The sequence below is a fragment of the Symsagittifera roscoffensis genome, chromosome 5 (assembly GCF_963678635.1).
Source record: "Symsagittifera roscoffensis chromosome 5, txSymRosc1.1, whole genome shotgun sequence".
Lineage (NCBI taxonomy): Eukaryota > Metazoa > Xenacoelomorpha > Acoela > Convolutidae > Symsagittifera > Symsagittifera roscoffensis.
Window position 1 is genome coordinate 26,891,203 of NC_087066.1, and position 125,479 is coordinate 27,016,681.

A 125,479-nucleotide genomic window follows, 5' to 3' on the forward strand; every position below is an offset into this window, starting at 1 on the left:
AACTAGTATTTATAAACCAATTAAATTATTGATGAATTATCATTATAACATATTTGTAACTAACCAATCATATTCCATCTCTAACATTAGTACTTATTTGTAAGTCTTGAAACTACTTGTAGTTTCAGCACCAGAACAATTTGAATAAAACTTTGAATACAGTTGTTCTCCTTCTGGATAAACTCTAAGAACTAACTCGCATAATTCAGTATACACTAGATCTATTGAGACTAGGAGATATAAGAGTAAGATTAGTATCGGTATTAGACTAAGAAGTTGCACGAATCTATCCGGCCGAAAATAAGATAGCGTGACGAGCAGACGGTATACCTTATCTGAAATTACTCAGCGAGTATAGCCAATAGGTCATAACTCACAATAAAAATAATCAAACAGTGTTCTATCAAGTATTTTAGTAACATACTCTTTTCCTTATTTTATGGCTTTTCCTTTAACTTATGCTCAACAAAATTTTACAAAAGTAGAAAACTTAAGTTCAATTGTTACTTTATTTGAAAGCATTGATGACAAATAGAACAAATCGAGTTCCTCTTCCTTTTATTTTTTCTGCTAGGTTTTTGTATTGACAATTTTTTGGGCTATGTCTATTGGTAATTTTTCATCTCTCCATATCGACTTCTCTTTATTCAAACTGGCAGATGTGAAACCATGTTTTTTGTCTGCTCCATTTTTTCCGTGATATCAAAACCGAGTTATACAGTGCGTGCATTTTTTTAACCTGGTTCAACAAGCGTCTTTTATTCGATTATTTTTTGGAATATTTTTTGAATTTTATATTACTGTGTTTCACCTTAGGTAAAAACGGAATCTTCAGAGTTTTCAAAAAAACCAAATATTTCTTATCGAGTCGCTGTTTGTCTGAGGTGAAGCTTGCTTATAAAATTTTTATACTTTTTTGTAACGGATTGTCTACTTACCAAATTTTTCAAAATCTTAACTTTCAAAAAGAAATGCAAGATAATAATGGACTGGTCAAAACAAAGCATTTCTACTTGATTTAGCCTCTAACTAGCACTTTCCTCTAATTTTTTGCCGTTTTCTGCACTTAAATTTCATAAAAAAAGATGCCAAAAAGATTTTTTTTATTGTTTATCCCGCAATTTTTGCAATTTCTATCTTGTTTTAAAACTCGAACAATTGTTTTCTGCGTTTTTAAGTAAAATCAATCGAATAAAAAATAAAAAATTCCATTAACATTCATTATTTAAGGTGGGTATAACCGAAAAACCCCACACTTGACCTCATAGGCTCGCAGATGAGACTTGACAATCATAAGCAATGACTGAAGTGAAAGAAATTTTTCAAGTCCAGTAGCTTGATTCTTTCCTAAAAGATATATTGACTGATTACAAACTGATTTTTATCACCCAAAAATCAAAATGGATTCGTTTGAGCCGTTCACTAGCTCTTCCTTATATTTCATGATGAAAAACTATTGAACAGCAATAGGCGATCAGCTTCCTTTCGATCCGTCTAGAAAAACATGTAGTTCCCGATATATTTTCTGGGGGAGGGGTCGATTATCTCTAAACCCTCTCCTAGTCCTACTAGAACATTTTATATTAAAACTTATAAAATTTAACACAAAATAACCCTTTTTAGCTGTTTTCCGCCAAAATATGTTCAAAATTATTGGTTTTTTCATCTTGCAAGTTTCATTGCACTTCGAATGGAGGAGAGCTCAAAGAGGGCCGATGTTCACTTTTAATTTCGGATATTTCTAACATTTTTTAGATCATGGCTATTATGAGTCATTGCCTCTGCATAGTAGCAGCTGTTCTGTCCTCTCTCAGAGTCACCGAGGGAAATTTTGGTTGTTCGGACAACTCTTGGCACGAAGTAACGAAGGGATCCGATAAATCAGAAAATTTGGGGTGCTTTAAGCTCACAAAAGGCAAATTCCATTGCATTAAGGAAGCACAAACGGCATGCTCTGAGTAAGTATCTAAACTTTATTACGAATTATTGTTTCTTCGGGGTTTTCTCCGCTATTGTTTTCAGTTTAAGTATATTCAGTTTAACTGACCAGCTTAACTCCCCCTGAAACAATTCAGGAAGCAAATGTTTCACTTGGTTCAGTAGCGGATTTAGGGGGAGGGGACGCGGTGTTTTTTTTGGGGACACGATTTGGGGAAGGGGGGTTTAGTTATTGGACTTTTTGCCGACCCAGAAGGTCCTCCTTTGTACTATTTTGAGATATCCAATTTTGGCTGATGGACACTAAACTTTTCTCATCGGAAACATGGATTTTGCATGTTGATCTATCGTTGAATATTCCGCCTGAAATTTAAAGGGGGTCGCTCACTTGGTTTTGCTTTGAAATTAATGTTTCCGCAACTTCGCAGAGCTTTGTGTAGCTAGGTCAAATTTCACTGATAATTGCAACGAAGAACCTATCTGTTTGGGGAAATAAAACTATGTCTGTTTCTTATCTCAAGGAAAAGTTTAGATGAGAGGAAACGATTTTGAATAACCCGCTTTGAGTTCCACGAACCATGCTCATTTTCCAGAATCTAGCCGTGTGTCATATGTGGGGTCGTAAAATGCAAAAACTTGAATTTCAAAAAATGGATATAATTTAGCGAAGTCTTAACGTAAAGAAGCGCATCATTCATGGGGTGAGACAGTGATTTAGCGTTTTGAGGGAAATTCTTTTTTGTTGAAGCTTATTTTGCTTGGTCAGCAAAAACAGCTTTAAGCTTCAAAAATGAAGTGGTTTATACATGCGAATCATTTCATCAAACACTATTTTCTATCAAATACTATTCGGGGAGTTCTTACCGCTGTCGCAAAAATTACGCCCGTTCCAGAAATTTTGTGTTCAGTCAAGAAAACTGTGCTGTTTTTCGGTGGTGGCATAAGAGTAAAGTTGCAGTATTCGAGCAATTCGTTTGCTATCTCTGAACATTGGGTCGAGGTGACACCGTCGCTTTCTAACTCTCACTGGTCACGCCATCTCTTCGTCAGAAGCGAGAAACGCACAAATGTATATTGGAAAATCTATACAGTTTAAAGAAACTTATTTTAAAGAGACGAAAAAAAACAAGACAAGACTGCTCGTATCAGAGCGAAGCCCTGAGTGTTCCGACTGCCTTTTAAGGTCTATGGAGCAGCAGTAACAAAAAATAAATTTAATAAAACAAAAAGAAAAAATTATAATTTGAGATTTTTTCTAAAAAATCATCCCCCCACACGCCATATAAACTACAACCGGATAAATTTCTTTCCTTGTAGCAAATCAATTATGGCAAATGCAAATAAGCTTCTTTCAACTAATTTGGAACGATTTCTAAGATGGATTAATACTCCGCCTACGCGTTAATACCACAAAATACCGCGCGATAATTGTCCCAAATTGATCAAAATATCAATCTTTAAACCATAAGTTTACGAAAAATGATCACAGGTAAAATATCTTTTCAAATTTAAGCTCAGGACAACAATACCTTTTGAATGACAAAGAAAAATTTTGTTAAAAATGGCTAGTTAAAAAGTCGAAAATTGTCTGAAAAAAAACACCCGAGCACAAATATTCGGTTACTTTCGCAAGGAAAGTCGGAACAATAAAACGAGACTTACAATCAAAGATATTGTGAGCTTTGAAGTGAAGTGAATCAAAGTGACTCATTTGAGAATCAATAACGACAAGACTGCTCGTATCAGGGCGAAGCCCTGAATGTTCCAACTACCTTTTAAGGTTTATGGAGCAGCAGTAAAAACATAAAAAAATTAAATGAAATAAAATAAAATGAAAATTTTTTTTTATAAAATTTGAAATTTTTAAATGAAAATCATCCCCCACACGCCATTTAAAGTACAAAAAGAGAGATTTCGTTCCTTGTAACAAATCAATTATAGCAAATAAGCTTCGTTCAACTAATTTGGAACGATTTATAATACGGATTATATCTCCGCTTACGCGTTAATAGCGCGAATTATATCGCGCGTTAATTGTCCCAAATTGGTCAAAATGGCCAAAATGGCAATCTTTACACCCTCATAACTTTACGAAAAATGATCACAGGTGAAATATCTTTTGAAATTTAGGCTCAGAACAACAATACCTTTTGAATGATATAAAAAAATTCCGTCAAAAATGGCTAGTTAAAAAGTTGAAATTTGTCTGAAGAAACAAAAAAACCCACCCCGAGCACAAATATTCCGTTACTTTCGTATCGAAAGTCGGAACAATAAAATCAATTCATTAGCTGTCAAGTCAGCGTATATTGCTGTAAGTCATAAGAACAATGAATTCAGATGCTACTGTGAAGATCATTACGAAGCCAAACTGTGCACTGGATATTTTGACGAAATTTTGTGTCTGTATCTTCCTGGATTCCTTAGGCACGTCTTTATACTTTTTAAAATTTTGTCGAAACGGTCAAAGAAAATGAAAGAACAGAAGAAGAACAAAGGGAGCGTCCTTGTTGCGGAATCCGCTAACAAGGCAGAAAATGCACAGTTTGGCCTTGTAGTGATTTAAAAAACGCTTGCTTGCTCAAGTTTAAAAACATTGATTAGAATTTTACAACAAAAAGAGCAATGTTAATCCAATAAATTTTGAAGCTTATTTTTTTTCAGCAAAATGAGCAGGCATGTGCAGTCTCTGACAAGAGGGTCTTTGGGCTCGAGCATGCGTGAAATATTTTAAGTCTAGAGAGCCCTCTAAAGTTTTTCGATGCTCGATTGCGTTTGGGTTGGTTTTTCTCCAGTTAATTTTTGACCTTTACCTAGCATGTTTTTGATGATTTATTCTTAATAAACCTGAGTTCAAAATATTGTTGTCCTGAGCTCAAATTGCATAAAATATTCATTTGTAATTTTTTCGTATATTTCATGGGTTTATAGCACTCCAATTCGGCCAGTTTGGGATAATTACCGCTCAATAAACTTCTTGATTTTAACGAGTAAGCTGAGTTTATTCCGTCTCTGAAATCTTTTCAAACGCTATGTAGTCTACTTAGAATTTTTATATGTGTAGTCTTTTTGTACAATACATAGTGTGTCGGGACATGATTTTCAAAGTTTCAAACACAGAAAGATTTTTTAAAAAGTATTCGTCACTTCTCAGTGCGACTACTGCTCCAATGACACTCCATGGATTTTAAAAGGCGGTCAAAACCTCCAGGGCTCCATTTTGATTTAGTAGTCCTGTTGGCTTTCATTACGTGGCCAAACCGTGTACTCGGTTCGCCCCCTCCCTTTTAAACTCTAAACAATTTAACACCATACAATTTCACTCCCTACTTTTGTCGCCTTAGCAATTTAACATGACTACAATTTAGAAACATTTCTAAAACTTAAAACCGTTTTAATCCAAAATGAAAAAACAATTTACTTCAAAAGGGACTTCGGAAAACATCAAAGAATTAAACGAGAGAAATGTTTGCCATTGAAAGCCTGACAATTTCGCAATACTTAATTCGCGTAAGTTTTGAACAAAATTGATCATGCCAAAATTTTCAATGAAACTTTCCAAACCGAAATGAAAAGGCTTTGCCAGTATTTTCTATGAGTCATTCCAAAATGATCCAAAAACAAGGAATAAATCAAGGACATTCAAAGGATCGCAAATAATTAGACGGCCGTTGACTAATTTCCAGACGGTCTTGGACTAATTTCCAGACCTAATTTTCAGTCGGTATAAAAGTTCAAAAAAGGTTTGATCGTTGCCAAAAGCCTAAATGATCATTATTTTTAGAATTATTCTCGATTTAGAAACTGATCGCTTTGTTGGCATAAAAACGCAAAACTAAAGGGTTCACCAGCCCCTAGTGTCAACCAAGCATCCTGAAAACAAAGGAAACTATACCGGGATTAAGGCACGAGTCAAATTCTTGCGTTTAATTACATGTCTGGAAGTTTGCAAAGAATAGTCTCTCATGAAAAAAGCTGAAAAAGTTAAAATAGGAAAACAATTTGAATCTTAACAAAACGAAAGAAAAAATAAAAATGATACAACTTTCACACAAGTTTAACACAATTTTGATAGCGCTCTGAGAAAGTACAAATCAGTTTTGTCTTCGTAAAAAGAAATTTTGGTTAAGCACTCTATTTTTTAATACTCTGTACTTTTTGTGAACTTATGGTCTTTAGATGCATCAAAAAAAAAAGTTTTTGTGCAGAGGCGTCTTTTTGCAGGCTGCCTACTACTTTCCACATATTTGGGTGGGCTCCACTGAAACAGGATTGGATCACAAAATGCATCCTTTGACAGCATTCGTTGTCTTAACAATCCTACTTACGGCCGCATCTCGCTGGTTTCAAAAACGAAAGTTGGAGTAAAACTTCACGGTTTGGCACTAAATTTTTTGTATAAGTAGAGCTGAAGTACAGACACAACTTGGGTTCTTAACAATTTTGTTGCATACATTCTGAATTTCTTGATTGATCATGTCATAGGAATTGCCGATCCTATCATTATTTTTACATTATTTTCACAAGGGAAGGCAGCACTTTCAAAAACAGCGCTAAACCGTGATTCGTTTCTTAGGTCACTTTCAGACCCAAATCAAAAGTTTTTTTTATGTAATTCTGGGAGAGATGGAAAAAACCCGAAAAATTTGCAACGGACAATACTTTTTGGAAGGACTGAAGAGCAGTTTGCACCAAATCTAAGAATTTTTCTTATCAGGGCTCCCTTATTCGGTGTCACCGCACAAAAAGATTCAATTGTGATCATATGATCCACTGTCATACCGGATAAAACTTTCAGGGATATCGAAATGTCGCGCAACGGAGATGGGAATCATGCTTATATCTAGCTGCTTATGTGTGCACTCAGCGGTTCGGATTAGGTTGTCTTTAGTTTCGAGGGAAAACTGAGTAGCTAAATCATTTGTAACTGGCAAAACCGCACTGAAAATTGCAACAGCCGTGATAAATCTTCGCTCGACATTTATGTGTTTGATATTTTGAGCAGGTCCAGTTTTCAATGAATTTTTTCTTGCTCGAAATAAAAATTGAGACACGACGCTGTAAGAATTGGCTTGTTCTTAGATGAAACTAGGATTTCGAAAGAAGACTCAATCCTTACTTGTTTATTGTGTTTGCGTGTGTTTATCACTTGAGTAAAGTATAAAATGACTGTCAAAACTTTAATTTCGTCCAAAATTTTAAATAAAATTGTTTTGATTTAGCACAAGCAGATTTCTTGGTGATCATAATGGTTTAGCAAAAAGTCTAATTGAAAACAAAACAAAAACTTTTCGTTAAGAGTCTTAAGTAATTTAGGAAGCCTCATTTTAGCATGTATAATTAAGACGAACCAAGTTTTTTTTTAGGGTGCGTGCGTTAATTGCAGGATTAACTTTGGTGTGATAAGAGTTAAGACCAGGACTTCATACAGCAATAATTTTAACATTGAAATTACTACGTCTAAAATGTACTGCGTTTTTTTGGAAAGTAGGATTTAAATTGTTGTGGATTTAAATTGTTTAGGAGTGAAATGACTAAGTGTTAAATTGTACGGTGTTAAGTTGTATGATATTGAATTGTAGGGCACTGTGAACTCGATAGGAGCTCAATTTGTTGTCTATCGTCTACTCAAGACAAGTTGATCATCTTATGTTCTAAAAGTCTCTTTGTTGAAGTCAAATTGATTAATCATTAGTTCGCAATAAATCATGTCATTATCAAAAGAATTTACCGCATTTTTCTAGAAATAATGTGAGACATATTCATGTTTTGAATATCCTCGGGGGAGGGAGATCTTATTTGGAACCGAAGAAGAAGGGTTGATCTCAGTTTTTTTGTTGTTGTAGTACAATTGAAGTGGTCTTAACTCTCCTTTTTTGGGGATACCAGGGCAAATTTCACTGCTGGTCTCGTAACAGTACCTAGGGCTGTTTTCAGTTTACACGACCGCACGATGCCATCCGAGCCGGTAAAAACTTCTAGCACTCGACCCAGAGGTCAGATGCCTCGTGGTGTAAAGTCCTCAAGTGTCCACACGAGGTCATCTTTTTCGAGTGGTTCCTCGAGTTGCGTCCATTTTGTCCTTCTGATGAGATTCGGAGCGTATGCTTTAAGTAGACACCTCCAGAAGCAGTTTTTTGCTCGCTTCCAGGACTTTTTGGACAATTTATTGGTAGATCCTTCGTAGAAGGCTGCTGGTGGAGCGCAGACGAATGAACGGCCAAATAAGAAGTGATTGGGTGTCAGTGGAAGTTCGTCGTCAAGGTCACTACTGACATGCGTTAGCGGACGTGAGCTGAGGATTGCCCGGTCTCGGCTACGATAGTGGCAAATAAATCTCTTGATAGTCGATCAGAACCGAGACTTAGTAAGCATGCTCGTTCTATCATTGAGACGAGTCGCTGCCACACGCTGAAAAAATGGGGGGGGGGGGCAGCCGGAGGATTTAGACGCCATTGAACATTGTGGATTTGTAGCGTTTCAGTTAACGGCGTTTCGTTGAAGTTAATTGGTTCTGAGCGTAGTTGTTTACGGGCGCCGACGAAGTAAGTTGCATTGTCAGAGAATAAAAGCTTAGATGTGCCTCTCCTAGCAATGAAACGTCTAATTGCCGTTATACAGTTGTTTAAAGTAAGGTTCTCTGTCAATTCTAGGTGAACCGCGCGAGTAGAGAGGCGTGTGAAGAGGAAAATATAGCTTTTTTCAGTTGTATCCATTGTTGCGATGTAGAGTGGCCCGATATAGTCAATTTCAGTGTTTTTGAACGGAAATGGGTCGTCAGACGGTTCGTCGAAACGAGTTGGCGGCAAGTCAACCATGAGTGGATGTAGTTCTTTGCCTTGGAATCTTCTGCAGAGAAAGCAGTTCTGTCTTATCTGTCTGAGTGTTTTCGGAACCCAATGATGACAAAACTTTCTTGCAGTCAGTTGCCGTGATGTATGCAGAGGCGATGAGCGCCCTCGATCATCATGCGCACAAAGGGACTCTTTGCGTTAAACATTATTGGTTGCTTTGTTGTGTGCGGTAAAGATGAGTTTCGTACTCTTTCTCGCGCGCAAATAATACCGTTGTCGAGAAAAGGTGACAACTGTTGCAATTTGTCTTTGTTTTCAACTTGCTGCTTGGTTGATTGTAGGTGTCACCAAACGTTTTTTGCTGGGGTTGTTGATAAAGGAGGAGCTTAGCTTTTTCTAGGTCTTCCACAGAGCGTTTACCGTTTCCCTTCGGTGTATCGACAACTATAACCCGAGCGGTAACCCGAATTAATCGAAACCAGTCTGAAAACTGGGAAGAATCGGTTAATGGTGTAATTGGGGGCTAACCGTTGTAGCATTGAGTAGAAAATGTGGTGCATCCAACCAGAGTTTTCTTACGTCTTTAAGTTCAATTCCCGTGTAGCACTGTCTGCTGGGTTGAGTCTACCAGAGATGTGTTTCCATTGTTCGGCTTTGCATAAAGTAAGCATTTCACCAACTCTGTTTCTCCGTTTGCGCAGTAAGTTTTCAGTTCACCAGGTGATGCGATCCAGGACAAAACAGTAGTGCTATCTGTCCAAAAGTGAGTGGAGTGGGGCTTTATTCGCATTTCATCAGTAGCGAACTTGCACAGCCGAGCACCCATAAGGGCTGCTTTTAATTCCAGTTTCGTGATGCTCTCTTAGATCAGTGGTGCTACATTTGTTCTGCCAATTAAAAAATAGCGTGTATGCCAGAGCTACATGCAGTTCGGAAGTAGATACACCTAGCCATTGCATCTTGCGACGCGTCGCAGAAAACATGAAGATGTATATCATTAGGTGACAGCTGTGGTCCAAGTAAGCGCGGCAGCCTAATAGGGGGTACTTGTTTTTATTGGTCGACCCATTAGTCAATTATGGGAACAAAGTCACTGGGCAGGGTTTCGTCCCAAATGATACCAGACTTCAGCAGGTTTTAGTTTTAGTTACCTTGGTTGTTGGTTGTAAGACTTCCGCATGTAGTATACCAGATTTCCACATGTAGTATTAGTTACATTGGTTGTTGGTTGTACGAATATCGTATCGTCAGTTGTGTCCCATTTGACCCCCAGGACACGATGCACTGTAGCATTAGTTGAAACTTTGATTCCATCAATGGAGTAGATCGCGTCATTAGTGTTAGATACGTACTTAGTTAGGTTGAATCCCCGCTGATTCAGGGAAAATAATTTTAGTTGCGTAGTAGAGTCTCTAGCCTCGTGTGTCGTGTTGATCGAGTGAACAAAGTCGTCACTGTAAAAGCTTTTGTGAAGCGGTTGACCAATATTGGGTATGGTTACGCAGTAATCGACAGCTAATTGATGAAGCGCAAATATGGCAATGGATGATGAGCATTTTGCATCAAAGATAAGTCGCTTGTTTTGGTAATGCTTGATACAAATTGCGGTAGGCCAAAGGAAGCGAAGCTGATTTTGATTTTCATCTTTAATACCTATTTGCATAAAGATGCATTCATTATCCGCCAATACAGCCACAGGTTTCTCCCGGAATCGTAGCAGAAGCCCAAACATGTTGTTCAGGAGGTCAGGTCCAGTTTCAAGGCAAGAGTTCAACGAGACGCCTTTGTACTTTGAGGCACCGTTGTCCACTCTGCGTACCTTCTCGGGCTTGCTTGGATTACTTACGGGTCGATGTGAGAGGTAACAAAGTAAATTCGGCTGTGGGTACTGGAAAGTAACGGACTTGAATATTTTCCAGGTCAGTAGTAAGCAATATTTCATAAACTTGCATGGTTTCAGGGTCCTTTCTGAGCCGTTTTTATAGCGATTGCAGTTGAGCTTTAGCTTTCGGATAATTGTTTGGAATTTTTTTTTCGTTTTTCCAGAATAGATTTAATTTGTAGCAACCTTCAATGCTTTTTTCCATGAATCTTAGTTGTCGTTTGCTTTTATCAGAGTAGGTAGCTTTGTTATCTTCGTGGATGCCTGATCCTTCCACCTTCCAGAATTTTCCTACTAATTCAGTGAGATAAGTGTCTTCTTGATGTTTTAGGTCAATGAAGTTAGTTGAAAGTGAATTTGATCCAGAATTATCAGATTTCGGATTGAGTCAGCCAGTGATCGTCCAACCTGGTAGATTTTATGGGGTGCCTGTTGGACCTTTCCTGATATCGCGCTCCGAAGTATTCCAGAAAGCATCTACGCCAAGCAAAGTTTGAACTGTGATGTCGCCTATATCAGGCATGTCGAAGGTGATTGTAGAGTGAGCACTTTTTGTTAAAGTTGTTTGCGTCGATGGCGTCAAAACTCAGAGATTCATATTGTAGAGTGAACGTAGGCTTAGTAGCGTTATGTGGTTTGATACTAAGCCGGACCAGAGAGGAAGACACTTTGTCCTTATTGAAAGCTCCTCGTACGCTAAGCTGTAGTTGTTAACTAGGTTTGCAATGAAGCGTTTCAGCTGTTTTGCTGAGGATGTATGAGAAGCTGCTGCAGTTGTCGAGTATGGCGTAGCAATCTAGTTTGATGCCATTGTTAAACAGAAATACTGGCTTAAATTTTAACTGGTTTCTGATGTTAATCATATTTTCGATTGGATTCTTAGCTTGTTCCGACTACTTGGTTACTGTAGTGCGAAGCTGCATGTTATTTGATTTTTGATTGTGCGTTTGGAACCGCTTTTTGTCGATGTATAAAGTTGAATGGTGTTTACCTCTGTAGTTGTTGATGAAACATCACTTAGACGATGCGCATTCACTAAGTTTGTGTTGGCCTAAGCAGTTGAAGCACAATTTATGTTGCTTCACCAGCTCTGCTCGTTGATCTACAAAAAGTTTCAAAAAATCCGGACATTTTTGAATATAGTGAATTTGGTTATCGATTGCACTTGTTAAATATGTTGGTCTTGTCGGTATACCTGAAGATTTGTCGTAGTTTTGCCTGGACATAGACGTAATTTGGTTGGGTCGGATTGTTGCTGCTTCGTAGGTTGGCGATTTCGTCCCGCTTGGTTAGGAGTCGATGGCTCTATGTTCAGGTTCTCGCATGCTCGCGAGTAGTTATTGAGGTACTGCGTCAAATCTTTGAGAGTAGCGTAATCGAGGTCATGCAGCACGCAGTGCTCTTTCCACTTCATTAGATGACTTTCTGGAAGTTTTGAGCGAGCAAGTTGGGCCAAGTTACTAGAATTTAAATCAGCGGTGTAGCCTTTGAGTTCGATGTTGTGGATTAGTTTCCGTAGGAAAACAGCCTATTTTATAAAGCCTTGTGGTTCGCTTAGTATCAATTTGTCGAACTTTTCAAGTTCCCTGATGATCGCTGACACCACATATTTTGGGTTACCGTACCTACGCACTAATTCAATTATTGCCTGTTCATACTGAGAAGAATTGGTTCCGTAGCTCTCTGTTAAAGATTTGCTATTATCAGTACATAATGACTGCAAGTAAGTAATTTTCCACCGGGCTTAGGCGTGGGTTGTTGCCAATCGCAGTCTGAAAGAGTTCGAACCAGTTGTTCCAATCCAGTGGGTTGCCGTCAAAACTTTGTAGTTTTATATCTGACACTTTGAATCCTTTCGAACTGTACTTGATGGCAGTGGTCGGATGACTGGTAGCGTGGTTGATGACTTGTCTTTGTTCATTGTCGAAAAGGCTGTTGAGTTCTTGTTCGTGCAAGAGCGAGTTAGTCCTATGATGGTTGTTGAAGTGGTTGGTTACGAACTGTTCAGATATAGTGGCAGGACTATTCGCAATTGACGTTGTTAGCAGACCATATCGGTTATTGCCAGTTGACATCTGGGCTTCGTACGTTGAGTTGTCGTTCCAAATAGGATTTTCACTGGAAACTAGTAGAGACGAGAAGTTGTATCGTAGAGGAGCTCAAAGCTTGAAAGTACATGGGTTTGCAGTCGGTGAGCCTTGCAATCTGAGTGGGCTACTTGACCTTGAACTATCGTTTTGTAAGACCTTTTCGTACTTCCTAACAGTGATTAGTAGGTCGCACTTTTGTTTTTGTAGCGCTGAAGGATTGTCGAAGAAGTATTGTGCTTCCTGAGTAGAAAACGTTACTAAGTCGTCTTCGAGCGTATCAAGCAGATCAAAACAAGTTATTACCTCCTGAACACTGAGTTTAACGTATTCGATTTTGCTTGATTTGGCTGTTTGCCTAGTAACCTCTTCCTGAAACTCCTCGAAAGTACTGTAGCGGCGTCTCCATTGATTAGGTAGCTGTTGTAAGGTTGGCTTTATTGGAGCCAATCAAGAAAGTAGTAAAAAGAGTAGACAAGGTGTATTAAAAGTTAACGCGCTCGGATGGCAGCAATCGCGAAGCGTTTCCGTTAATGAAGCTTTTTTTAGCTTTCTCAAGATTTCTTACTATAAGAGACATTTAATTTCTTTTGTCAAGGTCTACCAGTTAGAGGGTTAACCGGTGTTTATTTAATTAAACTGAGCTACAGCTCACGCAGTTATGAGCGCTTTAAATTATGGTTTAAGACGAAGCGATGAAATTTTCACGTTTTTTTTAAGAGTTTAACTTGAGTTCACTCTAAGAGTTCAAGTGAGTGAAAAATTTTGAGACTTTCAAAATTTAAAAAATTTTTTTTTGTAGATATGGCTAGTTAAACCCTTTTTAGTTATGGGTTAAAGAAAGTGTTTCGGAAAACATGGGCTTATGAAAGCTCGCATCAGCTAGTTTTGGGCTAGAAGATTTTTGCTATCGGGTTTTGGCTATCAGTTTTTTTGACCAATTCAGCACTAACATTTCATATTGGAGGTTGTAGATTTCTTAACAATTTGCTTATGATTCAGACCCTTACTAGTCCTCGGGTAGACGACAAAGGAACTTGTCCTGTTGGAGGTAGGGTGCTTGAAGTTGAGAGGGGCTGAGTTGTCCCTGTTGACTTGCTGTAGACTTCGATATCTTTTTAGACTTTGGCCGACAAATGTTCAAGACAAGTTGATGATAATATGTCTTAAAGGTCTCTTTGTTGAAGTCAAATTTATTACTCATTAGTTCGCAATATATCATGCCATTATCAAAGTAATTTACGGATTTTTTTTAGAATGAATATGAGATAAATTCATGTCATGAATATCGTCACTGAAAACCCAGAGACAAATCTCTTAACTACTTCAAAAATGTAATTTACAAAGTATTTCGTTGGATTCCGTGCTCAAATTTGTATAGCATTCTTTTTGTCAGCACAATATTTTTGTGGGCGATATCTAGTTTTTCCTGATTCCGTAAGCGAATTCCGCAAATTTCAAGCTGGTTCCGCAAAATGGAAGCCGGTTCCGCAAATTGTAAGCGGAGAAAATTATAACAATTGAATTTGCCCAAATTATCAGTGTTTGAAGCTTTTAAACGCTCTTGATTATGTTTCAGAGGCAAAAACGCTCATTGCAAAGGGTTTAACTTCAAAAATGCAGTTAAACCCTTTATAGTTATGGGTTAAAGAAATTGTTTCGGAAAACATGGGCTTTTGAAAGCTCGCAGCAGATAGTTTTGGGCTAGAAGATTTTGGCTATCGGGTTTTGGCTATCAGTTTTTTTGACCAATTCAGCACTAACATTTCATATTGGAGGTTGTAGATTTCTTAAAAAAACTGTACAAAAGTTAAGCACAATTGTTTTAAGCTTTAGCACAATGTGGGTTTTGTTATAGCACGAACATGAATAAAACTATCAAATCGACTATGAGTATGGAAATTTTGTAGCAAGACCATGAAGTTTTTAGTTTGAGCACAAAATGGTTTTTGAAATGAAAAAACGTTTTCAAAATGGATCTCGCCTGATTCACGTCCTTGCTGATTCATGCCCTTGCTGATTTTTGAAGACTCTTGATAGTCCTTGGGCTTACGATGAAGGCACTTGTCCTTTATGTAGGCCGTTGCTTGTGGTTCAGGCATTTCTAGTCCTTGGGTGGACAATGGAGGAACTTGTTCAGTATATAGGCCGTTGCTTATGATTCAGGTCCTTACTAGTCCTCGGGTAGACGACGAAAGAACTTGTCCTGTTGGAGGTAGGGTGCTTGAAGTTGAGAGGGGCTGAGTTGTCCCTGTTGACTTGCTGTAGACTTCGATATCTTCTTAAATTTTGGCCGACGAATGTTCAAGACAAATTGATGATAACATGTCTGAAATGTCTCTTTGTTGAAGTCAAACTTATTACTCATCAGTTCGCAACATATCATGCCATTATCAAAGTAATTTACCGCATTTTTCTAGAATTAATGTGAGACAAATTCATTCCATGAATATCGTCACTGGAAACCCGGAGACAAATCTCTTAACTACTTCAAAAATGTAAATTACAAAGTATTTCGTTGGATTCCGTGCTCAAATTTGTATAGCATTCTTTTTGTCAGCACAACAATTTTGTGGGCGATATCTAGTTTTCCGGATTCCGTAAGCGGATTCCGCCAATTTCAAGCTGGTTCCGCAAAATGGAAGCGGGTTCCGCAAATTGTAAGCGGAGAAAATTATAACAATTGAATTTGCCCAAACTATCAGTGTTTGAAGCTTTGAAACGCTCCTGATTATGTTTCAGAGGCAAAAACGCTCACATATACGACCGTGGAAGTAACGAGATGAAGTTTCTAATGAAACAGCTTATGGAAAAATGGTACGAAGACGAACAAAATGATGAAGTATGGATTGGTCATGCTCGACTGGCTGCCACTGTTGACATGGGTGACGGGACTGAGAAGACAGTGACCGAATCGGCTTATCGATCAATTTTAGATTTTACTATGACAGACAGTGAATTGCTGGGAAATAAGTGGAAGGGGACAGACGACAAGGAGGAAGCGGACGCTTGTCTTGTTGCCCACGGGGACGCAGACGATTATGACCTAGGAGGAGCCAGCAATTCCAAAGAATTCTTTATCGCAGACTCACCGTGTTACAGCAAAACCGAACGCAGAGCACTTTGTTACGCTCCTTTGGGTACAAAGTAGTGTTGAATAATACAAACTCGATTGGTTGATGGATTCGCTTACAAAAACGAAGCCAATTGTGTCTTATTATAATTTAAATCACATCGACTATTTTTTCAGAAGCAAAGGGCGAAGTAAAATTTTTTACCCTGGAGATTTAAGATTGTTGGATTTTGGATTGTAAAAAATTAGATCTATCAAAATGAATGAAAATAATTTAAAAAAAACATGTCTTGGCAATAGAGTGCGCAATCAGCATCAGGAAGAAATTTACCAAGCGAAAACCTTAAGCTAAAAAAAATTTCACGGCGTAAGAACTAATAAAACATCTTCAAACACCCCTCCTCCAGAAACATATAGGCGCACAAAAATTTTTCGCTCATCAAACGACCTAACATGAGGCCACTGAGCCGATACAGTGTAGGTCGAAAACTTTCGAGCCAAAAAAAATTAACTAATCGAGTTAAAACAACAACCAACGTAAATACAAGATTGGAGCAGGACGAATATATAAAGTTATAACATGCTCAAAATATGTCGGTTGCTATAAAACTCACACAGAGATGAGTCGTTCGATGCTTCATTACAGGAGATGATTTCTGTGAACAACGTTTTTTTACGGGAACAAAACTAGTATTCTATGGTAATACCTTTGCTAATAGCGAGGGTTTATATTAAAAAAAGCTTCATAAACTGTTTTCAATTATTTTTAAGTAAAAGGCAAATGAATTAGGTTAAAAGTTGCTTAATTAAAAGGTAAATTTTTGCGTACAAACACGAAACAACCGCAAATTGAAGTACTTCAAAAAAGTAGAATGTAAGTAAGGGATCATCCATATCAATTTTTTTTCTAATTTATCTCACAGCGGCAAATGTTTAGACCAGTTTTTCTCGACGTTAAGACAATTATTTCACGTTTTTAAAATAGAAAACCACGACTAAAAAGTCTTTCAATTGATGCCATACTAGAATCCCTCTGTGTTTTTCTCGAGATTACTAAATCTAGGCGGAAAAAACACCCCAAGAAGACATCATCAGAAACTACACATCAGTACCAAAATAGATGGACTAATTGACGATCTGCTTAACACCAAAAATGTATTCTTAAAAATGTTCTTTAAACATTTTCTCTGAAAATTACCTTGTTTGGTGGTGCTATTGGTGTTCCTGTTTCGGAGAAGCTTGATAATGTGTTTGATCATTAAATTGCTATGAAACGTTTTAGAAAAAATTTTTCTTTTTTGGATATCTTTAAAGATCTTGAAGATTCTTCGAAAAATCGAGAAGAATCTTGGAGATCTTATCAAGGTTGCACCAAACTCAAATTCCTCTGTTGATCTACTGGAGCAATCGAACATGTTTCTCAGGTTGTATCCATCTCATGTGGACGATTAGGTACCTTGGAAAAAGCCGGAATTATTTTGAAGTTTCTTTGCTATTTTTAATAAATCTTCAAGAATCTTCAAGATCCTGGCAAAAATTTCAAGCTGACTGGACCTGGGACACCCTAATTCTCAGTTAGTTCCCGCCCTTGAGAGTGGTCGGAACAAAGCATTAACTCGTCGACCGTGTAATTTTAATTCTTGTCCACGAAAGTCTTTGCAGAGGTTCATCTTTTCGTTAACTTGAAGACATCTCGGTGAGACATACGGACCAGAGGAACTTCTAATTCTAATTCAACATTATCGCTCTATTGGCAGCTCCTCTATAATTGAATCAATAAAGAACAAGGAACCACAGAAATTTCACATCTCCATCGCAATAATTTGAACAGCAAATAACAGAAACGGTTTCTTTTTTTTTCAAATTGAGTTATTTTTTTCGTCAGTGGTGTGATGAGAGGAATTGAATGGAAGCATATAACTTAGGCATGTTCAATAATTTTGGTAAGCTACGCACATTTGGCAATAGTTTTTTTTCGAAAAGTGAATATAACAGAAGCGAAGCTGCACTTCACAAACATGAAAGAAAAAAGGCAAAAAGTAGCTCTAAAAAGGCGAAAACTAAGTTAAAGGGAAAAATAAAAGGTAAGAAACTTTTACCTTAAAAAAATTTCTGCGTGCCGGGGTTGATGTTCCGACCTAGAAATCAGGTAAAAGTGGACACTTTTAATGAATACTTTTATTTGCATGCAACTTCGATTAGGAAAAAAAGTTTTTATTTCGTACGATAACACTACGCTTTCAAGCCAACCACCAACTTATGTAATCAACCAGCAACTCATTTCTTGCACGTTTCAAGTTTTTGTTTGGCGAATTAAAAATTAAGTCAAGGTGATGTAGAAATAAAGCAAACAAATAAGGGGGATAGTTGATTTTGCTTTTCGTAATGATTCATTTTTTGGTGTAAAATTTTTTGCCAAAATACGGGTTTTTTTTAAAAGTTCTTGAAAGGAAGGGTGGACGCTTTTCTTTCAGGTGTTCGGCAAGTTAATTTGTTCGACCTAAAAAAATGTCAAGAAATTCCTAGATCCTCCCCTGCTTAGCCATGTTTAAAAGCAACAATAACGTTTAATGCAACATGATTCGAGTCAGTAAAAAATATCAATGAACGCAAAAGAACTGAAAAAACAGAATAAAATCAACATAAGGTTGGTTGACACTTGATAAAAACAACCTTCATTTTTTGCCGAAAAACTCTCTGCCTGAGTAGTTGACTTTTAAGCTTTGCCGTCACTATAATCCTTCTCAAAGCGCTCACTTCTGCAGAAAAAATCAAATCGCACAAACAGTAATAGCACAGTTACATTTAAAGAAGAACGCACTGAGCTTCGAACAAACAAAAAATCGAAAAATCTTTTTTGCGTAGTTTTTCAAGCTGTACAATAAAAAAATATCTGAGTAACTGTTTCTTCACGCACATGGGGAATTAATTCACTATCAAAAAACGGTCGCGAAAAGGCTCAAGTAAACGCTCGTAACAAAAGTAACGGAATATTTGTGCTCGGGTGGTTTTTAACTAGCAATTTTGGACAAAATTTTTTGTGTCATTCAAAAGCTATTGATGTCTTGAGCTTAAATTTGAAAATATATTTTACCTGTGATAATTTTTCGTAAAGTTATGGGGTTTAAAGATTGCCAATTTGGCCGTTTTGGGATAAATAACGCGCGATATGTTTCGCGCTATTAACGCGTAAGCGAGAATTAATCTGCCATAGAAATTGTTCCAAATTGGTGCAAGAAAGCTTAAATGCCATAATTGGCTTGTTAATAGGAGAAAAATTTTAAAAAAAAAGTTTTTTTATTTTATTTTATTACATTTATACTTTTCATGTTATTACTGCTCCATAGACCCTAAAAGGCAGACGGAACATTCAGGGCTTCGCCCTGATACGATCAGTCTTGTCTCACTTTAAGGGGCGCTTGTTTCACGAGCGTCCATGTAAAATAATTTGATTTTTTTTAAATCATTGTCAGATTGGAGACGACAAAATGCACGCGAAAACCCAGAAAAATCATTAGGATGTTCCCACAGCGAGCAATTTGCGCAAAATTTGCAAGACGACACAAAATACACGTTACAGTCTTTTTCGTGTCTTTTTTAAAATAAAGATCTCAATGTTTGTAAAGTTTCTACTGTGGGGCGTCTTGCACATTTTGGGGCTGAAATTACTGTGGGGCTAAACATCAGTTCAAGTTTTTAGGGGTTTGAATTTTGCCAGTTTGGCGGTAATCTGGATTAATTAATGGCGCTTTGAAGATTAACCTGTGATGATGAAAGCGTAATGCAAATTATCTAAGCGGGGTTGCGAAAAATGCCAAACATAAAATAATTTTTATACAACTCAAATTAAATGATCTTTTATTCCGAAGACCACTTTTATCATTACCATTTTCAGAAGAAAAAGATAAAAAATATATAAACTGTACCTGGAATTTACTTGATTTCAAGGGGTTATTTTTTCAACTACTCTAAATGCGCGTTAAGCTTACATATAGTGGAGAAAAAAGTAATGCAACCAAATAGATTTCAGTGTACGCCCTATTTACCAGTGGAACGATGTTATCCTAAGAAGTCTCCGGAACTGAACAGTTTGCAGCAGCAAAATCACAACTATTTAGAAAGTTACCAACCTAAAACCACTTTATTTTTTCACTTTTTTCAGGCCCCACCCTTTTACAGGCAACCACTTTTTTCAGGCACCCCAACCCTAAGAAAGTTGGATTATAAAAATTATACGAAAATTGGGGTGAAAACCCATTTGAAAGAGTGGGAGAAAACGATGAAAGAAATGTATGGCGTTTTTAAAGGCTGAGGTAATGGGTAAAGTTTATTCCAAATTCAAGTTAGAATACCAATTGAAACATATTATGGCTCGAGGCATGCCCTATTTACCAGTAGAACGATGTTATCCTAAGAAGTGCCCGAAACTGAAAAATTTGCAGCAGCAAATTCACATTTATCTAGACAGTTACGAACCTAAAGACATTTTATTCTTTTCAGACACCCTAACCCTAAGAAAGTTGGATTATAAAATTTATACGAAGATTGCGGTGAAAACCCATTTGAAAGAGTGGGAGAAAACGATGAAAGAAATGTATGGCGTTTTTAAAGGCTGAGATAATGGGTAAAGTTCATTCCAAATTCAAGTTAAAATACCAATTGAAACATATTATGGCTCGAGGCATGCCCTATTTACCAGTAGAACGGTGTTATTCTAAGAAGTGCCCGAAACTGAAAAGTTTGCAGCAACAAAATCACAAATATTTAGAAAGTTTCCAACCTAAAACCACTTTATTCTATTCAGGCACCCCAACCCTAAGAAAGTTGGATTATAAAAATTATACGAAAATTGGGGTGAAAACCCATTTGAAAGAAGGGGAGAAAATGATGAAAGAAATGTATGGCGTTTTTATAGGCTGAGGTAATGGGTAAAATTCGTTCACAATGCAATTTAAAATACCAATTGAAGCATATTATGGCTCGAGGCACGCCCTATTTACCAGTGGAACGATATTACCCTAAGAAGTGTCCGGAACTGAACAGTTTGCAGCAACAAAATCACAATTATTTAAAAGTTACCAACTAAAACCACTTTATTCATTTCAGGCACCCTAGCCCTAAGAGAGTTGGATTGTAAAAATTATACGAAGATTGGGGTGAAAACCCATTTGAAAGAGTGGGAGAAAACGATGAAAGAAATGTATGGCGTTTTGATAGGCTGAGGTAATGGGTAAAGTTCATTCCAAATTCAAGTTAAAATACCAATTGAAACATATTATGGCTCGAGGCATGCCCTATTTACCAGTAGAACGATGTTATCTTAAGAAGTGCCCGAAACTGAAAAGTTTGCAGCAACAAAATCACAACTATTTAGAAAGTTTCCAACCTAAAACCACTTTATTCTTTTCAGACACCCCAACCCTAAGAAAGTTGGATTATAAAAATTATACGAAAATTGGGGTGAAAACCCATTTGAAAGAAGGGGAGAAAATGATGAAAGAAATGTATGGCGTTTTTATAGGCTGAGGTAATGGGTAAAATTCGTTCACAATGCAATTTAAAATACCAATTGAAGCATATTATGGCTCGAGGCACGCCCTATTTACCAGTGAAACGATATTACCCTAAGAAGTGTCCGGAACTGAAGAGTTTGCAGCAACAAAATCTCAATTGTTTAAAAGTTACCAACTAAAACCACTTTATTCATTTCAGGCACCCTAGCCCTAAGAGAGTTGGATTGTAAAAATTATACGAAGATTGGGGTGAAAACCCATTTGAAAGAGTGGGAGAAAACGATGAAAGAAATGTATGGCGTTTTTAAAGGCTGAGGCAATGGGTAAAGTTCATTCCAAATTCAAGTTAAAATACCAATTGAAACATATTATGGCTCGAGGCATGCCCTATTTACCAGTAGAACGATGTTATCTTCATAAGTGCCCGAAACTGAAAAGTTTGCAGCAACAAAATCACAACTATTTAGAAATTTTCCAACCTAAAACCACTTTATTCTTTTCAGGCACCCCAAGCCTAAAAAAGTTGGATTATAAAAATTATACGAAAATTGGGGTGAAAAACCATTTGAAAGAAGGGGAGAAAATGGTGAAAGAAATGTATGGCGTTTTTATAGGCTGAGGTAATGGGTAAAATTCGTTCACAATGCAATTTAAAATACCAATTGAAGCATATTATGGCTCGAGGCACGCCCTATTTACCAGTGGAACGATATTACCCTAAGAAGTGTCCGGAACTGAACAGTTTGCAGCAACAAAATCACAATTATTTAAAAGTTACCAACTAAAACCACTTTATTCATTTCAGGCACCCTAGCCCTAAGAGAGTTGGATTGTAAAATTTATACGAAGATTGGGGTGAAAACCCATTTGAAAGAGTGGGAGAAAACGATGAAAGAAATGTATGGCGTTTTGATAGGCTGAGGTAATGGGTAAAGTTCATTCCAAATTCAAGTTAAAATACCAATTGAAACATATTATGGCTCGAGGCATGCCCTATTTACCAGTAGAACGATGTTATCTTAAGAAGTGCCCAAAACTGAAACAGTTTGCAGCAACAAAATCACAACTATTTAGAAAGTTTCCAACCTAAAACCACTTTTTTCTTTTCAGGCACCCCAACCCTAAAAAAGTTGGATTATAAAAATTATACGAAAATTGGGGTGAAAACCCATTTGAAAGAAGGGGAGAAAATGGTGAAATAAATGTATGGCGTTTTTATAGGCTGAGGTAATGGGTAAAATTCGTTCACAATGCAATTTAAAATACCAATTGAAGCATATTATGGCTCGAGGCACGCCCTATTTACCAGTGGAACGATATTACCCTAAGAAGTGTCCGGAACTGAAAAGTTTGCATCAACAAAATCCCAATTGTTTAAAAGTTACCAACTAAAACCACTTTATTCATTTCAGGCACCCTAGCCCTAAGAGAGTTGGATTGTAAAAATTATACGAAGATTGGGGTGAAAACCCATTTGAAAGAGTGGGAGAAAACGATGAAAGAAATGTATGGCGTTTTTAAAGGCTGAGGTAATGGGTAATGTTCATTCCAAATTCAAGTTAAAATAACAATTGAAACATATTATGGCTCGAGGCATGCCCTATTTACCGGTAGAACGATGTTATCCTAAGAAGTGCCCAAAACTGAAAAGTTTGCAGCAGCAAATTCACATTTATCTAGACAGTTACGAACCTAAAGACACTTTATTCTTTTCAGACACCCTAACCCTAAGAAAGTTGGATTATAAAATTTATACGAAGATTGCGTTGAAAACCCATTTGAAAGAGTGGGAGAAAACGATGAAAGAAATGTATGGCGTTTTTAAAGGCTGAGGTAATTAGTAAAGTTCATTCCAAATTCAAGTTGAAATACCAATTGAAACATATTATGGCTCGAGGCATGCCCTATTTACCAGTAGAACGATCTTTTTCTAAGAAGTGCCCAAAACTGAAAAGTTTGCAGCAACAAAATCACAACTATTTAGAAAGTTTCCAACCTAAAACCACTTTATTCTTTTCAGGCACCCCAACCCTAAGAAAGTTGGATTAAAAAATTATACGAAAATTGGGGTGAAAACCCATTTGAGAGAAGAGGAGAAAATGATGAAAGAAATGTATGGCGTTTTTATAGGCTGAGGTATTGGGTAAAGTTCGTTCACAATTTAATTTAAATTACTAATTGAAACATATTATGGCTCGAGGCACGCCCTATTTACCAGCGGAACGATGTTATCCTAAGAAGTGTCTGGAACTGAACAGTTTGCAGCAACAAAATCACAACTATTTAGAAAGTTTCCAACCTAAAACCACTTTATTCTTTTCAGGCACCCTAACTCTAAGAAAGTTAGATTATAAAAATTTTACGAAAATTGGGGTGAAAACCCATTTGAAAGAGTGGGAGAAAACGATGAAAGAAATGCATGGCGTTTTTATAGGCTGAGGTAATGGGTGAAATTCAATCAAAATGCGAAGTAAAATACCAATTGAAACATATTATGGCTCGAGGCACTCCCTATTTACCAGTGGAACGATGTTATCCTAAGAAGTGTCTGGAACTGAACAATTTGCAGCAACAAAATCACAACTATTTAGAAAGTTTCCAACCTAAAACCACTTTATTCTTTTCAGGCACCCCAACCCTAAGAAAGTTGGATTATAAAAATTATACGAAAATTGGGGTGAAAACCCATTTGAAAGAAGGGGAGAAAATGATGAAAGAAATGTATGGCGTTTTTATAGGCTGAGGTAATGGGTAAAGTTCGTTCACAATGCAACTTAAAATACCAATTGAAACATAATATGGCTCGAGACACGCCCTATTTACCAGTGGAATGATGTTATCCTAAAATGTGTCCGGAACTGAACAGTTTGCAGCAGCATATTCACAATTATTTAAAAAGTTACCAACCTAAAACCACTTTATTCATTTCAGGCATCCTAGCCCTAAGAAAGTTAGTTTATAAAAATTATACGAAGGTTGGGGTGAAATCCCATTTGGATGAGGGGGAGAAAAAGATGAAAGAAATGTTTGGCGTTTTTATAGGCTGAGGTAATGGGTAAAGTTCATTCACAATTTAATTTAAAATACCAATTGAAACATATTACGGCTCGAGGCACGCCCTATTTACCAGTGGAACGATGTTATCCTAAGATGTGTCTGGAATTGAACAGTTTGCAGCAACAAAATCACAACTATTTAGAAAGTTTTCAACCTAAAACCACTTTATTCTTTTCAGGCACCCTAACCCTAGGAAAGTTCGATTTAAAAAATTATACGAAAACTGGGGTGAAAACCCATTTGAAAGAAGGGGAGAAAATGATGAAAGAAATGTATGGCGTTTTTTAGGCTGAGGTAATGGGTAAAGTTCGTTCACAATGCAATTGAAAATACCAATTGAAATTTTTTTGGCTCGAGACACGCCCTATTTACCAGTGGAATGATGTTATCCTAAGAAGTGTCCGGAACTGAACAGTTTGCAGCAGCAAATTCACAATTATTTAAAAAGTTACCAACCTAAAACCACTTTATTCATTTCAGGCATCCTAGCCCTAAGAAAGTTGGTTTATAAAAATTATACAAAGATTGGGGTGAAATCCCATTTGGAAGAGGGGTAGAAAAAGATGAAAGAAATGTATGGCGTTTTTATAGGCCGAGGTAATGGGTAAAGTTCATTCCAAATTCAAGTTAAAATACCAATTGAAACATATTATGGCTCGAGGCACGCCCTATTTACCAGTAGAACGATGTTATCCTAAGAAGTGTCCGGAACTGAGAAATTTGCAGCAGCAAATTCACAATTATCTAGACAGTTACCAACCTAAAACCACTTTATTCTTTTCAGACACCCTAACCCTAAGAAAGTTGGATTATAAAAATTTTACGAAGATTGCGGTGAAAACCCATTTGAAAGAGTAAGAGAAAATGATGAAAGAAATGTATGGCGTTTTTATAGTCTGAAGTAATGGGTAAAGTTCATTCACAAGGCAAATTAAAATACCAATTGAAACATATTATGGCTCGAGGCACGCCCTAAGAAAGTTGGATTATAAAAATTATACGAAGATTGCGGTGAAAACCCATTTGAAAGAGTGGGAGAAAATGATGAAAAAAATGTATGGCGTTTTTATAGGCTGAGGTAATGGGTAAAGTTCATTCTCAATGCAAATTAAAATACCAATTGAAACTTATTACTGCTCGAGGCACGCCCTATTTACCAGTAGAACGATGTTATCCTAAGAAGTGTCCGGAACTGAAAAGTTTGCAGCAGCAAATTCACAACTATTTAGAAAAATACCAATCTAAAACCACTTTATTTTTTCAGGCATCCTAACCCTAAGAAAGTTGGATTATAAAAATTATACAAAGATTAGGGTTAAAACCCATTTGAAAGAGTGGGAAAAAATGATGAAAGAATTGTATGGCGTTTTTATACCAAAACTGTGAACTATACTCAGCCTATATTCGCTGTCACCAAAAGACGTGCCAATAACACAGTTGCTGAGTGTACAAAAGCCGTTCATTTGGAATTCCGAAATTCTCTGCAAAGCAAAATGGATAGATTTCCCTTACGTTTCACACCCTATTTGGGAATTCCGGCTCTGAGTCGAATACTTCAAAAACAGCAGAAAACTTACCATTAAAATCGTCATATCGAAATGCATTCACTCATGTTCGGTCAAAACACAAATTACCCAAGTTATTACAAAGGTGTTTCTATACTCATAACGGCTGATACAGCACATTTCACTAGCCAGTTCTGCTCTTAAAAACTTCCAAATATTCCTCAATCTTATTCACAGCATCCTGTAAACATGAGGTTTCATTGTAATTGCAAGTGTTCTTAATTTACGCCTATTATTTAACTTTGCTAGCCCTGACTTTGTATATTTTCTTTTTTTTTCATTTACAAGCTTCAATCGACACAACTGGTTTGGGCTTATGTTGTATCAGCTTAGTCAACTGATTTTGTGTCGTTTGAAAGACAAAAATTTATTATTTTTTAAATTTTTAATTCAGGTAATTTGTGGTGTAAAAACTCAAAGGCGTTTTTATAGGCTGAGGTAATGGGTAAAGTTCATTCACAATTTAATTTAAAACACCAATTGAAACATATTATGGCTCGAGGCACGCCCTATTTACCAGTGGAACGATGTTATCCTAAGAAGTGTCTGGAACTGAACAGTTTGCAGCAACAAAATCACAACTATTTAGAAAGTTTCCAACTTAAAACCATTTTATTCTTTTCAGGCACCCTAACCCTAAGAAAGTTGGATTATAAAAATTATACAAAAATTGGGGTGAAAACCCATTTGAAAGAAGGGGAGAAAATGATGAAAGAAATGTATGGCGTTTTTATAGGCTGAGGTAATGGGTAAAGTTCATTCCAAATTCAAGTTAAAATACTAATTGAAACATATTATGGCTCGAGGCACGCCCTATTTACGAGTAGAACGATGTTATCCTAAGAAGTGTCCGGAACTGAGAAATTTGCAGCAGCGAATTCACAATTATCTAGACAGTTACCAACCTAAAACCACTTTATTCTTTTCAGACACCCTAACCCTAAGAAAGTTGGATTATAAAATTTATACGAAGATTGCGGTGAAAACCCATTTGAAAGAGTGGGAGAAAACGATGAAAGAAATGTATGGCGTTTTTAAAGGCTGAGGTAATGGGTAAAGTTCATTCACAATGCAAATTTAAATACCAAGTGAAACATATTATGGCTCGAGGCACGCCCTATTTACCAGTAGAACGATGTTATCCTAAAAAGTGTCCGGAACTGAAAGGTGTGCAGCAGCAAATTCACAATTATCTAGACAGTTACCAGCCTAAAACCACTTTATTCTTTTCAGACAACCTAACCCTAAGAAAGTTGGATTAAAAAAATTTTACGAAGATTGCGGTGAAAACCCATTTGAAAGAGTAAGAGAAAATGATGAAAGAATTGTATGGCGTTTTTATAGTCTGAGGTAATGGGTAAAGTTCATTCACAATGCAAATTAAAATACCAATTGAAACATATTATGGCTCGAGGCACGCCCTAAGAAAGTTGGATTATAAAAATTATACGAAGATTGCGGCGAAAACCAATTTGAAAGAGTGGGAGAAAATGATGAAAGAAATTTATGGCGTTTTTATAGGCTGAGGTAATGGGTAAAGTTCATTCACAATGCAAATTAAAATACCAATTGAAACTTATTACTGCTCGAGGCACGCCCTATTTACCAGTAGGACGATGTTATCCTAAGAAGTGTCCGGAACTGAAAAGTTTGCAGCAGCAAATTCACAACTATTTAGAAAAATACCAATCTAAAACCACTTTATTTTTTCAGGCATCCTAACCCTAAGAAAGTTCGATTATAAAAAATATACGAAGATTGAGGTGAAAACCCATTTGAAAGAGTGGGAGAAAATGATGAAAGAATTGTATGGCGTTTTTATACCAAAAGTTGTGAACTATACTCAGCCTATATTCGCTGTCACCAAAAGACGTGCCAATAACACATTTGCTGAGTGTAGAAAAGCCGTTCATTTGGAATTCCGAAATTCTTTGCAAAGCAAAATGGATAGATTTCCCTTACGTTTCACACCCGATTTGGGAATTCCGGCTCTGAGTCGAATACTTCAAAAACAGCAGAAAACTTACCATTAAAATCGTCATATCGAAATGCATTCACTCATGTTCGGTCAAAACACAAGTTACCCAAGTTATTACAAAGGTGTTTCTATACTCATAACGGCTGATACAGCACATTTCACTAGCCAGTTCTGCTCTTAAAAACTTCCAAATATTCCTCAATCTTATTCACAGCATCCTGTAAACATGAGCTTCCTAGGTCCAGACGGAATACACAACGCTTGACCAAAGCCCAATCTACTCAAAAAAACTGCGAAGCATTTTTTGAACTCATACAAGACTTATATATATATACAAGTGGCAAAATGCCCTACAGAACTATGTCACTGACATTTACACAGCCGAAATACTAGCAACTGATGTAGATTACTAGAACATATAAACACTGGAAAATGAGCTCTTAAACTGCCAATACTATGCAGTAAAACCAGCAAATTGAGCTCTTTTGTTGTTCCGACTTTTGAAGAAAACGGAATATTTATGCTGAGTGTGGTTTTTTTATTTATTCAATTTTCGCCGATCGAAATAAAAGTTTTCAACAAAATTGCTTTAAGCTACACTGAATTCTTGAGTTCAAATTTAAAAAGATATTTTACATCCCATTATTTTTAAAGTGTTCTTGGGGTTTGAAAATTGCCAAAATTGGCCTGGAATAATTTATTCGCGCTTTGAAGAGTTTATTCATAGTGCTGAGAGCATAACCCGAATTTTTTATGCGTGGCGAATTATTCCGCACAACAAAATCGTTCCAAATTGAATCGAGACTGAATTATTCCGTCGTTTTAATTTTGTATGACTCAATATTTCACACTTTGATATTGTCCAAAAATTATAGGCTTTCAATATTTTCTTTTCCCAAACATTATTCGATAAGAATTAAGGGAAAGTCGGAACATTCAGATTTGCCCTGATATACGAGCAGTCTTGTTTGCCAGTTAAAATGGAACAAATGTTGATTCGTATTATAACACAATGATTGCAACCTCGTAGATCATAAAAATTAATAGACTCATTCTTGTATACGGCACATTCGGTCATAGAAAAAAACAATCAACAGAAGCTATGTTAGAGCAGTTGGTTACCTGGACGCGTTAAAAATATTTTGAGCAATTTCTTTCTTCCACGAGCGGTTTAAGAACTTATTGTTCAGAACACTTAAAGTGGGGAGAAGCTTAGTCTTCAGGTGGGTTTTAGTTTCTTTTTGTTTTGCTTAATGCAAAAAAAAGAAAACCACATCAGGCTTAGGGTGGGGTTGATTAAGGTATCATATAAAAGCCCTTCCAATAGCCATTCGATTCCTATTGATCCCATTTTCCAAAACTCTCATCGATGTCAAGAAAAACCGATTTGAACCTCTTGATTTTTAGTCCAACTTACACTGAGTAAGTTGAGCAAGAGTAGCAAGTCAATAGGGAAAAGTATATTAAAACTTCTGTTGGTGCTATCTCAAATATTTTAAATTTTGATCTGAAAAGTTTCCGTTTTTGTTATGACTTAGCAAAGCTAACGCCAGTCAACTGAAGCCAATACTATAGTTTCTACGCGAATAATTCTTGATCCTTTTCTTTACACGCACAAAAACTTTTATACATTTAAACACAAAGGCAAAGCGGACTTCGTAAAACTTGCAATACATCAAAAGCACAGCAGTGCAAGCTATCAAATAAAAAATGAGATGGAAACAACTAAATCAAAAAAATAAATCGTTTTTTTTTGTGGAATAAATGAATAAATGAATAAATAAATTTCAGAAAAACAGAGCAGGCGAGAAACACACAAACACAACATTAAATAGGCTTTTAGTATTGATTGAACGGCCCTCCAAAGGACACAAAATCAGTTGCATTAACTGTTGACACAGAAGCCAGAAGTTGAAAGAATCTAAGCCGAATAAATCTTCCATGCAAAAAAAAACAAAAAGGAAAAATTAAAAAGTCAGGGCTAGTAGATTTCAGAATTAAAGGAGTAAGCTTTCAACACTTACAAGAGCACAGGAAAATTCATGATATGGCAGCTAATTCCAGAGAACAAGAACAAAAAATCATTATGCTGAAAATTCAATTTTTCCTTAAAAAAACTGGGGTAAGGGCTTGAACCCCAGATCATAGGGTGCGAAAGCACACGCGTTACCTCTGGATCATATGATCACGAGACTGGAAGATGTTAAGCTTCAACAAAAAAGCAAAATTGTAAGAGAACTTGTTAACCGAATTAAGTTTTGTTCCCGATTACAAAACACTTTCTCTCGCAAGTGTAAAAATTGATTATTTCGGCTTGTCTCAAAAACGATTGATTCGGCCGAGACGGATGATATATACAAATTTATACAAATTTAAGCGGCATTGAATAATTCTGAAAACGTTTCCTAAGTATGGATAAAAGCTGGTTGGATGAAACTTTTGATGGTACTTGCACAGAAAACGGCCACAGTTGTTTTTTGAAACTGTAGCACAATTTGATTTCAAATGAAACTGTATAGCACAAAATTAGCACAATCACTTATGATTAGAAAACAATTGATATGAATTGCTGAAAAAATCGGGATGGGCGGAGTGGACGCATTTTTTCCACGGATTTGTCCCCCTTCCTCACTGCCAAAAGAGTGTTAGTTGGTCGGAACCCTTTGGTACTAATGCGCTCTTAATTAATCTGAAACCAAAAGTGAATGAGGTGCGCGCTCGTTTTGGTTTGCGGCCGTTTTGGTTTACCGTAGCCATTTGCCGTCAACTGACTCTGAAACTTTTCTTAAATCGTCATTATATGCTAATTTTCAATGGGAAAAACACAACTTTGTCCGCCTAAAAAATTTCGACATTTTGGAAGTTTTTTTTTCAAAAAATCCGTCTTCTCGAAAAAATCCGCCACACTCTTTGTTTCTTATCTTTTAAATAATCTAAACAATAGAGAGTAAAAAGATGGAACACCAATAGCGGATATTTTTTTTTACTACAAAACTTCAAATTTTTCTATGACAAATCAAGTTAAAAAAAATTTTGATTTTCAAAAAAATTTATTATCTTTGCGAATCACTGCTTATTAAACATGATCATGATATATCACTCTAACCCAGTTGCATTTCAGAGACGGATCTAAAATTTTTCCAAAGGCGGGAAAAATCTGCTCCTACTGTTTTTTATTCGACCTAATTATTTTGTCTGCTGCTTAGTTGAGCTCTCTATATAAACTCCTTCCCACACATGACGGTGATTATAAATGAAAACAAGACTATTTACGAGGCATAACTCTGCGTGGGATAGGCCCAAAATCTTGTGTGTAAATCTCTGGCGTGTATCCAGAGACAAGTCTTTAAGCGTGTTAAATTTTGTTCGGAACAAATAAAAAAAAAGACGAAACAAAGGAAAAACAAAGAGCGCGTCCTTGTTGCGAAATCTGCTTACCATTCACAAAAAACAGACTCTTGCGCTGTAATTTTGCTTGTATTAGGGCGAAGCCCTAAAAATTGTGACTGCCTTTTTTAAGTTATTTGCAGTAGTTTTCACTTCAAACAATTATTAAATTTTCAAAAAATCTCAAAACTTAAATTTAACTTTTTTCAGCTTTTTTTGTAAAAATCACCCCCTCACGCAATGTAAGGAAAAAAGTGACTGTTTTAGCATATAGCAGATTTTCGAATAGATCAAAATTATGCTTCATTTCGATTTTGAACGGTTTACAAGACGAAGGAAACTTCAGCGTACGCGTTAATAGGACAAAGTATATTCCACTTTAGTCATCCTAAATTTGACAAATTGACAATCCTTAAGCCCCAATAACTTTACAAATAATGAATTCAGGTTAATTTTTTTATTTTGAGCCATTTTGAGGACGGCAATATCTTTCGACTGATGCTTAAAAATTTTTCATAAAGACTCGTTAAAATTTGCAGTTTGTCTGGAGAAAAACACCAAAAAGAACCTTCTGAGCTACAGTTATACAAACTTATACTACTCATGGCGGGAGAAAATTAAAAAGAGTAGTTTATAATTTTTCTCTTTGAAGTTATCCTGTGTTCTACAAAATATTTTCTAAGAAAAACTGATCTGCTTTTTGTTGCCATTCAGGCTCAATTCATTATTTGCTAAAGATAGATGAGTTTTTCATCTGCTTTCAGCAATTTCTATCTTTGTATTTAAATTCGATTTTAACCAACCCAAAACACATACACAAATAAACACATGCATTCGAAAAAACGTTAATGAGCGTTAGTGACTATTAAAACAGTACATTAATGACTTTTTCTTGTAGCAGTTTTCAAAACAAGAAAATTGCCATAAACTCGTTCAGTCTTAAGTATCGTTTAAAATTAAATTTTTGAAAAAATATCCAACCAACAGTTTAAAAAGTGTCATTTGACACAAGGTAATCTAAAAACATGCTGAATTGATTTTTTTAATTCTGATTTGTTTAAATAAAGCCGAAAAATAGAAAATAAAAATAGCTTTGTTTTTTCTTCTAATTTCCAAAACAGTTTATGATTAAAAATTGTGTAATAAAACTACCCCAACTCAAAAAAATGGATGAAAATAATTAAAATCCACCTTCAAAATTTAAATTATTTCGCTTTTGCGCCATTTGGAGAGCGTAATTTGTTTTCTTTTCAGCAGATGATTTTTCAGTTTTTTTTAGAAAAAAGTAACAAAAGAAGCATCACGATTTCTATAAATGTTTCCTTAATATGCGTTGACAGTTTCAAATTAATTTCTTATGTCTTCATTAAAAAATTAGTTGTGTTGTTTTGCCGCAAAAAAACCCTGAAAATTCCTTTGTCACCTTTTCAAAATTTGAATAAAGTCTAACTTAGAAAATCATATTAGAAAGAGTAATTGCCTTCTATTCGTAATTGGTTTTCATTTTCACTTTTCAAATTTGTCATTAAAATGCTTTATTGCTTTCCAATGGTCTTTCTTGTACGATAATCTATGCTGCTAGGGCAGCAATCTTGTAATATTGTTGTTCCGACTTTCGTAACGAAAGTAACGGAATATTTGTGCTCGGGTGATTTTTTTCTTCTGAAAACTTTCGACTTTTTATCTGGCCATTTTTGACGGAACATTTTTATTACTTCCCAAAAGTATTCTTATCTTGAGCTTAAAATTGAAAAAGCACCTGTGATTGTTTTTCATAAGGTCATGTTGGTTTAAATATTGCCGTTTTGGATCAATTAACGCGCGATATATTTCGCGCTATTAATGCGTTAGCGGAGATTTTTTCCGTTTTAGAAATTGTTCCAAATTGGTCGAAGCAAGCTTTTTTGCCATAATAGTTTTTTTACCAGGGGCGAAATCTATCACTTTGTACTTTAAATGGCGCGTGTTTGGAGATCATTTTTACAAAAACCTCAATTTTTTTTTGTAAAACTTTTCACTTTAGTTCATTACGTTTAATTTTTTAAAGTTATTACTGCATCATAGACCTTAAAAAGCAGTCGGAACATTCCGGGCTTCGCCCTGATACGAGCAGTCTTGTTTTTATTTAAACATGATTGAAACATAGCCTTCTAAAATTACAGCTCTTTATGGAAATGAAAATAAACCCCTGGAAATGAATGCTTGCAAGCACAAAAAAAACTTTTCATTTTTTTGAAAATTGGTTTGCTGCAAAAAAACGATGCGCATATATGTTAAAAATCTTAGAAGCAATTCTGGAAAAGCATTGAAGTCGATAGTTTAAATTTAAATTGCAAATCAAAGCAAATTCTCAAAGGATACAAAAATGAATCGATAATTTACTCTGTTAGTTAAAAATTCCCAACTCACGTGAGAGCAAGATTTGCTGTGCATTAATTGCTAATATAAACTAGTTTCTAAACATTCAAATACAGCATTCATTCATTCAATTTTACACGAATTATAAAAAAGTTGATTTTCAAAATATTGTAGCATTTCTAAATTGATAAATTTCTAGCCAGCACAGAAAAGGTGATAGAATCAAAGAATAGGAATTAATGGTCATGTCCTTTCATGAACCAAAGCTAAAGTAATAGAAAAGAAAACGAAGAACATTGATAGCATCTAGAACCTTAACAAAATTGTGCATTGGTTTTTGATGCAAATGGAAAGCTCGTTGAAATTGATGCTTATGAATATTGCGATAATTCGAAGACAGTTATCCGCGCAAACATTCAAAAGTATTTTTCTACAGTTTTTTAGTTTGTGGTAGTGGTATTCTGGAAGATGCCGTATTTTTTGCACCATTTTCTGCCTTTTTACTACTCGGCGGTGTCGTAGGAGTAGGTGATGTAACCATGGATGACGTAACACCTCGTGACGTTGCTGATGGTTGTGCATGGCATTGATGCTGGTGAGGGGTGTGAACAGTTCTGAGTTGTGACGTAATAGTTCGCACGTTAGTGACTCCACTAGTCCTGCCCGAGTGTGGCGAGCTCATATCTGTGGATACAAATGTCTGTTTTTGGGTATCCACAATTCGGGTCGATGGAGCTGGGATTCCGGTGTTGCCTGAAAAATGGACCATTTCATTTGGATCCAAGAAAAGTAACAAAAAATTACATGCACAACTCAATCAAGGTCAAAAACCACATGCTTCAATGACTAGCTCTTCAGGAGGCTTTTCTGCTGAGGAGGCTTTTCTGTCATTTGTACTAGAAAAAGGAATTGAATCACCAAATCTCACTTTTGTAACCATCCGCGGTAAGGGAGACATGCTTGATTGATTCTTTCTGTTGCTGTGAAAACTAGCATGACATAGTGTCTATACATGCAGCTCAAAATGAAGTAGTATCTGTAAAATTCAGAATAAAGCTGATTCGTAACCGAAAAATATGGTCTCGATATGATTAATAATAAGATTTGATAAAGGTTAACACTATACTTAAAGTTTAAAAAAAATCAGTAGCATTCCCTTGCGATGTGACATTATACCTTTTCGGGTTAGTCATGCCATGAAATCCTTGGTTAAGAAATACATCAAATGAAAACGAACTTCCCAATTCAAGCGTCATACCTCAGAAATATGAAGATAGTGGCGCTGAACAAAGAATCGAATCCTCAACGGTTTCTGCCTTTTTATACTTTAGAAAAAACTATTGATACATAGCTTAACACAATATTAACCAGTCGAATCAACATACAGTTGACTAGGCGTAAATTAATTCAAAGAAGCCGAAAGAAAGATGAATTTTTTGAAATTCAAAAAGCTTTTGATTTTCATTGTGATGTTCCATGAGAGAAAACTTCAGTTTCGAACAGCTGAAACAGTTTTTCTTTACTATATTAGAATTTATAACCTAATATTATTCGTAAATCTTTACTTGCCATTTTCACTTTTTGTTATTGGAGTGTAATAAGCAAATGATGCAAATCTAATTAAAAGACATCAAAAGTCAAAGCGCCAAAATTTTACAAGAGAGTAAACATCTTTTTTCCTGAAACACCTGTCGACCAAGTGAATGAAGCAGGCACTTCGTTCTTTGAAAACCAATTTTTGTTCAAATAAAAACCTATTTGATTGCAAACGACTACTTGAGTGGAAATTTCGTGGCCAATATGAACTCTCAGCTTTCAGAAACTCCAATGTTTCTGTGTCAGTAAAACCCGTTCGAACAGTAAAATCTCTCACCAGTAGAAATCCTAGGTGTGCGTGGACTTCTTGGAGCACTTTGTGACGACGATTTGTGCTGATCTTCTGTAATGTACGGTTCATTGGGCAACTCTTTCACCCTTTTGAGCTCCCCTTGATGTTGTTGTTGAACAGTTGTCAAAATGTCTTTTTGTCTATCTCTTGCTGATGTTTGGTTGCGTGATTTGAACGTCCATAGAGAGTCATTAGATGGTTTTTTGAATAAAATTGGGTTCGAAGCTTTGTTATTGGATTGTAGTTTGGTGGGCATTTGCTTCGAGTTCAAATTAGTTGCAGTCCCGTCGCCAAAAAAATGCTGCTGGTCTTTGACCTCTAAGCTAATGCGCCCAGGCGCTGAAAAAAGAGAAAGATGACCAGTTAAAAGTTAACGTCACACAAGCACCAGAAAAAGCAAGGCAAGCTGAGCTGTGATCAATTTATAGAAAACTAAATAGGAAAGCAACCGAAAACCAAATGTACAACCAAACCACTCACGCTGAAATTTGAAGCTCACAAACTTTATATATAGTATGAACGCAACATTTTTGAAGTTATGCTGTTGGATTGTTATCTTATAGGCAGAAAGGATTTAAACGACATTCAACACCACAACCAAATGCTCAATTTGTTCTGTAATTTTTTGACCTTGACTTTGGGAATTTTCTCCTTTTTATTGGAATGCCAGTCGGCGCGTGGGAAGGCATTCGGCCGGGATAACCGTGATCGCTGTAAAACACAGTAACACATTTCAGTTAATCGCATGCAACTAAAAAAATTCAGGTTTTTGTCTATAAATTAAAGGCTTCGCGCTCCACTTGTAAAGATATGGTCAATGAAATAATATTTTGCACTAATAGTGGCGTCTAATTTAAAAAAATTTCGAGATAATACAACAAGGGTCTAACTGGTTTTTACAGTAATCTTTTAAAAAAATATTTGTTTGGTTCAACTTTTACTGACTATGAAAATCTATTGCTAAACCCTTTGCTTAATAACACACATTGAAAGTAAATTTTTATGTCCAAAGAAGAGAAGGATGTGAAAAGGATCCGAGTCACCGCAAAACAAGGTAGTCTTACCTGAGTCCTGAATTACTATGACTAAAACGGGTGCAGTTGTTTACTACAAAACAAATATCGATTTCATTTCAAAAACAAAAGAAAGTGAATAAGGTACAGCCTATAAATTTTCACTAATTCTGCAAGCTTTTGAAGTTGAACACCATTTGTAATTTGACATGGGTTCGTTTTGAGGAAAATTTTACTTGCGGAACATTTTTAGATTTACTTGAGGAACACCAACAAACATGCTCATTCGTCAAAACAGTGCAACTCGAATGCTTATTACGTTCTTTTCAATCGTGCATGTGTTATGAACTAACTTGCAAATAATGCGGATATACAGGGGTGGTTCTGGTTATTAGTTACCTGCACTTAGGTCCTTTAGTAGGCACAGTGTATAGCACTGCAGCGAAATACAAGACACCGTTAGATTGGGACAGAAAAGTTCCTGTAACCAGTTCAACAGGCGAAGGAAAAGAAATGTGTGTATCACACACTTAGCTTGAAAATTCGCAGGACGGTAACTCAATTTCTTTATTTGGATAAACTCAACTTTTTGGGTCACAGCTAATTTTATACTAATATAAAACTTGTCAATTTAATCCGTCAAAAATATTTGATAATAAATTTAAACAACCTGAAATGATGAAGAAAGAGTTCTAGGATGACTAGAGATACTTAATCATTAAAACTGCGAACTGTCGTTTTTTATTAACATTTTCATTCTGACATAGAAACCCTTCTGATTCAATAGATAACCTTCTACCACTATCATTCATTATTTGGGAAAAACGAAACAAAACTTCACCACGCCATTAATTCTACTCTATGTTTTCTGTAGTTAAAAATTCTCACTCGAAACTTCGGATTCAGCAGGGATACATTATCAAATCCAAAATTTTTTCCTTGTGAAACACCCACTACCATGTTTTTCTATCTCTCGTGATCTGATATGAGATTTTTACCATATTTGGGAGATGGGATGTTCGCAGCCGTGGCTTTAGTAGCTGGAATACTATTCGGATTTCCAGCGTCGACATTATCAAGTGGTTTACAACTCGGACAGAGAGCCGAAGAAGGATACGAGGCCGAACTAAGTAATGTCTGGCAACATGCCCTTGCTTTGTCGCTAGGACATGAGTCGCAAATAGCAGTGGCTGAGGGGGTGCTACATAGTGAGTTGAAAGAGTAGCCCCCATTTGGCAAGCCCCCTACGGAGGTTTTAGTCCTCCGGCGCTGAGATCTGCAGTCTTTCAAATGACAAAAAAAATTTAAATCCAACAAACTCGATTAGAAGTTTAAAAGCTCACAATGAATGAACGATGATTCCATATACAGCTGGAAGGAATTTTCGAAAATTTGGAACATCTTGAACTTTTTTGTAGAAACTTTTTTTGTGAATCAACTGATCAATATCAAGAAGTGAAAACATTACAAAATATTGCTGTGGACTTAAATATCATACTCTCTCGCTAATTTTGCCATAACTATATAGAAATGTTTGTTTACCTCTGCAAGGGTCGTTTTTGACAAGGAACTCCTCGAGTGCTTGCCACCCCCCGCCTACTCGCACCATTACTGTTGCCCTCAACACTCGCACCAGCCGCATGCGCTGCGACTCTCCAAACTGAAACCCATTTGAGTTTGCTATTACTTGAACAATTTTTCTCGAAACTACCACAAAATTCCTATCAGTAAGCAAGATCTTCCATTTATAGAATGAAAACGAAATAAATAGGCCCATTAGCCAATAATTAAATTCAGATTACCCAGAGCGTTCACCACATTTTGAATTTCCGTATCAATTCAAGAGTAAACCATGGCGGTTCATTACAAAACATACCCTGTACTTTCCGTCTCCAACTTGTATGACCATAAACTGTTTGCAACAAGTGCAATGTGATATCTGTCTCTTCAACTCCGTCATGATCTTCTCCTCGTCACTACTTCCCCCTCGGGACACCTTCCTCCCTGGACCTCCGAGGGCACTTGACCCTTGACCCGCCCTGACCCTGTCTGGTCTCAAAGCGGACATGAACTCCTGATAGTCTATGTAGCCGTCCTGGTCACTATCAAATATGTCTGCGACAGCATTCATTTCAGTCCGGTTCGTTGTGAATCCTAAAAAAAGGGTCAAGACATGATAAATGAATTTGAGCTACAAAACGTTAACAACGTTAACAAAGTTTGAACGAAAACGCTATTAGTGCTGTGTTTTTAAACGACAGTTTTTCTGACAATCGAAACTTTGATTGAAATGCACAAGTTTTTAAGAAAGGAACAAAATTTGACGCCAATAATATACGCATGGTTTGAATTTTGTGACGTGTAACAGAACAAAAACTGTTTTCGTTTTTTTTTGGTTGAGTTGTATTTTTGAAATATATCTGGCCGATAATATAGATATTTTATCGGATTATAAGGAAGCAGTAAGCACACAGGAAGCTTGTAACTGAACTTTCGGTTAACATCATCCGCAATTCCATTAAACTGATTGTTAAGTATGCGAGTAAACTTAAATATAATGGTGCGCCCATAACTGCTACTTTACCTCGTTGATAACTAGTGGACCCCTCTTCTAAAAACAAGCAAACATCAATCGGGTTGTGTTCTGACAACATTTACTTCACTTGCATTTGATTTCACGTGCAGTTACGGACTTGGAATGAACGAAAAAGAACGGACAAGCGCTATTTTAATGAAGGTTTCAGTGATTTATCCTCAAGTCTTTCAACAAAAAATAATCACTTATGATAATACATCAGGTGCCGATTTAGGCCCACTGATAAACCGCCCCAAAACTCCCCATTTGACTTTATTTTTCAAAAACAAACACAACCAAAATTCTAGCGCAAATTTTTCATTTGATTCGATTGCTTAAAAAGATTTAAAATATCGTAGTGCTGGACTGGCCAATCATTTCTGCACACATAAAGGATCTTATTATATTTTACAACAATATTAAGATTAATTGTTCTTTAATTTCCATAACTGCTCCACCAAACAAAGAACGAACAAAGCAACAAAACTGTTGCGACATCCAATTCAATTGCAGGTTCATGTATGGAGCACATCGCATGCAACCAACTTCTAAAAAATTGCAAAAGCAACTGAAAAGGCGCATTGTGAACAAAATGCCAGCCAATGCAATCAATATTATTACCTGTTCCTCTGGCTGTATTGGGGCAAACACACGGTAAAATCAAGGAGGAAAAAGACAGACAAATGACACAATTGGTGAAATTTTATAAGTTTAAGAAAAACTTTTGGCCTAATTTTTTAAGGTCATTGTTTTATTCATTTCAGATCCAGATCTTCGCCTGCAAATATAGTAATCACTGCTTGGTTGCTAAGTCATGTCCATCATTTACTAGATAAAGTAACGAGAAATCCATAAAAAAAACTTTTTAAATGTGGTAAAATGATAAACATTGGGGTGAAATTATCTTCCAATATGACGTCACACACGATGAAAATTTCTTGCTCTGAGTGTGTTTGTGTGTGTGTTTACCTGACTTAATGATGCCGTCTATGAACTGTTGCTTGGTCACTTTGCCGTCGCAGTCAGTGTCCTGTTTGCGGAAGAAGTCGATCACTCTGCTCTTCTTGTGCTGCATCCACTTCATGTAGTTCCGTCTCCACTCCTCGAAGCTGAAGTTCTCCAGCGCCGTTTCCTGGAAACAAGAGAAAATTGATGAAAGCAAAGAATGATTTCTGCATCAGTTGAGTAGCATTGAAAAAAAGCCATAGAAGAAGGTTCGTATTCTTTTGTTGAAAATCACCATAAATTTCCAGAATCAGGCTGCAAAAAATACAAGAATATTTTTGAACATACCAGTAAGTATAGATAGCTTTTCATCAATTAAGTAGAGGTTTCAGTATCTGACCATCTCGTTACACTTATAACTTGCCATCATTAAACAACCTAGGAAGAAAAAAATCATAACAATATTATTCTACTCACCTCGAGTATCTGTTCCTTGACAGCGTTCAATTTTCTTTTCCTCTCCATAGCCTGCAGCCATAATCTCTGATATTTCCTCTTCGCCTGAAGCACCCTGGGGTTCGAACTCCATTCACCCCTACTGCCTCCGTGTCTACTGCCAGTACCCACACTACTCGTTCCGCTGACCAGGGAGTCCCGACTGTCTGCTTGGCGGAGAGTAGTGCCGGTGCCGCCTCCAATAGCGCGTGAGGGTCCGATGCCGGAGTGGCTTCCACTTCTGGGACTGGCCTGGCCACTGCGGTCGGGGGAGGAGGAGTTCACGCTTGGTGATCTAGTGCTTCTGAAATAGTTTCGATGCTCATATTTCCACTTGAGCTCGGAGTTCGAGATTTAATGAAAGCAGTTCGGAAAGTAAATGAAAACCAATTGAAAAAAGTAAATGAAAAAATTATCGGAGAGAAAATGAGAAGGTTGCTATTACGTCGGTAAAAAAGTGAATAAATAAGTTGAGCAAACTACAAAAACCTCATACATTTGTCTCGAAAAATCTTCAATTAGCAGAAGACACTTCTTCAAGAATCATATTTGTCAGAATTAAAAAAGCAAAAGTTAGTTGCAACTAAGCCGAAAATACTTGAGCCGTTGTAATTGTTGGCATGAAAATTCGAAAATCGACAAAAATCTATACTTAAACCCCCCGCATTTTTGGGAACTACAAAAGGGTAAAAATACTTTACAATTACCATTAACTTTTCAAACAACGCAACTTTCAATGATTGAGTCGACATAAAAGGCCGAATAAAACTTTTCAGCGAAAAAAATATAGAAGGGAAAACGGTGTCACGACTATTTGCCCCAGGACAACTGGCCCTATGCCAACTGGCCCTATGCCAACTTGCCCTATACTAAATTGCCCTATATGAAAACTTGTCCTAAGCCAACTAGCTCATATGACAACTTGTCCTATGCCGTTTTGTCCAACAATTAACACTTCTAGTTAATTATTCGATGTTCAAATCGATTAATGCTTAGGATCAGCAAGTGCTAGCGATAAACTGAACTCGTTTTGAGATAAGAAAAGAAACTGACTGAAAATTGTTTGAATTGAGCCTCAATTGTTTAAATTGAGCCTCAAATATCAAAAATAACTTTGTTAATTAAACTTAAACTTTTGACAATAAACAGCAATCAACGCTATTGAAACAGAACAAAACACCAAAAAATTTTTTAGCGTCATTGTTTAAACTTTTTTGTTCAAACATACAACTTAATTATTATGGGTCAAACTACGTGGGGAATATCTCAACGAAACAAACGAACGCTAATTATTGACGGACACGACTTCACGAAACAGCAAACAACATAAATAACTGAACACTGGAGATGCGCGAGAAACAGTTCCTACAAGTTCCGAATGCTCGCTGTAACAGCTGCAGATGAACTGGTATCTACCAAAAGCGAACATAGCCACGATGTAAGACCGGGAAAAATTGAAACAAACAAGATGATACATCAAATGAAAAAAGAGGCCACGCAGCAAATAGAACCTGTTATGAGCAATATAATTGCGACTTGTCTCCAGGAAGCATCAGACGAAAAAGCAGTTCAGTTATCCTTGCCAAGTCTAGCAGCAACAAACAGAGTTCTTAACCGCCACAAAAAGAATCTGGCTCCATCTGCTCCAATCATTAAAGGCATTTTGTAAATCCAACGGAGTATACTGATTTCTGTTTATTCGACAGTGGAGTCATGGACCCTGAACTAATTTTAATCTTTGGTGAGTGGGATAATGCTCATGCCCTCCGAATTTACAATTCTCTCTGGCTTTGCGACGGCACATTCCAATTTTGCCCGATGCATTTTACCAGCTTTATACTGTACATATTAAAATTGAGTGTTTCTACCCATCTAGATTTTATGCTCTACTCCCTAGCAAAACAGAACATACATATGTAAAGCTCCTGAAAGCTATTTATACTGTCTCGGATAATGCGCAGCCACCAAGGATTCTTATTGATTTTGAACGAGCCGCCGTCAATGCTTTCGCAAATGCATATCTAGTCTTCGATCAAAAAATGTTACTTTCACCTCGGCCAAGCATTTTTACGCCAAATAAATGAGCTTCGTTTGAAAAAATTGTATGAAAACTATTATGAACTAAGCCGAGCTCTCCGTTTAATACCCGCCTTAAGTTTTGTTCCAACTGATTTAGTCGAACAATCGTTTGAGAGCGTTATCGAGGAAATTGAGCATGAGGTTGATCGTTTAGATCTCGAGCAACGTGTGGCAGATAAAATATAAGAGCTTGCTTCAAACTTCCAGAACAGTTACATTAAAGGGGAAAAACAAAAGGACGAAACAGTTTGCAGCCCCTGTTTCCTCTGAGTCTCTGGAATCATTCACAAGAAGCAACGGAAGGTTTGATCCGAACGATAAACGCCGTTGAAGGCTAGCATCTCGGAGTGACAGCGTTATTTCAAGGGAGCCACCGAAGCCTCTACGTTTTTCTAAAGAAGATTCAATTGGACTCCACAAATCAAAAATTTAACGTTTTGAAAGCTATGGGGGACGCAAAACCAGAGTCGGAAGAAATATCGCGATATTCATGCGAAAATCCAAAACATTTCCAGTAATTTCAACAAAGACCAGATTGTTGATTATTTATATGCACTTGCTCATTTAACTCTTTCGTAAATTTTAAAGTGTCGGCATTTTGTTGCATTTTTTAATGATTTTTAAAACATCACTTTTTCAACTTATACCCACCGTAGAGAGCCCATAATTTTGGTGGTGATAGAGGCCAATACTTCAATAACTTTGCTCTTTCCCTCACCCCGCCCCTATACTGGAGTACTCAGTATGAGGGTTTTAGGGTAGGGTAGTACCAGCACTTTTTCTCTTTCATGCTTTCAAGTTAAAATTTTTTAGTTCTTCGAGTTTTGAACTCTTGATTTTTTGACTAAGATTAATGCGTTGAAATTTTGCGGCTTTCAATTTGTTCAAGCATGCTTTGAACCCATTTTGATTCCGCACATGTTTTAATGAATCCGCATTTTGTTTCAAGTTTAATTGCTCAGCGAAAACGTCTTTTATGTAAAGGCCGACATTATGTGCTATGAGGATATCAAAGAATCTCAGGCAAATTTTAATTATTTATTATCTGGGACAAGATGACATAGGACAAGTTGTCTTGTGGGGCAAGTTGATGTTGACTTGGGACAAAATGACATTTAACCGGGAAAACAAATAGAATTAGGGCTGATCATCTTACAGATTGCAAGAAGTTTTAAATTAAGAAGGCTTTAATTATAGTAAAAATTGCCTTAATCACAAAAACAAGACGCACTGTGGCAACTAAGGTGACAAAAAGTAATCAGACAAACGATGGGCAGACATTTTTTGTAGGAAAACTTTTTCAGTTTACAACAGGTCCTAACCGTATTCGAACTCAGGACGGCTGTCGTCCCAGGCATATACTTTATCGCTAAGCCAAGTGTGTCACAGAAGATATGGCACTTTAATTATAGGGAAACTTAAGCCGAGGACTAAAAAAACATAAACTAAATTAATATGAATTAAATGAAAATCAAAGAAAAAAACATTGTCCTGTTCCTACATGCTTGATGGCATTAGAACACGCACATACATAAATCAGATTCAAAAATTTGAAAACTAAGCCGACAATGCTTAAGTCAACAACTATGAAGCCGAAAAATAATCATCCTAAAAAGTTAATATTGAACACTTAGACAAAGCATTTATGAGCAGTTATTGAGTAACAGTATGTAATAAAGCAGTAGATATTAGTACCTAGTAGTTAAATGTAAATTGTCAAGAAATTAGTCATGTCAGCTGCTCAGATGATAGCGGCGCAAATAACTCTTTTATTAAACAAGTTAGTAAACCAACAAAAGGCGTATATTTCCACTTAATAACGCTTGCTTATCTCAAGCGTAATAAAAAAAAAACACAGACATCATACAGGTGGGAAAATGTCAATGAGCCATTTTCAACTTGAAGTCATTCACATTTTTTGCGCCCTTTCTGCTTTTATAATTGGAGAACCTATTTTTACCTTGCTTTACCATATGAACTCGAGTGGAACTTAAAAAGAATTCAAATCTCAAGCCGCAAAAGATCAAATGCGGCGTAAGCAATTTTAGGACTTTCTCCTGCAAAAAATCTGAAAAAAAAATAACCTCGAACAATATAAGTGTCTTCACTACGTTCATTAACACTTAAAAAAGGAAAGAACTTGAATATTATTGAGTCTAAAGAAACATTTTATTCGAAATCGAGTTAAATTAGAAATAACAGCAGCTGAACGTACCTCGCTTTGTCCGTTGCTGAATTCTTGTATCCCGCTTTGATCGGAATCTTAGTCTTCCTTCCCTTCTTGTCCACCATCTTGCTCGCAATCCCGTCCGGAATAGCCGACAGTGGGTTCGTATCAGTAGACGAAGCCCTGCTAGCCGCCCCCGTGCCCGCTCCTCTCTGGTGGCCCCGGGATCTCTGGGTTGTGGTGTTGAGGGAAAAGTTGGGTCCAGATAGAAGTCGATCCATGTCCAGTTGCCGGTTGGTCATCTCATCTTCTAGTTCCTCGTGCTCAGTTAGAAGACCTTCGATTGCGTCCAACTAAAATTAGATTGATAATGAATTCACATGTTGTATTCAATTGACACAATTTGTTGATTTAAATAACAGTTGATTTTACCCGAGAAATGGAAACATCTATTAATATGTAGTACAGCATATCGTTTACGGGTACCATTTCATTGGAAAAAGCTAATTTTTTTAAATTAACGCAAAGTTTTCAGAAAAATCAAATAACCTCATTTTAGAGAACCGTGTCTTAGATTGATATAAACTATGAAGATGCCTACATCATTCGGAATTGGGTGTTGTGATGCATGGGCGAGGGTGTCTTCTGTGCGAGACATCCATGCCACCATGTCTTCCAGCAGCAGTTCCGACTGTCTGGCAGCATTCAGAGCCCCATTCAGCTGGTCAGTCTTCAATCCCATCAAACCACTCACTTCCGACCACCTACAGAGAAAAGGTTGAAAGTACCCAATGTAACACGGTTGCACACCTTTATAAAAACATAGTACTACAACATAAGTGTCATCTTATTAATAAGCCGGAACGGATTCAAGTTATATTAACTCTCCTCGCGGCCATTATCTCTGTATCGGAATAAATTTACAAAAAAAAACAACTCCAAAGAGAGCTTGATTGCTGTTTGGTATCCAAAACATCGCCAACTGACAGTTGGAAAAGAGCAATGAACGCAAGAAAAATAAAAAAAAACGACTTGTTTTTTCAAAAATCTTCAACTTTTGAATTTCGAATAAAAAAATTAGATGGCCTTAAAGCTTTTTGAATTTGAAGAACAAATTATGATGGAAACTTTTTTGTTGAAATTAACTCAATTTGAGAAAACTGGATCAATAAGTAGAACTTTTATTTCGCTGGGAAATCTGATAATTGATTTCTATTTTCACAATTAGAATTTGATCACGTTTTTCGTGACCTTTACAATTTTGCTGTTCGATAGTAGATTTTGCTTGCCTTCCTTTTAACCATAGAAATGCACTGAGCTAAAAAAAAAGAAATCAAAGTCAAGCCGCGAAAAATCAAAATTGAGCGTGAACAAATTTTAAAAATTTTTCCTAAAAAAAAAACAAAATCAGCAATACCTATTTAAGAGTCTTCACTACGTATATTACTCTTAAAAACTGCAAAATTAAAAAACTGAAGCCAAACTTTTTACAATGAACTTCTATAGCGTAATTATAAAGACAGTGGTATGAAAGAATCCGATCGACTCACTTGTCAGTTACTGCTTGTATCTCCCGTCTCATTTTCTGGTTACTAGCGGCCGCAATTGTGTTCAGAGCACCTCCATTGGGCTGAATCAACAGAGCACTCCTCTTGATCATATCTTCTCCCTTCTTAACCACGCCGTCCAGGTAGTAGGACTGCTCCTGGTTCATCAGAGATGAGAACTCAGTGTGTTCCAGCAGCATCTGGTCTAGTTTCTCCACTTCGTCCGGAAGCGGTCCGTGGAAACGCACACGTTGTTCCGCTTCTCCCATCCACATGTACATTTCTAAGAATTCAGAGTTCAAGCTAGCATTGAATTTGCCAAAAACGGCTCATCTATTTCAGAATAAAATCTTAGACTTAGCAAGAAATGCTCAGTTTACAATTGACCCGAACCATTAACTCTCAAAGTACAACACAAAATTACCATCACTTTGAACACTCGAAGTTGATTGTGACTCAATTTCAGATTCTGCGCTAGATTCTTAATCAAAATGCGAATGTGAGCCAAGGAATGAAAAATAGTACGTCGACATTTGAGTAGCAATTTGAGCCCATTTGTAAACAATCTGGCGTACTCGGAGTACAAAACCTTAATGTTATTATCTAATTTTACTCTGGACGTACCTTTGAATCCTTCATCTAGCATTTTGGCCTCTGCAAGCAACTGCTCTAGTCTATCTTTCCTCTGAGCTGCCAGCTGGTTCACTGTCTTCCAGTGGGCGACCAGCTCTGCCAACTGCTCCTTCAGAGTGTCGTCTCCTTGCTCAGTTGCACTGCGAACCAGACTGTCGATGCTCTTTTGGCGGGTGGACAGTTCACGCATTAGGGCCTGGAAACAGAGACATTCATTGTAAGAAGACAAAATAATTACTCAATAATCAAGTGTCAGGATAAAACATTGGACCTTATAGTTAAGTTATGCGTAAATATTTAATGCTTCAAACTTCAGCCATTTTAAAAAGTTACATACCAAAAGACCGAAGTTTCCAGGAGTCTAATTGTTGCTTGCATTTTCGATGGCTTCCATAATTGAAAAACTTATCATAGTTGAAAAACTTTTCTTAGTTGAAAAAAGAGCTCTAGCCTTATTGTGTTGTATGGTATGATTGATGGAATCCGTGTCTATGGGTAGAGGTGCCTTGGGGTCAAGAGAACCCTCCTGCGCCAGCAGCCACTCCTTCAGTACCCCCAGGGCATCTTTGAGCTGGCCACACCTCACCAGGGCACTCTCCAAGTGGTGCTGTCTGCTAGCAGCCCTGGTAACCAACAAGCAAATTGAGAAAACTTATACTAACTAGAACAGGTCAAAAAGCACAACTTTTGCTTTCTTACAAAAAAAATAAACAATTATAGAAATATGATTAAGCTCTCATTCAATTTCAGTACAGTTCTGTTCAGTGCTCATGAAAACAAATTAGTTTTTAGGAGATACGTGTTAATTATGAGCTTTACTTCATTGAAATATTATGTAAGTTTCAATACAGATCTGGTTTCGAGAAACTATGGCTGACCTGGTGGTGGCGCTCTCCCACTTGGTCCTGAGGTCTTTCATCATCTTGTTCAGGGACTCCGTGTCGTTGGGAAATGGCCTGCACTTCTCCTTCAATGTCTTGCCTGCTTTCAGAATAGTTTCGACCTGGTGCTGCTTCTGCTGGATGCCCTTCTGCACCTCCTAAAAGCATACATGGTTCAGTTGTTTACTTCTAAATGAAAATGAAAATGGTTGTCACATTATATTGAGGGCTCTTCTCCATTCCTATTCCCTCACATTGCAAAACTTTAATTTTCATAAAACTAATGTCTGGGTTTATAGCTAAACACATGATATTTCGATATAAATTATGAAGAAAAAATAAGTTCCAAAAGTTAATTTCTTCGCCACGCAAAATTTCGTTATATTATGAAAACAATAGAATTAAAATTGAATTTCAATTAAATTTCAATTGTAAGTGGTGTAGAAATAAGCCGAGACTATTTATCCTCAATGGAATTGGGAATTGACCAAAATACGAGCTGTGTTGACTTATTTATAGAGAGACGCATTTGTCCCCCGTAATAGCACCAACATGTTAACTTTTTTAAAATATAATTCTAGGATGAGAACTGTTGCTTTGTCCTCAAGCACCGACCTCGGATCTTAGTTAGTCTCGTAACACCGACCTTTTAGTTTCAAATCTTTCACTGATATTTTTACACAGAGGTGAAGCTTCGCTAAGCAAATCCTAGCGAGAACACCGCAAAAAAAAACATATTTATAAAAAGCAATAAGAAAAATCTGAAATAAGCCTCGAAAAATAATTCAAACATTTCTTTAAAACTGCAAAAGCTCAAATAAGAGAAAGGTAACAACTTAAGAATTTACCTTGTGTTTGGCTAGATCTTGTTTCAGCAGTGCTACGTTGGTAGTCAAAGCAAGGTCGTCTGTCTTCATCTTAGCGTCTTCCTCACATAGATAGTCGTATAATTTCTTCCATTGACCATGATACTAGAACAGAACCATTCGATTTTAGTTATAAGAGCAAAAAATTTTAGATTCTGTCAAGATGACACTGAAATACGTGTGATGAGTATTAAGAGAAGTGACGAAATCCAACTTAGTGTCAAAGATTTGATTCATAAAACGATTAAGTCTAACTAAATTCATTTCGTTACAAATTCTTGAAATGTATCACAAGGTGCAAAAAGTCTGGTCAGCACTGAGTATCTTAGTTATAAAAATCAAAAAACTATTCGACAACAAGCCTTGGGTTTAACGGTATTTCAAAGAAAATTGCCTACGGAAAGGACAACTAAAGCATACCTGTTTGGCTCTCTTGGCTCCGTCATCCAGTCTCTTAGACTGGTCTCTCACTTTCTTGGCCACTTGGTCATATCTGTGTTTGATGTCTATGACTAGGTTCTTGATTATGGCCATCTCCTGCTTCTCACTGTTGCTCTTGTGCTCGAACGAATTCTTCTCCAACTCATTCACAGCTTGTCTCTTTTGTTCCACTTCTTCCAACAGAGGCTGAAAATAGTTGAACATAGATCAAGAGGTCACGTCACGCGAAATATCACCAAAAGTTTTATAAATAAGCCTTGAAAAGTCTCTAAATTTGCTTAGATTGAGACAAATTTTCATACTTTATCTTCGAGACAGTTGAAAAACTTTGACTTCAAGATGTTAATTAGATGAATTTTCACGTAAATCAAAATTTTGAAGAAAGTTATTACTTGTTGACTATATCTTGCGACAATAGCTTTCGTTGTCATTAAAATTCTTCTCAGTATCTGGATTTTAAGGATAGTATAACTTTTGAAAACGCAAGGCTCTTAAAAATATCCACACTTGTTCTCTTGACGCGTTTCGATAAATTACAATCTGACCTTGAGCTGTTCGATCTGTCTGTTGACTCCCTCCACGAGTACACTGACGTCCTTGTTTGTAGATGCCTTGCTGTTGGCCTCAGTCAGCCACTGGATTAGGGAGTTCAGTTGTTCCTCGAACTGTTTGGACCGCTGCAAGACATCTTCTAGAGCCGCCTACACAAAAACAATATCATTAAAAAACAGCAGTTCAAGAAAACACTTTCTTAATCGTGTGTCAACTTCAAACTTTTTCATTATCTCTTGCTAAAGCTAATGAGGTCTAAATTTTTTGGCGTAAAATAAGTTTATACAGTGATTAGTTTTAAGTGTTTGACAATCGAACGCGCTTTTAATTTACGAATACAAAAATTGAATTCATAATCAACAATTTCTGATGCTAATAAGGCGTTGCAAAAAAGACATAGTCTCATTACTGCAAAATTATAGAACTATGTAGCCGAAATTGGTCAGACTGTGGTAGACCTGAAGCTAGAGGTCCATTGGGAGCTCGTCCTCACACGCTATAATTGCCATGACATGGGATCGAATACACGATCTGACGATTTCAAAGTGAACGCCGTACCACTATGCTAAGTGCCTCTCTACCACTTAATAAAAATTATTGTAAAAATTTATCAACATAAAACATAGCCAACAGACAGTTGGAAAAGAGTCAATGAACCACGTAAACAGAAAAAATACTGTCGAATATCGAAGAAAAAAACGATGGCCTCCAAGATCATTGAAATTCTAGAACAATTTATGCTGAACACTTTTATAAAACAAAATTAAAATAAAATTAACCCAATTTCAGAAAACTGGATCAATATGTAAGTTTTTCATTCCGCTGGGAAATCTGCAAATCAAAATCCACTTCCGAACTAGAAATCGATCACGTTTTTCGTGCACTTTACAGTATTGACGTACGATGGTGGAGTTTCTGGAGTTTCAATAGAGGAAATGAATTGAGCTTCAAAAGAAGTCAAGTTAAACAGCGAAAAGTAAATTTGAGTCGAACAAATTTTAAGACTTCCTGATAAAAAACAAAAAAATCATCACGACCTACATAAGAGTCTGAACTACGTTCATCGACTCTTATTAATTTTTATTTTAACTCTTCCAAATATTTTAGTTTTATTTTGAAGTTTGAAAAATAAATTATTGCAATATTTTTATAGCAACATATACTATACGAAATGAAAAAATTGGCAATCGTGGGTATAAATACCTTTCTATTAATAGCTTTCGTATGTGCATTTGACCACTTATCCTCCACTGCCTTCATCGCCTGTTTAATCGCAGCCTCACACTCCGCATCCCCCTTACAAATGCTCAACATCTGAGTCGCCTCTTGCCTCACAGGTTTCAATATACTGCCCTCTTTTTCCCGGAATTCGGAGAGGAGGTTGTTCACGATCTTCAAGTTGGCTGTGATGGTCTTAGGGAATCCACCGAGGGGTTTGGATGTCATGACGTAGGGTTCCTTCGATTGCAGCCACTCAGATAGTTTGTTGATGGAGTTTTGGAAACGTACCGCCTGTCAGGATAAATGAAGTTTGATTGTAAAATTTAAAATCGCAAGCAAAAGTAAGTATTGCATCTTTTTTTTTGAAACGCATCGTTTGAGAGACATTTGACCATTATGAAAAAAACCAAGTCAGCTCTGGCCTGAAAATTTACCTGTCGTTTTGCAGTTTCCAACTCATTTTGCCTCTTGAAAGCAGCAGTGCTGATCTTATTCATCCTCATCTTCATCTGGTTCATCTCCTCAACATTGTACTCCTTCCCACTGTTCCTACTCCCTCTAACCAGAATGTCCAGTCTAGACTGGTAAGAGTGGAGGTCATTCTGGAGCATCTTCAGTTTGGCTATCTCCACTTCAATTGAGGCCATGTCTCCAGCAACAGGCTTCATTGATGATGCCTCCTGCTCCGCCTTAAAGAGTCCAACGTCATAAGAAACTCCAAGTGAGTTCAAGGTATAAATAATTTTAGCTCAATAAAGGAAATGAACGAAAAAACTTAAGCTTTCTTTGCATGTTTGTGGTTCACAGATGCTTATATCTAGTGTATGGTAAAAACAACAAGTGTGACCCAGTGAGCCTTTGGTTCGTAGTCAGAATATACAAAGCAAACTTTCCTCGCATAAAGTATTATAACCTAAACCACAAAAAATAAGCCAAGAAAGTCAAAGGTCTTGGTACTTGAGATCTTTTTCATTATGAAATTTCAGATATAAAACGGTTTAGTTCATACAAAAGTGACAGAACTGCCATATGAGCCGTTGCAATTATCAAAGCTTACCGGCCTCTTTTTTCTTTGCGCTTAGGTTAGAAGCTTATGAATCGCACATGCAGCTGAAAATATTTTAGACATCATTACCTTGTCTAGCCACAGCTGAACTTCATGAAGCGTGGAATCGTCATTTCCAGATCTCAATAAAGCTTCGTCAACTTCCTGCTGTCTTTCCATGATAGACATGCACACATTCTCCCATCTCGACTGAACTTCGTCTATTTCTGAATCGATAAAATGAGTCGCCGGGTCATTGATCGGCCTCAGACCCGAGAGTTCGTCGTTTTCATCTTGGTAAGTAGGGGTCGAATCCGCTTTCATTTTGGACCCTTTGGTAATAAAGGCGTCTAGTTCTACTTGTTTAGGTCCTAATTCATGTTTCAGTTTTCGCAAGTCAGTTTTAGCGTGTTGTGCTTTGAATGCAGAGTCGAAGTTCTTTGGCATTTGGCTCAGTGATTTTTCAGTCTTTCCAAGCCATCGTTTCAGCTCCTATGAAATACAACAATAAAACTCTTGAACACATCTAGAAACACACTTTTTACCTTATTTTTCTCGTTTTATTGACTTTTCTAAAAAAAAATTTCATGGTTTCCAGCTTAAAATTCGATAACATATCGGTTTACAAGCTAGTCAACTGAATCCCCGGTTACATATTGCAAAACGCTTTGAAGCAAGACGTACCTGACTAGATCTAGTAAATTGCTCGCTATTTGCCAAAGCTGCAGCAAGCGATTGTTCTCTGTCGTTGAACATCGCATTCAAAGTATCCCAGTTGTTTTGCATCTCTTCCACAACTCGGAACACGAGCGCCTTTTCAACTTCGGCTACCGATCCCAATACCGACTGAGCGCCCTCGTTCTGAGCCCATTCCACTTCATCTCCTAACCCCTCCATTTCTTCTCTAATGGCCTGAAGGAACGCTTGTTGCTGTGTGATATAATGTTTCTTCACACCTGGTGGGTCAGTCTTCACACTTGTGTCTAAGGACTCAATTTGCTCTTTTACAGATCTATTCACACGTTTTAGTTCGCGCCAGAACTTACTGCACGTCTCGTACGCACTTTCAAGCATTACTTCTCGCGAGGAGATTAAATCCTTGACTTGAGCATGCGAATCGTTCGCTTCTTTGACCATTTGCATCAAATCTTTGCCGATTATGTCATTCGGATTTGTTTTCAGAAGTTGTTCAGCATTCACTCGGACTTTCTCGATTTCGACTTCTTTACCGTCTACTTCTTTTCGGAGGGTGCCCATACTTTTGATTTGCTCTTTCAATTTCTTCGGGTCTGAACTGATTGATTCTGGTGCGATAAGACTCTCGTAAGCTCCCGAAAGGTATTCGGCAATTGCTTCAATCGCCTCACGATGCTAAAAAAGACAAACTCTATCAAAAAATACTAAACGGAATAATTCTCCAAAATATTTTAATTTTTTAATAGTTTTTTTTTTAAATATAAAATTGGTCGAACCTGTAGTGATTCCTGGATGTCAAAGTACAGCTGTTGTGCTCTATCTTCCACATTCGCTCCAAGTGAGTTGTACCTTTCTACCAGGGACATAACGTATCTGTTCAGCTCTGCCACCGACTGGTTCTCGGCTGCATCTTTATTGGTCAGCGAACCTTCAATCGGTTTATACAGTGCTTGCACCATAGAAACATTCTTCTGTATTTTAGACACAGAAACTCTGTAAGACTGGATCAGTTCCTGGAACTCCAAGCATTTATTTTGCTCTTCTTTCAAGTCTTCTTCACTCAAACTTGCGAAGTTCTGATTGGTCATTTCGGATAGAATAGTTGGTTCAACTTCGTCCAGCCAATCAGAAAGCGGGCTCGCAACATCATGGATTTCTTCAACGAGCGGATCCGATTGAGCCAAAAACTGTCTCAAAGATTCTCCGTTTGATGCCAAATTTGAGAAGTTCGACTTAAGCGATCGCATCAAATCTAGCAATTCGTGTCGTGCACTTCGGTCTTTGGTTCGTTTTGCCAAATCGTCACTTCGTTTCACCAGTTCGTCTCGTAAAATTTCTTTTTCAGGTAAACTTTCGAAGAGTTTCCGAAGGACATCATCTTGTTTCTTGCACTGCTTGACATTCGTTTTGTCAATGCTTACAGGTTGGATTGCTTCGATTGCTTTCATATTTGCTTCCACCCATGCGAACAGCTCATTGACCTATAAATAAAAATTTGCTGATCCAGAAAGCACCATAGAAACCCAATTTGTTCAAAGCCCATTTTTATCTAGACCACTCCTCTTAACCAAATAAGTAGTCAAAATAACTCAGCCAATAAGTATCCTAAATATCTAAGTAGATTTCAAATAAAACTTAAGGGAACCTATGCTGACGAACTTTTGAACGAATACCCATGTTAAATTATGGATAAAAAACTGAGTAAAAGCTGGTCTAAAACTTGGCTACCAAAACAAATTTTACCTGAGCTTTGAACTCGCTCGTTTCGTTTAACGACTTCTCAAGCTGGGCACCTCTTTCTTTCAGTCCAATTTCTATCTCTCTGAATCTGTTATTGTTGTCGTGAATCGAACTTTCCACAATTCGCGATTCGTCGCCACTCGTTAACGCTACCAATTTAGGACCGCAGTCGTTTATGATATCAAGCTGCGACTTTCTCTGCGAGAGTTGTTTCATTCGTTCATCATGTTTGACCAACAGTTGGTCCCAGCTGCCACTTAGTTTACTCGACAACTCGGCTTCCATGGTGTCGAACCACTCGGCTAAGTTCCGATGAGTCTCGCCGAAGTCAGTAGCCAATGGGAGGGCAGCCGAGAGCTTCCTAATGCGATCTGAACTCAGTTCAGAGACATTTTCGAACAGCTGGTCAACTGAATCTAGTCGTCTTTGAAGGGCAATTTTGTGCCCCGACTCGCCGCTGTTTTTCAGTAAGTTTTCACCTAGTTCTATCAACCCGTCTACTTGTTGTGCGTGGTTCTTGATTTCTCGGTCGATGACCTAAAACATTCAAGCACTGTTGTTTATCTGACGATGTTAACAATTAATTCGGTAGAAGAAATCGATCTATGCAACAGAGGGAAAATAATGTTGTCTTATTTTTAGTCATTGCCCCCATGTTACCTAGTGTTATTAGCCACCCCTATTAAGGACTAATTCAACGGTTAACCATATGCCAATATTGTACCAAGTAATACATTTGCCTTTTGCAATTATTAGGGTGTATTTAACGAGATTCGAGTATAATACACCTACTACTTATACCCCCTCCTGCTTTTACCTTAGGATGAAACTTTGAGAACATACAATACAGACAAAGGAAAAGTGGCAATAAACTCAAGCAAACTGAAAAAAATATATTTAAAAATTTTTCTGAACATCATCTTTTGAGGTCTAGCGAAAATTTATTTCCAGCTAAATTTCTTTCAACTTCCGGAAACTTTATGCTTGATAAATTGTTTGAGTAAGCAAAGCGAATTTGAGGAAAATGGATTAGAAAAAATGTTTTAAATTCATTACATTACGAGGCCAAACTGTGCACTGGATAGGCGCACAATTTTGTGTCTGTATGATAATTTTGTGTCTGTATGACCCTGGATTCCAGAGACAAGTCTTTAAACATGTTCAAATTCTGTCAAAACAATATAAAAAAAAGAAAAAAAAAGAAAACAAAGAGCATCCTTGTTGCGGAATCCCTTTACAATTCACAAAATCCACAATTTGGCCTCGTAGTGTAGGAAATCGTCAAAACGGCTCCAAATTTTCCGCAAATTGCAGATTTACTATTTGCAGAAGACTAACGTGTGCTTCATTTGGCAAAAGTCAAATAACAAAAAACATAGCAGAAAACTATCGAAAAGGAGTCAATGAACGCAAGGAAACAGAAAAAAATGTATTTTTTGATAAAATCTCAACTTTTGAACTTCATAGGTAAAAACAGACTTAAAGCTCTTTGAAATTCTAGATTTACTTGTGTGTAACACTTTTTGATCAAATTAACCTATTCGAGAAAACTGGATCAGCAGGTAAAATTTTTATTTCACTGGAAAATTTCATCATTAAATTCCACTTTCGAAACTAGAAGTTATTGAATAGAAAAAAAAGGTAAAAAAACAGTCAAAAAAATTATGTCTACGAAAAAATCAGGATATTGTCTCGGATGAAGCTTAAAAATAGCCTGAGCAAGCATCGAGAATCAACGGCTGAGCAAAAACTAAGGCAATCAAAACTTGGGTCGACCCTTGTTAAGCCGAAAACAAAACTAGAAAAAACATCACTTTTTAAAAATTTACGAACCATCCTTGCTAAAACGGGCAGGGGCAGTCTAAAAAATCGCCATTGAAACTACGCAATATCAGCAATATAAGTTGACAAAGCCGATATTACATAAGCCGAACCCATTTAACCAAAAAACCAATAAAACTACAGAACAACTTTCAATTATAGTTGAAACATTTTGAATCAAAAAGTACTATAGCCAGAACAGATTGAAAAGCGTACCAGATCGTACAAACTGCATTTGTAAAATAAAAGAAAAAAATCAGCCGATAAAAATTGAAACAAAAACCGCAAATCCGAAAAAGTACATTTGAAAAAATTGACCACAGCCAACACTGATGGAAACGATTGAATGAACGCAAAGAAACAGCAAAAAAATTATGATAAATTTTTCGAGCTTCAAACAAAAAAAAATAATCAGCACCTATATAAGAGTCTGAATTATGTTCATCGACTCTTAACTACTACCTCAAATGAACTAATAGACGTCAGTAGAATTTGTAAGAAAAGTTACTCTCGCAAGTGAAAAAACTGAATCGCATGGTAAATTTATTCTGAAAAATAAAATCCACTTCCGAAATGTGAAGCTGATCACGTCTTCTTACGCCAATTGCGCTTTCATAATTGGAAAAGCATTTTGCCTAACTGTTCGCAGTTGAATTTGAAATGAACGCAAAAGTGCAAATTTACCTAAGTGTATTCATTAGAAAAACCACCTAGATCTATATCAGAGTCTTCAATACGTTCATCAACTCCTAACAAATGTATGCGCCAATAAATTTTAACTGTTTCTTGGAGAAAAAAAAAACACAAAAATCACTCGATCCTAGCAAGTCTCCTCAATTAGTACACTGACACACAATAAATCAGCTTGAATATTAATGATTATGTTGCTTGGATTTTTATGCAGTAAACTTGAGACAAAGAATTGTGGCGCGTAAGGCAAAAGAACGCTGATTACACAGAGGCGAAGCGACGATTCGCACAATTTGCAATACAACACAAACACGCATGACAACTAGCTGATAGAAAATTGGAAAAAAACCGTCATGTCTCGGCGTGGCCAAAAAATATGAATATTCAAAAGTATAACACCTATAAAAAAATTTCTTTTCCTTGTTATTAATTCCATAACTTTTTCAAAAACAAAAAAAACACCCGATCTTACCAAGTCTCTTCAATTAGTACACTGACAGATAATAAATAACCTTGAACATTAATGATTACGTTGCTTGGATTTTTATGCAGTAAACTTGAGACAAAGAGTTTTGGCGCTTAAGGCATAAGAACGATTATAACACAAAGGCGAAGCGACGATCCGCACAATTTCAATACAGCAAAAACACACATGACAATTAGCTGATAGAAAATCGGAAAAACACCGCCATGTCTCGGCGTGAACGGAAAATATGAAAATATAAGTATAACACCTTTAAAAAAATTTCTTTTCCTTGTTATTAATTCCATAACTTATTCAAAAACAAAAAAAACTATCACCAAAAAAACTGATTTTGTCTCAATAATTTTCAGTTTGATTTAAAAGGTAATTGATGACTCAATTTTTCAAGATCAAGAACTGTTTACACAGGTGAAGCGGAGCTTCGTACCACTTGAGACACACAACACAAAACTGAAACGGCAGCTAGCTGTAAAAAAATTGACAAAAGTCGAAAAAAATACCGAATAATTCAATTTGTTTGTCGCGAATGCGGTTCAATTTGAGAAAAATAGTGATAAACACAATTTCTGATTCAGAACATAGTCAACAAACATTTGGAAGGGAATCAATGAATGCAAAAAAAAAACAGAAAAAAACTGACTTGTTTTTCGAGAAATTCAAAGTCTAAAATATATGGCCTTTGAGCTCTTTCATTTTCACGAATAATTAAATATTGAATTTTCTGATAAAATTACTCAAATTGAGAACACTGGACAGTAAAATTTTCAGACCGCTGGAAAATCGGAAAATTTAAAATCGACTGTCGAAATAAATTCTTTTCGATCTTTTTTTTCGTTACATTGATACTTTTAATGTTCGACAGTGATGTTTGCCTTCCTTTTGAAAAATTAAATAAACTGAACTTAAGAACTCAAGAGTCTAATCGTTAAAAATATTTTTCAAATGAAAAACCAAAGTCGAGTGTGAACAATTTTAAGTGTGAATTCCGGAAAAAAAATATCACGACCTATATGATATACAACGTAGACTGACGCTTAAAAAGAATAGATTTTGATTTGAAAACGCTCCCTAGTCGCAAGAAACCTTCTAAAAATGATCCGAATAAATTTGCAGGAAACAAAAAGAGGCAAAACATCATAATTTAAACACTGTGCTTCTACAGGGTAGAATTGAACAAAGTATGCACTGACCTCTTTCAAAGCTTCCATCTTCAAACAAAAACTGATTCGTTAAAGGTTATCGGCGAACTGATTGATCATATTAATCAGGATGGTTAATTTTCAATCTTTGTAGGAGCAATCACACAACTGTGGGTTTAATTGGCAAAAATGTCATGCAGTTAATTCATGAGTTAGTCTTAAGCACCGCGTTAACTTTTTTTTCAGCGCGGCGGAGGCTCTAACAAAAGCCACAATAAATATTTAATAAGTTGATCAACGTATGAAACCATTTTTAAATTCTTCAAAATAAAAAATAACAAAAAATACCATCGAAGAGAAGATCGACCCTTTTTTGAAATTCCAGGACAATAAAACATCAATCAGTTTTTTCTTGGACTTTTTTTGAAATCGATTGATTCAAAAATGAAAATGTTAGATTATGATACAACAATCGACCCTATTTGACCTTTTTTGCGGTACTTGATTTGTCGAGGAACAAAAACCCCAGTAGAGGATTTAAGGGGGCGGACACCCCCTCAAGGATTCGATCCCCTGACTACCAAAGAATACCACTTTTTGGCATTATTTGACGACATTAGTTTTCGGCCAAGGGGCCGTTAACTTCTCTAAAGTACCTTCGACGTCAAAAAATTGGTTCAAATATTAAGTTTGAGGGGTAAATCTCACGCTAGAAAACGCAAGTTCTTTAGAAAAAAATCTTCCAAAAAAGGGCGGAGAAATTATTTTACAAATTGTGGTCTTTTTAGTGTTTTGGATAGATCTAAAAAAATCTTCCTCCCCTCTTTTGAAAAACCACTTGATCTAAAAAAAATTATACAACTTCTCATTCATTCTATAAAATTTTCGCACTGATTTATTTGTTGCAGATAGTTAAAAAAGAACGGTATATTCCTACAACTAGCAATGAAAAACATCTAAATTCCAAGTGCATTAATTGATTTTTCATAAGGGCTATAATTCTTGGAATGATTTTAAGTCCATTACATTATCTGTTAGACGATTTATGGTTAATGAAACAAGTCAACATTCACTACAGCTACGATACAAATGAAATGATATGATTAGATGCATACTCTATTGCGTGCAACTTGAATTTGAATATCGTCAGGCACAATCAACACGTTTCCTTCCGCTTGGATTCTCTGCTCCGCCGCTGTCAACCACTCGATCAACTCATCATTTTCAGCCTCAAACTCACTCAGGTCATCCAGGGTCCGTTCAAGGCCCTCACATGTGGTCTGGATTGCGTTTTCAAGGTCACCCAGGCTCTCGCGCATGTCCACACATGCATAGTACACTTCAGAAAAGACAGTGTCTTTCGAATCCCCAGTAAGTTGGGATCCAAGTTCGATGATGTGTTCGATTTGTGGAACTTGTTTCTCGATTGAGAGACTGATTTGCTGAACATGCAACAAACACAACACACAACATTGAATGCATTCCAATGAGCATACAAGAGCGATAACTAAGATTAGAAATTATACGCAATCAAAGCAAGCAGTTATATAAGAATAAAAAAAAATGCAGTTTTATTGTTTTGACAATATTTTGAGCCTTGTTTTTTATAACGTTTCTAACTCAAATCTGCATCTATTGCAATACTAAAAACAACATCAATAGAAGCCGTTTATTTAAACAAATCATCAAAATCGTTCCTGAATCATTTCATATACATGCATGTCATGCTTAACGGTTTGGAATGCTCGAACTTGAACTAAACGCTCACTGTTCCATTTACTAATGATCATGCATTAAATAGATAACACTGCATGAAGTTATCTAGACTAGCAATCAATGCCAAGTATTTTCTGAAATGTCTGACCTCCATTTGTTGCATCTGCCTCTGGATGGTTTCTGGATCTATGCTTCCATGTCTACTGATCGAGTCGATTTCCTTCATCTTCAGGTTCAGCCAGTCTCTTAAGGGGTTCAGAGTATCGAAGAACTCCCTAAATTACGCTTTTTAGATGATTTTTAGACTTGCATTCACAAAAAGTCTGAAAGAATCATGTGTTCATATAAACTGTTTTTCAAAAATCAAACAAAATAAAAAACGACAAATTTAAATATTTGTGTCTGATTGAATTTTGAGAGACTCACTTAATCTGAGCTGCATTCTCGTTGTACATAATTTTATTGGCTGATAGATTCTCCCTTGCATTTTCCAACACATGTTTCAGTTCCTCGAAATTCGCTGACTCTCCCAGTTCCGGGAATTGGGTCACTTTCTGTTCAGCCTCGTCGAGCGCAATTTGGAACCTGTTCAGCAGTTCTTCTTGCATCTGAAACGTAAATAAACAACTGCATCTAATTTTAAACATCCCATTCGAGTTTGCATAAAATCAACTTTCAAACGATCTTTTATTCGCCAGTAGAATTGTGCTATTCACCAGTAAAAGTTGTGCGCACTGCCATTTTGACCATCAACTTTAAAATAAATAAATGAAAAGCGATTGCAACGACTGTATAGAGCATATATATTTTAAATATCAATGTCGTTCACAAATTTGGCACAATCGGAAAGCACTGAATGTTACCTGTATAGTGTCAGCTACACAAGTGTGCAGTTTTGGTGCGGCAAACATGAGGTTAACGTCTGTCCTCAGTTCCTCGTGCTGTGCAATGGCCTCCGAGAGACACTTCACACCCTCTGGGATGTACTCTTCCGGCTGGGCGAAGAATACAGCTGCAGTTTCAAGTCGAGAGTCCATTTGCTAAACATGAAACTTATTTAAAGTTAAATCTTCTTAAATACAAGTTTTTTCATTTCGGTGGGTGATTCCTGTCCAGAAAATAGAAAAATAGTTTTTTTTATGGCTGTTCACTAAAAAGCGCCCAACTTGAGTTGAGATGAATTGAAACTGGGCATAAAATAAAATGAGAGGCATTTCTCAAAAACGTTGAGCTACAAATATTGAACATCAGACCTCAAAATTCTCAAATGAACCAAGAATTACAGACTTGATCAAGTAAGCTCGCAAAAGAAAATTGAAACACAAAAAGTCATCTTCAACAATGAGCAGATTTTTCCATTTTAAGAAGCCAAATACCAATCCATTCTCACCTTGAACAGCGCCGAATTAGCCGACTGTATGGCATTCTCCACCATCTCCGCCACCAGCTGGTCACTAGAATTAGTCCTGTCTCCCATCGATGACGTCATTGTGCGTCTGCTGTCCTCCCTCATCAGGAGTCGCACTCCATCCGATGATACACTGCACACAGTGTTGGCCAGGGTGTCCAAGTTGGTCATTTTGTTCTCCTGCAAAAATCATTCAGGTACAAAACAGTTACACTTTGGGCTATTTCCTGTCATAAAATATTATCCCATGTCCAAACACTTCTTCAGCAATTATTGGACCTAAATAGCGAAAAAGCATTGACGAGTATTTAAATTTGCTGTACTTTTAAACACAGAGGCCAAGCAGAGCTTCGCAAAACTTGCGATGCAGAAAAATCGATTACAATTGAAAAAGTCGTTTTGCGAGTTTTTTAAGAAGCAGTGAAACAATTATAAAATTATGCAGGCAAAAATTTTAATCTGTTACCAAATAATATTTTAACCATGATTGCACTGCGTTAAACTGTTCAGAAAAAAAGCGATAAAATCATTTGTAAGTTGAAAATGGTGAAAAATTCGAAAATCTATATTTTTCTAAAAAGACGAATTAATTTAAACACCAAACAATTTTACTAAAAAAGCTTATAGCAAATGACGAGCTGCCAATAAGCCAATAACTCGAAGTAAGATGCCCATTGAACGGAAAACAAAAAATGCCAAAAAATGCTGTCCTAGAAAAATTTCGAATAATGAAGTTATAAAACTTGAAAACTTGCAAAACAAACTACCCTAATTTTTTCAACAACAAACAATCAACCATTTTTTCTCTTGGTGTGACCCAAAATAAGTTAACTCAGCCAACAAAACTTAAAGCTGAAACCATTTAGGCCGAACAAAGCTTTTAGACGAAACAAAAACGAATATCAAGGAAAACATCCTATGCCAGGGCTATTCAATTTACAAATTACAAGAGTTAACTAAGAAAATTTGTATCTACGATAAAAAAAAAGCTGACAAAAGAAGAAAATAGCCAACAGACAGTTGTACAAAAAAGACGAACATAATTTTCTTAAGAAATCTCAACCTACAAATTTCAAAGAACAAATTTCAAAGAACCTACAAACAATTTATGATTGACACTTTTATTGATAAAATTAAATCAATTTGAGAAAGCTGAATCAAAAGGTACAATTTTTTATTTCGCTGGAAAATTCGAATAAATAAATTCCTCTTTCGTAACTAGAAGTCGATCACATTTTTTAAGAACTTGCCTCAAGTTCTGAATATACTTTTGCAGTTCGATTGCGGAATTTGCCTTCCTTTTAAGGAAATGGACTGAACTTAAAAAGAAATCAAAAGTCAAACCGCGGAAAAGTAATTTCGGGCCTGAACAAATTTTAGGACTTTTCCTGAAAAAAAAACTAATAAAACAATCGCGACCTTTTTAAGATTCTGAACTACGTTCATCGACTCTAAAAATTCTCCGATATGGCAACTAAGCTGACAAAACATAAACAGACAAACGAAAGTACAAAAATTCACTTTTCCCGAAAAAATTACTGAAAAAATAATGTCCGGCCAGGACTCGAACCCAATACCTTAGGGTACGCCAAGTGAGAAGTAGTCTCGAAGTTGCGTAAGAAAAAAGTCTAGTTCCCGATTATAAAACACCTGCTTTCTCAAGTCTAAAGACTAATTGAACTAGCTAACATATCATTACGATGCTAATTTACACCAAGTCATCAACATTTTTTTCAGAGACGTAAACTTACATCTAGAGCAATGGCAGAATCTCGGGCTTCCTTCACACTTTGCGGATGTTTGATCGCCTCCAAAGCCTTCTCACTAGCTCCACAACACTCTTCGACCTTCCCTACATTACTCTTCAGACTCTCAAAAGTCTTCATCGCATTTTTATTCCTCAATCTAGCTTCACTTAACTCTGATTCCAGATTTTCAAATTCAGCTGAAAGATAAGTCACATGCTGTGTCAAAACTAACTCGCTGATTGGATAATTTTTACTCTTAGCGGAGTCAATTTCGCCCATAATGATACTCAAATCAGAGTTGCAGTGACTGATATTTCCACCAATTTCATCGAACTTAGATTCAATTGATTCACAGACAAGTATGCTAGCTCCGACATTTCCAGAAACTGCGTTCAGCTCATCTTGCGCGGCATTGAGCAAAATTCCCAAATCTTCAAGTTTCTTGTTGATTACTTTTGTTGTTTCAGATCCAACTACGTAAAGTTTCAACCGTTCATCAATTTCTTCGTTCAATTTGTTCACATCTGTCTGCAGTTTTTCTACGTCTTGAACTAATCCATCTTGCTTACAACTTTCGGGAATCGCACAATCGTCAAAAGCGTGTTTTAGCTCCTCAAGTTTTTCTTTCATTTCTGAGCAGTTAGTTTGCAGATTGGTCAAGACTTTGAGTTGCACCTCTCCTGTTTCCTTCTTTCGCATTGATTCCGCTGATTCTTTCACGAATGCCAAATCGTTGTACACTTGCATTATTGTCTCATTGTGATTGGCTAGTTTCTTCAGCAAGTCTTCGCCAATCACGGCTTGGTCTTCGACTGATTGCTTCAAATCTTCCCACCGTTGTTTTAATTGGTCGACTTTCGAGTCGATAAGTTCGTAGTCTTTGTCGGCATTTCGTAGCAGTTCGGGAACCAAGTCGTCAATCAGGGTTTCTTTCTCTTGAAGGTGCGAGTCAAGCTGCTTGTTAAACACCTAAAAATAATCTTTTTCAATCGAAAGATTTCAATCGCATAAAGCTTAACAAAAAATGAAATCGAGATCATAAAAATGGAAAACTAGCCAACAGAAATTTGCAAAGGTGTCAATGAACAAAGGTGTAAATTATATTTTCGAAATTCAACTTCATTAATCTTTTAAGCTTGACACATTTTTATGATTGAAACCAACTCAATTAGAGAAAAGTGGGGCCAGTAAGTAATTGTTTTTTCCCTGGGAAATTTTAAAATTCAGAGTCTCCTTTCGAAATTAAAAGTCAATCACGTTTATTCGCGCCACTTGCACTTTCACAACTGACTGAACAAAACAAACGCAATGACTTCAATCTTTGACCAATTGAAAAAAAAAAATCGCCGACGGTTTAATGACTTTACGCTAGGATGCTTTGCTTACTCACCTTCAAGCTCTGAATGTAAGTCTCAATTGAGTACGAGTCCAGATGACCCAGCTCAATTTGCGCTTTCTTGACCTCCATCTCAGCAAGCCACTGACTCAACGTCTTCACAGTCTGATCCACCGCACTGGCTGATGACGTCACGCGCTCTATTTTCTCCCTCTGGACAGTCACTAGTCCCATATTTTCCTGCCAGAGAGATTTCAGCTGAGCCAGTTCACTTTGTAACACCATCGAAGAGTCCGTATTGAGGGTTCCATCTGTTGAGACGATCTCGTCACCCGCTCGCGACAACTGGGTAACGACTTCTTCTTTGGCCACGAAGTTTCGGAATCGTTGTTCGTGTGATAGCACTTCTGATTTGAGAGTTTCAAAGTCAGCTGAAAGCTGAACTGACTTGGGTTGGTTTTGACTCCATTGATTCAGCCACGCGACTGTTTCGGCAAGCGAGGATGAGAACTCGGTCATTGTGACGAGTGAACGATTTAGTTTCTCGTTTCTTAATTCTAAAATAGTGGAGAGTTTAATCAAAACAGGGTGTCTACCGTTTATAGAATGGAACACATTGAAGTCATGAAAGCCTACATATTTGATCAAAATAGGGCATAAATGTCAACGTGCGTCAATACGGTTCCAGAAAATTTCTCAGTTTCAGAATTCAGTTAGACATTAAAGGGTACAGCTTCGCTTGCTATACAGGATTTCATCAAACTTCTTTGATTCCATCAAGCACTATTTCAAAGAGCAGACGAAAGTACATACCCAGAGCCTCGGCCAGGTCATAGAATGGCACTGAGATGTTCTCAATTAGTTCGGCTAATTTCTTCTTCTGTCTTCTGCTCTCACTCATATCGGTCAGTAGCAAGTACGCGTCATTGGCTTCGTTCAACTTCATCTTCTTCTCTTCCAGTTCGGATTGAATTCTCTGAAAAAAATCTAATTGTTAATAGATTCCTTCAAAAACCCAAAGATAATACTTTCACATATATCGACTTATACTTTCTGAATTGTTTTGACTGATATGTTTTAAATTTTCTTAGGCTTCTCAAAATACAAGAAAATGAGACTAAATTTGCTGAGCTGTTACTTAAGAAAATAACAGAAATTAATTTTAAAATTATCCGCCCACCTGTATCTGCTCCAGCTGTGTGTTGATCGATTTCACATCCAAGTGGAGAATAGGCATTGCCTTCATCTTCTCATTCGTCGCATTCAGCCACTTCTTCACGTCGGAGAGTGAGTCGTTCAGCTTCGAACTCTCCCTCAGGGCTGATTCAGCCAACACCATCCTGTCTTTGATTCTGAAACGGACCAAAAAAGGCTCTCGTTAAAGCCATTTCATGGGCTGAGAAGAAACTGGGGAGTTGATCGCTTTTCCCCAGTATTGAGTATAAAATAGTTTGCCTACATCAAAATTCAAACTCAAGAGTAAAGTGAATAATCATATAAAAACGATTAGGCGCTTGGCTCCAGTTGGTCTTTAACTTGACCTTAAGCACTTTTGAGTTCCAACAAGAAAAATTTAATTTAATCAAGAGTTCAGCGTACCTGTTTTGTAGATCCTGCCAAGTCTGCGTGACGAGTGTCATCTTCTGTTTCACTGTCGACTTGGATCTAATTGGCGCACTCAGGTGAAGCTGCATGGTCTGAGCCAGCTGCACGAACTGATCCAATCTCACTTGCTTCGTCGAAAAGTCCACCTCCAGAATCTGGACACAAAACACCAGAATCACTCAAAAATCAATTTCAAACAAGTCTCCAAAATTGAAACATATTTGAAAAAAAACTTGGATAAACAACAAAGTTAAAAAATGTTTTTTGTTAAAGTGGGATCTAATATTCCTACTACAAAAGCAGCAAACCAAATAGCCCAGATCAAAAATTTACCAGATAAAGTGAACAATTAACTGATTTTTTAAACCTTTAGCTGTAGTTTGAGCTGTGTGAGTTGGTCCTGTTGGACCCCGATGAGTCCCAGATGGTTGATAGCTGTCTCCTTGGTCTGCAGCCAGCCCAGCAGTTCTTCGTGCATCTCCTCGAAAGAGGCCACCTGCTGGTCAACCAGCTGAAGAAGGGATAGTTTTTCACGGGATCTCTCCACCAGGTGGTTGTATCTGAACAAGGAAATGAACTAGTTTACCATTATCGGTTTCTTCAAAACCTTCTTACTATAATTTTTTTACGCCGATTAGAAATTCGTAAATATAGCCGAGAGCTAGTTAAAAAAGAGTCAATGAACTCAAAAAAAACGCACAAAATTTTTTTCGAAATACGGGAAAAAAATTATCACGTTAAAACTCAAATTTTGAGAATCAATTAAAATAATTTTTTTTCACCAAACGAATCAATTAGAGGATAGCCGGTTACTGTGCAAGATGCACAGAATGCTCATGGCCATAGTCTGAAAAAAATAAACAAACATTTTTTTTCGAATAAGAGTCATTTCTCGGCGTGGTGTGATAAAACGAAATCTGAACGAAAAACTAGAGCTTAACTAGGTAAAATAAGAGTAGAAAAACAAAAAAAAATCAAAAAAAAATCGCATCAATTTTTGAAAATTTTTGATTTCAAAAAGGTGAGAAAATACTTTAAAAAACAAACTTTTCTCGAGTAATACAAAATTCTTACTGCAAGCTTATTTATTTGCTCGAATTACGACGAAAAATAAATAATTTCAAAGCGGTTTTTCTCGACACTGGGAAAACTTTTTCGAAATTTTTAAGGTCGTTCAAATCGCGACTGAAAGGGCTGTAACATGATAACTCATTCAACTCTCTCCGATGATTCTTTGTGGTAGCTAATTTTGCGTGGGGAAAAAGGAAAAAAACTGAAACACATCCAAATACAAGGTTCCTCCTCATTTTTCAAATGGTCGGAACAAAAACAGATCCAATGACTAAACTTTTTATTCCGCCGCCAAATCTACTGATCAAAATCCACTTCGGAAACAAAGTAAATAATTTTTTTTGTGCGCATTTTGCCTTTTTGTTTTTGGAGAGCAAAATGTGCTTTCTTTTTAACAACGAATTTGAATTTAATTAAACATAGCCAACAGATGGTCCCGCTATTTTAGATGTATGGTCGCCCTATTTTTGATGAGTCCCATTCAAAAACTAGTTCAGAAAAATTGTCCCGCCAGACTCTTTGAAATATACTTGAAGTACTTCAAGTGGATGAAAAATAAAAGGAAAAATTGTAAACAGCGATTTGTTAGATTTACCACGTAAACTTCTTTAAGATTTATCAAAAACATCGATTCACTAGCATAATTTAGAACCTTTTCTTTTCTGGCTATCTTTTATATTGGACCAAAGGTAGTTTTTTGGGACCATATTTTGGTACCCAACGAGTGCCGATGGTTGAAAACGTGTAGAAGAACAAAGAAACCAAAAAGTTAAGACAATTTTTCAAAAATTAAAACATGTTAAAAATCTTTGAATTTCAAACAACTGTTTATGAGTGACGTCCAATTTAGAAAAACAGAGTACAAAAAGTTGAAATCGGCTGGGAATTCAGAAAAATTAAGTCCATTTGTAAAACTAACAGTCGATCAAGTTTTTCGTGACGCAGAGGAAATGTTGGCTCTTTTCCAGTTTCAAACTCCCCTCGTAAAAATACAAAATAAAAGTGGTTTGAAAACTTTTCACACGGCATTTGCATGTAAAAAATTATGTAAAAGTTTGTTCACTTGTTCCCGCTGACACGTTTTCATGCATTTCATACCATTAAAAGTCATTTTAAATAGATATCATTTATTGGATTTCAGAAAAAATCAAAGGGGGGAACTGGAAAAGCGCCGAAATGTTAATAAAGGAAATGAACTGAACTTAAGAAAAAGTCACACATCAAAATGCAAAAACTCAAAACTGAGCGTGAACAAACTTCAGGACTTTTCCTAAAAAAGCGAAAAAAAATCATCACTACCTATAGAAGCGAAGCACACTTTTACACTTTATAAACATGGAGAAAATTGTATGATTGAAATTACAATTACGAACCTGTCAACCAAGGAGTCCACATTTTTGCTGACCAAACTTGCTCCTTTGGATTCTGGTGGGAGACTCTGCATTATCACACTCAGTCTGGCCGGAAGCTGTTTAAGTCTGCACACCGGATGACTGGAATCATCTGATCCGTCATTCAGAGACTGATAGAACTTTTTCTGGTTGGTAAGTTGAGACTGGATAGTTTCCAAAGACATAAGAGAAATGGGTTCGGCATGACTCATGTTGTTTTCCTTGTCTTCGAGCCAGCGGGTTACCGAACGCATTTCCAGGAAGAATTCGTTTGTCTGAAACCAGTTTTGCAATAATTTTTTTTTCAACTTCTCAACTTCTCGTTCAAGCCTAGGCCTACTTTTTCTTTGTTTGATCATGTATAGCATTGACGATCGTGCATTTAACTAATTCCAGAAGCATAATCCAAACCTGTTTTAGAAGGTCATTAATGACTGCCTTTCTCTTCAAAGCAAGGTCTTTCACGTGATCAAACTCCTGCTTGGTGTTGTCTGCTTCCAATCTGAATTTCTCAGCCTCATGACGAACCTCTATTTCTGAAACATTATCCCAACTGTAAATGAATCTTGTTAAAATTAATACAACAACTCGCTTCATTAAAAAATTACTGATTGCCTAAAGTGAAAATATAGACTGATCCAAAGATTATAATTTTTTGTTCTAGAGCAGTGATTAGATTTTTAAAAACCTTGACGTGACGGGGTTTTGCTCTTTTTGTCCTCGGTACCTTCTGTCCCAGTCTTCGATATCTCAGCAGAGGTCAAAAGGTCATTGATCTCTCTGCTACATGTCATCAATGCTTCAACTTTGGGCTCGAAGTAACTTAGTTCTTCCATGCAGGGCTGAAATTAAACACAATTTTCATATTTAATTTCCTTCCATTCAGGTATTTTCTAAATTGTGGAATCCCGTGATACGCAAAAGTAAGCCAGCAAAGCGCGCAGCATTCAAAGCGTTGAAATTCGTCGGATAAAAAAGAAATCTTCTTGAAAATATTTCCTGACTTACTTCTAGCTCGTCGTTCAGTTTTGTCAGTGAATGAGGATCGATACTGGGCACCTCCCCACAGCCCAAAAACATCCGCTTGCTGTGCAGAAACTGCTCACAGGATTTTTGTGACTTTTCAAACTGTTTCAGAAGTTCCTCCAGTTTTGTCAATTTCAAAGCCTTATCGTTGCGCAGAGTCAACAAGTCGTTGTAAGATTGTTGACAATTGTTCAAGTTCTCTTTCAGACTGGGTTGAATGGTTTCTTCCTGGATGAAGAGAGGGTCTGAGAGGACATCCTTAACCTTGGAATCGAGAGCCTCAATTTTGTCAGCTTGAGTTTGCAGTTCTGGTGAAGAAGACTGAAATAGAGTTTGAAATTGCAGATACCCTCCGTTGAATCCGGCCTTGGACAGATGACGGTAGTCGTTTTCAGCATACAGATAAATTTATTGCTCAAATGAAACATTTCAAGTTGATTTTAGAAGTTTTTCCAGAGAGCTTTGAGTTTTTCGATTTTAGTCTGCGTTTGCGTCTATTTTGAGTCTGCGTTTGCTATTCATCTTAATAACTGCTTTCAAGTTATAACAAGGATAGCCGGTTGCTGAGCAAGTAGCACAGAAAGTTCCGGCTATATTCAAAAAAAAAATTCAAAACAAAATCAAGGTTTTTTTTTAGTTTTTGTCTTCAAATTAGTGTCGTTTTTAGGGCGTGAGTGACTCGAGAACTATACAACGCATAAAAACTTAGTGAGTTCGACATAATCGACAACATTTGTCATGAATAAATGAATGACAAACAAAAATTGAATGACAAACAAAAAATGAAACAATTTGTATTTTTTTTTTCATTTTTTGCACAAATTTTTAGTTTTTAAAATATTAAAAAAAAAAATCTTTATTGCCAGGAAAGCACTATATTAAACATCCAAAACCCAGTTTTTTTAAATAGTAAAACTAGGTTTTAATTTTGAACCATTGATCAGAGGGTGTTCAATGATCGGCACAATTATGAAGCATGTCAGGAAATAATTTAATTCAGCTAACCTGCAATAATTTGTGCAATTTTTCGAAATGAGCTTCGGTCATCGGCACTTTGTTCAAGTCATTACTTTTCTCCGCTAAGCACGAGTTAACTTCTTCTATTTCATTTTCAACTGAATTCCACCTCTTCAGAAGTCCAGTTATGTCTGCTTCGGCTTTCTGACACTTCGACTCAAGGGACTCGACCGCTTCTTTCTTCTCTTGCTTGAATTCACGGGAGAAATCACAAGAGGCGATTGCTTGATGCATCTGAGGCAACACATTTTGTGCTTCCTGAAATCAATTCTCGAAGATGACCGACTAATTCAAATGGGCCTTATCTATAAAGGCCTTCCAGAAAAGTCAGAAATGAATCGGCAACTATTTTTGTACTTCAATTAAGGAAATCAAATATTAGATGGTCTCCACGTTTTTAAGAATCTATCGATTGGTCGCCCTTCATGAAATACCAATTTTCACCTTAGGAATGACATCTGTCGTTAAACATTCGGTCGATTAAAAACACGCACCCTTAATTGTCGAAGACACTCCACGATAGCGTTCTTATTCGGCGGCATCTTTTCGCACCTCAATACACACTGAGTGACTCCAGCCAATTTTTCAGACACAAACGCTTCCCTCTCTTCTGGAGTCTTTTGAGCCAATTGCGATGACCTGGTCTCTCCCATTGTTTTGTTCAGTCGGTTCAGAAGTTTGGCATGCTTCGTTTTCAGCAATTCTAAAGATGCATACTCTATTTTGTTAAATGGCCTCCAAATCAATTAAGTCTATTGGACTCATCTAACGACTTTCTGAAGCAAAAAATTCGAACTGCATTGCAAAATACAAAAAAAAATAGAAGAAAACACTAGCTGCAAACAAATTAAACATGATTACATTTTAGACTATTTTAGAAGAATAACATTTTTGTCTGAAAACATCTTTTTAAATGCTGCTAAAAATTCGAACCATATGATTCTTCGAGATCCTTTTCACTGTTAATTACGCCCTTTTGTTTCATCTCCTCAAACTTTCCCCTGAGATTTTCAACCGCTTCCAAGCTTGCACTCATTGCCAACACATCATCAATCTGAGCTTCCATTTCGTCCAGGGCATCATCCAGGGATTCCGGAGGATCCAGAACCAGTGATTTGAACGTCTTCTCGGAACCTTCAAGTTTGGCGCCTAAAGTTTCGGCTAAATTGTCGAATTCGGCCAGGAGGTTGTTCAGCTTCTCGGGCTCTTTGTCTGCTTCTTCGCATAACTTGAGCAAGTCATTGTATTTGACACTCAATAGTTGATATTTGGTCTCGAATGAAGTGTGAATGGGTGATGGTGGTTTCTTCAGGCTTTCTTGGTGCACTTTTTTCATGCTATTCATTTCTTCAGCCAGCACGTCTCGGTTGTATTTCTAGAATAACAAAAGTTTAATTCATGTCTAATATGCTGATTTATTTTATAGCTTAAAGTAACATAACGGAGGCCCAAGTGGCAATCAGCGAATTATTCCTAATACGGGTTCGGAGCAGAGCTAAAAATTAAAGCATTACAGAAGCTTTTGCCAGTGTACAACCGCTGAGAACAATCGACGGTAAGAAAACTGCGACCTTGTGTACGCAAAATCAAACCAGGATTTATTCCGGAAAACGCAAAAATCGGATTTTGTTAATAAATAAAACTTTGCAAATTTTACGAATTACTAAGTGATAAAAATTAGTTTTAATTCGGGTAAACATTTAGCGCTTACTTGGCAATTGAAATTTTCATTTGTTTCGTTTTTTAATTTTGTTGTCAATTTTTCAAATACAATTATTTTCGATTATGTCTAATTCACTAACGTGTTACGCGGAAGTATAGCTCTCGCATTACAACAAAAAGAACCGAAAAGAAAAAAACCTTTTTTGTATTTTCCATGAGTATTGTCGGAACATTCTGTGCTACTTGCATAGCAACCGGCTATCCTTGTTCCGTTTTTTAAACTAAGTGCAAAATGATTGAAATTTGCGTAAAATTCCAAACCCCCATAACTTTAATAAAAATGGTCGCAAGTGCAGTATGAGCGCAAGACATCAATAGCTTTAGGATGCTATTCAAAGAATCCCGTCAAAAACTCGAAAGTTGTCTGGAGAAGAAAAAAACACCTGAGTAGAACCATTTCGTTAGTTTCTCCGAAAGTTGGAACAAAAAAATTGTCCTTAGATCATACGAATAAAAAAAATAACAAATCTTCAAAAAAAAAAACATTGCGAAATTTCTTGGAAACAAATTACCAGCACCATTGCAGAAACTATCAAAAAAATTTTCAATAACGCGTGCTAATCGCAAGGGTAATTAGTCAAAAATCAATGAAAATGGTTCAAAACGCAAAAAAAGTCGGTGCTGTGGAAACAAAGCAGACAAGGTAAGCGGACACACAAGCCCAAATTATTTTTTCTAGCGGATAACACAAGTTCTGGCCTGATGCGAACAATGCACCTTAGTCCTTGCAGTCGTGGAGCTTAACCTGCGCGAAATCGCAGAATATGCCGCTGAATTTGATTTTATTTTCAATCAGGTGATCAAATGATTTAGTGATTCTTATAGACAAGCTGTTAACCTGAGAAAGTATATGTTCCGATTTCAAGCGTAATTAACCATTCATAAAAAGCGAACTAACTTTTATGTTTTTGTCATAGTCACTTAGTTCGTTGTGAATTTTGTCCAACATGTCGTTTCGATTCACAATTTCCTCCAACTGCTCACTTCGAACGGCCGAAACGTCATCGAACTTATTCAGCCAATCAGAAAATAGTTCAAGATCATCTTTCAACTGGTCGGCTTCTTCCATGTACTGATTAATAGAATCTGTTCGGTTGTCGATTTGGTCTTTGAAGTCGGAAAGTTTCTTCGGAAGAGATTCCAGGAGCACCAGAAGTTTCTGGTCGGAGTCTCCGGTGGTCTTTCTTTGGGACGCAAGGACTCCAACGGTAGCGACGCGTTTCTCCATATCACGTTGCTTGGCGGCAACTTTGGCCCCCACTCTCTGAAAAACAAATCAATCCAAATAACCAAGATATTATGTTTTTCAAATTCAAAAGAATGTGATTTTCGAACAAAATTTATTTGCATTATCTAGGCTTTCGAAACAGCAATGTCTAAATTTCTAAATTCTAAATTTATGTTAAATTCTAAAATGATCTGAAAATTAGTTGGTGGGGACTATAAAAAGCCAGTTCTTTCACTTAGATCAATTTAATATTATTTATAGTTTTTATTAAGAGATTCTACTCACCTCAAGAGCCTCCTTGGACACCTTGAGGTCTCCAACTTCCCCACTGAGTGGCTTTAGCAGACTTAGCTCCCTCTGCTGCGCATTGAGCCACACAACAGTGTCGTTCAACATACTCTCGCAATCACTTAGTACCAGGTCCAGCTCGGCCTACAAAAACGATACATATGCAATCACAAGGAGAACAAAATAAATAAAAAATTTTGCATTGTGCCAGAATCGAACCAACGACCTGGAGATTACGAGTGTCACATCCTCGCTTCGCAAACACGAGCGAGAACACGACAAAAAGCAGCTCTAGAGTTCTAGAAAGTGCAATAAGAAAAAGTAAAAATAAACCTCGAATTAGTAAAAATTCGGCGTCTCGGACTCGAACCCACTGCAACCTAGAAATTATGATTCTTACACACTACCCACTTAGCCACGGTTACTAAATCCATCACAAAGACTAGCCACAAAAAAGCCGACAACAGATGCTATGAAATTTCCAATGCTACAGATCGTGATTATAGCAAAAAGGCACACAAGTGAACACTTTCATTTGCGAATTAGGTTAGAAATGAAGACGGTTCGTACTGAAACACTAGCTGCTCACTTGCGTAAAAACGAGACTCCTCAGACAAATAAGCAGATACACTAATATATTTTTTAAAATATTTTAGATTTCAAAAAAGCAGCCCCTGGTCGAAATCGAAAACAGTACTTTTGTTGACCCTATCTGTTGTTATTTGTGCGCCAAACGAGCAAATTTAATAACTGCAACTTGCTATACTACTGCAGTAATTAAGCTGATAGAATCTGTGATAAATACAATTGCTTATCACAAGTGTATTGAAACATATTGGAGTATCCCAATACCGTCGGTTTATAGATACATACTGCAATACAAATTCTCATGTTGACTGAAACAACTCAACCTCAAATACAATTGAGATCCAAAAAAACATACATAGCAAAAATTCACTATGTTTTGCAAGATGTTTCCGCACCATTGCAAGCGCAGCATTGCAAGCTGGCGAATAGAAAATGAGACAAAGCAACAAAATTGACAAATGATTAGGCGCCCATTGAGCCGAAAACATAAGGATGCCATAAGAAACTGTTGTCATATAAAAGTTTTGCGCAATTAAAATTTAAAACGCTGAAATCTTGCAACAGAAAATACCTGCTATTTTCAGAAACAAATCAATCACTTTTTGCCTTTGAAGTGACGCAAATAAAAGTAACTATAGGGAAAAAACTAAGCAGAAACCATTTCGGTCGAACAAAGCTTTCAAGCTAAAAAAAATTCAGGAAAATACACAACGAAGGGGTTTTAATTTTACAGGATTTTAAATTTACAGGAGTACACCAAAAATCACATGCATCTATGATGAAAACTGCTGACAGCACAAAAAACTCTACGATGCGGCAACTAAGCTGACAAAACATAAGCAGAAAACGAAAAGCCGATAATTCAATTTCTCCCTGACAAAAGTTTCATTTTCATACTGAACTTGATTCTTGAAATTGGCAATCTTTAAACCACATAACTTTACAAAAAATGATCACAGGTAAAATCTCTTTTCAAATTTAGGCTCAGGACAACAATAAGTTTCGAATGATAAAAAAAATCCACAAAAATGGCTAGTTAAAAAGTCGAAATTTGTCAGAAGAAAAAACCCACCTCGAGCACAGGGGCGGATCTAGGATTTTCTCGAGGGGGGGGCGGATTTTCAAAAAATTTTCGAAAATTTTGACGACCTTTTTTTTTAAGTCGATCAGATTGATTTTCCGAGCTCTCCCAAAGCAATAAAAAGACCCTGTTTTGGCCAAATTTTCTGCGCCGCAGGCAATTTTTTGAAAAACCAGGTCAAAAAAGCCGTTTTGGGCACTTTTTGGAAAATTTTGACAAAAAAATCGCGTTTTTTTTTGGCGCGCGCTCCCCCTCAAAATAAGTATATATTGGCGCCAAAGGCGCCTTTAGAAAAATTTTAGGGTCGGTCGGCCAAAAATGGATTTCTTAAAAAGTACCAAAGGGGGGACCCTTTGGGTTGGCAGGGGGTCGAATCCCTGAGGCGGGGGGCGTCCGATCCCCCCCCGCCCCCCCTAAATCCGCCCCTGCTCGAGCACAAATATTCCGTTTCTTTCGGTACAAAAGGCGGAACAATAGCATTCCAGATGAAAAGTTTTAACCCTTAACATATCGATAAAATTTCCGCATTATTCAACGACTAAGTTTGACTTAAACTCACATTCTCCTTCTGTCTGTGTTTTTCCTTCTCAATTTCGCTTTTCACATTGTTCAAGTTAGCACTGGACACATCATAGACCGAGTCAAATCCAGATGACAGACGACTGATTGAGTCCCGAATGTGTCTGGCCTGTTCCGGCGAGAGATACTGACTCCGTTTGTCCAGCAGGATCTGCATGTCACTCACTGCGTCATTCAGAGATCTCTTGTGGTCTGTGATTGCGTGGTGCAGTTGCTGAATAGCCACAAAACAATTGTACATATAGACAAATTGGCAGTAATTCTTTTTTTCACATTAAATGGAAAATCGCAAAAACTTAAGACTAAAAGTTTAATTTTATCAAATATTAAAAACTCATTTTTGGATTGAAAGATCTGAGAAATTTGTAGGGTACACAGAAATCGATATCAGCCAAATGTACTCGATAAACCATCAATTTAGCGTACCTTCTGCGTATTGTTCGCTGCACTCAGACCTTCCAAGTCAATTTTGTCCTTGTTAAATAGACTGAATGCCAATTTACTCTCCACACTCTTGAGCCACTGGTCATACTCGATGGCCATAGTCATGCACAGTTCATACTCCGCTTCTGTCTCCCTCATGTCTGTCGAAGAGATGGACTGAAGCGACGAGGCCGGGCTCAACAGTTCACCGGAGGTCGCAGAAGTCAACTTAGCCGATTTGACATTGATTGGCGATTTTTCAACTGTTTTTGTCGTTGAAGGTGATGATTTAGCGACTAAAACTAACTAAGTTTTACAAATTTCGAGACACCTACTTCGACGCAACAATAATTCTTAAGTTTCACCATTCAAATCAAGGTAATTTTAACCTACAACCCGTCTTTGAAGCTTAAGCCCAAACATCAAAGAACTATAACCGCCATAGAAATCAGCTGGATACAAAAAAAGGACAAATTATCCAATAGATTCCAACACCATTAAGCAATCGATGATTTCTAAGTGAGAACAATTGACCAATTTCAGAAATGACGCATGAGACAACTTTCATGACTAGCGTCAAATGAGCGCAATATACTTTAGTCTAATCCACAGCATCTCTAAAAATAACATCTCAGATGAAATCCAGCTAACAACTTGAGTGAAATTGAAATTGAAATCTTCCAAACCTTTCACTTTTGTAGGCTCTGTTCTTGAAGCCGCTTTCTTACTGGTTGTAACGACACTCTCTTTCGTCTTTGTGACCGGTTTCGACGAAGTTGGACTTTCAGCTTTCGTCGTTTTTTGACCAGAAACCGCTGGTTTTCTGCCAGCTGTTCCCACTGATTGCTGAGACGATTTCTTCTGCTGTATTTTCGGGATGTTAACCTGCGTCGACGGAGCCTTCGCTGCCGTTCCGCCTTTTTCTGGTTTCTTTACCAATGGCTTTGCAATTGTAACCTTACTCGGCCCTTTCCTTTTCGGTTTATCTTCTACTTTCGGCTTCGTGCTTGACCCAACCGAACTCGCCAAGCTTTCAGAACTCGAGAACAGTTGCTCACACATTTCTGACGTAATCAGTCCTCGTTTCACAGCTTCACTAGGTCGAACTATAGATTTAGTCTTCTGATCGATTACGCCAGCTACTCCAAATGTCTGGCTCTGAGCCGGTCCTTCCAAGGTGCTTGGATCCTCAATCAGTCCTTTAGAAGCTGCGGTGGTCGGTGTTATAAACAGTTTAGTACTTGGATCATAAACTACTGTTTCTTGGATGTCGCTCAAATCAGCAGTTGAATTTGACGCCATCGACATATTTTCAATCTGCTCAATTTCTTCGCTTCGTTTGTCTTTTGAGTCTTCAATTGATTTCATGTACGTTTCAGGGTCGAAGGTTGAACAAATTATGGCCACGTGTGGTTTTTCAACCTTCTTGCTTTCGAAATCCAAGAAAACATAACGCGTTGAATACGATTTAGGATCTTCATTTACTTTGCTTGCAACGTTGACATACTCTTCAGGAGTTATCAATCCCAGGTTCAAAGCACACTCTAGAGGCATTGCTTTGTTGCTGCTGGGTTCCAGAATAGTGATTCCGGACGCAATTTGCGGGGAAAATGCTTCTGGATATTCTTGCTGCAACGCTCGTACTTGCGATGGTTGAATTAGATTTTTACTCAATGCCTCGGATGGCGTTAAAATGTTTCCAGATTTCAGAATCAGCAGTCCAGGGATCTTTGCAGAGCTCTTTTGGAACGTTTCATAAAGTTGGTCGTATACTTCTTGGCTAATTTCTCCGGCATTCAGCGACGTTTCAGCTGGTGTAACGGTCAAGTTATCGGGATTGTAAAGACATAATCCAGTTGGCTGTCTGTTTAATTTTACGTTTGATTTGTCTGCTTTTAGTTTTGAAAGAGTTCTTTGATCAACTTCACCTTCTCGGATTGCCAATTCGAGAGTCTTTGCGTCTCGCTTATCCTTATTGAACACGACTAGCTTCCCGACCAGTTCAGGTTCTGTCGCCAGCTGCTTTGTTGTTTTAGCATATTCTTCGACATTAAGGAGTCCTCTAGTCGTCACCATCTCCAGAGGTATCAACTGGTTGCAACTTGGATCTAATGTCCTGATTTCAGATGGGAGCGACCAAGGTTCAAGGGATTCGGGTATGTTCTTAGTCAACTCGGCACATTTTTCTTCATCGATTAAATTTCGACTTGTTGCTTCGGCTAGCGAAATCAATTGGTTTTGAGCATCAATATAAAGAAGGTTTTTGGTTATCTCCTCTGGTTTTCTGACCATTGTCTCAAAAACTGCGCCGACAGCTTCTTCTGAGAGCTTGTCTTGTTTTATCAGATCTTTCAAAAAGTACTGCGTGTCAGTTTGGACGTCGTACACTTTAAGGGTAGGAATGAATACTGGCTTGGCAATTCCTGGGTACTTTGATTTCAACTCATCAAACTTGGAACTGGTCAGGAATCCTTTTTGAACAGCATCTTGTGCAGTCATTAGATTTGGCATTCGAGGGTGAATTGTCATTGCTTTCGTCAGTTTTTCTGGACTACTTTGCAGCGCGTGCATTAGATTGTCGTACATCAGTGGTGTTACGTCACCATTTTTCAAAGCTTCAGTGAGTGACATTGTTTGCTCTGTTTGTAGATTTATTATTTTCAGTTCATTGTGTTTAGCAGGCTTAAATCCATCTGGGAAAGATTCTCTCAGCTGAAAGTAAAACTCTTCGTTTATGTAACCGAACTCCAATGCATCTTCCGGTGAAACGAGTTCTCCATAATCGTCAATTAGGACTAACTTCTTCCATGCTTCAGGAAACTCTTGCAATTCAACCAGAACTTCTTTGTATTTCTGGGAACTGATATGCCCTCTGTGAACTGCGACCTCGATTGGAATAATTTCTCCGCTGAAGTTGTCCAAAACCGAAATCTCACAAGGTCGAATCGATTCTAGACATTCACAATTCGAGCCCACGAAGTTATTGTAAACATCATTCGAAATCACATCTTCGTCAAAAGCTGCTCTAAGGGACATCAGACATCCGGTGGTTGGGTTCAGAACCATAACTTTTGTAATTTGACTTGGATCTTCATTTAAAGACTGAGTAATGGTCTCGTAAACTCCGGTGCTTAGTCTTCCCGCCATTACTGCGTTTTCCAACATCATCACTTCGGATCCCTCGGAGTCTAAGAGCACCGTTATTCCTGTTGGGATGGTTCCCTCGAATGCGTTAGGATGCAAGTCGCGCAGTTCTTGGAAGAGCGTCGGACTCAAACATCGGTTGCTCACGGCTTCAGACGGTGTGTAAAGATCTCCCGATTTCGGATCTACCACCATGACTTTAGTCACTGAATAAGGGTTCTCGTTTGCTTGTGCTGTAACCATGTTCAATTTATCGTCATTTGTAAAATTATCTCGGATTGCGTCATCGCAAGACATAATCTTTCCACTATCCGAGTCCAGAATAAGGAAAGAAAATGAAAGATGATCTGTTTCTTTTGGATGCATGTCGTAAAACTGTTTGTAATCTTCCGCTGTCAAAACTCCGTTACGTAATGCTTCGTCAAATGATGTAATCTGTTCAGTCAGAGTTGAGTAAAGCATCGTTTTGCTCAATCTATGTGGTTCTTCAGCTAACTTGTTCAGCAGTTGCTGGTACACAGTGTGTGGAATTATTCTGTGACGCAAAGCTTCTTCGACCGTCGAAAATCTCTTCGAAGGAACAATGAAAACATTCAGTCCGGTCGCTCTAACCGACTCGAACGCTTCTGGGAACAAAGAGGCAATGGTATTGTACCTTTCTGCATCCACGATCTGTTTCTTGTAAGCATCGTCCAAAGTCAAAACTTGATCTGCCAGCGGGTTGAACATCATAAGTTTACACATGAATTCATTGCCGGCTTTGAATTTGTTCAGTGTTTCATTGTAGGTTTCAGGTGATAACATTCCGTTTAGAATTGACTTTTCAATCGGAACAACTATTTCGGTTCCAATGTGCAATACGGAAATTCCGGTGGACTTCATTGGCATCAGGAGTTCGGTTTGCAGTTCAACAAACTCGTCAAAAAGTTCGACGTCCAAAATCTCTGAATCCACAGCTGCTATAGGCGTCATTACATATCCACTGTGGCTATCGAGAATCATCAACTTGGTTATCAATTCAGGTTCAGTTTTCATTTTGGCAACCAGCTCTTCGTAAGTCTCATTAGTCACAGCTCCTGATGTTAAAGCTTCAAAGAGAGACATTATTTGTTGCGTCTCGGAGACGTAAATTAAAATTCCTGTTTCTTTCAGGGGCGCCTTAGTAGAAGGAACTGCTTCCTGGATCTCTTTAAGTTGTGCAATGTCAATGGTTCCAGCAGCCAGTGCTTCCTGGGGCGTCGTCAAACACCCTAACTTTTCGTCAACGATCAAACATTTAGTCAAGGATTCAGGTTCAGTTTCAATTTTTTCCAAGGTCACCGCGGCATTTTCAATTTTGATGCAGCTCTGATCAATCGCTTCTTCCAGTGTCATTTCACGGTTGAATTCGTTCGAGTAAACTGTTAACTCGGGAGCTTTCATCAATTGCATTGCATTTTTATGTTTCGATGCCAATTCTTTTGCCTTCTCGGGATGCAAAAGATGCCTTCTGACGGCTTCAAAAATGTTGAAACAGTCCTTTCCTTTATTATCCAGAATCATCACAGTGGTCAGTCTTTGAGGGTTCGATTGAACGTCTTTAGTTATCTGTTCATATACGTTTGCGCTAATTATGTTTTGCTCTTTTGCAGTTTTCAGTGGGACAACTGAATCAGTGTCTTTAGAGTAGACCAAAATTTTTGCTTCGGCTTGAGAAGCCGTTAGCAGACTTCGGCTACTTGGATGCGTGAATCCAGATTCAGGAACCAAACCCTTCTGCACCGCTTCGTCGAAGCTCAGTAGGTTTCTTTTCTTGCTTTCCCACACTAATGGTTCGTCAGCTGACGTTTCAGCGTCAAGCATTGGCAAAGCCTCGGAAAGTGAAAGGATGTTTTCTGCAATAGCGTCTTTCAATAGTTTAGCCTCACCAGTGTTCTGAACTATTACATATGTATTTGCGTCTTTGTATTTGAAGACGTCTTCGGTTTTAATCTGGTCAATGACAGTAGGATCGATCACTTCTTCCTCGACCGCTTCTTGCAATGTCATCAACTGGCTATCTTCTGGGTTCCTGACCATTAATGATGGACATCCCGATGAGTTCTCGACTAGCTTCGCCAGCATATCCGAGTAGGACTCCGGTTCCACGAGACCCATTGAGAAAGTTTCTTCCAGAGTTCTCACGACTCCATCTTCGGGATCCAATACCGAGATTCTACTAGGCTTCAAAGGATGCAAGAAGTCAACATGCTCATGGTAGAGATTCTTGTAGATGTCTTTAGTTATGGAACCCTCAAGAAATCCGACGACTGGTGACAAGAGTTCGGATTTATCAGTAACAACCAGGAGAGACGGGACACCTTGCGGTACCTCGACTGCAATCTGCGACAGGTCGCAATACTTCTCGTAAGTCGTATAGCCCAGGTTCATTGCGTCTTCTATGGTGAAAATTTCAGCAGTTTTGGGATTCAAAATTTTGATCTTGGAGGACAAGACTTTTTCAAATCCTCGAGTGAAGTTCAGGAACATTGATTCGAACTCCTCACTTGTGATTATTTTCGATTCTAACGCCAACTCAGGCGATATCATTGCGTTTTGGTTGCGATCTACTATTGACAATTTCGAAACATATCTGGGATGTGTAGTGCTGTTTAGCAACACTGACTTGACGTGGTCAAATGTTATTGTCCCGAGTGTATAAGCTTCTTCGAGTGAGTGTACGTTCTTGGTATAGGGATCATAAACTAGCAGTGATCCCAGACTCGTTTCATCGGGTAATTTTTGCACTAATCGGTCATACGTTTCTTCCGTTACTAGTCCGTTGACAAGCGCTTCTGGCGCTGAAACCATAGTTTCTGAGTTTCTTTCCTTTTTCTTGATGAATGTCTTGATTCTGTTTTCAGTTTGGGCAATTTCATAGAATCCTTTCACGGTCAAATGCTCGCGCAACGCGGCTTGGTGAGCAGGGAACAACATTTTTTCATCTGGTACGTAAATAAGCAAAAATGATGCATAGTCGCTGTCAAAATAGAGAGTACTTAGATACTTTTCAATAGCTTCTCTGTCAATTATATTTTCAGAAATCGCATTTCCGAGGCTAATCACGTCTGCCGATCCTTTGGTCACGACTGAAATTGGCGGAAATTGTCCAAAGTTGCTCGGATTTACTTTAGCTTCTGAAATTACCTCTGATTTTGGATTAAAGACGCTCATTTTGGCTGACTGCTGGAACAAGGCGAACACTCGATAAGCACAGATACAAGAATTGAACTTGGACTTAATTTCGAGTTTCTGCTGGTCGGTTATAAACTTCGACTCAACCGCTTCGTCAATTGAAATGAACTCAGTTGCACTCTTTTCAATTTTCAGGTTGGCGAATAACATGGAGCCGAATTTGTTCACTTCGGAAATCTGAAGAAGCTCAATTTGTGAGAACTCTTCTTTTGTGATCAACTTTCTATTTTTCGCATCTTCGACTGAAATCTCGATATCTGAATCGTTCACAGGGTACACATAAATTTCAGGAAGTTGCTTTACGTCTGCCAGTTTCGAAATTTCGTTTTTTGCATAGAAAGTTTTCGACTCCACGTTGTAAATCATTGGAAGCTCAAAATTTTCTATTTGCGCATGTACCAACTTTGGTTGCAAAATTTGAGTTAAGGAAATTGCTGAAAACTGTCTAGATAGTCGTTTTGTATCAATTTCGGCTAATAGGTCCTGTGATATATTTAGACCTCCAGTTGTTGCTAGCGTCATAAGGTCACTTTTACCGGTCGAAGCGTTGCGCAGCTCAATATAACTCTCCATGTCAAAGTATCCCAAGCCTAACGCTTCCTCAAGCGAATACTCATCGTTGGTAGTTGGGTCGACAACTGAAACTCGCCCAGGGATAAAAACAACTTTCTCGGGTCCAAAATCTACTGGATGGGCTTCTTTGTTCTTGAGTACCTTATACTGTGAGTGTGAAATAATTCGCTTTCGGTAAGCTTCGGCTAAAGTGCACAGCTGACTACTAACTGGATCTTGAATTGTAACTGAAGGCAAATCTGCTCCAACTGTAGTATTTTGACTGAATGCTTTGTTAATTACTCTATCATATGTCTCCTTGTCGATCAGTTTATTTTCAAGAGCTTCGTCTAAAGTGTAACTTTTGCCTGTTGATTTGGCGGTGATCACTATCTTAGTCGGCAACGGTCGTCTTTGAACGACTGGGATACCTTCATTTTTCGTAACATCGGATCTTAATCGCTGGAAGACCTCGAGAGAAATCAGTCCTCGCGAAAATGCTTCCTCAGGCGAAAATGTTTCACTTGTCTCCGAATGACTGATGTAGATGTCACCCTGTATTTGAGATACCTTCAATTCGTCTATTCCCATTGTTTCTTCCGTTTTCAACTCTAGGTACCTGGTTTCATCAATCAGTCCACTGTCAAATGCTTCGTCTAGACCCCTTTGCTCTCCAGTTTCGGGATCCGTGATCAATATTATACCTTTTGGAACCATTCGGGTTTCAGATTCCTGGTCCTCTTCTTCTTCGTCCAAGTCATCGTCTTCCCAGTTCTCGGCGATATTGGCCCGTTCGTGAATCACTTGGTATAATTCTGGGTTTATCATGTTCAGTGCCAAAGCATCATCCATTGCTATCTGCATTGAGTTGTCTTTGTCAACAACTGAAAAGTGAAGCAAACTCCACAATCGAGAATCCTCGGCCAGCTCGTCCAGGAGTTTATCTGGAGTATTTTGGATGATTTGCAGCACCTCTGAGTTTATCAAACCCCGTTCAAATGCGTCGTCTGGACTTAGAAGATCCTTGGATCCCGGTAACACAACTTTGACCAGGAGTTTGAACTGCTCCCTGGCAACGATCGAATCTGAATCAATTGGCTCTGGTTCCAAAAGTGTTGTAACTTCGAACATCAATTTGTTGTAGGTCGGTGTATCAATCAATCCTATCTTCAAAGCTTCACCTGGACTCACAACTGAATTATTTGCCGAGTTGTACACGAGCGGCGCTTCTGAGTCTTCAATATTGATGATTGGTGCAGATGGGAATTTGAACCTTTCGCGATCAGGTGTCAAATTAGTTTCTTCCATTGGTGTCCTTACAGGAACAGTTTGCGTGGTTTGGATAGTAACTAATTCAACGGAATCATCAATCTCTTTCAAATCACAGTAAGCTGAATGATCAATAAGTCCACGTCTGTAAGCCTCTTCAGCGGAAACTTTTCCGTCTCCAAGAGCGACTTGATTCTCGGGTGAACCTTCGATGAAAATTGCTCTTGAAATTTCAACTTGTGGGTTCAAATCCAGAATGAACTGTGATTTTTCCATTATTTGGGATGTTTCCGGAAAATATAGAGTTTCAGAAGATCTTGAAATGGTCAGTTTTCCGTCGTTTTCTTTCATCTGATTATATTCTTCTTGGGTGATCGGGACACCTGTATCGATTCGTTCACGTTGTTTCATTTCACTGAAGATCTCTTCATCCAGGAGACCTCGTCTTCTCCCTTCATCAAGCGAGATCTTTTCGCCAGTAATCGGGTCAATCAAGGTCACTTTCTTGACCAGATTTGCCAGCAAACTCTTTCTGGGATGAGCAAACACTATTGGCATCGACTGTTTCACACTCTCCTGGGACTGAGTCTGAACCTCTTCGATCAAGGCCGTTCTTGAATTATTCAGACTCTTCATGCTAGCTGTTCGTTCCATTAATGATGTCGCTTCAAGTACTTGCGGTTGAACATGCAAAAATGCTTCCGGAATTTGGATTCCAGCTGTTTGTGCATCTTCAATGGTCATGTGACCTTGAGTCGCAGGGTCAAATATGACACTTGATGGTTTAGATGTTTGCGGAATGTTACTCGTGCTTCGGTCTTTCAGGCTCTGGTACATTTCCGAGTCGATTACATTTGTTTTTAAGGCTTCTTCAAGTGTCATGCGACTACCGCTTTCAGGTGATACAACTCGTAGAACCTTCCGTTTTATTTTCTGCATTGGTTTTTTGTTCTTCGAACGTTTCTTTGATGCCATTTTCTGCGTTGCAGGTAGGACAAACTCGCCTCCCAATAGTGATTCGGAGGACTCAACGGGTGCTTTTGGTTTTGGACCCTGATCCAGATGTTCCTGACTGACAACTTTTCCATCAATGAACTTGTAACAGAATCGTATTCCATCGTCAGTTTCGACACTGATGTTCAAATTGGACGAGAGTTTACGCTTGTCCAGTCTATTAATTCCAGATTCGCTTTTGATCTTTCGATTTTGCTCGGCTTTTTCGTCATATGGAACAACGATCGCATTCGGGTCTTGTTGGATCTCGCTTAGCAATCTTGAATCGTCAACTGAGTATTTTTTGCGTTGGACTTGAGGCTTACCGCTATTTTCATCCACGACAGTTTTCTCCAAGAGAACAAACTTTGATTCAGGCTCTGGAGTTTTCATTTGTTTCACGGTGATGCCAATAGTTGGCGTATCGCATGCTTCAACAATCTCTTTATTTTCAATCTTCTCATCAAATTTGACAGATTTTTCATTGTTTTCCGTTTTCTTGGAAGTAATTTCAACTGATTGCACTCTAGGAGGGAACGCACTTTGAGTCAAATCAAGTTTCTTAGGTCTAGCCAATGGTTCCTCTTCCGCCTGTAAAGCCAGGAACATTTTGGACGCCTTTGGAGCGTCGTCTTCTTTTTTCTTCCTCTCAGGACTTGCAAGGCCTCCTAAAAGTCTCTGTATGGAATTCGACTTTGTTAATTTTCTCACTAGTGGTGCTTTTGTTTTGTAGTATGATGTCATTAAAAACTTCTCTTCATTCTCAAGACATTCCCTGTGGACAACTAAGTACCTCGACTTTCCATCGAACGTTTCATAAATTGATATGGATCCTAGATGTCTAATTTGAACACAGGCCGTGAACTCGTTTAAACTAGGCGCCAGTTCATTTTGGTCCAGTTTTTCAAACCGCTCAATGTCAATAGCTGACAAATGATGAATTAACTCAGTCGCAGTGGGCGCTGATTTTATGTTCATTAGCTTGCTCAAAGGAGACATTTCATCGCCGGTCGGCAAATTGAAAAAACAGCCTACCGATGATTTTTTGAGTGGGACTTTGTTTCGGAAAAACTCGGGCAAATCTTTGCTATCAATTGGAATCCAGTAAGTATTTCGCTTAGAGACATCATTTCTGTCTTTGGTTACAAACGAGAATTCAACTATTTTTTCGTCATAGTTTGCAGTCGTCCGATTGATCAGAACTTTCTGAATTTTGCAGTTGTAGTTTCGACAGAGCGCGAAGCTTTCATTTCGGTTTTCTGACTGACTCACGATTGTTCTTTCTCCTTTTCCCGAGGAATCGAAATTTTCTTCAAATGAGAATCGGTTCTTTTCCGAGAACTTCAGAACCATTTCGGGATCCTGGAATTCGACAGACGGACATTCGTCTATTTGACAAGTATGCAAGAATTTCGGAGCCGGGTCCAAGTCGGCAGCCATTGATAGCTTGTCAAATATTGAAGACTCGGGCAAAAATGACGTCAGAGGCCGTACGTCCTCGGAGTTAAAAATAGTTTCGTCAGGGTTTATTATTCTGGTCGTATTTGTAATAGATCTTCCACTTCCATCAACTAATTGCTTCTTGAGCTCTAAAATGGATCCCAATACTTTAGACTCCCCTCTTTGTTTGTGAATTAAGTTCTTTTGACTCAGTGTCAAAATTGTCGGCGAAGGTGTGAAAAACGTATGTCGGGACACCTGTAAATTGTCATCTTCAGCCAGTTTGAAAATTTCCACTTCTGTTTTCTGCAATTCATTTTCGCTCTGCATAGTCTCAGTGACTTTAACGCCAATAACTTTCGTGATTTCAACCTCGACTTGACAAGGTTCGTATTCAATTTCATGAGGCATGAAATTCATCAGAAAGTCATTGAAGACCTCTACTTTCTTTGATTTGCTCACCGTTTTTCCGAGAATTAGATCATCCTTCTGCATTGAGAAGTCTAATTGAACTAGTTTATTTAACAGTTCATCGTTGAAGTTACTCCATCGTTTTACGTGTACAGTTTTGCCGCTCTTAAGGACAAACACCAGAGAAGTTTCATAGAAATCAGTTTCAAATCGAACAAAATCTAACGACGGTACGGTCTCGGAGGGTTCTAGGAGTCTGAACTCGGCTTTAGTTGACCGATAGCGACGCATTTCAATCGCTTCTTCGTTTTTACTGTCAACAGTTGAAAACTTGACAAAAACATCATATTCTGAATTTTCATTAAGATAGTACTCAAGACATCCTTTTAAAAACCCCGAGACTTCGAATTTCGTTGGCTCTTTCGTCAAGTATTCCACTTCTTTTGAAACCCTAGAGAGGTCGGAAGGGTTCGAGAGACCACTCTGGCTCAGGAATCTGACCAGTTCAGGGTCATCGTGTTTGTAGTATCGTGTCAATTGCGAACTTTCTTCACCTTTCACGTCTTCCCTTGACACTTCAATGAACTGCTGCGGGTTTTCCAGAAAGTAATCGGCTCCAGGCTTCACTTCATGGACTTCCACTGCGTCGAGTCCATAACGTCGATATTCAACGACAATTTCGCCTTGCTCTTTTATGCGTTTGACAGACAAGTGGTAAAACTTTTTGTTGATCTCGTGAATATTCTGTATTGTGGCATCTTTGAGAGGTCGCATTTCTACGACCCGTTTGTAACCTTGACGAGGGTCTGAGGACAACAACTCAGTTTCTTCGTCTGGGAAAACTGTGGGATGGAAAACTTGAGATGTCAAGAATCGCGAGGGCATTCCAGGCTTCGGCTCCTCTTCAAAATCCGGTTCCGAGTCCCGGATTTCCTCGTCGTCGGAAGCACGTCCAGTTAGTATCTCTACGGAACTCAAACCTCTCAGTTTACGAGTCTCAGAAACATCGCCAACTGTAGCTATTTCAAAATCATCGGGTACTTTCGTATCATCGACATCAGCAACTTGATTGATTTCAACCGCACTCAAGCCTCTTTTTAGCTTTTCAGCGTCTTCTAGTTTTTCTGATTTGACACCAAGAAGATCATCTTGCGCTATATCTTGATCACGCTCAGAAACTATTTTGTTTTTAGATCCACTGAGGAATCTCGACTTAGGCATTTCACCTTCTGCGGTTTCCATTTCTGGATGCATGTCATCTTTAAGTTCGTCGTTTTCAAAACCAGATTGAGGGATTTTCTCTGCCGACAAAAAATTCTTCTTTCTTTCATCTAGCTGTTCATTTGTAAGCGGTTGCTCGTCCACCTTTTCGATTGCTTCATCAGATACAGGCTCAAGAATAACTTCATTTAAGCTAATTTTGGCTCCACTTAGACCCCTTGATTTCAGTGGAGTTTCATCTGGGACTGTTTCGATCTCTGCAGTTTTTTCGTTTTCAATTTCCATGTCTTCAATATCACCCGATGATAAATTTCTTTCGACACAAAATCCGCGTACATGTTTGTTTGCTACTGTCACAGCTTGTTCCAGACTCGTATCCCTTTCAACTTTTCTGGACTCCAGAACTAGGCCAGATACTTCACCAATTTCTGTTAAGTTTGGTTCGGCTGAATGGTCGCCCTTCACGGGATCAGTTTCAACTGCTGTATTCAAGACTTTGAAGCTTTCATTTTCTTCTTTTCGAGTTTCAATCGAAATTGATGCAATTGAAGAAACGCCTTCATTCGGTATATTTTGCTCGCAAGTTTCATCTGCTGTTTTTTCTGTTGCGGGAAACGTTTGGGCAACTGTTGATTCATTAGAAGCTTTATCTAGTATTTCTTGACTTTCTTTTCCAGGAATCTGTTTCGCTTTGGCCGAACCACCGCAACTTAGCTCTTCAACCCCTGAAGCATTATGAATATTAGTCAAAGAATGCTCGATCTTTGAAAACATGATGTAATTCAGCTGAAAAAAATTGCGATTGAAAAATTAACAGAGAGCAATCGTCTAATGGGCTAGTGGTACACTGTTCTCACCACATACATTATCAGACTCAAAAGCATCCAGTGCTGACACCTAACACATCTTCTGAGTTTTCTGACCACCTTCTCGCATTTAACATTTTACACAAAGCGAAGCTGAACTTCGCAAACGCAATTGAGAAAAGCGCAGAAAGAATCCTAAAAACGGCAAAAAGGAAAAATGTAAGAAAAAACACGTGAAAAAAAATTCGAATCCACAAAAATATAGCCAACAACCGGACACGATTTACGATTCGAACTCGATCATCCCGTTCAAGGGTCACTCTTCTTTTCTACAATTATCACATCATTTCTTATTATCAGGCAGCAAATTATGCGCCTAGAAAAAACGGAAACAACTCGTTATTAAAGAGCGAGGCGAATAGCGCGGTGAAAAAATTGATTGAGCATTTGTGTTCATCTTTCAACTTTCGAAAAATATATACCATGTCTTTGAATTTCGAAGACTGTATATGATTGGCACTTAGAGAAAACCAGATCACCAGATTTTTTATTGCACTGGAATTTCAGAAAAATTAACCCCATTTTTGAAACTAGCGAACTAGTGAAATAAAGCGAACTTAAAGAAATCATAAGTCACGAAAAGTCAAATTTGAGTTTTTAAATTAAATTTGATCAAAAATTTTACTTTTTCTTGAAACAAAAACAAATAAAAAATCATTGAGACCTATCTAAGTGAAAAACACTTCGTTCTTTTATTCTTAAAAAATGCCTAATTATTCTTGATGCAACTTCCAATTAAAAAAATAGGCTCTTCAAAAAGTTTCCATGACTGACACTTTTTTCATGATACAAGCCCGTCAAAGAAAATTGGATCAAAACGAAATTTTGGATTCAAATGGGTAGTCTAAGAAATAAATCCACCTTTGAAACTACAAGAAAATCAAGTTTTTTGAGTCATTTGCAATTTCGCGATTAAATAGCGTATTTGCCTTCCATTTAGCAGAAAAATATGATTTAAATTTGATCCAAGTTGAATTGAAAAGAAATCAAGTCAAACTTAAGCGCAAAAACATGGAAGAATTTCTCTTTTAAAATGGAGCAAAAAACCAAATCGTTTTAATTAGTGTCTTCACTTCATACATTTACACTTAATATGATGTCCAAAACAGTGACTAAGCTGCACTCCGCAAAAGCAGAAAAGCGGCAAAAAAGGTAAAATGTACAAAAAATACAGAAAAATAGAATGAAAATCAACTTGAAAAAAGTGCTCTAAAATATAACTCGAGACTAGCTGCCAATTGTTCAGACCCCTTAGTTTATTTCAAGTTGAAACGATTATTTGACCGTGTAAAAGTATTTTGATCATTAAGAGATTGTGCATAAAATTAATGAATTTCACACATTACCAGATCGAAAATCTTACTTCATTAGAAACTCGGGGCATCGAAATCTTAAACAGATACAACTCACCCTCAAAAACTATTATTTTTATTAACTTTGCATTTGAATGTGCGATTCGTTTGGAAACAAGAAGTAGAATGACCCTTGCATACCCGCTTTTTACCCAAAAACTACCCTAGCATACCCGCTTGGGTAAAAAAATACCCTGAAGTGAAATCAAAGAGAGCAAAAACATACGCAAGTAAAAAACAAGGACAGCCGGTTACTGCGCAAGTAGCACAGAATGATCCGACCAAAGTTTTTTTTCTGCGTTGTGTAATAAAAAATCTGAAATAACAAAATTAAAACTTAGGCGACAATCATAGCGAAGTAGGCCAGCTGGTAAACAATTTTTGTAGAAAATTGACTATAAAAGCTAAAAAAAAATCGTTTAAAGCTTAAAAAGAAAATAGCAAATTTTTTTTGAATTTTCAAGTTTTGATTCCCAAATTGGCGCTGAAAACTCCAAAAACTAACTTTAGTCAACTAAAACTAAGTTTTCACGGCTTAAATTAAGCATAAATAAGCTATTTTAATCCTGCACGCTCACCTTATTGGCTTGCAATTAGACCATAAATCAAAAATTTCAAACTAGTTTTTTTTCCATGAGAAAAATTTTTAACAACTTTCAAGGTCGTTCGAATCAAGACTATAAGGGCTTCAAAATGATATATCACTCGATCCATCCGATAATTATTTGGGGTACCTGGTTTTTCGTGGAAAACAAAAAAAAACGAATCCAAAGTTCCTCCCTATTTTCAAATAATAGGAACAAAAAACAGCTATTCGATTGTACATCGTCGCAATTAAAACCCTCTGGAGCCAACCAAAGTCGACCTCTGGTACCGTTTTTTTTAAATTGCTATCTTTACATATGCGAAGTTTTTGTCCGAAATAGAAATTGTACGCAGAGGCGATACAAAGATATACACAGAGGCGAAGCTGAGCTTCACACCACTTGCGATTCAAATACGAATGTTATGAAAATCAAACGGAAAAAAATTCATAACATCGTTTTTGTCAATCAAAATTGCAGCAAAAGCCCAAAAATATCCGGAAATTGCCTGCGCCATTAGAAACTCTACCAAGAGCCTTGGGAATGCTATAGAGAGGCCATATTTTCAAAAAAAAAGTCCTTTCTGCGGAACAAAGCAGACAAAAATAAGCAAACAGACAAAAATTTCTATTTACAAGAAAAACAAGTCTTAACTAGAATCGACCGGGGTTTTTTTGTCTCAAATATGGGGTTTACAGCAACTTGGATTAAAGCTGAACCATCGAGCTACGGGATCTAAGCCGAAAAAAATGAACAGACAAAATCTTTGCCATCTCAAGCAGTTGTTTTATCTCTACGGCAGATGGCTGATTGTATTTGAATTAACAATTACCAAGCGGTAAAAAAAGCCGAACAAACCTGAGCAGAAGCCCTTCATGCCGAAAAGAAAATCAAAAAAATTCTGAACTTACAAAAAAAATGTCAAGTCCCTTTACCCGTCAGAGCACACACACACACACACGAGCATAATAACTTTTCTCGGACGTAACGACGCAATAAGTCGATATTAATTGTGCCGAAATTTATTGAGCCATAAAAAAGACGAAAAAAAATGAAAACAAGATGAAAGTTTAACAAATCGAGCTGGTTAAGTTACAACCAATGTGAAAAGCAAATCTCAATTCCGCCGGATTTTTAAAATGCTAAAAACAACTGCAGTTAAAATGGTTACAGCTAAAATAAACTATTCTTAGATGGGTCAACTAAGCCGAAAAAAACATAAGCAGACAAATAATAGGCCGAAATTTAACTGAACCGGAAGGTTTAAAAAAAACTGGTCCTGGTCACATTCGAATCCAGCGCCTTTGCCGTCCCAGGCGTATCCATTACCACCAGGCTAAGCGTGCAAGATACACTACAAATTTTGAATTCATTATGAAACCAGGGTACAACAGGTTGAATGAGTCCTGTGGACAAATTTGATTACGGGGGAGGGGGAGTCTGGTACCCATTTGCAAGACCCTTGCTTTCGCAAGGGTAATGAAGGAGAGTCAAGCATTTACAAATTGGCAGCAAAAAAAACAGCCAGTTAAATTTTTTACAGAAAATTTATAAAAAATCTTGCCCCCAAATGGGATCGGTTCTAAGACCGCCAGATGACAGTGAAAATTCTCTACCAGTAGCGCTATATCGGCTGTTTTCCAACACTAGCCACCAATAAAATCAAAACTTGTAGAAAAATTCCGATGCTAAATTTCTCTGCAGCAAAAAGCCAACTGCTCGTGAAACCAACTTATGAAAACTGAGTTAGATAAAGTTTTAAGGGAAATGATGCAATCAGATACAGTCATAATTTCAAACGATTAGATTATTACAAGAATGAAAAACTAACACAAGGCTTCATTCATTGATTTCTTGTGACTGAAAAGCAATAAAAAACTAATTGAAAATTAAAAAGCAAAAAAAAATGGATTTGAAATATACGGGAAAACATAGCCAACAGATGAGGAAAAAAACGGTGACAAACTCAATTACCGAAAAAATATATTAAAAAATTTTGAACTATTTTAAACTTTTGAAGAAAAAAAAACATTTTAGGTTGAGTTTCATAATTGTTTATTATCCGTATTTTTCTAAATTTATGCCGTTCAGAGACAACTGAATCAATAGTTTAATTTTTCATTCAGCTGAAACTTCAGAAAATGAAAAATCAAGTCCATTTTCTTAACTTAAGTTAACAAGGTTTTCCCTGACCTTGGCACTTTTGCTGCTCGATAGTGGAAATACACACCTTTTCAAAAGTAAATGAACAAAATTTCAAAATAAAACGAAAGACCGCGATAAACCAAATCAAAACTCAATAAATCATCACGATAAAAAAATTCAATAAAAAAATCAGTTCGTTCTTCAGCACGCAATTACTTAAATTATCAGAAAATCCCGTCTGGTGGTGACAAAGCCGACGAAAAATAAGAAGATACACAATAGGCCATAAATTATTCATTCAAACTAAAAAAACTCAACTAGCAAAAAAACACCTGGCCAGATTTTAACCCTCAATCTCTGCAGACTCTGCCTCTTCGCCAAATACGCAAATAAATATACTTTAAATCAAGTCACAAATAATTCAGTTTTTGTGATGAACAAGTTGCTACAATAAAAAAGTTTAAGTTCCAATTTGAAAGCAATTTCTGATCGAAGCTTTAAAAAATCTGAACAGAAGTGTAGGACTTTGATAGAAAAAATTCATTGGACGTAAGACAAGCTTTGCCAGCTGTAAGACAAGCTTTAGTTGTTCGACGCAAAATGCAGTTCGAGTGTGATGTCTGCAACCATAAAAATTACTGACTTACTTTGTGTTTTTGTTTTTGAAAACATCAACATTCGAATTTCACAAAAAAAAACAGAACAATTTTCGATTAATACTGATAAAAGTAACCCAAGCTGAGAGCACTGGTTCGAAGTTTCAATTTTTTATCGCTGACAATACTTAAAAACAACATGAAAATCCGTTTTCAAATTCAGAAGTAGTTAGTTTATTTTTCGCGCCATTTCCGCTTTCGCCTATAAAAAAAACGAAGAAAAAAACTTAACTTCACTACGTTCGTTTCATTGAGACTTCAAAACTATTTCGATCAATTTTTGGTACTTCTCAATCAACTTCAAGGTTCAATCAGAGGCGAAGCAGAGGTTTCCATTACTTTCGTAATTACTAAATCGCAAATGAAAAAAAAAATTTGGAAAAAATTTCAGAAAATCATTCGAGAACCACCACTAGCAGCATTAAATAAGCACTTAGTATTTACCGAACGGACACTAAGTCGACAATACATGGGTACACGAACATCCAGCCGAAAACAAAAAATATGCCATATGAAATTTTTGTCATAAAAACTAAGAAGATATTAAAACTTTTACACCACAAATTACCTGAATTAAATTTTTGATTTTCAAACGACACAAAATCAGTTGACTAAGCTGATACAACATAAGCCCAAACCAGTTGTGTCGATTGAAGCTTGTAAATGAAAAAAAAAGGAAAATATACAAAGTCAGGGCAGCAAAGTTAAATAATAGGCGTAAATTAAGAACACTTGCAATTACAATGAAAACTGTTTACAGCTCATTAAACATCCATGAGGTGGCAGTTAATCAGAAAAAACATAAGCAACCGAATAAAAACTCGACAATTCAAATTCTCACGGAAAACAAATTCATCTAAAACAATGTCCGACCGAGACTCGAACCCCGCACTATAGATCAAGTGAGAAGGAGCCTGGAAGCCGTTAAGGTTCAATGATAAAGCAAATTCAATTTCTTACAGATGAGTAAAAATTGTTCTCGGATCATTTTGTGCTACTCGCACCGCAACGGACTCTCCTTGTTGAGTTTAGAACATACAAAATTTCGTAACACTTGATCTCGCAAATATAATTCATAAATTCCCGAGTATTTTATGGACCTCAATTACCGAGCACCTTGAAACAGATTGCTAACGCCTAGAAAAAATTGCCTAATGTATACTTTATAAAAGCCAAAACAAAATATCCTCAAACATGCCTTTTGCAAAAAAAAACCGGCCGAATTATCCGATAATAGATCTATCAGTTCATTTATCTCGACTTCACTCGACCAAGAGATCAATATGTTCACAACATTCTATTTCGTACTGTCTCGATTAACCTTTTCTTATCAGTTCATAAATTATAACATCCTAAAGTTTGAAAAAAATATTCCGAAAAATGAAAATTTCTTCATTGGAATAAATAAAACTATATACAGTTGGCCAATGAAAGCCAAAACTGATTTACAATCTGTCGAGCTATTGTAACCGACAACTCTTGCCTGAAAAGTGTTGCACCCGAATAGCAACTATAAAATTTTTCATGATTGGATAAGGGCTTGTTTTACCTTTTGTCGCCCCAGTTGGGGTAAAAGCCACTTTGCGACATTTGAAAGATATTGTTACTTTATTCATTTCATGCGTAAAAAAAATCTAGAGGCATAACATGCATATATCAAGTTTAGGGTGAATATTCCGTGCTTGTTGATTACTTCATAGGTTAGAAGGCTACTAATGTCAAAATTGTTAATTTTCAAAGTCAAACCTTCCATCTGCTGGTGAATCTCCAGAAACTCTGCATTCTGTGAGTCGAAAGTTAGTTGAACATCCTCAAAACTATCTGACTTCCCCTCAGTCATTGTCCAGTCGATATTTGTTTCTTGGTCAAATCTTTCACCAGTGTCATTGTCAAATATTGGCTCTTCTTTACGTGGGAAGGTAACGTGCAGGAACTTGACATCGTCATTTTCTACCGTCGCATCAATTTTGATATCCAATTCACTTCCAAGTTCCTTTTCCCCTAAGTTTTGGTCATCTGTCAGGTCAAAAAGAGGCGCTCCCGTTTTTATTTTGTTAGCCGACAAAACATCTTCTTCGACGAAGGGTTGCTCGCAATACTTGGTATCAACTTCGTGAATGTTCGCTTTATCTAGTATGGATTTCTCAGTTTCGTCATCTGCTTGTTCGTCCGTAATTAATGGAAGAACTAAAATATTTTCATCTGAAACAGTTTCTTCAATCTGATGTACGTTGCTGGGAACATGGGTTCGATCCTCACTCTCGTCTAATTTATTTAAGCCATGCAGTGTTTCATCAGCTAAAACTGTTTTATCAGGTGTCTCTGGTTCGATTTCAGAAAGAGCTTCCATTTGATTATCTTCCTCTTTCAGTGTGCTGACTGTTATTTCGGATTGCATTTTGTCTGGCTCCATCTCTGAGTTAAATTCTTCATTCTGCGAGTCGACTGTAAGTTTCACATTCTCAAAACTATCAGACATACCTTCTGTTATTATCCAGCCAACATTTGTTTCATCGGCAAAACTTTCATCAGTGTCATTGTCAAATATTGGCTCTTCTTTACGTGGCAAGGTAACGTGCAGGAACTTGACATCGTCATTTTCTACCGTCGCGTCAATTTTGATATCCAATTCACTTCCAAGTTCCTTTTCCCCTAAGTTTTGGTCATCTGTCAGGTCAAAAAGAGGCGCTTCCGTTTTTATTTTGTTAGCCGACAAAACATCTTCTTCGACGAAGGGTTGCTCGCAATACTTGGTATCAACTTCGTGAACATTCGCTTTATCTAGTTTCAATTTTTCAATTTCGTCTTCTGCTTTTTCGTCCTTGTTTGAAAGAAAAACTGAAACTTTTTCCTCCGAAATAATTGCATCAACCTCATGCACCTTGCTGGGAACATTGCTTCGATCTTCAATATCCCCTAATTTATCCAAATCAGCCGATTTTTCTAGGTATGTGAAAGTTTCAGCGAGTTTCTCGGGTTGAATTTCATTAACGGCCGCTTCTACTTGATAATCATTTTCGTTCACAATGTTAACCTTTAGTTCGGTTTGCGTTTTCTTTGCTTTAGTCATCTCGTGAGGGATGAATTCCACTTCAGACTCTTCAAATTTCACACTTTCAACCGTTTGCATATTTTCGGGTTCTTTCGTCTCTACAGTTGGATCTAGTTCGTTCACAGTTGAGATGGCTTTAGCGTTGACTGGTTTTAGTGAGCTTTCAGATAACGATTCCCCAGGAGACGAAACATCATCCAATGGTTCCAGTTTCTTACTGTCTCCAGGTTCAACAACATTTTCTATCTTTTCTGTTCTATTTGTTTGGAGTGAAAACTCCGGCTCTTCAAGTTCATTCATGATAAGATCGGTTTCTGGGAATTCAGTTCCAATTTCCTCGAATTCGGAGAGAATTTCAGACGAATCCGAGCCGGTAGTAGAACGGACCTGGATTTCGTAAAATAATTTCTCCGCTTTCCTGCTTCTACCTTCATTTTTAGCTTCTGAAATCTCAGCGAAACTTTCTTCGGCAGATTTTACATTTTCGATATCTTCAGTGACATTCTTGAAGGTTTCTGTGTGTTGTTTGACAAAATTGACATCTAAGTCTTTGACCAGATCTTCATTGCCAAAATTTTGTTCTTTTTCGAAGTTCTCTTGAATTGTTTGAGTTTGCGGATCATTCAGAAGATCGGTTTGTTCTGGAAAATTTGCCTCCTTCAAAGGTCTGGTTTCAACTACAGGCTGATCGGTATTAAGATTTTCAAAGTTTTCTGTTTCTTCATTGTCATCAACTTCTAATACATCAGCTTCAATAGACATCTCAGCCGATACTTTTTTAGTGAGTTCACTTTCTAGCTCATCAAATACATTATTAGTATGAGTCATTTCAACTGTAAGATCTGGCAATTCTACTGCTTCTTTTTCTGACGTAGCGATTCTCGCAATATCTCCACACTTTTCAATATGTTCAATCTCGTTAACTTTTTCTTTGTTATCTGATCCACCATTTACTGGGTCAACTTGAACGGCAATTGAATTGATTTCTGCTACATCAAAACTTTCAGCTGAATTATCGTTGAACATTACTTCATCTTCATTTTCATTAGAGCTAGGTATCTTTTCAAACTGTTCTTCTTCAATAGATGCATCATTGGTCAAATCGACAAAATTGTGCTCAATGTTTGTGAAATGCTCAGTGATGGTTTCATCCGCTGCGTCTTCACACTGATTCGAAGCAGCAAAAGCGACCCCTTCGGAAAGCATGGAAGGTTTAACTTTTTCTGCAATTGAAAGATTATCTCTTTCATGGTCCTTTTTCAGATCGCTTTCTTCGCAATGCACAACGCACGAAGTCTCGTCAGGCATTAACAAATGTTCCTCCACTGAAAGAAGTTTGAGTGAAAATTGATTCACATCCCCTTCATTCATTTCAGGTTCAAGGGCTGTTATTTCATCTGGATTTTCATTCAAGCTCACTTCCATATTGGGATCCCAGCTTTGGATCCAAGTTGGATTTTCAAGATCAACTTTCTCATCCACAAGGTCATCAATTTGACCTTCATAGTGCACGTCGATGTAATACTTGTCTTCATGGTCGGGTTCATGACTTATCGGAACTGCGCCCAAATCTTCGATTTCCTCAACTGGTGACGGCAAATCGGGTTCACAGGGTTTGAACACCTCGACTGTTTCGACCGGTGAAATTTCCACGAACGGTTTCTCTTCTGATTCCCCTGAGTTATGTTCTACGCTTGAGTCTTCCGCTTTCCCAAATGGGGGTTTTTCGTCGGTTTCAGTCGTTGGGTGGGTGATTTGAGATGTGAACTCATTTGGATGTTGGATTTGGAAATGAAGTGGGAAGGATGGGAGGACAGGATGAAAAGCAGAACCCGCAACCGATACTACAGAGGATTGTGGGCTTAGTTGATCACAATCTAAACATGCGTTTATGGAAACGGTTATCACATCCCACACCTAGCATGCAAAGGGTTAAATGGGATAAAAACGATTAATTTGATGTTCGTTTGAAACAATTATTGAACATAGAAGCAGTTATGATGATATATACTGAAAGATGACAGCCGGGAATGGACTTTGAAAATTTAGCATCATAGACTCTACGCCTAGTATTTGAGTGACGGCAAGTCACATTCAAGTCAAAAATACTGAAAAAACTTTTACAATTAAGAACTCACGCGAGATAAGCTTACCTTGATCTGCATCTGGTTGTTTCTCTGAAACAACGAAACACGGATAATTTATCTCAAGATTGAATACAAACCAACGAAAGATTTATCCACAAATTATCGCTTTCCACCTAAAAAATACATTTCAAAAACCCAAACAAGGATAGCCGGTTACTGTGCAAGTAGCACAGAATGTTCCGACCAGTCTTAAAAAAAAAAAAATTTCAAATTGTTGTCGTTTTTTTTCTGCATGTTGTGAAAAAATTCTGACCAAAAAATAGAACTTAGGCATATTTGAGAGTCATAGAAAAATAGGTCAATTGGGAAACCGTTTTTGAAGAAAAATGACTAGAAAAACGAAAATAATAAATTTTGAAAAAATTTTTGATTCCGAAAATTGCGATTTAAAACTCCAAAAACTACTACCTTTACTTGAGTAAAACTAAGTTTTCGCGGCTTAAATTAAGCTTTAATAAGCTAATGCAATTACGAAATACCTCACTAATTAACTCGAAAATAAACCAAAAATCAATTATTTCAGATTCATCAAATAATCGGAACAAAAAAACAGCAGTTCGATTGTACATCATCGCAACCAAAACCATCTGGAGTCAACCAAAGGCGATTTCCTCTGGTACCGTTTTTCAAAATTCCTATCTTTACATATGCTTCGGGCTTTTTCCGAAAGAGAAATTTTTTAATGTGGTTCGAATCACGACTGAAAAGGCTTTAATATGATATATCACTCAACCCTGTCCGATGAATATTTGTGGTAGCTGATTTTGCGTGGAAAACAAAAGAAAAAGAAACTAAAACACACCCGAATACAAGGTTCCTCCCCATTTTCAATGGTCGAAACAATAACACATTGACTTGGATTCTATCCAGCCGAACAAGCATTTCAAGGTTTGCACAGTAATGTAGCTGCACTTCCCAAGCACAAGCAACAATTGGCAACAAGGAGCACTAAAATCGAAAAAAAAACTTAAAAAAAAAACCAAAGCATATGTATTTAGAAGTTAAACCTGCCGCGCCCTTGGCAATTTCCGAATTTCGAAGAAAAAAAAAACATCAAAACTTTCAATGAAACTCAAAATTTAAAATATTTGTTTTCTGAATTTCAACAATCATCAATTTGAAATTCAATAATCTTTCATGATTTGAACTTTTTTCATAAACCTAACTCAATTAGAGAAAACTGGGTCAATATGTAATTTTTTTAATCCTCTGGGAAATCTTTATATTTCAATCCATTTTCGAACCTTATTGACAATCACATTTTCCCCGCCAATTGACCTTCCATAAATGGAGAGTGTCCATTTGCTTTTAGCAAATCAATTTACCAGATCGAAGAAAAAATACTTCAAGGACACCAATTTAAGAAAAGTAGTAAAGCAAATCGAAAAATTCATATCTGCACGGATTGTACAGCAAAACTTTATTGTGTTGCTACAACTCAATTTCTGCTATATTGACTTCCGTTTTGCGCAAAAATAATTTACCGCTTACCAACGCCTAACGATTCTGATAGGTTGAAAATTTCCGTCATTGGTACTCTTAATCATGAGAATATCTACCCCTTTCAACTGCCTGGACAAATCAAACATAGCCAACAGAAAGTTGGAAAAGAACCAATGCTCACAAGTTAACAGAAAACACTGACTTGTTTTTTACCCTTTTAACACTTTTAAAATATATAGCCTAGAAGCTCTTTGAAATTCGAGAAGACTTTATGATTGACACTTTTTTTGATAAAATGAACAGTTGCTTCGCGCCACTTGTGATACCACATACAAAAAACGTTGCAAACTAGCAGACAGTAGAGAAAAAGAAGAGCCACTAAATAAGCCCAAAATAAAAAAACAGAAAAAATCAAAACTGACAAAATTTCAAAATAGTGTCTGGTAAGATGTTCTATTTGCGGGAAAAAAACACCCAAAACACAATCGGCCGCGTTTAATACAAATTCGAGAACAATTATCGAGCTGCATCTAGTCGAGAAAATTTGGGTAAAATCCCGAGGAACCGAAAACAATATTGTTGTGATAAAAACTTCGAACTGAAACTTTTAAGATGTCCCAAAAACTGTGCAAGGAAATGGAAAAACTTCAAACTTTGAATTTCAGAGAATCAAAAATATAAGGAATTAAAGCTGTTTGAATATCAAAAAATAATTTATGATTGATTTTTTTGATAATATTAAGATAAAATAACCCAATTTGAGAACACTGGATCTTATGGTATTTTTTTTTCGCGGGGAATACTGTAAATAAAAACCCACTTTCTCAACTAGACGTCGATCACGTAATTTGAGACCTTTATAATCTTGCTGTTCGATAGTGGAGTTCCCCTACCTTTTAAAAAAGGAAATTAACTGAACATAAAAAGAAATCAAAAGTCAATCCGCAGAAAATCAAATTTGTGTTGTTGACTCTTGAAAAAAAATAATCAAGACTTATATAGGGCAATAAAATGGAAAAAGGTACAAGTATGACAGCACAAAAGTTCATGCCATACCGTCGGGAGAAGCATCCACTCGCTGCTCATCCATAGAAGAGTCCGCCACTTTGGGCTTTGGGACTTCTGTGATCCCTGCAAATCCAACTCCCGCTGACATCAGGCTCGGATCCTCTTTTTCTTTCAAGTTTGAGTCATCGTCAATGGACTGCGGAATAACTGCTGACTTTGCAACCTCTGCTGAAGCCATGTCTTTTTTGGTAAGTTTATCGTCATCGTCAATCACTTTTGCCGACGTTTGTGGCTCCTCGGAATTTAGGTTCTTCAATACAGGTTCCTCGTGAGGTTCCAAAGCAGTCTGGCTACCCTTCAGGATTGGTTGGAAGCTTTCCAGCTTGGACGTTGGTTCATTTGGATCGACCGGTGTTATTATTGGCTGAAACTTTTCAATGCTGTCAATGACATTCGGTTCTTCGTTTCCATCGGAGGTATCACTCATGCTTCTTTCGTCATCATCGACTTGTTGAATCGGATAATCGGTCAATGGAATTTTGAGACCCCTAGGCCTTTCCGTAGTCTCATCCTTTGCTTTCGTTTTTTCCGGAGTTTGTGGTAGCTCATCTAACTTTTGATCCTCAACGCATTTGTCAGTCTCCGTAACACGCTGGGGCGTTACTTCAGCTAGAGAAGTGAATTTTTCAGTTTTTATGGCTTCCTTACTGGGAATCTTATGAGATTCTTTCTCAACCTGCAGATCCTTAACCTCCTCCGGTTTGCCATCGGCGTCGACAGGTCTTATTTTACTCAGAATTAATGATTCAGGATCAAGCTTGGTTAAATCGGATAAATCATTTTCCATCGTTTTGTCAGCTGGTTTTATCTTCTTTTCTCTTTTCGGTAAAACCTCCAAAACTTCCTCGGATTGGTCAGTTTCCATTGGGACAACTTTATTTAGATCTTGTTCAGCGTCATCTGGCCTTTCATCGCGTACTGGAATTACTTCTTGCTCCAGTTTCTCTCTCAGTTGTACCGGTATATTTTCATGAACTAAATCTTGGGACACCTCTGGTTGCGTCAACTCATTGTTATTCGGCGACACCCGCGATACAACTGTCAACGGCTCACCTTTTGTCAAATCCCTTATGTCATCTTTTGCAGACGAGGATGTCTTGATTGCATCTTCTAACGACATGGGCTCAATGCCAGCTTTGAAGTCGTTGGAATTATCAAGTCCGTGGCCATCTTCCTGTGGCAAAACATGTGACACCGTCGACATTGGTTGAGTTCTAGTCAAATCTTTGTTGTCATCATTTTCATCCTCGGTTGATTTTGTTTTGTCATTTAATTTAATAGGCTCGTTTTCAATTTTCAATTCCTTCGAACTTTCAATTGTTGTCTCCTTAGATTCTTCCTCTTGCGTCATAACATGCGAAAGCGTTGCCTTTTGTTTAGGTTTGGTGAGATCTTTCGTGTCAACTTTAATATCCGGTATATCATTCTCGGCTGATGGAATCTCCGTTGACTCTTCAGCTATCGTTGGAATAGCTCTGAAGTCTGCGTGCGACAATGCAAGTTGTGAATCTCTTCCTGTGTCTAATTTGTCTTTATCCAGGGGAGGAGTTGTCGTCTGCATTGGTGTCACGGATTCGTAACCCGATTCCAGATCAGTCACGAAGGAGTCCGAAGGGGATCCCGAGAGTGAGATCATTCGGACACGAGAATTGTAGGGATAACACTTCGATCCAATACTAGACATACTGGAACTGTTATCTTGGATTGCGGACGATGGAACTAGTGAAACTGTTTTCACTTCTCCGATCGAAGCTAACCAGTCAACTGCAGGAACCTCGACTTCTTTCTCTTGGTTCAATGACGGCTCAGCTTCACTGACATCGAACAGTTTACCTTCTTTAACAAGCGAAGAAATAAATGGAGTTTTAGCTGGGTATTCTCGTGACTCTACAGCATCTTGCGAATTCATTTCACGTCTCATTACAACAGTGTTGCTCTCGTCATCATTTTTCTCTGCTACAATTGAAAACACTTTACATGGCATTTCGAAATCATCAGTAACTGTAAGGCTTTCAATTTCGGCAGAAATGGATGGAACTTCTTCTTCAACAGTATCATTTATTGCGTTTTTCCTTTTCTTCGATACTGTTTCGATTCTAGTCAGAATCGATTCTTGCACCGGTGTTGGAAGCTCGTCAAACTGAGACGCTAGGTCCGGGAAGACTTCTTTGATCAATGGATCTTTGTAAAAACTTGGTCTTTTGTTGGCTTGTGATGGCTCAGTTTCACTCGGCTGAGCTGCTTTCGTGAGGACAATCTGGGAAACATCCAGAGCGATCGGTTGATCTTCGATAGAAAATTGGGCTTCTGACACCGGAGCGGAATTCGGAGTTTCTGTCGAGTCTCCGACAACTAATTTATCGCATTTCCTCATCAAACTAGATATGAATTTCGAAGGTTGCGGCTGATCTTCGTCTGAAACTGTAATTGGTTCCGACGAAATGAGGTCATTTGAAGGCTTTGAGGACTCGTCGACCTTCGACGTCAAAATTGAAACTTCTTGAGAGAAGTCATCTGTTGTTACCGGGTCTTCAAATCCCATTGGCTCATCCACACCTACTGAAACCTTTTCAGTCACTTCTTTCTTTTTTGACCTGATGTTAATCTCAGTAATCCTCTGCTGTAGAGAAGAAGGAACTTGACCTGGCATGACCTCAAAAACATTTTCGCTGTTTTGCTTCTCTTGATTACCAATTCTTTCATGACTTTCAATTGAAGTTGCTTCACTCAAGCTTCCGTCCCAAAGACTCTTTGGAACCAAAATTAAGTGGCTCGATTTCTGCGATGGAATCGGCGTTTGCAACGTTTTCGGAAGTTCGTTGTACTTGATGATTTCATCAATGAAGACACATTTCGGCGGATATTTCCGGATCTCCATAACTTCTTTACTGTTTGGAATCTTTCGCACTTGAAGAACTGTCAGAAATTTGTCACCTCGTGGGGAAAACTCTTCGTCCAATTTCGCTCTCAAAATTTCGTCGTGTTCTGTTGTCGGCCTAATTGGCATTTTGCCCGATGATAATGTTACTTTACGTTTCGGATCTGTTGACTTCACTGTTTCGTAAACTATTTCAGACTTTTCTGAACACTTTTGATGCTTCAGGTTTTCTTCGATTAATTTCATGGCTATTGGCGATGTCGAGAGTTTGGGTTCCAAAACGGTCCTGGGAAGCTTTTCATCCTCGACTAGTTTTCTTATAAGATTCGAATTAGGACTGAACTCTCGAATCTCACTGAATACTTTAGTCCCCTTTCGATCCTGAAGACTCCTCGAGAGAACAATCACTTTGTGATTCTCACGTTTTAAATATTCAATAGCTACGGTGCTCAATCTCAAATTAAGATCACTTTCAGCAGTAATTTCCCAGCTATTCAGCTGGAGGTAATTTTTATGCGTGAAGGGTACATTTACTGCAAGGTATACATGGCTCAAAGATTTGTCGGGCAAAAACAAAAGCTGACTGGATTGCTGTGACGGTAAATCTCCCGATAGCCAATCTTTGTCGGAAAATAGTTCGTAGAATTTATTGTTTGGATTTATTTTAGTAGACAAGTATGGCTGAAAGCTTTGCTGGTTGTCGATTTTAGAGTTCAGCTCTTGGTCATCCAAATCATACATAAATTTTCCCTCATCTTTGTAACGTTTTACTGTTGGACTTGTCGATCTGTGTCTTGTTGTTCGAAAAACCGGCTGTCCGTTTTGATCAAGTCCTTGTCTCCAAACGTGAACTAAATGGTTATCATTATCTTTCAGTTTTTCTTCAGCTAGTTTCACTTCGTGAATATTCATTTCTGCTTCAGATGGATCAAAATTTTCAAACTGAAGCTTCTGTTCATCAGAACTTTCACCAGATGATTCTGGGATGAACGGAACAAATTCAGAATTGACGCGTTCGTACACTCTTTTCACAACTCTCTCCACAAAGTTTCCTGTGTTTTCGGGATCTTCAGACAAAAACTCGTGCTCTGGTTCCTCTAGGAGGAATGGAGCAGGAATCGAACCCTGGTCCACTAACGCAAGCATGGTCGGTGAATCAGGTCCGTGGACCTGCTGCGAAACCATTTCTTCTCCATTTTCGTCAACTAATCGTTCGGTAACCAAAACCACTCTGGGTTTGTAATCTTCAACGATGTCCTCAACTCGGATGATGTAAATAGCCGAGTTCTCAACCAGTACCTCGGAAGACTTGGACTGCGGCAAAGTATCAGTAGCTTCTCGTTTCTTCATTTGAAACTTTCGTTGCACAACTTCCTCAGTGGATCTATCTTGAACAGGGGTCGTACAAAACAACTCTGGAATAACTCCAGTACTAACAAGATTAAGAATGGTTGGTGAGTCGGCTCTGTGAACAGTTTCAATGTTGAGACCTTCGTGGTTATCAAATATTCTGATCAATCGTTCTCCATTATCATTGTTCTCCTCTTCAGCTCTCAGCGACCAAGTTTCAGTTCTGTTTTCGCCTTCGTCAGCGGCGGCTTGAAGTAGCCCTAATGACCGTGAAACTGGAGACACTGATCGTTCATCCGATATCAAGTTCCGATCTTGCTCGGCAGGTTTTTGGTTTGTCGGAATAGGAAGCTCGAATTGAGGCTGGATATCAATAGAATCAATGTAAGTGATGCCGCGTTCGTTTTTAGCAGCCGGAAGCGCTTTTCGCAGTTTAAACAGTTTTTCACTGCCGCTCTCGTAGCGCTTTTCGAATTCAACTTTGTCCCCAATTTCCGAAAGGTAAACTTTGGTCACCAAAGAGTATTTTTTGCCCGTCGGGTCAGTTTTGTCTTCAATATTAACTGTATGCAGCACAACTTTCATGCCTTCTATTTCTTGTTCCGATAGCAACGATTCGCTACTTGCGTGACTAACACCACCGTCACTACTTCCATCTGAAACTGACTTATGCTTTCGCGCTCTTATGTGAATATGACTCAATCCCGGAGCTTCCAGGATTTCTCCTTCTTCGTCGTAGGATATTCCCGCTTCTTCAAGCATAGCCATTACTTCGTCTTCGTAATCGGTTCCTTTAACTTGCTCTATCAATTTCGGATCGTCCAGTCTGAAGTACAATTTCTCCAAACTTTTACCTTCGCCCAGGACTATTTCAACGATTTCGTCTCCTGACGATTTCTTGGGCGATGTAAACTCAGCTGGAATTGCATCTTCTGGAATGATTCCAGCATTGACCATGTCCAAGAGCTCCGGGTCTCCTTGCGGATATCTCCACACCTTCTCACCATGCGATGTTTGAAACTTCACGATTATGAACTCTAAATCGGAAGTCGAGTCATCTAGCGAAACCTGTTCAACAACTACTGATACTTCTGAATCTTTAACGGCATGTTCTTCTGTCAATATTATATCCTCCAAACCAGAACTGGGGAGTTCGCCAAATTCGGACAATCTTTCGACTACTGATTTCAGCATCGTATTGTACATTGTCTGTGCCTCGTGTTCTTCGACAATATCCATGAGTTCCTTTTGACGCGGTTTGTACATCAAAGTCTCTGTGAAGTAACTGTCTTCAATATCTGTCGGACTGAGTTTATTGACTTCAACAAACACTTCGCTGCAGCAGTATGCTTGGTTTGCTTTCAAGTCGATTGGCAAAGACTCCTCGAGTCGCAATTTTGCAACTTCAGGGTCGCCGGGAAGAAATACTTGATGACTGGTTTCCAATGTCAAGTTGTGTGACACTTTGACAGTCAGAACTGAAATCTGCGACATGTCTGAGTCCTCGTCTTTCACTTCTTCAACCTTTCGGCCTTGGACAACTAAAGCCAAGTTATCGTCAAACTTATTTGCCACTCGAATCGTCATTCTGTCTTCTATTTTCTGCACCGGAGTTGATGTTCTTTTCATTTCTGAATACACTTTTGAATACTCTGAAATCTTTTCACTGGAAACCATTAAATCGTTTTGAACGTCTCCGTCAACTCTTATCGTGATAAAAGATTTCGAGGGTTCCACTCGAACAGGTGATTTTTCAACTTCAGACGTGGTAACTTCTGATCGGATTTCATGCGCTTTCGTTTCTGTATTATTTTCTGAAACTATAGTGGAAGACGAGATTGCTGAACCCTCAGTGAGTTTCTCAATTTCATTATCACCTTCTCGAAACTTTTTCACTTTCGAATACTCTGAAATCTTTTCACTGGAAACCATTAAATCGTCTTGAACGTCTCTATCAACTCTTACCGTGATAAAAGATTTCGAGGCTTCCACTCGAACGAGTGATTTATCATTTTCGGTCGAGGTAACTTCTGATCGGATTTCTTGCACTTTCGTTTTTGTATACTTTTCTGAAACTGTAGTGGAAGACAAGATCGTTAAACCCTCGGTGAAATTTTCAATTTCAGGATCACCTTTTTGAAAAGTTTTCACTTCTTCGTAACTTTTACCTTCCGTGTTTTTCAAAACTCGAGTAACTTCGACAAAATTGTCTTTTTCAAAGTTTGTTTTGAACTTCCTTTTCGGAGAGTCAGCAGCAATTGGTGTCAGAGTCTCTACTGTTATCTGTTCCCCATTAAGGGTCACAGTTTCAGCCGAAACCAAAAACTGTTCGTCTGTTTCCAAGCTCTTATCCACCGACGCAGCCAATAAATCGACTATTTCTTTCGCATTTCCGTCTGCTAATTTGAAATACTTTACTTCTGTATGTGTAATTCCATCGTCGTCTTTGTAAATATGTCCTAATTCAAGGAAACCTTTCCCAGTTTCAGGATTTTTGTGAAATTTTTCAATAGCGTTTTGTCTCATTTCGAGTTTGCTACTAAGCAAAGTTTCAACTCGCGCGTCATCAATCGGCAACTTGATTCCAGTTGAAAGGAATTTCCCGGTCCTTGGATCTGTTTGTCTGACTACGTAATACTCCTCTTCGGTTTCAACCTTTGTCGTCACTGTCTCTCGTTTTCGCTTATTAGCACGAATCTCACCAGCCGATGACACAACATACGGTTTAAGTTCAATTGGTTTATTTTCAGGGTCAACTTTAACATCTTTCAGTGCTTCTGGTTTCACCGCGGATCCCCGGACTGATTCGAGGTCCGGTAACTTCAATTTACCGACCTTCACCGGAGGTGCCTGATTTTGAATGATACGCGTTTTTGAAGTTGCTGGTTCTTGTTCTTGAATGGTTTCAACCGATTCCATTTCGACCACATTCTCAGCTACCCCAGATTTCATCAGCACAGGCAGTTTTCCGCCTTCACTTTCCTGGAAACAACAAAAAAATTGACTAAAGTAACTTTCCCAATCGATAAATTTTTGAGCAATTTCATAGATTTCATAAAATTAGTTTAAACTTAAATTTTTCAGACAGAAATGTAAAAAAAATACAGCTCTTCGAAGTTTATAAGTCAAGCCATTTATAATATAAATACAGTTAATAAGTCAAGCCATTTAAGAAAACAGGATGGACCATGTTATTGAGGTGAACCCCCCGTAAAGCCGAAAACAAAACTTGATATAAAAAGTTTTAAGATATAAAGTTTTGAATCTCAAATTTTTAAGGACCCATCACAAGAAAGCATAAGAAAAGATTTACCTTCGAAACGGCGCAGTTTTTAGATGACAAACCGAAAAAAAATGATGGACAACAAAAAGAAAAAAATGATAATAATTCCAGAAATTTACAAATAACAAAACAACTTTCAACACTGAGGCGAAGCGGAGCTTCGCACCACTTGCGATACAACACAAACAAAGAAAAACGTAAGTCGAAATTTTTTTTTAATTGAAAAGAAAATAAGTTAACCAAAACTTTCGTATTTCTAGATAGAAAAAGCAACTAGGGACACTCTTACAGAAAAAATCAATGAGCCGCCGCTTCTGCAGGAACCAATATCGCAACCGGTTCTTTCAGTTGAAATTTTCATCTCAGATTTGATTGTGTTAATTTAAAAAGTTTTTAAACGGTCAAAAAAAACGGTCGAAAGGATTCCAAAATCCATGACTTTTTCCTGCAAAGAGCAGGTTGTGGCCGCTTAAGCAGAGAAGATTCCTAAAACCAGGTTTCTGGATTGAAAACAGCCTGAGAATTGACGCGGTAGTTTTCGCGTAAAGTCAAAAAGTTTGCAAAAAAACTGTCAAACCCCATTTGAGTAAACTGGATCAATAAGTAATTTTTCAATTCGCTGGGAATTCTAAAAAAGTAAATTCCAATTTCGAAATTAGAAGTCGATCACGTTTTTCGTGACCTTTACACTTTTGCTGTTCAATATTGGAGTTTGCCTTTCTTTTAACGAAGGAAATGAACTGAATTTTAAAAAGTCAAACTGCGAAAAAGTAAAGTTGAGCCTGGACAAATTTTTAAACTTTACCTAAAAAAAAATTTAAAAAATCAGCACGACTTATATTAGTTTGAACTAAGATCATCGAGTCTTGAAAATGAAGTAAGAAAGAATGAAAAAAAACGAAGTTGAATTGAATAAAATAGGTTATCTCCGATGATAGTACTTACCGATAATTTACTATAGAAATGAGGATTGGACAACTAAACGTGATATTGTAATCTATTATAAGCTGATATGATAAGCAATTATAAGCTGACAAGCTATCATAAGTTGACAACAAACCTGGATTTTGCTGAGTACGTCTGTAATATTCTTCATCAGCAAGGCCGATTGGAACAGCAACTGCTGGTATCTGTTGTTCACTTCGTCCAAATCCTCGCCCAGTTCCGTTCCAGTGACCCCAGTTACTCCACACACATTAGATCCAGATGCAGCTCCTGATGAGTTGATTTGCATCTGGCTCAACTGTTGAACATATGCGGCTAGGAGGTTGTCGAAGCTGACGATTTCCTTCAAGCATCTGTTGCCTCTTGTGTTCGTCTCTTCCAGTCTTGAGTGGTATCTGGTTACTTCGTCGTAGAACTCCTTTAAAAAGCTCTCATTTATTCTAGCTCTTCTAAAATTTAATCAGTCTAGATAGATTTAAACTACGTAACAGATTTTGTGTTCCACCCGTGAGGGCGTTCTCTTTTCATGGAAGATCGAGATCTCGTATAAAGTGCAAAAATCTGTATCGCATTTAATTCAATTCGCAGAAACATTTGCCGAAACTAACAGGCACAGCAAACTAAATTATCTGTATATCGTGGATTACCTGATTACTATATTTGAATTTCAACTCGACTGACCTTTGCACTATCCCACTTCTTAGCTAGCTGCCAAATGTAGTCAGTGTCTTTTCTCTCGGCAGTGATCTCCTCCTTCTCTTGTCCTCTGAAGGGGGCCTTCTGCTCCATCACGTCAAGCCATTTGCACAGCTCATTGAAGTCAGGTACGAAGTGTTTGAGAAGATTCACTTCCACGTTGCAAAGTTTCACTCTGGAGGCAAAACGGATGGATTTATTGAAGGTCGCAGAATAACAACACAACTTATCATTAGCTCCAATGTCCGTTTCGATTTCATTTTTTCAGCTATTAACTCAAAAGCTAGTTAAGGAACATCTCCAACTTTTTCTCAAATAAACCAAATAATTCTCTGAGCTCTCCAAAAACATCAAAGTTTCTCTTTAGACAAAAATTTCTGCGCAGCAGGCAAGATTTCAATCAAATATCTGATTGAATTAATTGTGAAACGTATCCTAAATTATCAGTTGCCGAAAAACAAACAAATTGCTGTGTTAACTTCGGTCTAACCAAAACAAATAGATTCGATTAACCTTTCATTGCACTGGAATTGTATGTTTGCCCATCTCTCAACAATCTCCTGAACAGTTTCTAGTGCTTCGTTCAGCAAATCATTGCAGGCTGGAAGCCTCGAGCTTTTGGATGAATAACTCTCCATCTCCTTATTCAAAACACCGTCAAGTTTTTCTGCCAAATCAACCATGACGTCAATTTGAGGTTGAATAGCAGCCAGTGAAATGTTTAAATCTTCACACTTTTCCCTAGTCTCCAGCAACGCTCTTTCCTTATTAGGCAAGGAGTCCTGCATCTTCAGCGTGTGTTCTAGCCTCGTAACGTACTGACAGGTAATAATGGTCATATGTGAATGAAGTTGCATGAACAGTTTCATTTTACTCAGTTGACCTTGAGTCGTGTACCACGTTCTGTCCCATTGACCTGTCAACTCATTCATTAGCTGCACCGTAGCTGCAGAATCACAGGGTGAAAATCTAAGAGAGTTGTACTCGTTTTGAATTGCAGATAAACTGGTCATTATATCTTCTAGATACTGTACAATTGTCGAAACATCTTCCATACTTCCGGGAACGATTCTCATTGCTTCTAGTAAGTGACCTTGGGCATTTTCTATTCTCGCCATGAAATCATCAATGTTGGCGTCCAAAACACGATCCAAACTAGCAGAACTGGTTCCCATCGATCCTTGACTTCCGCTTGGTCTGGATTGCTTCGAGAGCTCGTCGTAAATCTTGTTGCACGCTTCCACATCATTGCTCAACTGTTTCAACTCAAATGAACCCAGTTGCTCGGGTGCAAATTCGTTCGCAGTTTCCAGGAGAGCTCTCATCTCTTCATTAAGGCTTCGCATCATGGCCTCTCTTTCGGCTTTCTGCATCGTTCGGAATAGTTGTGGTGTCCACGATTTGACCGCTGCCACCTTCCGCATTATGATAAGTCGTTGACTAGTCATTTGTACTCTAGCACATTGTTCGGCACAGAGCCCCATGATGGACTCAAATCGTTTCTCCAGTCTGAAAAAAAAACTCATTGTTAATTAAACAGCTCTATCAGAAAAACAATTTCTACAAAAAACAACAACCTCAAAAATACAGCAAACGTTTTGCATCTTATCAGGTCAATTATTTACAGAATTGTTCAACGAGTTACAGCGTACTATTATTTACAGTTATTTACAATTTATTAACAATTATTTACAGAATTGTTCAACGAGTTACAGCGTACTATTGTTGATACCCTCGAGATCTAGATTTATGTGCATACGCAGAAGGTATTTACGGACTGGCTATTGCCTCTTGTCAAGTAACGAGCCCGGATCATGATAATTTAGCACAATCCTTTAACACTGGTGAATCTAATCTAGAAAAAATTCAAAATTCATACCTTTTCGCAAAATCCAGGGCTTCATTGGACGGTGGTTGAATGGTTACAATTATTGAAGGCACTTTTCCTGACTTTCCATTGGCCAATTTCACTGTCCAATCAGAAGTGAGCTTCGCCGTTATGGAGACCTTCTCGCCCCTGCTCACTCGGAAGGAAGACTTTTCAGTTGGTTGTGAGCTGCACAAAGCTAGTGCAGTTAAAGGTGCGTCCACGGCAGTTGCTTTTCGGTCTTCAAGAGGGTACACTTTTGGTGCTCGTTTCATGATTCCGTTCAAGATTTCCCTGTGCTCCGTTAACATTTCTCGCATGTCCTAAAACATTTTAAAAGCATTCGGTTCAAAAAAAATTTTGTTGTTTATTTAAAATACGCAACAGACAAGAATGATTCCAAAAAACTATACAAAACTCAGATATCACAGAAGCTAAAAGCAGTTAACAATTCATAAAACGTTTAAGACAAGAGACAGTTTAAAATTATCAGAAGTTGACAGCATATTTTGCTTACTTACGAACCAACCAGCAGTTTAAGTTAGTCAGAAATAAAGTAGAGGAAGAAGCTGAAACACCGAAAGACACGACAAGCAAACGTTCATTAGTTAACAAACAACATCTACTGAATGATATTAAAAAATATATATTAGATGAAAAGGAAAATTGAAAATATTTGAAAGAATTCATTTTCGCTCATGGTGTTGTGAAATAAGATGAGTAATATTTTAAATCAAAATGGGATCTTCTTTTGTTTTCGAGGAAACTCAAAAAATTAAAATGGCTGGCCTTAAAATGCCGTCAACTCTCATCCAAAAAACATTGTAATTTAGCTGCGCTAAGAAATGCAGTGCACTAATCTACACATTTCAGTCATGCAGAACGAATACCAATCATTAATTTCACTTACATATAACTCCCCCAGTAACGACTCTGCCTGCTCATGAGTCAACATTTCATTCACTCCTTCCGCTCCTAAGGACGCCGCAGTGTCGAATCTGCTTTGCAACGTCTGCTCCTGCTTCCACAACCAATTTTCGCTTCCCTTCGCATCCCGGTGCCAATCCTTGTATTGCGCCACACAACCCAGATGATGTTCGAAACAGGATACCAATTTGAACACCCAATCTCTCTTAGAGGAGAGTTGTTCCAGGTGCATTCTGACAAGGGGGGTCAGTGGGTGTTGGCATGTTACAAGGGACTCCCCGTCGTAAACTGTGGTACGGAAGGATCCGTTGTCGTCTCGAATTGTCAAATCTTCTGATATTTTCTAAACAAAAAATGTGTCAGCCCTTTAAATATTCAAATACCTGAATACTATTTTCAGTTAAATTCAACTCGTTTAAAAAGTTTCACGTAAAATATTATCACAGCCGGGAAAAAGCCAATTAACACAAAAAATAACTTGCCAGTACCAAAGTTGCCAGTTTTTCCGGTTTATTTTGAATGTTCATCAAAGCAAAGAGTCACAAGAAAAATGGCAATTCTAACCTTCAAGAAATTCTCAGCTTCTGCAATATCTATTCCTGAGCTCTCACTCCAATCGCAGTGTGAGATCAGGCTCCGTTCCAGCTCAGTGAAGTGGCTCAACTCGTCTTTTGCCATTTCCAAGAATGAGAGGACTGCTTTGAGTTGCGACTCCCGTTCGTTGGATGTCCCCTGAAGCAAATAGAAAGGAATATCTTCAACAATCAAAATACGCACGGAACCGAATTAAAAATTTCCTCCCGAACCGTCTAATAAAACTGAACTTTATAAAAGCTCTGAAATGACTTTAAAGTGACACGACCTCTTAAATGAACGATTCGATATTCATTCATGCTTCTCCTTTGAGCAATTGAACAAATGGATAGTTTCTTATAAACCCACATCTTACAAGTTTGGAGAACATTTCTTACCACTAGCTTGGCGTATTTCTGCTCCAATGTCTGCACTGCTCTTGTTATCTCTGCGTGGTCCGAAAAGTGAAACGAGAACGACTTCGACAGCACCAGACACTGTTCCACGTTTATCCTATACGTCTTCACCTCCTTCGCAAACCCTGTATGCATCTGCAGGGCTGCCTTTATACTTTCTAAATCTCCTCCCAATTCGGCAAGTGATAGTTGGGTACTGTGAGCTTCAACCCATTTTGTGCAAGTTTGAATTTGGGCAAGAATTGACTCATATTGCTGTTTACTGTCGTAGCCCGAACCCTCTCCGAGAGAGGAGTTAAGCTGGGCAAATATATTCCTTTCTGGAATCTGTGATGTAACTTGTTCCAACTCTCTGCTGAGTTCATTCGCGCGCTGCAGCAACACGAGAACTCTTCGTTTCAGCTGTTCGGCGTGAACAAACTTCGAGTCGACTAACTGTTCACAATCTGAGAGTAACTGTTTTACTGTATTTGTGCATGTCCAGATTTTGTGGTCCAATTCTTCCAAATTTCGTCTTTGGTTCTCATTGGCGAAATTCGAGACTCCTCTTGAACTGTTTGAGACACTAGATGACACGCTTGCAATCGAACGTCTCTTTTCCAAGTCTAATCTATCGGCTAAGTTTGAGATTTCTCCGTCAATGTGTTTCACATCATGTTGAATTTTGGCGGCCTTGGAGATGTCAGAGTCTACACGACTGATGTGGCTTCGAAGAGTGTTGGATCTCTTCTCAACTAGGAACTGCAACTGGACCCATTTGTTGTTCAGTGCGACCTTCTCGAGTTCCTTAGCTATTGGCATTTCGTGCATCTGGTTCGTCTCGATATCTTCAGACAAGATCATGGCCTGAAAAATCAGCACACAATTTTCATAAGTAATTCTTTTTATACGTACATTTATCTGCGTTTATTGAACAAAACACTAACTAAACTAGTTCAGAACTCTTCTTAGAAGCCGAGAAATTATGATATACGCCCCGTATGAATAAGATACAACCAGATCATTAAAATTAAAACCGGCTCGTTTGTAGAGCATTTATTTTTGGTTTTTTGAAATCAGAATGTAATTTTTTCTTCTGATCTTATAGGGTCCTAAATTTATGCTGTGTAAAAAAACTAATCTACACTAAAGAGGTCGTAATGAATTTGTGCAATCTTATAATAGACAATATCTGATAAAGGAAAGGGTCAAAGAACGCAATTAAACAGAAAACTGACTTTGAATTTAAAAAAAAAGAGATGCCCTTAAAGCTCTTTGAATTTCTAGAACAATTAAGGATTGGCATTTTTCGATAAAATAAACTCAATTTGAGAAGACTGGACCAATAGGTAAATTTTCTGTTTCGCTGGGAAATCGAAAGTTAAACTCCATGTTCGAAAGTAGAAGTCGATCAAGTTTTTCGTGACCTTTTAATTTTCGCTGTTCGATAGTGGTGTTAGCCTTCCTTATAACAAAGGAAAGGAACTTAACTTCAAAAAAATCAAAGTGAAATCGCGAAAAAGTAAATTTGAGTCAGAATAAATTTTACAACTTGTACTGGAAAAAAACGAGAAAAAAATTATCGCTACCTATATAAGAGTCCGGCCTAATGATCTTAATAATCTAACTAATATAGACTCAATACTGACTGTGATTTCGTCGTAGAGTGCGTCTATCTTGTATTTCTCAGTCATCTTAGCATGCATGATGTCCTGTTTGAACACGAGGAGGTTCTTCTGTAGGTTCTTTAGTTGAATTACATCACTAGGGTAATCCTCCTCTTTGTCCTTCAGTGCCTCAATCGACTGTTCAAGCCAATCAAGCAAGTCCTCCGCCATGTCTTTGTAGGCAGCAAGACGTCTCAGTTTCTCCTATAAGCAGAGTCGAATCTGATACTAGGTTTGAATTATCAAATGAATCAAATCATGCAATGCACATACATCCTATATCATGCTTCATCAAAAATGTAATTACTCTTTCAAATAATCTGCAATCCGAACAATCAAAATCTATGAAAGGAAACTTTTATGTAACAACATTTACGAAAAGTTGGTATTGAACATGCATGGGCACACAAAAATCGTGCGATGCTTATAACTAGAATAGTCGAAAACGTTGACCCAATACTAACATCTTCGAAGGCACTCTGCTGCAAATCAGCTGGTGTGTGTGGCAACGCCAGATAGAGTGACGTCACATAAATCACCACACTTTTCTCATCCGGCTCTCGACTAGTCAAGAGATCTTCCGGTTCCAAAATGGGGCGAACACCCAGATGTCTATCTGCCAGAGCAAAGGCCAGTTGCAGATTGGACTGTGCGTCATTCGGGTGAATGTGGTTCAAGTTGACAATCTCAGGGTAAAATCTGTGAAGTAGCGCTAGGAATGCCAGACCCGATCTCCAAGACTGTGTGAAATCGGTTATTTGGATCGAGGGATAAGGTTCTGTGACCTTTTTGCACCAGAAGAGTAAGGCTTCTTTCGCAGCTAGCAGATCTGGAAGTCTGGCTTCTGCTGTCGTGGTTGGTGACAGAGGTGAGGCTGTAGTGCTGGATGAGGAGTTAGGCCCAAGGGATGCCGATGAGCTCTGCTGAAGGTGTTGGGACTGTCGTGCTATGACGTCATCAGCTGGATGGAGTCCGTGACCAGGTAGGAGCACCTCTGTGATCTAAACCAAAACCAGTGTTAGTCAACTTTTCGAAAAAGCTGGATTGTCTTCTACTGATAAAGAGTTTTTCAGTCCAGAGATGGTTCTTCATCTGGTGTAGATTAGGTAGACATGGCTATATATTTTTAGATTGAGTAAAATGAGCTTCTGATATTCATTTAGAAATGTTTTTTAACACATTTTGAAGTAAGAGAAGTTACTTCTATGACTCAAAATGGAACAACTTTGCGAGTGCATAACTTGCACTAATATTGGTATCACAAAAAAACACAAAGTTACAATTCATTGAGCATGAGATTCAGTTTTTACCATCAGCGCTTACCAACATTGAGCTATATATACAACTGGAGTAGAAAAACATCCATGATCCAAATCTATAAGTGCCAATTTGGCAATTTTGAAACATCTTGCAACTTTGTACACATCTTAAGTTTTAACTGTAAGCAAAACAGCAAGGAAATCTAATGATAAAACATAATTTCATTATTTTTGCAAAAACATCTCAAGCATGTTTTTTGAATCAAATGGTTTTGTACCTAACAAACAATTAAATTCAACAAACGTAAATAAAGAAAGTCGGAACAATTGTTTGCAGGAGAAAAACAAAATTCTTTCGGTCGCGATTGACTTTGCAATATTCTGTGAAACAGAAACCAAGTCTCGGTTTATTTGAATCAAATAACCGATCGTTAGAGGTTTTCAGAACGCATTATTCATGTCTTAAAAATAGATTAAAGAAAGTCGTTCATGCATGACAGAAAAGCAAACAGTCAAATTTGCATGAAATTCGGCTGAAAAACTGCTGCGGTTTAAAACAACTTAAACCGAACCATTGGTCAGTATCGTATATATTACTCATTTAATTGATTTGATGAAAATTTATCACCTCTTCGAAGCAAACTTAATGAGTGAATTTTTATTTGATTCGTTTAATTTTTCAAATAAAATCAATATGAACGCTACTATGAGATAAAGCTACAATAATCATTGCTAATATTGCTTTTTGTAAAATAAATAGTTTAAGAAAATTTCAAGATTTTTCTCCATTTTTTTTTACAGCTTAACTCAGGGGCAGATATAGGTTTTTCTAGACAGGGAAGAAAAAATTCGAAAATTTTGTAGACTGTTTTTTAAGCTCGACCATTGATTTTCCCAGACCTCCTAACAACCTGTGTAGACCTAAATTTTAGCAGGATTTGGAAAGATAATTAGTTTAGTAACTATAATACAGCACAAATACTGACATGATAGTGAAGTATGATGGTCCAGACCAGTCCAAGAGTCAGTTTCGGATTTCCATCCACAATCTCCTCCTTCCTGACATTCACTAGTCGCACCTTCTTCCTCCGCAGGAAGTCCAGAGCATGCTGTACATTTGCCAGTCGGTGGAACCGCATGCGACCAGTCTCTCGGGGCTGTAAAGGACAGAGAATAATCATACACCGCAAACAAAGCATTCTTGATACTTTGCCCCTACTCAATTCATATGATCGTATCGAAACTTGCAACAATATGCACATGAGGACAACGGCTTCATCCGAAAACTACAAAACCAATGGAAACAAAATAAAACAATCAAAATATTTTAGAACTAAGTATAAAATATTCAAGTCAACTTATTGCAGATCGAAACAAATATAACACAAAAGCGAAGCTCTGCTTCTCAATCATAAGCAAAAAAAAAACGCAAAAGAAAGACCTTTGACAAATCAAGAAAATAGAACGCTAACTCTTGGAAGACCTCCAAGTAATAACTGTTACAAAAATCCTGTACTAGCAAATAGTCATGCTACTATATACTGAAACTGAACAACAAAGTTTAACGCAAATTTGAGCAACTTCGAATGGAAAAAGTTTTTAGAAAATTACCAATTGGTAAGACTTACCTGGGCAATTGCATATTTCACATTTTCCCAAAAAAATGATAGACCGATCAATAACTAACTTTATACTTCTCAGAAACCAAATTCTATTGCTTCGCTATACCCATCTTTAATGTAAAATGAAAAATACAAATAAAAAAATCAGCAATTGTTAAAATAGCTTAAGGAAATATATCAGAAAACACTTCAAAAAATCAAAATTCAAACCTCGAAAAAAATTCGCGCAAAAAAAACATTGATGACTTTTAATTGAACTTTAAAATCTGAGAAAAACAATGCCAACACACCGTTGGAGAAAAATCAACGAACAAAAGAACACAAAACAAAAACTGATATATTTTTGAAAAAACATCCACTTTCGAAATTCAAAGCAAACAATTTATATAGCCTTAATGATCTTTGAAAGTTAGACGAACTTATGATTGACTTTTTTCGATAAAATTAACTCAATTTGATAAAATTTGATCAAAAAGGCATATATACCTAAGTTAATTCATAAACACGTTAATATGTATGAACGCACATCTTTGGTTATTAGAGCTGTAAAACTTTTTCCAGAAAAAAAACGAGCAAATCACCAAGAACTACATAAGACTCTTAACCACGTTTAGTGACTCTTAATATTGTTATTATGAATATGCCACTAGGGTGTTAGCCCCGCTGTTTAAGTTCTAGTGTTTGCACGACAGTTTTCTCAAAGACAAATAAAAGTCCATGAGCAAGGTTCTGTTCATTCCAATTCCTTTCAAACCCTTCACTCTTTGAACATCATTGACTCTGTGAGCTGTCCTAAGTATCTCACTTTGATAATGTATCGCGCCGAAAAAGTTTCGAATCCGATTGTAAGACACTTAATCTCGCAAGAGTAAAACATAGCTAATCGAAAATTGGAAAAGAGTAATGAACTCAACTTAAAAAGACACTGATTTTCTTGAAAAAAAAACTCAAATTTCGAATTTCAAAGAAAAAAATAGATGCCATTAAAGCTCTTTCAATTTCTAGAACAATTTATGATTGGTGCTTTTTTGATAACATGGACCCAACTTGAGAAATCTGGATCAATAGGTAAAGTTTTTATTCCGCTGGATAACTAGAAATCGTTCACGTTTTTTCGCGCTATTCCACGTTCTTATTTGGGTAGTGCTATACACGTCACTTTCAGCAGATGAATTTCAATTGAACTCAAAAAATGCATTATACCTAAGTGCGTCAATATTTTAAGACTAAGAAAAAAAATCAGCATGACCTAGATAAGATTCTTCACTGCGTTCATTACTCTTAATATCCACTTTCAAAACTTTGAAATCGTTCTGAATTGGAGAGCGTATTTACCTTCTTATCAGCAATGAATTTGAATTAGATTTAAAGAAATCAAAAATCAAACCACGAAAGATCAAAATTAAGCGCAAACAAATTAAGACTTTCTCCTAAAAAAACCAAAAAATGACTGCTTTCATTGACACTAAGTAGTAAGTTTTAAATAGTAAAAAGAAGCTGTAAAAATGGCCAAAAAGGGAATTTTAAAAAAACTGACATGTACCTTCAAAGACCAAATTAAAAAAGCAACAAAAAATGAAACACAATTTCAGTCCAATTAGCTTGCGTCAATTTAAATTGGAGTTTATTGGAGCGCGTCAAAAGATGGATTAATATCACAAGCTCAATTTGAGAAAATTTGATCAATAAGTGAAACTTTGATTCCGCTTTGAAATGCAAAAAGTTAAAACATACTTTTGAAACTAAAAGTTGTTCACCATTTTCCCGCAACTTTTGCTTGCGTTTCAGAGAGCGAAATCTGCGTTGAACAAAACAATTTGAATTGATTTTTAAAATAAATTAACAGTCAAACCACAAAAAAACTAAACAAAAGGACTCGGCCTCAATTAGTGTATTCACTACGTTCATTCATACCAAATTAGTAAAAAAAAATGCACAGAGTTTAACCCAGCCACTTTACAAACTGCCAAATTTCAAACCTCCAAAACTTTACGAAAAACAGTAGCAGGGATTATACCTTTGTACATTTCAGCTCAGCGCGTTGATTTGAGTTCAATTTTGCTATTAAATGAGCTATTTGCTTTTGAAAAAAGGAGCTGACCCATAATTGACTTCTGTAATGTACAAAACGAGCCTCCGTTGAAATCAAATGCCAAATTGCCAACAAACGAGCGTTAAAACGTTTTACTCTTGCCGTACAGAAAGTTAAAACCCGTAAAACATTCAGGAAACCCTTAATTAACATAAAAAGCCCGGCCAGGTAGTTTCTGCATAAAAATAAAATTAAAATATGTTCTTATAATTATACCAGATTCAACAACTCGCGCAGACGTGCAACGGTAAAAAGGATACATTTTCGTCAATACTAGTATAAAATGGTATAACTAACAAAAAAAAGTATTTAGAAAAAACCAACGATCTGACATAAATTCAGCTCGTATCAAAGCATAATTAAGGTGATAATCGCAATGCCCTACAAAGATCTTCACTCATTGCTCTGGCCACAGAAAGCGTGGAGGAACTTCATCTTCGAGTGTGTTTTAATTATTTTTTTTACAGATTGATCACTTACGATATTCTGTTGGGACAAAATTTCCAGCAAGGAAATGAGAACATGTCCATCTCGCAGATCTGTATAGAGGTCTTCTATCTGACAGTTTACCTGAAATTAAAAAGCATAGTCCTCGAGGCTGTTGATTTGTACTAATTTAGGTTTAAATGCAAACGTGCAGCATGTAAGCGCATGAAATCTAGAAAAAAGTTAAATTAATTTTGACCGTTTCTAATGCTTTGTTTTCTGGCAGCTGGTTTCGTATGATTCTAGACAAAGCAAAAGAAACATGAAGAAACCGGATAAATGTTACCAATTAACATTCTACGATTAGGGTGATTGATTTTTGTCATTGCAACTACATTTTCGCATGCCTTTCTACTGACCTTGAATGACATATCTCGAGAGAAGAATGCGTAATGCTGTCAAATATGATTATGTATGAGTTATCAGTCTCGATTTATTAGAAACGTAGAAAATGATGAATTTTTAACTTTGGTGACTTTAATAACGGAACGTTTTGAACTACGTCACTTACTTTCGAAAGATGTTGATTGAGCCATTTCGTAAATGCTTTCTTTTGCACGCGATCTCGTTCGTCTGAAAAAAATCAAGGTTGTTAGCAGCTTTGTGCGTTTTGTAAATGGACTTAAAATGGATAAACTGGAAACAAAAAAGCACCTATAAGATCAATTGAGCTTCTGAAAGAGGAATGAATGTAGCTGATTGCATTATATACTGAATTCAATGCAAACATTTTATATGGTGAGATCTTCTATTAGATCGCGATCTTGAATGACGAACAGTAAATAAACAATGTGTTTGCACAGACTCTAACAAACAACTTACCTGAAATCCGCAAGACAGCACGATCTCCTTGATCTAAATTTGACAATGACACATGAACTGGATTGCCTGATGGATTTATTTCCTCTTCTACTCTTTCACGAGACACTAATATCTCAAGTACATCTTTGGGAAGGTCTCCACTTTCTTCACTAGAAGTGCTGGCAACCTCATAGTATCCTGTATGGTTAGGGTAAGCCTGTCTTATTTCATAACTCATTTAAATCTTAAACACCGAGATTGAGTTGAAAGCGAACTAACAAGCAACGCACCTTCGGCGCTTCAAGTTCATTAATAAATGTGATAACTGCTTCACTAAAACTGCTTATACACCTATAGGCAAAACAGAGCATTACTCAAACGTAGTGACCAATGGTTTGGCCGTCTCGCATTAAAAATGCATTTGGAAACTGCCCGAAAAGTTTTAATTCTGTCTCACACAAATATTATAACGAAAGTAATGAACTTTTAAATTTTGGCAAAACCAGACATTGATCAAGGCATACAAAAACATGTCATACAAAAGAAGGAGGAATTTCAAGCGTTTTTGAAAAAAGTTATGAAGAGAAAAGGAAAAAATCCAATATTAGTATATCCAGGACTACGTTATACATACAAAAAAATTAACTTGCATGCAAAATTTTTTATTTCAAAAAATGTTTGTTTGAGTACGAAAATCAATTTGCGGTTGAAAAAAAACTCAAAAAAAATCTTTGGGGGCAAAATTCAATGACACCATTTAATCAAAATGTATGAATTTTGTATGATTAGTATTTTTTCTGAATCACAATTCACAGTAATCGAGGTGGGTAGATTTTAATTGACAATTCTCTTGAGGCATTAAAATCGACTTGATTTATTCATAAAATTTTGCCGATGTATTTATACAGCGTTGGTACGGCCCTATCCAACCCGTCCACGTACCGTCGCATGGCGGAAGGGCCCATTTTAATTGACCCCTTTTCCTTGAATCAGAATCGCTAGCATTCAATACGTTTTCAGTAATTTCCGAGCATTCACTAAGACTACAACACGTGGTTAGACGACAAAACCAAAAATTGGATATTATTGTCATAAAAAAATTGAGCGATTCAAAACTGTGAATAAAAAACTTTATTCAATAAAAATCATAGATTAAAATGAGTACATACTGACATTCGACCAGAATGCCGTCAAAATGCATGTCGACTTAGAAATTTTATTGTGACCGCAAACCGAGAAAATTGGCGGATTCGGCGAGTTAAGTGTTAATCATTCACTTTGACGAATTGCAAGAGGTCAATTTGGCGTGAGATGCTTGTTTTAGGTTCCTGGAATGTCCGGAGTTGAATTTGAGTAATAAAAAATTTATTTTCAGAAAATGAGACGCTAGGAGTTGAGGGAGAGGGTTGATCCAACTTCGATGGAGATGATGATTTTTATCAACCGAAAAAAAATAATAGTAGTGTAAAAATTAAGTAGTAGCCCTGTTTTTAGGAGTGACCTCGTGGTCTGTGGATACTGAGACCCAGCCATGACCTCACTAATTTTGCAGATAATTAGGTTAATCTGAGCGTTCTGACCGAAGCTTGAATCAGTAACGTTTTTGTCGACCCGATGTTAAAAGGACCACACTACAAACTGGCTTTGGCAGAGACTGTCAAAAGCATGTAGAGTTGTGTCTAGTTACATTTTCCTTCGATATGTACTTAACTAAACCAAACAAAAATAGTATAGCATTTAAGAAAAGAAACAAAAAAAATGACCGAAAAACGAAAAACAGTGGGAAGATTTATAAAATCAGAAGAAATCATCTCCCAGACGAGATGTGAGTCGACCCTCCCGTTTGTTATAATTAGATATAGTGTTGTTACATGCATTTGTATCAACGAAGATCGTTACGATCAAAAATGTGGTTCGTTTCTGATGCTTGTACTATTGGGTTGTTTGAGTATTTAAGCACGTTAATGCTAATTTGCGCTCAACCCGGAAAAGTCACGGCATTAGAGCAGAAGATTGATCCGGCAAGCAAGGCAGGAAGCAGCAAAGGGTCTCAAGGACAACAACAATGGACTGTCGGGTATCGTTAACAAGTTTTGTATCCCTATTGGTACAGAAATTAAGATATCAATCTGTGGGACTCACGAAAATGACTGCACTGAAGTGACTCTCCGCCGAGTTGCGAATTTCCGAGTTAAGCACCTTAATTCGGATAAAAAACAAACCCGGAGGAAATAATCTTATTAGTTTTACTAACTCGGAAAAGCTATTTTTACTAAACCGGAGGGGTCCGAAGTCCGAAGGGTCC

At 37.4% G+C, this 125,479-nt stretch overlaps 2 protein-coding genes across 15 annotated transcripts; both read right to left on the reverse strand.

Moving 5' to 3' along the window:
• Positions 1-33,585: 33,585 nt before the first annotated feature.
• On the reverse strand, positions 33,586-86,067 carry LOC134845504 (microtubule-actin cross-linking factor 1-like). 14 transcript variants are annotated; one of them, XM_063862417.1, is made up of 49 exons: positions 77,464-86,067; positions 76,781-77,073; positions 76,335-76,568; positions 74,104-74,250; positions 73,489-73,854; positions 71,802-72,243; positions 71,363-71,571; positions 70,857-71,126; positions 69,834-70,172; positions 69,514-69,667; positions 69,237-69,361; positions 68,808-69,100; positions 66,731-66,923; positions 66,358-66,518; positions 65,939-66,110; positions 65,572-65,734; positions 64,813-65,315; positions 63,426-64,391; positions 61,657-61,854; positions 61,130-61,306; positions 60,693-60,874; positions 60,415-60,541; positions 59,666-59,992; positions 54,420-54,953; positions 53,453-54,157; positions 52,665-53,351; positions 52,071-52,472; positions 51,370-51,624; positions 50,918-51,226; positions 49,708-49,863; positions 49,142-49,348; positions 48,704-48,826; positions 47,853-48,013; positions 47,426-47,597; positions 46,966-47,170; positions 46,345-46,624; positions 45,396-45,558; positions 44,843-45,147; positions 40,531-40,852; positions 40,078-40,240; positions 39,730-39,741; positions 39,118-39,144; positions 38,410-38,687; positions 38,076-38,193; positions 37,532-37,816; positions 36,585-36,605; positions 35,506-35,859; positions 34,891-34,914; positions 34,273-34,385 (listed from the first exon to the last, which is right to left on the reverse strand). In XM_063862417.1, exons 1-48 carry the CDS (start codon positions 85,928-85,930, stop codon positions 34,892-34,894), a joined length of 20,775 nt encoding a protein of 6,924 aa, XP_063718487.1. In that variant the 5' UTR covers positions 85,931-86,067; the 3' UTR covers positions 34,273-34,385; position 34,891. The 14 variants fall into 14 exon arrangements, with proteins under 14 accessions (XP_063718483.1, XP_063718491.1, XP_063718484.1 ...); XM_063862413.1 differs by lacking the exon at positions 34,891-34,914 and having other exon boundaries at positions 33,586-34,385; XM_063862426.1 differs by lacking the exons at positions 34,273-34,385; positions 34,891-34,914; positions 37,532-37,816 and adding exons at positions 36,151-36,231; positions 36,933-36,969 and having other exon boundaries at positions 35,735-35,859.
• LOC134846674 (uncharacterized) lies at positions 85,983-97,753 on the reverse strand. Its single transcript, XM_063864059.1, has 3 exons — positions 96,370-97,753; positions 86,116-89,745; positions 85,983-86,023 (listed from the first exon to the last, which is right to left on the reverse strand). The coding sequence occupies exons 1-3, from the start codon at positions 97,751-97,753 to the stop codon at positions 85,983-85,985; spliced, it is 5,055 nt and encodes a 1,684-aa protein (XP_063720129.1).
• Positions 97,754-125,479: the final 27,726 nt, after the last annotated feature.

Bases quoted from the DNA above. Each gene is read 5' to 3' on its own strand.
- LOC134845504 (XM_063862413.1), bottom strand. From the start codon at position 85,930: ATGGCATCAAAGAAACGTTCGAAGAACAAAAAACCAATGCAGAAAATA. The intron at 76,569-76,780 runs GTACGCTAAATT...GTGGCTATTCAG, and splicing joins CAGCGAACAATACGCAGAAG to CAACTGCACCACGCAATCAC. The intron at 36,606-37,531 runs GTAAAAATCTCA...CACCCGTTTTAG, and splicing joins CATCCCATCTCCCAAATATG to TCATAGTAATTCAGGACTCA.
- LOC134846674 (XM_063864059.1), bottom strand. From the start codon at position 97,753: ATGCAAACGGTTGAAAGTGTGAAATTTGAAGAGTCTGAAGTGGAATTC. The intron at 89,746-96,369 runs GTTTGACTTTGA...ATAATGCTTCAG, and splicing joins GATTCACCAGCAGATGGAAG to GGGTTGAAGAGCTAAGTTGC. The intron at 86,024-86,115 runs GTAAACTCTCGT...GTTGTCAGTCAG, and splicing joins AATTAATAGACTGGACAAGC to GAACATCTGGATCAGGGTCC.